Consider the following 143,565-nt stretch of genomic DNA (forward strand, 5'->3'; position numbering starts at 1 on the left):
GCTTCTTCCTTGCCTGGGTACATTTCCTCTCTACAGCTACTACTGCCTCTGTGCCTCATTTCCCCGTTCTCTGCTGGTCTGGGCTACTGTGTGGTGTGACCACCTCCAGGCCAGCTGGAAGTCAGGTGGTCCAGCCCTAATACCTTTCAGGACTGTGGAAGAGGACAACCTCAGGAGAGGGGTGCTCCTCCTTAGGAAGGCCGTTTTTCCACGGACTACCATCTCTCCAGATCCACAGGCACCCTCCTTCCTCAGCATGACTGTTCATCATCAGTCTGTCTTCTGTTAAGGGCCATACTCTGTCCAACCTAACTAACTTTGAAACTACTTTGAAACTATTTTTCAAGGAAACTTGGCTATCCATGACATTGACACGGGAGCCCACATCCTCACAGGACACTTCTTTGTCCTTCAAGTGGTGAAATCTTACATAATATTAAGAAATAAGTGCTATAAGAAATGATGAACAGGCTGACTTCAGAAAAACCTGAAAAGACTTGTGTGATCTGATGCTGAGTGAAGTGAGCAGAACCAAGAGAACATTGTACACAATAACAGCCACGTTGTGCAATGACTATATTGATAAACTTAACCCTTCCCAGCAATACAAGGATCTAAGACATCTCCAAAGACCTTGTGATGGAAAATGCTATCCACATCCAAAGAAAGAGCCATGGAGTTTGAATGCAGATCGAAGCATACTATTTGCTATTTTTTTTCTTCTGTTGTGTTTTGTTTCCTCTTTCTGGTGGTTCCTCCTATTGGTTCTAATTTTTACTTACAACATCACTGATGTGAAAATATGTTTAATAAGAATGCATATGTATAGCCTATATCAGATCGTATGCTGTCTTGGGGAGGGTGGTGGGGAGGAAGGGGGAGAAAAATTTTAAACTCAAAAGCATATGGAAGTGATTGCCGAAAAATCAAAATAAATCAATTTAAAAAAAAAAAGAAATAAGAGGGGTAGCTAGGTGCTGAAGTAGGTAGAGCACTGGCCCTGGAGTCAGGAAGACCTGAGTTCAAATCTGCCCTCAGACACTTGATGCTTACTAGCTGTGTGACCCTGGGCAAGTCATTTAACCCTGATTGCCTCACACAAAAGAAAAAGAAAAGAAATAAGTAAACACAGAATGACACAGTTCGGTATATAGCAGGCAAAGGGTCAGCTCTGAAGTTGGAAAGACCCAGGTACACGTCCCATTTATGATACAAATGGGTTGTGGGACTATGGGCAGGTTGTTTAATCTCTTCCCAGGCAAATGGCTAAGATTATTGATTAGTTGCACATATGCAAGGGTTTCCATACTGGAAATTTACTATACTCATGAAATCATAGATCTAGACCCTCAACTACCCCCCAGCTTCCCCTGCACTTGAAAAAACCCCACAAAACCTTCTGGAGCTTTGAATCATCACCCTCACCCAATTGTCCTGAATTTCTCCTTTAGTCCTAATCCCTGCATCATCGAATGTGAGAGCGCCCAGACTATTGTGGGTTAAACCTTATACTAAGCCTCATAGCTATCTGATGCATTAGATGTATGAGCTATTAGAGTTGCTGAATCTTCCAAGGTCACTTTGACCCTAAATCTACATTAGGGTTCCTGGCAGATGCTCTTAAAGACCTGGCCAAAGACTGCTTTAATTACTTCAGCAAAGTTTGCAGGGCACGTATGAATCTAGGACTCCTAGTACTCCTCCCTTCGAACTGAGTAATCATAATCATTTATCCTCCCATAGGGGAGGGGTCCTGGGACACATACAGAGAGAAGGGCAGATCTTTGGAGCTTTTTTCCATTACTTCTGGACTCTTACTCCAGAGAAGCCTCCAGAGTAAAGCTTAGGCTCTGTGTCCTGGCTGCAGCTGAGTGAGGAGTGCTGTAAATCTCCTGGTTGGGAGAGAGAGAGAGAGAGAGACAGAGAGAGAGAGAGACAGAGACAGAGACAGAGACAGAGACAGAGAGAGAGACAGAGAGAGAGAAAGAGCACTTGACTTTGAACAGTTATTTCCTCATCCTGTTTACAGATTTTTTTTTTTTGTCTCTGTTGTGTGTATTCTTTCCTCCTTTGAGGTAAAGGAATATTAGGTAAGACTTCTTTGTGAGCTCTGAAATGTCACAAGATTGAACCTCCAAACGTCTAGTAATGGAAGTCCACATCATTGTATAGAAAGTCAAGCCCAGTGAGGAGTTCCAAAGTCCCGAATGATCTGCTTGATCCAGCATAGCAATAGATCTAAAGGATGAAAGGAGTGAGAGCAGCTATCTCATTGGCTATCTATTATATACATATGTGTGTGTACATATATATATATATATATATGTATATAGCCAATAAATAGCCATAGATATGGCTATTATAGTAGCCAATAGATAGGTAATCACACACACACACACACACACATACACACACACATATACGTCATTACCTATATATTGGCTATTTCACATTTGAAATGAATTTGATGGAGTAAATGTATTTCAGCAACTGCCTTAAGGTAACGTTGAGCCCATTCTCCCTAGGGACCAAGGTAGTATGGGGGAGAATATACTACTCGGTGTTGGGGAAAAATGCTTTCTAACTTCTGTTCTTTCTATATCTTCTCAGCAAATTTCCCTTTGTAAAAACTTTTTAAGTAAAACTTACGTATAGTTTGTGTCTGGGTCTTCCCAAATGTGAGTTTCAAGGTCCTCCACTTCCATACAGGCACTTAATGTAAAATATAGGTAGTGGATATGCAACAGCCTATATTTCGCCCCCACTGAAAATATATAAAATGCAAACATCTCACAAGAGCTCATGAATCAATATATTGGGATTGGAATTAGGTCTAGACCTCTGATTTAATTGCTCCAGGTCCAGATTAAAATGTAACTGGGAAATATTTAATGAAAGAAATACAAATACAATGGAACATGGACAATGTTAATATGTGGTTTTCTAAGTCTTTTACATATGAGTTGTGTGTGCATACATATGCAGCCCAAAGGGGTCTTTATATGCAATTTATTAACCCCATTTATATTTAAGTCTGACATCACTGCTCTGGAGAACCTCCAACTGAGGAAACATTCTTAATCAGTGTAGATCAACAATTCTCTCTACAACTTTTAAGCTTAGAAACTTACCAGAATGCTGAGAGGTTAATTGAAGGTGACTTACCCAGGGTCAACAGCCAGTATATGTTAGAAACAAACTTTGAAACCAAGTCTTCCTGGCTTGAAGACCAGCTCTCTAGCCATTATACAACCCCACCTCTCCTAGATACATAAAACATTCAAATATTCCATTGGATTGCCATCTCCACCCCTCAGCAAAGTAAACATAATTTGGGGGCTACTAAGTAAGAATCCCCCTTCACCTTGGACTTTTATTATTAAAACAACTAATAGCAATAACAAGGAGAGTTGACAAGGTCTAGTTCTCCTGGGGTCTACCCCACCAAGGACTTCAGCTGCAGGGGCCATGTTGGCATTCCAGTTGAGGAATCTATCTCCTTCTATAAGGCCAATGCTGGACTTCTCAAACTCAAGAAGTCTTGTACTTGGGTTTACCCAAGAAGCAACTTGCAAAGTTGGTATTGTTCAAGATATCCCCCTTCTCAGGCTAGAAGACTAGATTACAGGATCATGATACCTAGGGAATCCAACACATTCCCTCCTCTAGTCAGGATATTGGAGCTCAGGAACAGTGTCCTTGAACTCTCCTCTCAGGTTTCATGCAAGCACTGTGTATTTCTCATGAGAATTGCTATTATTCCTCCTAGGAGGGGGGAAGCAACCCGAGTCCCTTCTCTCCAAAAATGAGGTCTATATGGTAACGCTCCAGTCTGGAAATCAAAGAGAGAAAGAGAGAATGCAAAAACTTTAGAGTACCCCAGGAGACAAGTCCTCTGACAACACTCATCCCCTCCTCATCCTATTCTCATTGACTTGCAGTCTATAGTCATCATGGAGGCAACCTCAGTCATCCAAAACCAAAGAGAGAAGTTCTCTCTGTCCTCTCAGCAAGGTGCCCAGACATGCATTTCCCTCAGTGAGCCATGCCCTCCAGATAAAGGCCCACCATCTGTAATATCATCAAATTAACTAGGGAATTCATCAACTTGAACAGTACACTTCCTCTTTCCCCCATTTCAATATCTCATATTTATAAAGAACTTTAAGGTTTGCAAAGCACTTAATTTTTAAAATTCTGAACAGACACAGAATAAAACAACAATTTCCATATTCAATGTAGAACAGAAAAAAGATTATACATGAAAATATGAATCTCTACTATGTAGGGCTTGCTTTTCTTTTAAAGTATGTCAATGGGGCAGCTAGGTGGTACAATGAATTCAGTCAAAGGTCCATACTTGAGGACCTAGAGAGCCACATGTGGCCTCAAGGCCAAAGGTTCCCCACCCCTGAGATAGAGCATTTGCACAGAGCCAGGAGAACCTGAGTTCAAATCCAACCTCAGACACTTGACACTCACTAGCTGTGTGACCCTGGGCAAGTCACTTAACCCTGATTGCCTCACCAAAAAAACCCAAAAGTATGTAAACATTTTCACATGTAACTTTCAAAGCTGTCCTGCTTATCTTTGATTCCTTCTGGCCTTCCATTTGTTCTCTCTCTCTGTCTCTGTCTCTCTCTCTCTCTCTCTCTCTGTCTCTCTCTCTCTTTTTAACTGTCTTTAGTTAAAACTATCTTTAACTATCCCTAGCTTCATCTTCATTCTACCTCCCTAAAAAGCACTAGACATATGTGTGTATACATATATACATCTATTCATGTTATTATCTGTTATTTTATTTGATCTTTTCATCAACAACTCTGTTGAACATGCACTAGTATCATTTCCTTCTTTACCGGTGAGGGAACTGAGGTTTGGATAGGTCAGTGACCTTGACTAGGTTTGCACAGCCTATAAGTGACTGGTGGAATTCAGATCCGAGACTTCCTGACTCCAGGTCCAGAAAGCTGTCCACTGAAGTGAGGCTTCAGTCCATTCGTTGCATTGACAAGCTTTCTGCGGAATGGAACATGAGAACCTGGAGCTATTCACACAGATGACGGGGGACATCCTCTAATCTAAATGTGGAATCCTGTGTGAGATATTTACAATCAGTCCTCCACATGTTTCCAGAGGCACACGATTACCAAGAAAGCCCACCAACTGCTGATATGGACTACCTGAGGTGGTGAGCTCAGGTTAGTGGGAGTGAAAAAAAGAGAAGAGTGGTACATGGTACAAGAAAACTTGAAGGGTTTGGGGGAGACAGAGCAGCTCTTTGAGGTCCATGAGGCTCCGCTTGAGACACACTTCCTCCTTTTGCCCTACTCCTTATTCTACCCCCAAGTTTTCTGTAATTTTTCATGCTAGAAACTTCCAAGCCCATATTGTCTACATAATGGGGTCCTGAAGCACCGGCAGACCCCATCAGCTGGCTAAGGTGGTTTCTCCATACGGAGGACACTAGGGAACTGCTTCTGGGAGAATACAGATGATGTGTGAGGGGAGTGCTTTGGAGAAATGGAAGCCTGCTTTGATGTTGTGTAACTGGTTCTGCTTGACTAACCACGTGGTGGAGAGGAGGTTCTTAATATGATCTGTGATTGCAGCTACTCTCTCTTGGCCTCTTTGATCTGAAGAAGTTCGGCAACCGGTGAAGGGAATGGAGTCTATAACCTTGTAAGTCCCAAGGATCACAGTCTGGGTTTCGCAGACATGCCCTGAGGAACAAGGAGAGCAACCTTTAGGAGTAATCTTCAGGACTCCAGCTCACCTGTCCTGAGACACAGGCTCAACCACTGGTCATGCCTCGTGTGGACGTGAACTCGGTGGGACCAATGCTTTGCAGGAACTCCCTAATCTCCCCCAGAGACCAAGATTGTGTAAGGGGAATTATGCCCCTAAGGTGATAGAGGGAAATGTGTGTATGTTATTCTTCTATCTGTGAAGTAAATATCGCTTTGGAAAGTCTAACTGGTGTGGTTAAATGGAGCCAAGGTGATAGTTGCTAGACCCCCCTCCCAACAAATGTGGGGAACACAGATGGTGAGGGCTTGAGCTCATAACAGAAAAAAGAGAAATCCACAAATCCCTCAGGGTACCCTCTAGAACTCTGAAGGGTAACGTAGTCATTCTGGTTCATAAAGAGTGGGGCCAGAGCACATTCACTACTTATGTAACCAAGTCTAACCCACCAATCTCTGGCTTCTCCCTGTGTGTCGCTTTAGAGACAAGATACCAATTAGGTGCACCTACTTGGCAAAGATCCTGCCCCACTCCCTATAAAATTTCTGGCCCCATTCAAGGAAGAGGAACTTGCTTGATGGATGGAGCGATGAATCACTGAGGCACCATGACCCTCAGAACTAGAGGAAGCAACACTGTTTGTATTTGTAAGGGAGCATGTTGGAATGAGAATGGTGCTTGATTTGGGAATGGAGGGAATTTGAGATCACTTGCTTCCCAGTAGAGGAAAGGTGAGGTTTTGTAACGATCTCCAAGTTGCTGAATTTGCTGACCTTTTCCCAGTCCTCATTTTTTTTCTTGACCTCTCTGCAGCTTTTGATACTGTTGTTGGCTTTGCCTTCCTCCTAGACATTCTTTTTTTCCTTTTTGCTCTTTCTGGGGAATCTTCCTACTTACGTGACTAATCCTTCTGGGTCTCCTTTGTTGGATTCTCATTCGTGTCCTAACCACTAACCGTGGGTGTTCTGCAAAGGTCTCTGCTCTTTTCTCTATCTACACGAGGGTCTCAGATCTTTTATTCAGGTTCAAACCAAGTAGAAGTAGGAGGCTTCTGATGTTCCTGCCAACTCTGAGGATCTGAGGAATCGCATGAGTTTGGAGACATCAATCAAATTCCTTGAGCCTCAGTTTCCCCATCTCAGTCAGACAATCAATAAAAATTTATTAAGTACCTACTGTGTTCCGGGCACTGTGCCGAGTGCTGGGGATATGAAAATAGGTAAAAGACAGTACCTGCCCTCAAGGAGCTCACATTCTAATGGGGGAGACAAGAGCAAAGCAAATATGTTCAAACAAGTTACATACAGGATAAATAGGAAATAAAAAAGAGAAAATGCCAGGGGAACTGGAAAAGGCTTCTTGCAGAAGGTAGGGTTTTAACAGAGACGCAAGGAAGCCAGGGAAGGCAGGAGGTGGAGATGAAGAGGGAGAGCGTTCTAGACATGGGGGAAGGTCAGAGAAAATGCCTGAAGCGGAGACATGGAGTGTTTGGTTTGAGGAACCACAAGAAAGTCAGTGTCACTGGACTGAAGGGTATGTGTTGGGGAATAAGGTGTAAGAAGAGTGAAAAGGTGGGAAGGGGGAGGAGTTAGATTATGAAGGGCTTTGAATGCCAACTAGAGCATTTTGTATTTGATTCTGGAGGCAATAGGGAGCCACTGGAATTTGTTGAATAGAAGGTAACATGATTGGACCTACGCTTTAGGAAAATAATTTTGGTGGCTGAATGTTGGGTAGATTGGGGTGGGGAGAGAGTTCAAACAGGCAGACCCCCTAGGAGACTATTGTAATAATTCAGGTGTGAGGTGATGAAATCCTGCACTAAAGTAGTGGTAGCATCAGAGGAAAGGAGGGGGAGAATTTGAAAGATGTTGCAAAAGTGAAATGAAGACAATAACTCTTGCCCAAACTGGATTATTGTGAGGAAAGTACTATGTAAACGTAAACTATAAGAATTTGCTAATTCATCAGATTCCTTAGCTCCGAGTAGTTTCTTTGGCATGTGTTTTCATGATGTTTTTAAGCACCTTCCTAAGCTGAGTGAGAATGGAAAGCCTGACAGAAGGCCTCTTTATGCTCTGCTCTTCTCCCTGAACAGTGAAGAGGCAGACCATGTCCTTTCACTTAGTCCTGCAGCACTTTGTCCTGAGGAATTTGTTTGCTAACTAAAGCAGCACAAAATATATGACACCCAGATAGGACAAGGAGCTAGCCCCAGGCACTGCTCTAGGGCTTCCTCAGACCATAGTCCATGACCCCCACCCTAGTTCAGGACCTTAACACATCTTGTCACTACTACAACAGCCTCTTAATTGGATTTCTGGCATCTAGTATCTTCCCTCTTCCTACCATCTTCTACATAGTTGTCAAAATAATTTTCTTAAAGCAAAGCACAAGTATGACTATGTTACTCACTGGCTCAAGAATCTTTAATGGCTCCCTTCTTAAGTTCAGAATAAAATATGAACAATTCAGTTTGCCAATCCCAATATGGGGTTGGTCTATGTTTCCAAATATATTTCCAGATAATCCCCGTTTGTGTACTCTCCACTACAGGCAAACTAACCTATGGTTGTGAAGGGAGAACTGGACCTAAATGTCTCTTCCTGTGAATTGGACCTCCATGCTCAGATTCCCTTCATGAATGGGTGGACTCAGACCTACCCCTATTGCTAAGGGTGTTCAGGCTGTGTTGTTTAGGTTTCCTCTAAGGGGCCCCTGAAATGTGATAATTACATACTTGTTAACACAGTAAAATAACAAATCTGAAGCCTACGTTCTGGAACCAATGGATTTCCTGCTGAAATCAGTTCAAGGGATCCCCTCACTGACTAGAACCAAGCTTTTGCTGCAAAAGCTTTCCCAAGTCCTCAGCTTGGAGAAAACTGTCCCTTCAATCTTTGCACTCTCCCATCTTTTCTCTCTCCTTATCTACTGACTCCTTCTCTACTGTCTACAAATGCCCCAGTCTTCCCCCCTCCTTGAAATCTTTCACTTGAATTTAATGCTATTGCCTCAAGCTATTGTCTGAGATCTCTCCTCCATTTCATAGGCAAACATATAGAAACAGCCTTCTACTTTTATTGCTTCTACTCCCTCACCTCTCACTTCTTAGTCCCCTGCAAATCTGGCTTCCAAATGCCTCCCTCTCCACCCCCACCCCCACCCCTGCCTTCCCCAACCCACACAAGGGACAAATTTCTCTAAGGTTTCCAATGATTTTTCAATTGCTAAATTTCCATCATGAAAGGGAAAAGAGGGTATCAAAGAGGAAGGGATAGTACACAATGTCCAAAGGAAATAAGAAAGGGGTCAAGAAAGATGAAGTCTAAGAGAGGGCAGAAAATTTAGTAGGTTCTCCTCCTATCTGATTGCTCCTTTTCTGTCTCTTTTGCTAGATGATGACCTGGCCCCTAACCATCAGTGTCTCAAAGACTCTGTCCTAGGAACTTTTTCTCTTTCTACACGTTTTCTTTTGGAAATCACATCAACTCTCATGTTCAATTATTGTGTCTGTGGCTAGGGACTTGGAGTCAGAAATGTTTGGGTTCTGATCCTGCTTCTGATGCTTTCTGGATCCATGATCATGGGCAATTAATTTAACCTTTCTGAAACTCAGTTTCCCCATATGACAATGGGTATAAAAATAGTACCTGCTCCACATGGTTGTTGTGAAGAGCAAATGAGATTGTAAATACATTGTGTTTCATAAACAGCAAAGTGTCACGTATCAGGTCTTTTTATTATTACTCCAAAATCTTTACCAAAAAACTAACCTCTAATGTTTACAAAGCCTTAATCTTTCTCTCCTGAGCTCCAGTACTACATTATCAACTTCCAGCTTGACTCTTCCACTTGGAAGTCCCACGGGTATGTATCTCAAACCCCAAATGCCCAAAACTTCTCCCTGTGTCTCTCCTTTAAACTCTGTTCTTTCTGTAGTGGGAATCACCATCTTCTCTGTCACCCACGTGTATTATCTTGAAAAGTCATTCCTGAAACTCTTCACTCTTCCTCACCCCAGCATATCCAATCAGTTGCTAATCTCATCAATTATTCCTCTACAATATCTTTTACATCAATCTCTATTCACATGGCTACCACCCTAATTCAGACTCTCACCACTTCCTTTCTGGACAATTGTAATAGCTTTCTAATTGGATTTCAGACCTATATTATCTACCCATTCCAAAACCATCTTCCACACAACAAATGGAAAATAATCTTTGTAAAGCACAGGCCTCATCATGTCACTCACCAAAGAATCTTCAGTGGCTATCTACTGTCTTCTAGGATAAAATGCACACTCCTCAGCTTGCCTTTCACAGTCTGGCTTTAGTCTACACTTCCAGGCATATTTCACAGTATTCCCCTTTGAATGCTCTCTGCTCCAGTCTAGACAATCCACAAAACAATAAATCAAACTATGATTAGTAATGTTTGCTGATTTCCAAGGTGTAGATGTTAACGCTGAAAATTTAACAATCAGGAGCCTGAATTAGAAGATGCCTACACACTCCTTAGTTGTTGGTATTCATTATGACCCTTTTATATTTTGTTTCTTTCCTTCTGTAAATGTATTGTCCTAAATAAACTATAAGCTCCTTGAGGGCAGGGACTTTCCCCCACTTTGTGTCATTGTTACAGTGCCTAGCTGTCAGTAGAATGTTGTCCAATTAGCGCCACTCCATCCCTTCAGTTGGTCTGTATATAGATACCATCATTGCATAGAGTCATTGTAGCTACCATCCTAAGTTTATAGATTGAAAGACTCTTAAGGGTCCCTCCAGTAAAACCCCCTTATTTTACGAATGAGAAAAATGAGGCTCAAAGTCACTTGCCTTAGGTCACACATATAAATGGCAGGGATGGGATCTGAACTAAGGTACTCCAGATCAAATGCACTAAGCATTCTTTTTCTATAGGAGCAACTAGGAGGTAAAGTGAATAGAGTGCTGGGCCTGGAGTCAGGAAGACTCCCCTACGTTCAAATCAAGCCTCAGACGTTCACTGGCTATGTGACCCTGGGCAGGTCACTTAACCCTGTTAGCCTCAGTTTCCTCATCTGTAAAATGAGCTGGAGCAAGAGCTCCAGAAGATGCAAAAGACTTCATAGGAGTTCATGTGCTGATTGCAGCTGCATCAAACATTCATTAGACTCTCCCAGAAGATAAACACACTTCGGGTTCTGCTTAAACAAGCAATCCTCTTCACCTTGGGCCATTCTAATGGGGTGGCAAAGGCAGTCAGTTTGGACTTGCTGTTTAGAGAAATCTCAGGCGCCAGGATCCTAGGCTACTGTTCTGTTCATTAAACTACTTCCTCCAACAAGAACAGAGCTGCAGAGCTTTGAGCAGCAGCCGGGGCTGCTGGAGCTGTGGCCAGTTCTAACTATGGCCTCTCTAACCAAGAAGCAAAGTTTGTTTTATAGCAGTGAGGTAGAAGAGCCGGATCTGAAGATTTATTTACCCTTTCTGTGCCTGACCAGATTCCAGGAAGAATGTTCCTAACGGGAAATAAGCTGCTTGGTTTTCTAGACCAGATTTCCCAGGAGAACCTATTTAAAATTTCAATGAGCATAATACCAATTGCCTTCCCTTTGGAGGAGCCCAAAGCTATAAGTCTGCTTCCCCGATTTCCAAGATTTTTAGCAGGGGAGCCTATCCTAGCTGGAAAGTCAGGTTGTCCAGTTCAGAGACATAGGTTCTATACTTAACTCTCAGGGGTTCTGGGTAGGTGACTCATCCTCTCTGAGCTCCAGTTTCTTCATCTGTAGAATGGGTATAACAAAGCTTAGACTACCTATTTCAAAAGTTGTTGGAAAGAAAGCTCTTTGTAAGCTTTAGAATTTGTAAGTGTGACTTTGGGCAAGTCACTTAACTTTAACACTACCAGACCATTGTACTACTGGCAGGGAAAATGCGCACATTCAGACTTCCTTTCATCAGGAAAATCAGAGATGCAGTCCACGTTATATCAATTGCATACAGTCCATAATTCCCTTTTTGAAATTCTGTCAACTGGTGAAAACTGGCAATTGATCTGTAATTTCTAGTTTTATTGGTTTCCTTGGGGCAGGGAGAGTTTGCTTGCCCAAGGTAACACAGGTAGATAGTATTGTGATTGAAAAAGAACTCAATCCAAGTCCTTCTCTCTTGAGCCACTGGATGGAACCATTTCATTAAAATTCTATGTAATGAATTCATGCTGAGTGAAGTGAGCAGAACCAGAAGACCATTGTACACAGTAACAGCAACATTGTTCAATGACCAACTTTGATAGACTTAGCTCTTCTCAGCAATACAATGATCAAGACAATTCCAAAAGACTCATGATGGAAAATGCTATCCACATCTAGAGAAAGAATTATGGGGTCTGAATGCAGATCAAAGCATACTATTTTCTCCCTCTCTCTCTTCTTTTCCTTCTCATGGCTTTTCCCTTTTGTCCTGATTCTTTTTTCACAACACGACTAATGTGGAAATATGTTTAATATGATTGTACATGTGTAGCCTATATCAGATTGCATGCCATCTTGGAGTGGGGGGAGGAATTTAGAACTCAAAATCTTATAAAAATGAATGTTAAAAAAACTACAAATAAATAAATTTTTTAAAAAATTCTATGTGTGTGAGTTATTATAGTGAGGGAAAATACTAAAAGAGGTTGACAAAAAGAAATTTTTAAATGAATTTGGGGGGTTAAATGGTTGAATTATTCTTTAATCTAGCTGATAAATGCAACTGTAATAATGTCTCTTTTATGAGGTCCCTCTCACTTTCCTTTTGGACAAGGAAGGAGGAAGAAACACTTGGAAAAGTAATGGATAGTGGGCTAAACTTGGCATCAAGAAGATGTGGGCTCAAATCCTGCCTTGACCACTTCTGTGTGATCAAGAATATGACATAGTTTCCCCATCTGCACAATAGAGTTAATATGACTTCTCAACACAGGGTTGCTTCTATCTCAAAAGAGACAATGTAGGTGCTTTGCAGACATTAAAGTGCTATTAAAAATAGCCACAGCTAGCATTTATATAGCACTTTAAGGTTTGCCAAGCACTTTCCAAATGTTATCTCATTTATTCTCACAGTAACCCTTGTAGGTGGATGCAATTATTACCTCCATTTTACAGATGAGGAAACCGAGACAGGCAGAGGTTGAGAGACTTGCCCAGAGTCACATACAGTAATTGTCCAAGGAATGATTTGAATTCAGGTCTTGCTGGCTCTGGATCCAATGCTCAATTCATTCAATTATTTTGGTGCAATGCACAGTATTTTTTTTTTTGTTGTTCAAATGAGAAGGAAAGAGCAATTACTTAGGATAATGATTACTTTAAGGATGTGAGTAGAGCAACCAAGCCCCAGGACACTTAATGATTGGCTGACATGGAGCTTTGTAAAATGAGGAATGAATGCCAACCCAGGGAGCCCAAAAGTCAATGTAAGAGGGCATCATTCTTTGGTAAAGCTAAACCAGACTAATTTTAACTGGAGAGCAGTTTAGCAGGTTGGGCACAACATTCCATTTATGTTAGGTAAAGTATTTAAAAAATTACTCTCTTGTACCCCAAAATGTATTCTTGATATTTTTGCATATTATTCTTTCTCGTTGTGAATAAACTCTAGAAAAGATGTTTTTATAGCCTGGAGATCATGGAAGCAAGAGGGCTACACCAATATCAGTGTCCTTGTAATGTAGCTTATACGGGGATGGGAACTGGGGCTCCCTTTACGGAACTGGCTCCCCTAGGCCAGTTAGACATACTGGACATCCTTTGACAGCGAAGGTGGCAGAAGATGGGGAAAAGGTCAGAAGCATCAAGCAAGGGCCAATGCTCCAAGAAGGTCAGGGATCTTAGAGATTAAGTCAGTGTTTAGAGATAAATGGAAATTAAGAGAGGAGGCCCTGGAACCAAAAGCAGGATTTTCCAAGATCATCTCCAAGAAGATGCCAAAGCCCTCAAAAGACTTTATGGTTGGCTCATCACATGGAGCTGGGTGCATCCTCTCCTAAGACTATTTTAGAATTTAGTAAGGACTCAGAGAATTGCAAACCCTGGGCTACTTATTCTAATCAATCCACTCACCCCTCACCCCCACCTCATCTGAAGGAATGAAAAGCTAGGAATGTATTTTCATCTGTTGCAAATTAAGGGAAGTGGAGGTTAAGGAGGAAATCTAGAAACTTAGGGTTATTTTTCTCAACATTGCAAGTGCGTCTGGGACCCAGAAGCCAGATTCTGTTCCATTCCCCATCCATTTGTATTGGGAGATTTTCTTCCCTACTCCTACTTTGCTTGTTTTTGTTTCCCAGCATGGAAAAGAGATATAGCCATATAAGCAAAGTCAGTCAGTTAATAAACATTTACTAAGTGCCTACTCTGTGCCAGCCATTGTGCTAAGTAAGCAATGGGGATAGAAAGAAAGACAAAAGACAGTCCCTACCCTTGAAGAGTTAAGTCTTAACCATTTAGTCAACCAATCTAGATAATCCCAATGGGAAGAAATACCTTTTTCCTTCAAGGTAGGACACCTTTGCTTATTGTTTTACTGTGGATCCTGAATGATCTGGCTGTCAACTCCCTACTTTTCAGTGGACCTGGATAGAATACTGGACCTGAAGTCAGGAAGACTGGAGTCCAAATCCAGCCCCAGACACTTACTAGCTGTGTGTCCTTGAACAAGTCACTTAACTTCTGTCTACCTTCTTCATCTGTAAAATAGGGCTAATAACAGCACCTACTTCCTTGGGGTTGTCATGAGAATAAAATGAGATAATATTTGTAAAGTGCTTAATAAATGCTAGCTATTATTATTACTATTTCTACCAATGATAATGGCAATACATAGCATGCTTTTTTGTTAAGTTGCATTGAATTGAGGAGGAAGAAGGGAGACCTCGTATGTGGTTACTGATGTGGGAGATGAGTTGTTCAATGGTCTTTCTCCTCCAAGGGGATTCTTCCATCTGACTGCATAAGAAGTCACTTCTTGCAGGCTCCATACTTTCCTTCCTGAGCCATCAGTGGGAAATAATCTTTGAACAGGACTGGCTTTTTAGCTTTCTATCAGTGCTCGGAGGCATGGATTATCGAACAACCCCATGTACTTCTTGAGACGGCAAACCTTGGACTTCAAACTCCTTGCTGTGTGACCCTTTGTAAGTCTTTTAACCTCTCCCAGCCTTGGTTTCCCTATCTGTGCAACAGAGTACTTTTCTCACAGGGGTTTTATCAGGATCAAATGAGATAATCTATGTATAGCTCTTTGCGAACATGAAAGTGTTATATAAATGTTAGGTATTCTGCAAAGTGCTTTGCAAACTTCAAAGTGCTTCATAAATGTCAGTTATCATTATCACCTTCTTTGGAAGTACTCTTTCCACAGACCTCAAAGCACTCAGTAGAAAAGAGCTCCTTTTTTTTCCAAGGAGAAGGATGGAATATCTTTCAGAAGGGAAAACTGAAGCCAGAGTGCTTGATGAGAGGTGGAATAGAGGATCTCTAAACCATGAAAGTCTCTCTTTGCTCTAAATCCCATCATCTATGAGTGACTGTCTCCTTTATTCCTGCACCCCTCCCCATAATACAATAATGAATTATTCTACAAGTCAGTGACAGAGCTGAGAAGAGAATCCAGGAGTCCTAGCTCCTAGTTGCCAGATGACTCTACTTCTTCAATGACTACTACAGAATCTGAGGTCCCTTCACATTTTTCTTTACAACGCACTATTTGGGCTTTCTACCATACAGGTATGGTGACTGGGTCAGTGGCTGTTAGAGTGTAATGTCTGCTAAGCCCAGAGACCAAATTAAATGGAATGGCTAACACCTGAGATATTTTATTATCGACACTGCTAGATGTGGGGGAAAGTTTTAAGAGTTTGTAAATTCTCCATTCATGCTGTTTCATAACCAGCTGGATTGAAATAGTTTATTAATCTAGTTACTGAAAGCCATGTCTACACAGGCAGAGTGAAGTTGGGAGTTCACCGTGGGACCTAGATCATCCAGGCCTGTATTTTATATAGCAAATCCTGGGTCCAGCCATCCGAGTTAGTGTTTAAAGGTTTAAGGAGGAAAAAGACAAATTACAGCCTAGCATTGGGGAATGGAGGGTTGGGAGGAATGGACGGATGGAGGAGGGGAGAATGCTAGAGTCTAAGACTACGAAGCTTCACATCGATTGATGAACATGTTAGATTCAGATAGGGAAACAGACCAGCATCCAATTGGCTTTGTTGAGCTAATTCACTAATGGAACCCAGCTCCCATCTTTGCATATCTTATAACACTTATTGTCTGTGCCATAGCTTTAGGCATACATCTTCCACTATTTTTCATTTGCAAATTAACCTCTTCTCTTCAAAATTTAATCTCATTAAAGGGCATGAGCTGTGTTTTATATTCCTCTTGTGATCCATTCTCTTCTGCCTCAACCCCTCCATCCCTAGGGATGTTTTGTCATTATTCAGCCCTATGATTCCATTGGTGTAGAACTTGTGCACTTATAGACTTGCCTGGGTGCCCTAAGAGGGTAAATGTCTCACCCATGGGGACACAGCTTACTTGATGTGTCAAGGATAGGGCTCGAACTCAGGTCTTCCTAACTTCAAAGCCAGTCCCTGTAGCCACAACACCATTCTGCCCTTTCATAGGAACTTAGTAAGCTCAAAAAAACTTCTATTAAAGAAATGTCTTGAGCCCACTCTCTTATATGTCCTTGACCAAAGCCCATCTAAGGGCAAATAGTCCATCTAAGTCCATCTAAGCTTGTTGTCCAGAGGGATTCCAGGAAGTAGGATTGCCTGGGTCCCAGAAATGGAATTTCTTCTAGTAAGGGGTGAGTAGAAATCCCGATAAAGAATTTAACTTCCTTTCCAATTCTGACTCCCCTCCTGAACTTTGCTATTACTGTCAAGTAATAACTGCCCACCATCCTACTGGTTACCCAGACTCACAGTCTAGATGTTATCCTAAATTCCTCACTCTCTCATCCTACCACGTCTAATCTGTTGCCAAGTGCTTCCTATCTATTCTAGCTTAACATCTCTGGGTTATGCTCCCTTTCTGTCTCCTCTGACATTGCCACTGCCCTGATACAGGCACCTTACACCTGGACTATTGCATTACCCTCCTAGTTAGTCTCCCAGACTCAGATCTCTCCCCACTCCAATCCTTCCTTTGCTCAGCTGTCAAATTGTTCTTTCTAAAGTGCAAATCTGACCATATCACCCCTATTCAATTAACTCCACTGCCTCCCTTTTGCCTACAGGATCAAATACAAAATATTTTACATTCAAAGCCCTTCAAAATCTGGCCCTCTCTTACCTTCCAGTCTTCTTACACCTTATTCTCCACTCCCAGTGACACTGACTTCCTTGTTATTCCTTGCACAAGACTATCTAAGGACTCTGGGCATTTTCATTGACTGCCTCCCATGCCTGGAATACTCGATCTCCTCATCTATGCTCATTCCTGGTCTCCCCTTAATCCTGGTGCCTTCCCTCTGTTCATCATCTCCAACTTATCCTATCTATATCTTGTTTGTACATCATTGTGTTTTTCCTGTTGTCTTCCCCGTTAGACTGTGAGCTTTTTGTGAACAGGGACTGTCTTTTGTCTTTCTTTGTACCCCCAGCACTCAGCGCAGCGCCTGATACATACTGTGTGCTTAATAAATACTTATTGACTAACTGTCTGACTCTCAGTCAGGTAAACCTCAGTTCCAAGTGCTAGTGTGGGTCTGCCATCCTGTGATTAGGGGCTCTAATGGTGGTAATTCCTCTAACCTGGTGTTTAAACCAATAAGGCTTCAGAGAAGTCATGGTATGTTTAATAATGGCTTAATGACTCAGTTTGAGGTTAGGGGTTTCTGGTTCCTGTTTGGCCTTGATTTACAGCCCAGCCCCGGCTGAGGACAGCCAAGAAGCCTTCTTTAAACCTATAGAGGAGGAGGGAGGTATTCACACCAGGACAAGGCTTGAATGGGAATATGAATAAGAAATGAGAATCAAATTGAAATACAAACAATTCCTTCCTTTCCCCATCACTTTCCTTTAGTTTCTGGAGGCCTTGAAACTAGAATAATTTAATTCTAAGCCAGGTCTCAGGAAGGTGGTTGGAGCAATAAAGTCATTGCCCCCCAGGAGGCTTCTGCCCAGTTGTCCTAGTTATTCATAATTCTTTTTTCCTCTGAAGAACCAAAACTGTCTGATTCTCCCACTTAATTCTTACTATGAACACAAAGCTGTCAAGGGAAGAGCTTGCTTTGTTAGATCACATTTACCCTTAACATTCTTCCAAAAGCAGAGGGAGATGCCTGGTGTAGGCAGACGGGTCTCAGCATTCTGCAAGGGCCTCTTCTGTAGGGAAAGGCAAGCATTCCAGACCTTAGGGGCCCCATGGTGAGGAGCCTTGCTCCCCTAGCAAAGAAATTACTGAGCTTGCCTTCTCCACCTGTCCCAAGGTAAACAGGAAAAATCGGGATTCTCCAATCCAGTGCTCTTTCCACAGCCACAGCTATCATCATTACAATCCATATGTAGTCCGGAAGAAGAGTTATTCCAAGAATACCCTCAGTTCTTCCACAGGGAAGCAAACGATCTCAAAGCGTAGGAGACCTTTGCGTTAGGCTGTGGATACTACTTTAGTCCGAGGCTTGGGAGCTGCCTCCCTTAGCTGACCCCATCAGAGGAAAGTAAGTACTGAGCGCCACGTCTTGCCCTTGCACGGTATCGCTCACTTGGCTAGGGGTCTGTGTGTTTGTGGCGGTGAAGGACCGACTGGACTCTTCTGCTTTCCCTGTGTCTGGTCTCTGAGTGTCCCTTAGACCTCAAGGCCAGTTCTTCAGGAAGACGCGGCTTGTAGCAAGCAGTAAGCAAAGTTCTCCCGTGGTGCCGAGGGCTAGGACTGGAAGGTTGTCCTGCCACAGGCGCTGACCAGGCAAAGACTAGGGACGGGGATGGGGCAGAAGAAAAAAGGACCCCTCCCAGACCAAGCGCAAACTCTGTACCTCCCACCCCCACCTCCCATACACAGTTCCCCATTCTGTCTAGGACCTGGGTAAGGGTCTTTCCGTCCTTCCCACACTCCGCCCACAAGCTGCGCTCACCTCGGAAAACTGGGCGCAGCGTAGCGAGGGAAGGATGTATCCGGCCTCCGAGGGGTTAATCCCCGCGCGGGGCACCGCCGCACGTGACGTGGATAGTTAGTGGATTAAGTCAGGAGGAACACTACCCCCCTCCCCCTTGCCCCCCGCCCCCCGCGGCGCGCGCCGCTCTCGGGGGCTCCGGGGCCCAGTTCCCAGGTCCCTCCCCCCTTGGCGCGCACATCCCGCTAGGGCAGCGCGAGCCCCAGAGCCGGCCGGCCCGGCAGCCTGTACCGTGTAAGTGTAAAGGCTCCCCGGCCCCAGGCCCGGGACCCCAGGAGGCCTGCATGGAGCCTGAGCGCTGCCTGCCTTATGGCGCGGGTCCCGGTGCTTACCCGGCGGCTGCCGACAAGCCCCCGGGACCTCCGCCTCACCTGCACCCAGCTCCGCTCCCCAGGCCGCGGATTGCTCGCTACGCGACGGCCTGTGGAGCCCTGGAGCCCTATTCCCCGGAGGCGGCCAAGCCCCCCGCCAAGTACCTGCAGGAACCCGGGCCTGGGCCAGCCCTCAACGGCAGGCGCTTTTACGAGATCCCTGCGGAAGGTAATGTGGGTGGGAGGCTACGGTCGGGCAGGGGACAGACAGACACTAACTCGGGGACGCCGGGCTAAGTTCTGCGGACTCTCGGCGCAGCGAAGAAGCTAAGGACCCGGGGTCCCTCTCTCCTCCCCTCTCCGGGGGCCTCCCTTCCTTTTCTCTCTTTCCTAAACCCTGGAAAGCGCACATTTTCTCCCCCTTCAGGTTCCGATTCAGAGCCATCCAAAGGGTTTTGGTCCGATCCCCTTGCCCTCAACAGCCGTTGAAACCTGGATCCGGGAAAGCCGGGTCAGGGAACTGAAATCTGCTTCCACGGGTCTGGTGGGGAGTTTTGAGGACGAAGAGGGGGAAATTCTGGTGTGATTGCAGGCGAAAGCCACCCGAGGTATGACTGTGGTCGGCCGATTGAGTGAGACAAAGTAGGTTGGTGGGAGTGGCGTGTAAGCCGCCCAAGATCACTGGACTTAGCTGGTCCTGACCATTCGAGACCAGCCCGGCCCGGTGCGAGATGACCCGCGCCTAAGGGAGCAAGTCTTTTGTGTCTGGGCCCCTCCTCTGGCTCTCAGCTCCAGTTTTCCCCCACAAGCCTTCTCTCAGCCCGGGCGCGGGCCAGTCCTCAGGTCCCTTCTCCACTCTGCCTTAATTTCTTTCCCCCTGGCCAGCATCAGAAGGGCCTGGCTCTCCAGACAAGCAGCGACGTGAACTTGGCTCCTAGGGGCAGTTGTGCAGCGGGTTATTCGGTTATTTTCGCCCACAACAATGTTTTGTTTTGTTTTGTTTTGTTTTGTTTTGTTTTTACTGTTCAAACACTGACTCGCCGAGGTTAGAGTTACTGTCTTGCTGCTTCTACTTTCAACTCTATCTAGGTCCAGGGCACAGGCTTCCCGGATTGGATAGAGCGATCCCAGTTCCTCCTCGGGATATGCCAGGGCCTGGGTTCTTGGGTTGCTTCTCGGTTAACCGCTTGTCCTTTCTCGGGAACTTGACTGTTTCTTTCGGCCAAGGAGGCTATCGATCCCAGGCTAAGGAGTCACGTCTCAGGAAAGCAGAGAGAGGCACAGAGCAGCCAAAGACCCGCCGGTGTCTCTGGACCCGGAGCTTCCAGTTCTGTGACCTCTGGGTCCTGGGAAATCTGACCCAAAAAAACCCTTTGGCTGAGTCATGAGCGCCCGGAAGGCCCAGGCTTTCACTGTACTCTCTTTTGGCTCCCGTCTGAACGTTAGAACTCCGCACACCCTCTTGGATAACTCCTGTCTGTCTTTTGCATTTTGCTGAAAGAGTCAAAGAGGCCTGGATCTCAAAACTGACTGCTGCCAACCACCAGAGAGGACACGGCCCTCGGAAAGCGTCCTCCTCCTCTAGAACCTGTGGCCCAACCAGTTTGAGGTGCCAAAGAGCCTCGAGCTAGCTCCCAGGCCTACGCAGGTCCCCAGCCGACCGCCATCCAAACCAAGACAACCTCCTCGCCTTAGTCTTTGCTTCGTTTCCTCATCCTGGGCTAGGCGCAGAAGAGAAGAAAGAGGCTGGGGGTCAACTGTAGGAAATGATTGACTCCTCGGTCCTTCATGTCTGCTTTCTGTGAAAGTGGCTCTCCTGATAAAAACCACAGTTGGGACTTAATGAGAAGCAGTTGGCCTGGCTCCTCAGATCCCCGCTCAGACTGAGGGGCCCGCCTGCTTTGTAAACAGTAGAAGTGGAACAGGTACAGCTACCCGCACCGGAGTGGTAAAACCTGGCATAGTACAGCCAAGTGAGGGGTGGGAGGCGGCAGACCCAGGAATTCCCCTTCCCCACCCCCCCCCACCCCCGCTTTCCACCTTTCCCTGCCCTCAATAAGGCTGTCTGCTTGGTTTCCCGGATCGGCGTTCCTGCGATGTTCCGGCCTGGGGAGCCCCTACGCTGTACGTAGGTGATGCAGGGCCAATGAAGGACCAGAGAAATGAGGGAACAATACGGCGACCACGGGCCACACCTGAGCGTGTCAAAGACCTGAGCTCCAGGAGCAGCAGGAAAAGTGGGGGGAGAACCAATAGAAAACCAGCGTTGAACAGTGAGGATGGGAGGAGATTGGGAGAGTTTACGAAAAAATGAAAATTAAAGCAAGCAAAAGAAAGATAGCGCGAGTGCCGAGAATGTCGGCAGAAAAAAAAATTAAAGGAAGACACGAAAGTAGGAAGAGGAAACGAAAGGAAAGAAAAAGAGAAAAGAAAATTAAAAGAAAACAGCTGGGACGGAATAAAAAGTAACAAAGCGGGAGAGGAAAGAAAAAAAGAAACAGGAAAAAGAACGAAAGAAACGGGAAGAAGAGAGGAGGAGACAGAAAGAGAACGAAAGAAAGATGAAAAAGAGGGTGCGGGAAGGTGGAAGGAAAAGAAAAACGAAAAGAAGAAAGAAAAAAGAATCAAAGAAAGAAAACAGCTGGCTGGCCTTAACGCTTGAGGAAGAGAGCAAAAAAGAAACACTTCAAAGAAAGAAGGAAAAGAGAAGGTTCGAAAAGTGGAAATAATGGGGAAGCCGTGGATGGCCTCGGACAATCCCGAGACGCCGCCGAAGCGGACGCCTTTTCCAAGACCGAAAGGGATCTGACCTCCCAGCTGTTTGGATGCAGACCCGCCGGAGCCGAGAGCCCGCGGAAAGGGAGCCAAAGGGGTCCCTAGTTCGGATGCCTGGTGGACAGCTCGAGTCTGCGGCTGCGGCTGTTTTGGAGTCCCAGGCAAGTCGCCGGGTGGTGGCGAGCGATGCGGGAGGCCACCTCATTTCCCGAGCCTTTTAATAACGGGCTCGAAAGATTTCCAGTTCAGACCAGTAATTGTGCAGCTGCTCCCCATCTGTCCCGATTGGTGTCTTTACAAATAAAGTTAATTTCTCCAGAAAAATGCCTCGGCTACACTCTGCCTCCGCCCGCTTCCGCTGCAGCTTCCTCCTGCTTCTCGCGTTCCCGGGTGGGTTTTCCCCTTCTTTCTCCTCTCCTTCCTGGTCCGGCCCCGGGTCCTACTTCTGGCTCCCCTTCCCTCCCCTGGGTCTCAGATCCTGTCTGTCTGGAGCAGGAGGGTGAAGGAACTTTGGCTTCTTTGTGGGACTAGTTTGGGAACCCAAAGGGCGTGAAGCCGGCGTAGGGACCTTGGTCCCTTCTGCGGCCCGACCCGGCCCGCCCAAAATACTGTGAACTGGATTCATAGCTTGGGGCCCAGGGCTCAGCTTCCAAGACTCGGCGCTGGAATCGAATCCAGAGCTGAAAGAAGCATTCCGGACCAAACAAGACTATTCTGTAAACACTCAATTTGTTCTTATTCCCAGCCCGGGCCTCGGCTCCCCGCGGGTGGTTAAAAGGCCGGCCCAACTCTGGGGATTAGAGTCATCCCTGTGAGCAAGGAACACGGGCCTCCCTCTAAAGCAAGAGTTCTAATCTTTTCTTTGTCGTAGACCACCCACCCCACTCCCTTCTCAGAATATAATTTTAAAATAATTTAAGGAAATGCTAAATTCTGCTTAGAGGTTAGTGAAAATAAAGATCTATTTTTTTTTTTCTCCATCCAAGTTGATGGAGCCCCTGAAATCTGTCCACCGACACTGCTCTATGAAGACCTCCATTCGGCCTTCCTCCCTCGCTCGGCCCCCACCGAACGTCTTCCCTTCCAGATTGCTTCTTTCTAGCCCGGAATCTAGGCCCAGGCCACCTCCTTCAAGCGCTCCTGCACCCTTCTCCTTCGAAACCCGCGAGATCGTAGCAACCAGCTGGGATTAGACGAAAAGAGATTTGCAGGACAAACCACCGAGAAGAGAGAGCCCCCTTGACCGGGGCAGCACAAGGCGTTGGGGGGTGGGGCGGGGAGATGGAGGGGAGAGAGAGAGAGAATGTCCGGGCCCCTACGAGGGATTAAAGACAACGTCCCAGAATTACGTCCTCTCTTTCCCAAACCTACTCCATAGGACACCAACACAGTTCACACCCATACCCTCTTCCCACAGCTCACATCCCGCGAGTTATGTTCGCTATCCTTCCTGAGCACTCCGTCCAGAGCCAGTTCTGAACTCAATGCCCTGTCGGGCTTCCCCTCTAGCCCTGCACGTCCCGTCTGGCTTCCTTAATGGACCAACGCTGACGCTATGCTCCTCTCCTCGATCCCTGTGCCTCTCCCCACTGCTCCTGCATCCCCGTATTCCTCTCCCCGCCGTGCAGGACGTGCTCACACTCCTCCCGCTTTTTCCCTTTTCCAACCTCTTCTAGTTCTTTTCCGCGTGCTCTCTGGGTTAGTGTGAGTTTGGAAGCGTGCAGCTAGTCCAGAAGGTGGTGGGGAAGAGATTCACGCGAGTCAAAGAATCATAGGTCTTCAGGAGACTTCATAGGTAATCTAATTAACTGGTACCTGACACACAAACATCCCCTCTGCATCCTACCGGAAAGTGGCCACCCAGCTTTTGCTTCAGCATCTCCGGTGAGAGGGGCCCCACTATCTCTCCTACGAGGATCATTCCACTTTCGAATAGCGTTCCTAGTTAAGACGTTTACCCCCTCATAGCAAGGCTGTGTTTGCGGCTTTGCAACATCCACCTTCGAAACCGTGCTCACCAGCTGCTGAACAGGAAGGGAAATGTATTAAAGTGCCTTCTGAAAAGACAGACAGGTCTGGAGCTGATGTTGCGGGAAAACTGGCGCACAAAGGGAGGTGAGAAGGTTTAACCTTCAGGTGGAGCACCGCAGAATTGTAGGGTGGGTACAGTACAGAATTCAGATATTGTGGCTATGTCCACATCACCCCAGGGGTTTCTTCATGTCCTCTCTTCCCTCCCCCCCCTTCCCCGCCACCTTTTCACGCTCACACAATTTCCATTTCCATTATAAGATATAAAGTTGTCTATTTTTTTCTTAAGCATGGACTTGGATTACTAATTTATCTTTTACATGTTCTTTTATTTCTTGCTTTCTCTGGCACCTTTTTCTCTCACTCCAGCCCTTTACATCAGAGATTTTTTTCCCCTCCATCCCCCACTGACTGCTCCCAGGGAGACAATTTCCTTGGATGTCCTGCATTACCAGAGGAAAACCCTTGACAATTGCTACCCTGAGTCCTCCTTTCTACCCACATCCCTATGGAGGAGCTGAAAGGGGGTCCCAGAGATGGCTCCACCTTCTCCTTTTTCAAAGATCTCATTTTCATCAAGACTAGCTGGGGGAGGGGGAGGGGATGCAACGAATCTATAGCTTTGCTGTCTGATCCCACCTAGGACAGCTAAAGTGAACTGCGTTGTATTTGAGCCATCCCACAGTGGAATTCCAGAAAGTCCAAAGGAGAACGTATTGGGTGGGAGACGAGGGGTGGAGGAACGGGGCGCGGCGGGGGGGGGGGGGAGGGGAGGTTTGATCCCTTGAGAAGGGCTTTTAGAAAGGATAAGCACCTGAGGCAGCAACAACCTGGGGTGGACAAAGTACTATCCCTGGGACCTCTATTTCAAGGTCAAATACCCTTTCTTTCCCCAACCTCCTCCCTCCCCCAATGGTGAAGTACATTTCACAATGCTGCAGACTTTCCCTGGGATCCATCTGGAGCTGGGGGCCCTAATGGATCTCCAAAACAGACACTCTCCTTGAACCAGAGTCCCCTATCCTCCCACTAAACCCTATTTCTCAAGCGGCTCTCCAAACAATGATGTCTGCATGTTTTTGTCAGGAATTGGAGACTACTTCCAAGCCATTATCCTTCTGCACATATTCCCTGGCTGTTAATGAAGTTCTTATGCCTGGGAGATTTTGTTGTCCTGCTGATCAAGACCTCCCCAAAGTAGGTTTCAACGATTGCCCTTAGACAGACCTCTAGACTGAGATTTGATGCCTTCAGGCTAGTGCTGCTCCCTCTACCTTCCCCACTCTCCCCACCCCCACCCCAAAATCACACTATACAAGTCACTCTCCAGTTCACCAGGCAGATTCCTGCTTGCCTCTAAGAAAGATTTTGCCTGCTAATGTTAAGGAAAACATGCCCAATTTGCCTATATCTTTTATCAGGGAAGGAGGGCACAAGAAACTAAGAAATGGAAAATCTAGTAATTCTGCCTAGAGCCTTCCCTAGCTTCCCTCGCCTGAAGCTGGCCATGTGATCTCGCCACCAAAATTCCCAGGAAACTGTGTCTCTCCACTGGACCTCAGAGGGGGGTGTGGGTGGGAATGGGGCCAGTAACAGGGAAGGGGGATGTGAGAGTAAGAGAGTGGTACATTATTCCTATAGCTCTCTTGGGATAGCCAGCAGAAGAATTTTACGGGGGCACTTCTGGGTGTCTGTTGTCCACGAGAGTGGGTAGAGGAGATAGCTGTGACCTATTTTTCACCATTCTCAGGACATGGTGGATCTCCACCAGTGCTTTCTGAGAGAGAGCGTTAACATGCCAGAGTGGAGTTGCTGGAAACAGTTCCCAGTCCACAAATTGATTACCCCTTGCTCATTAATTTTTGGGTTGTGGGGGCGAGGCTGGACCAATTAAGGAAGGAGACAGGGGGGAGAAGGGAATGAGACTGGAAAGGGAAGAGATTTTGCCATCATTCCTCAGTTTGTCTCCAACTGTACTCCTTTTCTGTTCCATTCATGCCCTTACTGTAGGTCTTATCATGACCTCCAACACTTCCCGTATGCTCTTGACTTCCTTTCTATGATGGGCCCATCAGGAGATCTGTAGTCATTTGGAGACCCTGCAGGGCCTGGAATCCTCTTCATTGTCTCTCTTCCTCAGAGGCCCCCATTTCTGTTGAGCTGGATTGTAGTGAAGAGAACCTCAGTTTTTAATTTAGTCAACAAGGCCAAGATCCAGGGATTAGGATGGGGATAGGGACAGGGAGAGACATACTATTGGAAACCTCATTCCTTGAGGCAGAATCTTCTGGTTTAGCTTGAGATGTTGGGTAAATTCTGAGAGCTTGGGGTTTGGAGTTTGTCCCTAAGGTTTTTTGGCGTACCTGGTCTTAATGAGGAATGGATGCCAGGGGATGGGAAATAAGATTGCTTGAAATCAGGATTTGGCTTCTAGCCAAAGAGAGGGAGGGTAGGGGGACTCATCAACCAACCCTTTTGCTCACCAACCTCCTGCCCAAGGTTGCCACTCCCGGACATAAGCACCAAGCCTAGCACCCCGTGAGAGACATCCGCATGGAACATTTCCCTGAGGCACATTTCAGTGCCTTCCCCCGGACTTCCAGACCTTCTAGGACCTGTTCTATGTTCTGTTTTATTCTTGCCTAGACCACAGAGCACATGCTCCCCCAGGGCCCCCTCCACAGGCAGCCCTCCCGAATGCCAGGCGCCTACTGAGAAGGGAGGGGGAGGTGGAGCCAGGAGACGTCAATCTCCCCCCACCCCATTCCACCCACAAAACCCCAGAGTCCCCTTTCCATCCCTCCCTTTGTGTTTTCCATTACAGCAGAAGAGAAGGTCTCCAAAGTCACCAGCTTCCCCCCACTGCCTCTAGACTGTCCAGGAGGCCCCTTGGAGGGACCCCCAGAGCTGAGAGGCTCCCCAACACCCTGTCTGGCCAGGCTCCGGGGACCTCTGAGCCCCCAGCTCACTGACTCAATGGAACTGCCCAAAAGCAAAAACAAGAAACGGAGGAACCGAACTACGTTCAGCACCTTCCAGCTGGAAGAGCTGGAGAAGGTTTTCCAGAAGACCCATTACCCTGATGTGTATGCAAGAGAACAGCTGGCCCTTAGGACTGACCTGACTGAGGCCCGGGTACAGGTGAGGGGGATCCCTAGAGGCTCAAGTCACCTCTCTTCCTGTCACTGCCCACTTGGAATTCCTTATCTTTACAGAGCAGGAGATGGGAGACACAGAGGGGTGGAGATGGAGGGTGGGCCAAAGGGAGACCATTCAGGTATGGGTGACATCCCTGGGACATGGCTATCAAAGAAAACCCTTCCAGGGGATTTCTCTGACTGGGTTTTGGTGACATACTCAAGTCCCTAAACTGAGAAGCTTGGCTGTTTGGTGGAGCAGAAGGAGGGAGTGATAGAAGAGGGGTTCATGTCCCACCAGAGAAGTAGTTGCATAGAGTAGTAGGGTCCCCAGGGACAGGAGGATCTTACACTGTCACCCTCATTGGTTTCTTGACTCTTGAAAGGACCCAAGCATAACAAGTCTGGTTGATCTGCTCTCCCATTCCTGGGGACGCAGCCCCCAGGATTTGGTCTAGCTTCTTGGTTAGGGCTCTGGGAGGAACTAAGAATCTTATGCCCAAGATCTGGGAAAGGGGAGGAGTTAGAGATTGGGGGAGGATGGAGCCTGAGAATATGGGAATGAATAAGGGGTGACGTCCTAAAGCTAAATCTTGTTAATAAGAGGAAGCTGTCACATAGGTTTCCACAAGCACCCACAAAATAGAGCTGGGATCAGAATGGTCAGGGAACCTCTTCTGAATTAAGAAGTGCCAATCCCACAGAGACAACTGAGCAAGGCAAAGCCCATATTTGCCACAAACCCACTGCCAGGCTGGGGAGTGGGGGGAGGGAGGACGAGAGAGAGACAGAGAGAGAGCCCTTGATTGGGAGACTGCTTTGAAGACAGGAATGAGGAGATGCTCTGAGGAACAGGGACAGACAGGGAGAGCAGAAGCAAGAGGAGGGGGTTCACACTATGAGTCATCGGTGCCTCCTAGAAGAGGAGTGAATAGTGAGGGGACTCAGAGAGGAAGGAGGGGGACCACTCAGCATGAGCCTTTGGACTGCTATGTCATACAGGTGCCCATCCCAAGGAGCTCTGGCACATGCCACTGTCCCAATCCCTCCCAAAGGCCAGTTCTTACGTTAGGAGCCAGCAAAGAGGCAACATCCTAAGGCAGGACCCCCAGTGTCCCATAGCTCTTGGTGGGAGAAAACTAGAGATGAAAGCAACTTTAGAAATCTGGAGCCCCAGTCAGCTGGTATCTGAGTACATGGACCTAAAACAACTATATTTCCTGTTGTAGACATGAGGAGACAGATGGAGACATTCCTTTCCCCCACACCCACACCCATTCCTTCTCCTCAGACTCTCACATAGGATGATAGATTCAGACCTGGAAGGAACCATAAAGAACATCTAGTCCAGTCTCCTCATTTTACAGACAAGGAGACTGAAGTCCAAGGAAGTTTAGTAATTGGACCAAGGCCATAGAGGTGGCAAGCATCAGAAGCAGAATTTGAATCTGGGTCCCCTGCCTCCAGTTCATTCCGCTGTCTTGAGGGGATATTCACTAGGGTTTCCCAGCTCTCTGGGGCTAACTGGGAATCTTTCAATAATATTAGCTAAAGTTTATAGAGTAGTTTAAGGTAGATGCTATTATTATCCCCATTTTACAGATGAGGAAATTGAGGCTGAGAGAAGTATTCTTTTCCTTGTTCAGGATTCCAACTCTAGCCCCATGGAGTTGAGTAATAAAAAACTATACACATACACACACTAGGGGTAGGTTATGGCAGACAGGGCAGAGAACCAGTTTGTAAATCATTTCTTAGTAATGCTTCCAGGGCTGGGTTGGAGACTGGCAGGTGAGAAAGCAATGAGAAAGAAATGAATCTAGAGGAATGGGGGAGGTGGTAATAAATGCCTCACCATATCATTGCTCTTGGGGATGTTTTGGGTTCTCTGTCATCCTGAGTATCTGCTCCACATGTGACTCCCCAGGGTTGGGATACACAGTAGTTGTTTCCTCACTCTCCACCAGCTGCTGTTGTTGTTCAGTGGTATCTGACTCTTTGTAACCCTATTTGGAGTTTTCTTAGCAAAGAGACTGCAGTGGTTTGCCGTTTCCTTCTGCAACTCATTTTACAGATAAGGAAACTGAGGCAAACAGGGTTAAGTGACTTCCCCAAGGTCACATAGCTAGTAAGTATCTGAGACTGGATTTGAACTCAGGTCTTCCTGACTCCAGGCCCAGTACTCTAACCACTGCACCACCTAGCTGCCCTATAAGATGAGAGGGTTGGACTAAATGACCTCTATGATCCCTTATTGTTCTATATCAATCAATGATCCTTCCTGATTAGAGAGGAGAAGGTATTCACAAAATATTCAGCTATACAAATGCACACAGACATGTACATGGATACACCTAGATATACATATATAGACACAGTCCCTCTAGACACACGCACACACACACACACACACACACACACACACACACTCCACACTGGTTAACAATCTTCACACCAGGGGCTGAAGAAACATCTAGAACAATGAGTCAGGTCTGGAGGAGGCCAATAAAATCCTTCTTCTATCTTGGACCTCTCCCAGCTCCCATCTCCTCAGTCACGTGGTTGTGAGTGGTTTGTAGATTTATTAGCCCCCCGTAGTCCAAAGCTGCATGAGGACACACCCATCTCCCACTCTGTCCCCTCAAGGTCCTCATTCTGGCTATATGCCCTCTGGGCTCTCCACCCTCCATAGTTGGTTCTGTGATCCTATGGAGCCCAGATCCCCTTCCCAGTTGGCTGCCTCACCAGAGGAACTCCCCATCTTTCCTCTCTTCTCCTCCTCCCTCCCCCCAAAGGTCTGGTTCCAGAACCGAAGAGCCAAATGGAGGAAACGGGAGAGATACGGGAAGATCCAGGAGGTGAGGAACCCCTTCACAGCCACCTATGACATTTCAGTGCTGCCCAGGACAGACAGCTACCCCCAGGTAAGGTGGAGGACAGAGAGAGTCCCTGGTAACCCTGGGATACACTATAGCCCTGCCCCTCTTCTTCTTCCACCAAAGCCCACCTCCCTCCATTGGGAGTTGGGATCTCAGGGACCCTATATAAGGTTTCAGTACTTCCATGGAGGGGGAGGGGAATGTGTGTCAGAATGTCCTCTTAACTTAATTAGGCATTAAGAAGAAGGAAAGGGAGGAAGAAGAAAAAAAGGGGGGGGAAAGGAAAAGGGAAAGTCAAGGGAAAGCCCCTCTACCAACCAGAAAAAAAATACCAGAACTGGAACAAGGAACCCTAGGCAAAATATTAAAGTTGACTTATCCCTTGTTCATTACTATCTACTAGAGACTTTGAGCTTTCATCATATTATGTAGAATGGACACGAAATTGTTAGCTACATTCCAATGATGGTGGGATTTCTCTGCATTGAAATAAGTGCATTTATATGGGGTCATATTAGAAAGTATCACTCCCCTGTGGACTGGGCTCTACATGGCTGTTCAGCTCACCTGTGTTATTTTCAGCTCTGGAGGAGAAGAAATGTTGAGGCTTTTCTCCCTCCTCTGTACTGGGTAGCTCCATCATCTGCTGGAAGAAAGGGTGGGAGAGCACTCTCCAGGCTTTGTAGTTTTTTTGATTTGAAGGAAGTGGAGATGCTTAAAGCCTGAAGAAAAGATCGGGGGTGGGTAGGGGAAAGGGGACTGGAGGAAATGCTGCCTTCAGGTATTAGAAGAATTGTCCTATGGAGGAGGAATTAGCCATGCCCTGTGTGGCCTCTGGAAGAACCAGCAGCAACCTGTGGAATTTGGAGAGGCAGATATTGGGGTAAAACTTCCTGACAATTAGAGCTGCCCAAAAGTGGAATTGGCAGCCTCGGATACAGCAGGTGGGTCCTCCCCCCTACCCCACCGCTTCCTCGCCTTACTGGAGTTTTGCAGGAAGAATCTGAGTGAGCACTTGTCAGATATGATGGTAGAGGGGCATCATTTTTCCTTGTTGAATACATACAACAACCTTTTTACAGAAAAGGAAACTGAGTCTCAGAGAGATTAAGAAACTTGGCCAGGGCTCTTTCCTACTCTGAGATTCTGTGATTTTGAGCATTCAGTTCCAGCATTGCACCCCCATCCCCATTCTCCGTTTCCATATTTCTACAGAACACTGTCTTTTCTAGGCTAGATTTATAGCGGAGCAGAGAATATGTGAACTAAGAAATAACACACCACGGTAAGGTCATTAGTTGCACATAAATATATTTTTAAAATCACTTCTTCATTCCTAGATTGAGAGACATTCTGGGTTTCTTAAGTATGCTCTAGGGCATCTCCAGTTTCCCATACCATTGGGAAGTTGGGGGAGGGGCAAGAGAAGGTCTCTCTTCTGGCCCCTGAGATAGTGCCCTAAAACACCCTCCCCCCAGCTGATTTGGAGACCGAAGAAAACTAATTTATTCACCAATTCTATCGTCCCCACCTGATTCCCAGCCAGTCATTATTATTGCTTTCATATTTCCCTTCCTACAGCATCACCTGAAAGAATCAGCCATAGAAGCTTTAAAATCAAATCCTTAAATAAAAGTCATCAGGACAGTTCAACCAAACAACACAGAAGACACCCCAAAGTTTATATAAATACACCCTCTCCTACTTCCCACTTTATAGCAGTTCCCCTTCCTAATCCAAGGCACTGGGGCCACGGCATTTTCAGTCGGAATAAATCCCCTCGGTTTTTTTAGAGCCCAGGAGTCCTCAGTCCTCTGTGCTTAGCCCATTGACAATTAGAGCCAAGGAGGCTTCCCTGATTACCCTAGTTGTTAGTATTTTCCCCTCCCCCTCCCCAGTGATCTTTGTAGGTACTTACCTGTTTTTCACATTATATCCCCCCCAAGACAGTTGGTCAACGGGCACCAAAGAAGCTCCTACTATGTACTGGGCTCTATGAAAAGCATTGGGGGAAACTCTCTCTGCTCTTAGGGGACTCACATTCTAAAAGGGGGAGACAACCTACAAAAAACGATGTAAGTACAAGATATCTATGGTGTACCTAAGTTCAGAGGGAGAGGTAGGAAACATTTCTTTCAGAAGGTAGGATTTAAGCTGTCTGGAAGCCAGGAAAACCTGGAGACGAAAGAGAGAAGGGACCCGCGGTGGAATGTTATCTGTTTGAGGTTAGAGACGGTTTTGTTTTTTTGTTTTTACCCTCGTATCCTCAGTGCTTAGACTGGTGCCTTGCCCCTAATAGGTGCTTAATAAATGTTTGTTGAATTGGATATAAAGAGACAGAAGACTTGCCACCCTCACCACACCTTCAGCCTGGCCCAGTCTAGACAAGCCAGGAGTTGGGTACCAACAATTATAATATGACTCATATTTTGTTTTAAGTCTACACGATAGCCTTGTGAGGTTGGTAACGTAGGCATTGTTAGCCCCACTTACAGATGAGGAAACTGAGATTCAGATAGGGGGAAGGATAGTGCTGGCCCTCCTATCCCTTCGACCGGCTCTCTGGTGACCCCTGGACCCAGGTTGAGGTCCTTTTCCTCTCCTGTCTCCCCACCCCACTCCATTCTCATCCCCTCTGAGGTCAGGGTGCAGGAGTGATACTGAAGAGTCCATTCAGACTCCCACCTTGTCTGAGAGCTCCTGGAACCCACTTCTCCTTCCCCAGGCTCTGGCAAGCAGCTTCCCGACAGTATGTGGTCAGGAGCCCACTCACTGGGCTAACCCATTTATATTATGTCCATCCTCATCAAGGCGTAGGGAAACAACACAAGAGTGGGGAGATAAGCCATAAGATAAGAGAGCAAGCCAAGTTGTTGGTCTCTGAGCCTCAGTTTTCTTTGTTTCTAAAAGGAGTTGGGCTAAATGCTTTTTGGAGGCGGAGGATAGGGGGAGGAAAACACTAGATAGCTGGTAGTGAGTGGCCAGGCAGATAGAGGGCCCTACCTCCCTAGGCTCAAATCCTGACTCAGACGCATGGCATCTGCGTGACCCTGGTCAAGTCACTGAATCACACTCTCTGTTTCAATTGTACAATGAGGATGTTGTTGTCATTGTTGTTCAGTTGTGTCCAACTTTTTGAGACCCCTTTTGGGGTTTTCTTGGCAGAGATACTGGAGTGGTTTGCCATTTTCCTTCTCCAGTTGATTGTACAGATGAGGAAACTTAGGCAAACAGGGTGCTGTGACTTGCTGAGGGTCACATAGCTAGTAAGTGTCTGAGCCTGGATTTGAACTCAGGAAGAAGAGTCAGGTCTTCCTGACTCCTGCACCTGCAGCTCTCTTCACTGTGCCACCACCTGGCTCTAATGGCGTCTGCATCGCTGAATTGTTAGGGTCAAATGAGATAGCACCTGTAAAGGGCTTTGTAAACTTTGAAGCTATTTCTGTAAATAAATGCTAGCTATTATTATAATTATAATATTAGATATTAGATGTGGGAACAACTTTCATTGCTTTTGTGCTTCTTCGAAGGCAAATCTATTATTTTCTCTGGGAGGCTCAGAGTGAGAGGGCTCCCACCTGGAAGCAATTAGACATTGTCTTTTTTTTTTTGTTAAGGAAACTTGCATTTAAAACATTTTTTTTGAATTGAATAATATTTTATTGTTTCCTCAGTTATGTGTAAAAACAATTTTTAACATTCATTTCTTTTTAAATTTTGAGTTTCCAAATTTTCTCTGTCCCTTCTTTTTCCTCCCCGCCCCCCCAGATGGGAAGCAATTTGATATAAGTTAGACATGTTCAATCATGCAAAATTTATTACCATATTAGTCAGGACATTACCTTTTGAAGGTGGTGAATGACTTGTTTTTACTCAGCTGCTGTTGTTAATAATAATAGCTAACATTTATACAGTGCCTACTCTGTGCTAAGCAGTTTACAATTATTATCTCCTTCAATCCTCACAGCAACCACGGGAGGAGGGTGAACTTATTATCCCCATTTTACAGATGGGGAAACTGAGGCAAACAGCAGTTAAGTGGCTTGCCCAGGGTCACACACCTAGTGAGTATCTGAGGTCACATTTGAACTCAGGCCTTCCTGACTCCAGGCCCAAACTCTATCCACTTTGTGACCCAGATGCCTAGAAACCTCAGTGTCCTGGTCTGAAGATGTCGTGGACCTGTGATTTCTTTGTTGCGAGAACTTCTTCCGTGATTATAGAGCATAACCCTTCTATAACTTAAGAGATAAATCCTAGAGACTTGCCTCAGACCCAGAGAGGTTAGGTTTTTCAGTCCTACCACAAAGTTGACAAATGTCAGAGGCTGGGTTTGAACTCAGATCCTCCTAACTCCCAGGCTGGCACCCTATTCACTCTCCCCAGATGTCTTTCTCTTGTGTACAAAATGGTGCAAGTGAGGTTTGTTCTACTTTCTCAACAGCATTTGGGGAGGAAGGGGTCGGAGCGGGGTTTGACAGGTGCTTTGGAGACCATGCAGCCTTGTGTCCATATGCGTTTCTATTATCATTTCTCATTGAGCGGGGAGGAGGATCAGTCAGGGTCCAACCTCCAAATATTCTGCCTGTTGCCGTATCATTCCAAAGGTTTGCCAGAATTGCATGGCGGAAGGTGATAGGGAGAAGGCACTTAGAGAATCAGGAGAGAGAGAGAGATGGCATCTGGCCATGGACTGTACTACTAGCTAGCGTGAGACGTCTCTTTCTTCACCGGTAAAATGAAGAACTTGGGGGGAAGCTAGGTGGTGTAGTGGATAGAGCACTGGCCCTGGAGTCAGGAGGACCTGAGTTCAAATCCGGCCTCAGACGCATAACACTCCCTAACTAGCTGTGTGACTCTGGGCAAGTCACTTAACCCCCATTGCCTCACCAGAAAAAAAAAATGAAATTACAGATTAAATAAAATGAAGAACTTGGTCCAGGCCATCTTGAAGGGCTGTGTTAGAGATGAATGCCCTGGCCCTCACTGGGGTTCTCCCTGAGCATCGCTGTGGGCAGTGCCACAGGTGGTGGATGGTGAGGGGCAGAGAGGCCCTTAGCTGTGTTTGGAAAGACCTTAAAGACCGGGGGGATGGCTGCATTTTTGTGTCTCTCCAGAGTCTAGCATGCAGTGTCATGTATTTAAAAGGTTCAACAGATGCCTTACTATGTTCTAAATACTTGGGTGTTGACTTGAAAAGCTAATGCACTGCCTACATGTCATTTCAGCTGCAGAGCAACCTGTGGCCCACTCCCGGGTCGGGGAGCCCGGGAGGCCCCTGTCTGATGTCTCCAGAGGGGATTCCATCCCCATGCACATCTCCGTACTCCCATTCCCATAGCAATGTGGCTGGCTTTATGGGTGTGCCAACCTCCCCGGGACCTCCCCCGGGCATCTATTCCATCCATGGATTCTCCCCCGCTCTGGGGGGGCACAGCTTTGAGACAGCCCCTGATGGTGACTACAAGTCCCCCAGCCTGGTCTCATTGAGGATGAAGTCCAAAGAGCCACCTACCCTCCTCAACTGGACCACGTGATCAGGCCACCCCAAGACTGGACTGCTCCCTCCTTGGACTGCCCTAAAGATCTTCCTCATCAGATGCAGCCAATACTTCCTTTTAATCTAACCCCCACCCCCAACCCCCATATACAGGAGAGGGATAATTTATGTCTTTATTAATTTCCAGACACCAGAGAGGGCACACCACCTACCCCTGGTCTGCCACTCCTTCACCCACCCTACTCCTCCAGAGAGGTCCAACTCTCTAGATAGAGAGAACAACTGTGCCCACCCCAAGTCTAGCAGCAAACAGACTGGAGTTTCCTTCCTTCTTTTCTTTCCTTCTTTCCTTCCTTCCTTCTTCCTTCCCTTCTTTATTTCCTTCCTCTTTTCCTCCCTCCTTCCTTTTCTCCTTCCTTCCTTTCCTTTTTTTTTTTTTTGGTTGCTTTTTCTTTCTTTCTCAGGTAGCTCCAAAGAGAGGATAGGAGTTTTCCACCTGTCTGGGAATATTAATAGGTTCCTGGTCCTCTTGCCCCTTTTTCTAGACTGCTCCCCATCTTCCCAGTTCTGGGGGACATGCAGGAAACAACTGCTCCCCCTCCTCTGAGGCTTTGCATCATTCAACCTGCAGCCTCCCCGATGCAGGAAGTCCTGGCTCCAGGTAAGGGTGGGGCCCCAGGTAGATGAGGTAAGAGCTGGGTTGGCGAATGCTATAGAATATTAAGAATTTCCTCCATCAAAAATGAGGAACAAGAGGAAGGGGAGGAGCTGCTGAGCTCCAGTTGAGGGATAGCATTAAAAGAATAAGACAGTAGGCGGCCAGGCTAGCACCATGGTCCATCCAACTGTGCCAGGGACCATATCAATAATCCTAAGTATTTCCATGCCCTTTACAGCTTTCTGAGTGATTTCACATACTTTCTCCTGAGTGGCCCTCAGACCCGTAGTCAGCAGTAGGAAGGGTGCTCTGCTCAAACAGGTGGACCTGCTCCATGTTTTCTGATGGCAGCACAAAGCTTTAAGGCTGGAAGGCACCATAGAGGTCCTTAAGTACAATCCTTGGTTTTACAGATGAGGAAAAAGAGGCTTAAACGAAGAAGGTTAAATGACTTGCCCATGGTTGCCCCGGTAATAAGGGACCGAGTTAGGATTTGAACCCAGATCCTCTCTAGGTCTTTTCATTATACCACTCTGTTGAGGATGGGCATAACCATTTTCCAACCTCAAAAGGTTTCTTATGCCCATTCTCAGTCAACAGCAGGAGAAGGGGCAGTAAGGAGGAACCTGTGAAATGAGATGGGACAGCATAGAGGTTGGATAGGTGTGGGGAGGCAGCTGAGATGATTACTGATGAGGCTTAATGGCATGATCCATTAATAATTAATTAATTAATAATCCTTAATGGCATAAGGTCCAAATCCTTAGTTGATAGAGTGGGAACCACAGCCTAAAAATCTTCAAGGATGAAGAAAAGAATTTCATGATGTTGAGTTTTCCTTACCCCCGCTCTCAAAGTTCTGCTCCCTCCCAGAGGAATAGATGCGGCATTTGGGGAGGCTTTTCCTCCAGGCCCTACATCCCTCCATGCCTGAGCCCACTTTCCCCATCAGTCTGTGGAATCATCTCCCGGCTCCCCAAGGAACTGAAATTCCAAAGTAAATCACCAAATATGGCAGTTTTGGTGAGCCCTCCCATGGTTTAGCCATCACAGAGCTGTGCCCGGCTGTTGCCATGGGAACACCAATAGTTCCCAAACCCCCTCCTCCCAAACCCTGGAACCATTGGTTGGATCCTCAGTAAAGAAGATCTGTGACCCAATTCTTCCATGGTCTCTCCATCAGGGGACACCAAATAAATGTTGATCCCATGATATTCTAACCACTCTTATTTTGTAAAAGAAAAAAAAATACATCTGCAAAAATCTTGTCATTTGTCATAAACAATAAAGGGCTTTCTTTTTTTCCTTTGTTTTTTTTTAAGAGAGGACTGATGTCTGATGCCTTCAGGCTAAGTCCTTGGTTGTTTCCAATCTAGCATGGGATGTCAGGATGTCATCACCTGGGAAGCAGAGGCCCTTTGCTTGTCCCTCTATCCCATGCAAAATGTTATCTGTACCCTCTCCCCCAGTGGGACCATGAAGCCAGAGTATTGGAGTATTGGAACTTAAAGAGACTATCTAATCTGGGCCTCTTGTTTTATAGATGAGGGAAGATTCTCAGGAAGATGACACACTTTGCTCCAGGTCCCACGGCTAGTAGAGAGTGGAGTTGCGAATAGAGTCAAGGCCTCCTGACTAGCCCCTAATCACATTCTGACAGTCTTTTCCCCAGACACACGCATATTCCTCAGCTCTTCTTTCAGATAATCCCGGACTAGGCACCAACGTCTTGCTCCAAAGAGGGCCAGGATTAGTACTCCCACTCCTGGGAGAAGGGAAGGGCTTCATGGAGGGACTGTGAGGTAGTGGATAAAGTGCCAGACTTGGAGTAGGGAAATTGTTGTGTTCAGTCCTTTTCAGTCATGTCCCCATTCCCCATTCGTGACCCCATCAGAGGTTCTCTTGGTAGAGATATTGGAGTGGTTTGCCATTTCCTACTCCAGCTCATTCTACAGAGGAGGAAACTGAGGCAAACAGGGCTAAGTGACTTGCCCAGGGTCACACAGCTAGGAAGTGCTTGAGTACAGATTTGAACTCAGGTCTTTCTGACTCCAGGCCTGGCGCTCCATCCACTGTGCCACCTAGCTGCCTCAGACCTGAGTTCAAATTCTGCCTCAGACATGTACTAGCAGCGTAACCTAGGACAAGTGACAACTTCTCCATCCTTTGGTTTTCTTATCTATAAACTGAGGATGTTAGACTCAGTGGCACCTAAGGTCCTTTTCAGTTCTAAATCTATGATCCTGTGGTTACCGACCTTGCTGATCTATTTCCTTAGCCACTTCTTGGACCCTGCTTACTGTCTTAGGAAAAGCCAGAAGGGGAGAAGGGGAGAGTCGGGAGTGGAGGCCATAAATGGATGAATAAATTTTTGTGGACTAACCAGAGTTGTCATTAGGTGGAGTGTCCAGTTGTGCCCATCTGGCTGGGTGCCTTGGCCCCGAGTCCCGTTAGCCATTAATGGCTGAGCAGGGATGAATACTTCGGCCTCGAGTCCTTTAAATAAAGGACTTTCCTGTGAAAGAGGAAATAATTTGTTCGGCTTGGCCTTAGCCGTCAGAACCAGAAGCAGTGAATAGAAATTTCATTTGTGACGAGGAAAAACTTCCTAACAATTCGGGCTGTCCAAAAGTGGAATGGGGCTGCCTCCCTAGAAATTGAGTTCCCCACCTTTGGAGGTTGTTTGGAGGGATGTTATCTATTTCAACTCCCTCATTTGACAGATAAGGAAACTGAGGCCCAGAAAGCATGAGCAACTGACCCAAGGCCACACAGGTAGAGCCAGAATTCAAACAAAACCCAGTCCTCTGATTCCAGATTCAGCATTCGCTAAGGGATATTGGGAAGGAAGGTGTGTGCATGTGGGGAGGGGTGGGGAGGGTTTCCTGCCATGCATGGGATGAGAGAGCAGTTGGTTGTTTCCTGCTCCCAGACAGCCCTAAGTCTCAGCCTGTCTGAGACTCCTCCAAGCCTCTTGAGCTGTGGGGCATCGACAAAAGCCAGGGCTCTTCTTTGTGGTTTCTGGGTATTAACCATTAAATCCTCTGCCTTATCTCTTCAGGCGAGGGAAATGCAGACTCCTGCATCCTGCACCCCTGCGGTAAACACAAGCACATTGCTCAGAAAATCTCAGCTTCCCCCTCCTCGACACCCCCTCCCTAACTCCTCATCTTTCAGGCCTGGAGAAACCCAATGGCACAAAGCCCCACAGTCCAATTTTTATCCCCTGTCAGGTCCTGGAGAGAAATCAGTGCATATTGGGAGGCAGATCAGATTTCCTGCCCAAGACCTTCCTGTTGAGGAGACAGTAACAGGACCCAGGCATCCCCAGCCTTGCCCCCACTCTTGATCTCTGGAAGAAACTGGCATTTCCTGCCCCTCCTCCCCTTACTATTCTCTTTCCTCTTCTGGCTCCAGGAATCAGAGTGCCAAAATTCCGGATGGGAACGCCTTATCAATCTTGAAGTTGTCTTGGGGTTAGGGAGCTGGGCAGAGAGTGTGTGCGAGGGGCTGATGGCTTAGGTCATGGGAAGTGTCTGAAACCACTTGAGAAATGTGCCGTATGGCCCTAAAGAACGTGGGTTCTGGGGGTTAGCAGGAAGGCCTTCTACATCTTGCTCGGTAACTTCATTCTGAGGCATTGTGGACCGAGCAGAAAACGCCGGAATGGACATCAGGGCCTTCTGGCAAATCCCGGCTGACTTGATTCGGTGGATTGAAATCAGCTGCCTCCTGCAGAGCTATTACTCCCAACTCCCACTCCCCTCCAGGCTTTAACTCGGAGGGAGGTGACAGTGGGGGACTGGAGACAAAGACCTTCCATAATCTGCCTGAGAGGGATGGTTAAGAGGCCTTGGAAGCCCTTGGAGCCATTTCCCACCTCTCCCAGTCACCAAAAGTATAAAAGCATTCCTTGGAGCACAGAAAAAGTAAGCCCCTATATAAGCAAGGTTGAAGCAGGGCCCAGATAAGGCAAAGGGGACCCTTCATATACCACCTTCTCCAGTGCTGAAGACCTGAACTCACCTTCCCTCAATGTGTTAATCCCCTCTGACTCTAGGGGCTTCATTCCTGGGACCCCCGAGTGTTTACATGAGGCCAGGAGACTCGTAGTCCTGATCTGTCCAATTCCATTAAACTGGATTCCATGCAACATTTACTTGATTCCTACCTAAACAGCAAGTGCCTGTGCTTTAATTCATTTTTAGCAGGAAGAAAAAGCATGAATGAGGACAGTCCCCAGTGTCTTCCGCTAGAATCTCTCCCCCATTCGGGAAGCCGCCAACGGTGGCGTGCCTGTGGGCCTGGCACTCCTCACAAGCCAGAGAAAGAGAGGGAGACAGAGATGGACAAACAGAGAGATAGACACATTCGGCAGGATATGTTGTGTTCAGAAGCCGGTATCTCAGAGAGGCGATGGGGCTGGGAGCTGGGGTGGAGCCCGGGGGCAACAAAGAGCTGGAAAGGAAGCAGGAGGTGGAGAAGGCAGAGAGAACGGGAGACAGAGAAGTGACAGGTAGAGAGAGAACAAGATGGAGATGGTGGGGAGGGCAGGGAGGCCAGGAACTAGCTACTGGCTCCAGTCCAGGGGAGATCTGCCCACAGCTCATATTTTTTGTCCGGTGACAGCTAAATGAACAGAAAGCTAACTTCACAATCACCGGCTTCACACGTAATGAATATGAATAGACATCCGCAGAGCTCGCTTCTCAGGCTTATCTCGGAATTGACGGGTCTCTCCCTCCTCAGGTCACCTCCAAGCCAAGAGTCAGGCCATCCTCACAGGCCAGGGGTGGCTGGAGGGGCTTCCACCTGCTTCCCATTAGGCCTTGGCTTGCTTTCCCAGACTGTTCTCCCCTCTGCTCCCCCAGAGTTATCTGTCTGGACCTCGGAGATCTCAACTGCTGCTGGAATCCCACTCCCCAAGCTAGCTTTGTTCTCCAGGCTGCCTGCCCCCATGTCTCCCAGAAGCCCAGCGTAGAGAGGAAGGAGAGGATGGTGAGGCATGTGGCAGATGAGGAAAAGCAAGGCAAGGACCCTGAGTGGTAGGGGGACCTTGACTTCACACATCATTCCTGGGGCCTGGAGTCAGGAACACTTGAATTCAAATCCAGCCTAAGACGCTTAGTAGCTGTGTGACCCTGAGCAAGTCACTTAGCCTCTGTCTGCCTCAATTTCCTCAAAACAGTAAAATGGGGATAATAATAAGACCTATCTCCCAAGGTTGCTGTGAGGTTAAAAATGAGGTATTTGTAAAGCACTTAGCATAGTGACTAGCACATAGTAGGTGCTTAGTAAATGCTTATTTCCTTCCTCCCTCCTTCCCCTTCGTCCATTCCTTCTTTCCTTTCCTTCATTCCTTCCTCTCTTCCGCCCTCCCTCCCTTCCTTCCCTCCCTCTTTTCTAATATCTTTCTCCAATGATGGTGGGTAGAGGATTGAACAACACTTTTATCTGCCTTGCCTCTGGATGAGGCAACAGAGAAGGGTGTCCTGAATTGTGAGTTCAAAGATCTGGGTTCAACCTAAGTTAAGAACTTCAGATCTTAGCACCAGCTGGCAGTTACCTCTTCCTCTGACCCACCATCTCCCCCGGCAGGAGACAGCTTCAGTAACTCTGTCTCCCAGAAATAGGAAGCCCCTACAGTTTGTAACTCTGATACACCATCACCTAGTGATGGTTCTTCTCCCACCAAGGACTCCCCAGAGCTGTGCCTTCCACTCTCCTCCCGAAGTGCCTCTGGGAATACACCTCCCTGGATCTCCCATGGGGGAAGGCTATTGGAGAAGGGTTAGAAATTTAGGGAAAGGGAGAGAAAGTGGGAAAAGAGGCCCCATCCCCTCACCCCACCCTCTTGGAAATAAGAGGTAGGAATGAGTCACATTTCCCAGCTCAGAGCCACACACTTTCAATTCTCAAGTCCTCCCTTCGCCCCTCTTCTTTGTCTATTAAGTTTCTGAATCTCAGTCTCAGGGGAATGAAATCTCAGGAACCATTTGAAGTTACAGTTCAAGTCTTCCCTGGCTGAGATCTCGAATAGGAACTGCTTCTTCTTAGAGACATTTAATGCCCTCTCCATTGCCAACCATTTACACATCCATCTGAATTACAGCCCTAAAGACTAGACTTTCTGCAGTCCCCAGCCCACCCTGGGGGCCACAGAGACTGGAGTTGGTGAAGGCCTCACACACTGACAGGGAACAAATGCTCTGAATGGACTCTTGGTCCCAGAGGGCACACCTTCTCCAAAGGGCTGGATGGTTGGGAGACTGGGCCAGGTTTCCAAGGTCTCCATGATGTGTTCTAGGGAGGCTTCCATTTCCCCAAGCCCCGCATGTGTGGGCTAACAGGAAATGGGTGCTATTCAAGCACAGGCTAGCCCCGGGCTAGCTCATTTCTTGTCAGCTCTCCTGTCAAGTCTTGCTCCTTTATCCTAACGGTCTTCAGCCTGATGAGCTCACATTAGATCAGTCTTACCTCCTAAGCCACCTAACCTCATTCACAGAAAGCAGTAATGGCAGGGACCCAGCCCTGGGAAAGCCCAGGGGTTTCTATGCCCTAGTACAACCATGTTGATCACTAGCATCAAGTACCTCATGCCTACTCTGTACCAAGAACACACCTAGAAAGCTTGGGCCAATGTTTGCAAAGCACAGCTACCTAGCACAGTATTACACAGAGGTGGCAGAGGACATCTCAGCTCTCTGGCTTTGAGCATGACCTGAGAACCTGGTGACATGGTACATTGGAAAGGGCCCAGGACTGGAAATCTGGAAACCTGGATTTGAGCCCTAGCTCTGCCACTAACTAGCCCTATGGCTTTGGACAAGTCACCTCCCCTATGGGCCTTAGGTACCTATTCTATGAAATTAGGCGGATGGATTAGATTATCTTTAAGGTTCCTTCAGTTTTAATATTTTAAGACTCTACTGCATCCATCAGGGAAGACAGAGGGAAAGTTGAGATGGACAGGCTTAAGGAAGCAGGAAATAATCAGGCCGAATGAGTTGAAGGACACAGGCATCGTGGCAAAGCAGAAACATCAAGACGCTACCAGCTGCTCACAAGTGAAACCCAAGGCCCTCCTTCCTCACATTGGCAGGGAGTAGCAGAAATTCCGTCATGCAAACCAGCAACATCAATTTCCCTTTTCCTAAGCAAATTTCATTTTTGGGCAAATGGCCACCCAATCACAGCGGCTTTATGTTTTATACAGACCATAACTGTAGAGACCACAAAATTGGCACCAGCTCCCCTCAATGGCTCACAGAAAGTCAACTCTGCTTCTAAGAGGTGCTGAAATATCAGATCATCTCTTGGAAGCTCAAGCAGAAAGTGCCCATTTGAGATCTCAGAGACCAGGGGCACAGCAGGGTGTGGGCTTCAGACAGGGGAGGGAAGAGATTTAAGAAGAAGAGGGCAAAGTCAAGTCATTGAAAGCAAGCTAGAAGAGGCCTGCATTTATTGAGAACACGATAGCTGACCCACGGAAGGCAGGCTGAGATCCTAGTGTCTATGGTCCTCCATCTGAGCACACCACCCTACCGTTGCACTCCACTGGGCTTCCTCCCAAGTCACAACCTGATGAGACAGTGGGATCAGATGGACTTCCGTCAGCATAGAGAACAGCCACAGTATTTCAGGAGCCATCTAGTTCAATCCATACAACAAAGGAATCCTGCTGCCCCAGTCCTATGAAGTCCTCACCCTGGGGGTACAGGTGCTGTTTATGAGGAATCTAGCCCACATCACCCCTCCAAGGGAGGGTGAAGGTCAATGTCACAGCAGAACCAATGGGTTGGAAGGACAGGGCAGGGAGGAGGCAGAGATAGAGAGGTGATGGCCCATGGATAGATCCCTCGGGGCCCTTCTTCTTTATCCCCAATTGTCTTGACACTATCTACTTTCTCTTACCATAGATCAAGTTTTCTTCTCTCTGGAAAAGAAAAGGGGGTACTCAGGGGGGCCAGTTTCAAAGACTTAACCATGGCAGCACCAAGGCCTAGGAGGCAAGCACCCAAGTCATCCAGAATGAGCTGACTGGGGGGCCCAGACTTGCCACAAGTCTCATTCCCCAAAGTTAAAGCAATGGTCGTTTTTCTTTTTGCTTTTTAATGTAAATAAAATACACAAATACATTTAAAACCCCAGAGTTACACAACAGAACACACATATATTTTATATATATATATATATATAGATGGATAGATATATATAGGTATGTACAGGACACTGCAAATAGAGGTGGAAGACAGTTTCCCTGTCTGAGGGTAATGTCTGTCTCCCACCCTGATCCTGTCCAAGGCAGATGTGCTAAGGCAGCAGCAGCTTGGACCTCTGCAATAGCTGCTTGGAAGGAAGTAGGTGGCTGGAGATGAATCCGAAATCAAACCAGCTAAGAGCCCTGATAGTGCTTTCCCGGCTGACCTCTCAGCCCTCTTTGTGGCAGGCCACCATGCTTAGTGTTTTGGCAGAGCTGGTGGATTACACCTGAAATCTGGAGGATGCTGTGGGAAGGGGTCAGAGGGCTCTGCATGTATTGGCCTGCGGCTGCTCAGAGTCATGGCTAGCCAAGTGTTGCATGGGAAAGGAAAGGTGGCTCCTTTCCGATCTGCAGAAGAACATCCCTCCTGGGCAGGACACTGGGAAACCACCACCAAGAAAGAAGCCAAGCCCAGAAACTTCCCTACATCAAGCCCAGGGGCATCAGAGTTCTGCAATAATGAATTTGTAAAGATGGCACACAAAGCCATGCTGCCACCTGGAGGAGAAGGAGCAGCACTGCAGCAAATGAGGCCACAAGCCAGGGAGGGACACTGAGGCAGAATCTGGCCTGTGGCATCATGATCAGGCTCCACCTGGTGCCAGGGGCTTCGGGCAAAACCTCATTGCAGCAGCTCTTCCCAGGAGATAGGCTTAGAGAAAACCTCCCTTTCCAGCCAGAGATCATAGTTCATCTGGAAGTCCTCAGGGAGGTCCACTCGCTGGCCCAGGACACTCTGCAGGCAATTGTCCACAGGCAGGAAGTCAGGGTTGTTATGGGTCCGGTCATATCTTCGAGAGTTGAAACGTTCAATGTTGGCACGCAGCGCGCATTCTTCCGCCTGGAAGTCCCAGGGTCGGGCATCCAGATCTGGGGCGGGGGGGGGGGGGGGGGGGGGGGCAGAATTAGGAACAGCGAGGAGCCACTCTTAATGGGGCCTTGTTGCAGACCTTACCCACCATGAGCCCAGTCACAAAGGACAGATGAGTGTTTGAAAAGCAGGATACTTTAAGCATCGTCACTATTGGGAGGAGGTGACAGGCGAAGGGCCAAGGGAGGCCTTATAGAAAGGAAAATTTTCAAGGATATGAAAGATCATTATGTAGAGAAGAGATAAGACACTGCAATTCTCCATGTAAATTCAATTTAGCAAGTATTTATCAAGTGTCTACTATGTGCAGAATATTATACTATACTAGAGGATATATTTGGATCATGGAAAAGCTTCTAGACAGGAAACTTGAGGCCCACCAATAAGTAATTAAAGGAGGAAATGATTACTTTCACTAACAGCCGACTTTATCAAGCATGTAAAAGCTTTCACCGTCTTCACTGGGTCCTCACGACAAGCCAGGGAGTACTACCACCATCGGGGCCAAGGGGGGTGAAGAGAGAAGCCCTGGCCACACAGCTGCTGAGTGCTGGAGGTGGGATTCAAGCCTAGTTCTGCTACTTACTAATGTGTGATCTTGGGAAAGTGATCTAGCTTTCTGGGCCTCAATGTCTACCTTTGTAAAATCCGAGGGCTGGGCCACATGCTCTCCCAGGTGCCTTCTAACTGAAAACTCTACGATTCTCCATATATCCCTGAAGGTTTCTAATTTGTTCCTCCACCTAAGAGGCTTTTGTGGCCATCTTTGCAGAGAAGATGATCTCCGGGGTTTCCCCGATTCCGTGCCCACCCGCCCCTGCCCTCCCAGCCTCACCGTTCCCGTAGGCCCAGTCGTCGTTCAGCCGGTGCCGCCCTTTCTGGTAGATGGCCGACATGGTCTTCATGTTGCTCTTCCGCCACTGGCGACCCAGATACTTGGTCTGCACCTTGAGCAGCTTCAGCACATAGAGCTGCATCATGGCTTGCTTCACCTTCAAGGCCCGTTTCAGGATGGGTGCTGACTTGAAGACCACCAGCATCTAGAGCCCAGTCCAGGGGCAGCAATTAACACGTCAGTTAATGGTCCTAATTCATCCAATCCAATTACATGGCAGCTGGCAGAGTGGAGAGCTAACCTTGAAGCCAGGAAGACCCAGGTTCAAATCCTACCTCTGACCCACAGCCCTGAGGAGGCCAATTAGCCAGCCTCTCAGGGATCCAGGCATTTCTCTAAGACCACAAATTGCACAGATGGTGACCTGCATTAGCAGAGGGAGTTTTCTTACCTGGAACTTCCTGATACCAGTGAAATGACAAGCTTAGTTCCTATCCCTATCTCTAAGTGATGAAAAGGTCTATCCTCCAGGAATTGAAATGAACTGAGCCTCCCCTCATCATCCAATTCAGGAGATCAATTAAACAGAAATAATTTGGATACAGGAAACCTGGAGGGAAAGAATTTGGTTCACTGACCAGCCTCTGGTAACCCAACCCGGCTCAAGGGACTTGTGGCCCACGTAGGGGAAAGGGAAAGCTTGGAGGGACATGAGACAACTTCTGGCCCTAAGATTCACACCTGATGACACTCTTCACTCACCATGGTCCTAGAATGCTTCCATTTTGTTAGCTTGTTCAAGATTCGAAGCAAATTGATACAAGAGAAGAGATTCCGCCAACAAAACTGGTTATTATCTCCGGCTTCCTATAGGACAAACCCAAGATGAGGCTATCAGTGGTGAGACAAAAGGGCTTCTGTCAGCCACATCCCAGGGAGCACCCAGAGAAGCCCAGACACCCTATGGTGCACCACCTCTCCAGGATGAGGAGTAGGGCAGGCAGGGGGGGCTTTCTGGAGGTGGCTCAGCACTGGGGAGGAGCAGTCAAACCAGTGATTTCCCTCCTGCTGTCTTGGTCACCAAGGCCCTGGAATTACACCCTATGAGGAACACATAGCCCTTGGGGGGGCTCACTACCTTCTATGGACTTGAGCCCAGGAGATTTCGAGCTTGGTGTTCCCTGAATTCTGAGCTTCCAGATAGAGATCTAGCTAAGTTTGTTAGCTATGTAGCAGTGGGCAGCACATCACTCTGCTTTCTTTGACCCTCAGTTTCCTTGTATGTAAAATGGGGAGAATCTCACAGGGTTGTTCTGGTGGAAGTAAGCCCCTAGAGAAGTGTGGATAAAGCCCTCATTTCTCATTCTTCCAGCTCCACAGAAGGGCCTTTACAGGAAATAAAGAGGGCTGTCTTGTGGGAGGATTCCATCCTTAGGACAAGGACACTGGTCTCTTCCAGTTGGCTCCAAGTTGCCAAGGGTCAATCGAGCTGACTGCCCTCTTCTCTCCCCATCAGAGACACAAACAAATTCACTTACCAAACTCTCTGCTGTCAGCTCTGGCAGTTCATGAACCACACAGTAAGGGTAATCCAAAACAGAAATACTGTAGGGGTCAAGATAAAAAAAAAAAAAAGACAATTATCAGATTGCACACCGCCTCAGGTAGGGAGGGGGAGAAAATTTAAAACTCAAAAGCTTATGGAATTGATGGTTGAAAACTAAAACTAAATTAATTAAAAAAAGATGAACCTTCATAAGGGAAGCCCTAGGGCTTTCTGGGAGAGCACTGTGTGAGGTAACAGTTACCCTGCAAGGGCACCCTGGGCCCTCTTCTCTTTTTCTTTTATACTATTGTAGAACACTGGGCCTGGAGCCAGGAAGATCAGAGTTCAAATCTAGTCTCAGATGCTTTCTAGCTGTGTAACCCTGGGCAAGGCACTTCACCTGTTTGCCCTGTTTCCTCATACATAAAATGGGGATAATAATAGCCACTACCTCCCAGGGTTGGTGTGAAGATTGAAAGAGACAATATTCCTAAAGTGTTTAGCAACCTTAATGCACTACACAAATGTTAACTATTTCATGTGGTGACCTCATCAGTTCCTAAAGATTCAATCATCATCTCTACGCACAGATGATTTTCAGATCTGTAGATCCAGCCTGAATCTCTCTAGAGTCTGAGCGAAATATCATCAACCCTTTGGACTTCTTGGATTGGATATCCTGTAGGCAGCTCAAACTCCACTCCTCCAAAACAAGAGCTCGGCTATCTCCACCTCTGCCCTTACCTCCCACCTCCACCCTTCCTATGATTGTCAAGAGCGCCACCAACCTCCTAATCAGCCAGGCTCCAAAACCAGGTGTCAGTCTGACTCCTCACTCTCATCCCACACATCCAAAATGTTGTCAGATCTTGGCAATTCTCTCTTTACAACATCCACAGCAGCACCGCCTCAGGCCTGGACCATGACAGTAGCCTAATTCTGACTGGTTTCCCCTCCCCACTCAGCTGCACAGTGCTTCTTCTACGGTCCACATCTGATCATGTCTTCCTGTACCCACTCACTGTCCTCCACAAACTGCACTGTTCGGTTACACTGGCTACCTGCAGTTCCTCCCACACGATACTCCGTCTCCCAAGTCTATGATTTTGTACTGACTGACCCCCACGCCTGGAAGGCTCTCCCTCTTCAGCCTCACAATGAAGCTTCCCTGGACTCATTTAAAACTCAGCTCACATTCTACCTTCTGCTAACGGCCTTTCAGGCTTTAAAAAGCCTGCTGTCCTCCAAGATTACTTATCACTTACATTTTATATTTTTTTATGTACCTAATTATTTGCAGTGTTGTCTCCCCTATTAAAATAGATTTTCTTGAGGACAGGGGCCTGTTTTTTTTTACTTCCTTTACGTCCCTAGCACTCAGCACACAGTTTTTAGTAAATGTTTGCTAACTGACTGATAGACGCCTTTGGGAATAATCCTGGCTCTGTTTTCTAATGTGCTGTAGGAAAGAAAAGTTTTTAACCTTCTCCACCCCTCAGTTTCCCAGTTACAGACAACATTTGACACAAAATACTCTTAACAATTCCTGCGTTCTTTCAGAGGCATCAACATTCCAATCATCTCACGTCTAGCAGACTCTGCCTTATCCAGGTGAAGATCACATCCTAATTCCTGGTAAGTAGTGTCCTGGGGGTCAGGGATTCAAATTTCACAAGGCCCAAATGGTTTTGGCACTGCCAGTACTGATAAGAGCCTGTTTTGTGGAAGGCCGGTGTTTGAAGGGCTCCCTGGGCCGCTGGAGCCTAGTGCCATGAATTGGTCCACCTGCCAGGAGACATGAGCTTGCAGGCCCCCCTGCCCTCACCCCTCTCTCCCCCCACTGGCTCTTGTTACCTGTTCTTGGCGGTGATGTATGACATGACCGTCTGATTGAAGAATTTCAGAATCAAAGGGATGCAGTTGGCAAACACAAGATGCTGGGCCATGTACTCAAACTGAAACAGAGAAGACAGTGAGGGGGCCCGCGCTCTAGACTCTGGCGTCCTCTGGTGGGCAGAGACTCTCTCTCAGCTACGCTCTCCAGGCTCAAGGTCACAGCAAGGAGGGGACGAGGCTGGGCATCCGGGATACCTGATAGACGTGATTCAGCTTGAAGTGTTTGAGCAGCAGCAGCAACACCGCAGAAATGGCTTTCACGATGATCTCTTTGTGGCGGTTCACGTCCACCCCCAGCTTCATGCTCTGCAGCACAGTGGTTCTGAAAACACAAGGCAGGCATGATCAACTTAGCCACGGCACAGCGGGGACGCCAGGGCAGCCCAGAGCCTGCAGAAGGAGCAATGACGTCAGACGATCTCACTCCTTCCACCTCACTACCTCTTGGCAACTTCTCGGCTGCCCAGAGACGCTCGGCTCTCCGTGGAATCTCGATGGGACAGAAGAAACCTCGGGGGTTGGGTGGGGTCCCCCCACTGTTCTCCTGCCAAATGCTATTCTTATCTCTCAGGACCTCCTTGGTATCGTGACCTCGTCTAATAGAGACAAACTCCTTTCTTTTCCTTTCTCCTGAAGTGGCAGCTCCACTTGGGAGATGAATCATGGCACCAAAGCAAAGCACTAGGCATCTAGGCCAGAGAGACCTGGGGCTGAAGCCCACCCTGCCCAAAGACAAGCCACTCAACGCTTTGGGGCCTCTGCGAGTGAGGCTTATAACCTCAGCGGCACTTCTCCCTCACAGGGTTAGGAGAACCAAGGGATTTTTCACACCTCTTCCATCTGAGTCCCTTTCTCCAACAACCCAGATTTCAAGCCCTCATCGCCTATTGCCTACGTTATTCCAACCACCTCCTGAACGGTCTTCCTATCTCAAAACTCTCCCTGCTCCAGTCTATTCTATACACTAGAAAAACTCTGCTTGCAAGTCCACTGGCTAAAAGGAGACATCCTGACTAAAACGGGTGGGCAAGCTGCTCGGGTCCTAAGGATACCACAGAATCATGAAGCCTGAAGAAATCCGAGAAAACATATAATCCCACGCCCTGTCCCCACTTCATTTTCCAGGTCATAAAATGGAAGTCCCGGAAGTCCAGAGAGGGTGGTAAATGTCTTATACTTGGGCACCCAGCCAACCCACAGTTGCAGTGAGACTAAAATCCAGGTCTCCTGAATCCTAGTCCAAAGCTCTCCTATCATATTGTCTCCTCTGACCAGTCAACATATTAAATTCTACCTGGGGACACCCTTGAGTGCTGAGAAGCTGACCCTGACAATTCTCTCAGGTATCTTCCCTCCCCTACTCCATTCACAGGAATGATACCTACGGCATCTCCTCAGGTAGGACGTCAGCCAGGATGTTAATGGAGTCTGTTTTGGCTTTGGAAGTGGGAGCAGCAGCCAGCAGGATTTTCAGCAGGGCAATCTGGAGTGGGAACAAGACATTTAGAAAAAAGAGCATGGGCTAGTCTAGGATCAAAAGGCAAAGCTCCGAGGTGTAGATCTTTCTACATATACCCAGGTGGCTGAAGGAGGCAGCCGTGACCTGAACAAGAGAGAACAGGTGCTTTTCATTTACTAATGGAGACTGAAGGATGTTATCACTTGAGGGGGCACATACAGAACATCCTTGGTGAAAAGGAAAAAAACTACTCACCATGTACTGAGGCAGACTGGGGAGGAGACCTTGGTAAAGGGTTTCGGCAGGGACTTGCTCCACTTCCTCTTCTCCCTTTTAATATAAAAGGTCACAGGAACAAAACCTCTAAGTCTGACCAAACCTGGGCAAGCTTGCCTTGCCATCTGTCTAACTGGGGGTCTGTGAAGACTGAAACGCAGGTGGGAAGCCTCCCTCTAACTGACCTGTTGCCTCCTGCAGGGCAGAGGAGCCTGGGGGCTTGGGAAGCTACTTCCAAGGGGCCTGCCAAGTGGACGCCTCAAACTGGATATCTTAAACCGAACTTGTCCAAAACTCAACTCATTACCTTTTCCCTAAACCCTGGCCCCCACTACCTTGCCTGTCATTGCAGAGGGCAACGCCCCCTCCCAGTCCCTCAGGCTCACAACCTAGGAGTTACTGCGGCCTCCTCACTCTCTCTCACCATATCCAATCTGATGCCAAGGCCTGTGAATTTCACCTCCACAACCTCTCTCAAACACTCCCCCTTCTCTCCTCTGACACTGCCTCCACCCTGGGGCAGGCCCTCATCACCTCACACCTGGACTATTTCAATACCTACTGGTGGGCCTGCCTGCCTCAAGTCTCTCCCTACTCCAATCCATCCTCCATTCAGACACTAAAGTGATTTTTCCTAAAGCCTAGCTCCGACCATGTCACCCCCCTGCTCAATCAGCCCCAGAGGCTCCCTATCACCTCGATGATCACACAGAAAATCCTATTCGGTGTGTGAAGCCCTTCATGACCTGGTCCCTCTCTACCTTCATCTTATACCCCTCTACTTACTCTGTGATCCAATGACACCGAGCATCCTTTCTGTTCCCAAAACAACACTCTCCATGTCCCAACTCCAGGCATTTTCTACAGCTGTGTCCCATGCCTGGAGTGTCCTCCTGGCTCATCTCTGCCTTCTGGCTACCCTGGCTTCCTTCAAGTCCTAGCTAAAATCTCACTTTCTATAGGATGCCTTTCCTGATCCCTCTTAATTCTAGTGCCTTCTTCCCCTCTGGCCATTATCTCCTGTTTATCCTGCAAATACCTCGTTTGTACACAACTCCTTACATGTTCTCTTCCACATCAGATGGTGAGGATCTTGGGAGCAGGGCCTGCCTTTTACCTTTCCTTGTATCCCCAGCACTTAGCCCAGTGCCTGGCACACAGTAGGTTCTTAATAAATGCCTGTTGCGTGCCTGACTTCCACTTACCCCTGAGAGAGGAGAGCGAAGGTACTCCTCCTCCATCTGGGCCTGGACTTCTGCGATTGATGTGTACTTGTGCTGTTGTGGAAGAAAGGAAAGAAGGCACTCATGTGTTGATGGGTCACTCTCCAGACACCCCTCCAGGAGAAGGACACAAAGCAGCTAGTTTTCCAAACATTTTCTTTTGAAACACAACTCTTTGAGGAGGGATGAAGCCCTCGATGCAAAAGCCTGGTCCAAACAGGCATTTCTCACCTCCCTCTGGTTTCCTGTCTCACAGCAGAGAAGCACAAGTTACAGTGGGGACTGTGAAAGGTAGCCAACCTGAGGGCAGGCAAGGAGGGACAGCTGACAGCCCAACAGAGAAGAGGGAGAAGGAAAAACTACAAAGGGCAGCCATGAAACCACTAAGACATCAGAGCACAGCCATCAAGGGTAGTGGCGAGGAAACCCTGGCCTGAGGGCGTTTGAGCAACGAAACATGCTCGAAATTATGACCCTGAGGTACAACAAGGTTAAATTCAGTGCATTCTGTTTAAAAAGGTCAAGAAGTACACAGTGTGGGGCAGCTCAGTGGTGCAGTGGATAGAGCACCAACCCTGGAGTCAGGAGGACCTCAGTTCAAATCTGGCCTCAGATACATAACACTCACTAGCTGTGTGACTCTGGGCAAGTCACTTAACCCCAACTGCCTCACACAAAAAAAAAAGTACACAGTGCTATGTTGGAAAAAACTGCCCACCAAGGTGGTTAAATGTCAAGTCTGGGGTATGTGAAGGGGGGTGGTAAATTTATTTATGGGGAACAAATCATTCTCCAAAAAATGAGGCACTACTGTAAAGCTAGTCTGAAAAGCACATCCTCCTACTTTCCCGCTCCTCGCCTCTGGGTTGGGACAGGACCAGCCACACCAGAAGGTCCCTGAGGGCACTCACCAGCTTCAGGGTCCTGATGCTCTCATGAATCGGCCTGGGCAGCCCCACCACGGTGTTCGTGTCACTACAAGGGAGAAAGAAACAAACCATCTCCTGTTCTTAAGGCTAGCTAATCTAACACTCAAAGGAAGGAAGAAGGAAGGCCGCTTGGAGCAGGACTCAAAGGATTTGCTGGGCTGGGCGAGGGGAGGAAGTGCACCACTACTAAGGCAGGAATGAATGTAGTCCACACTTACCTGCCCAGTGTGTAGCCAATGAATTTACTTCGGCTGGATTCTAGGAACATCTCAATGTCTTTTTCTCTGCCGTAGATGGAAAGGGGAGATACATTACTGGACAGGTTAAGATGTAGAGTTTCTGGATGTGTGTGGGGGGGAGAGGGAAGTACTGGGACTAACTTCTTGTTTTTCTCTTTTGGAAAAAAGTAAGAATGGGGAGGGGAATCTAGGCAATATTTATTTTTGTTAAAAATTCCTTTATATCTAGATCTAAAGAAACTGTTAATTTAGTACATCACAAGATGTATTACTTAAAACTTGTTTTGCTCTCAGAATTACTTTTGACATGTTAAGAGTTCATCCAGATAATAAACTACAAAGTTACTGGTGGCTTTACTTTGATTTAAATCAAAACTGCTGATCCAGTTCTCTGCTTCCATCAACTTAAATGAACAGGAAAATCTTAAGAAAAGAAGAAATCACACGCGTTACAGCAACTCAGAAAGTTTCCTCTTTTGGCCACAGTATTTCCCACCCTTCAGATACAGAAAACACTCAGTTTTGGAAAAGCAGTTGAGGAAGAAAGTCTCATGTCTCCTTCTGATGCTTTCTTTTTATCATTTTTATAGACTTCCGAAAACTGGAAGTTTGCCTGGATTGAGAAACTCTTCTCCACCTTTTCATATGGTCTTCTTTTTCTTTGTTTTGTGTATTTTCAAACACATACCAATTTCTATGTTATCAAGTAGAAATATATGTGCGTGTATGTATGTGTGTGTATATATGCACACACATACATGAAGACTTTTATCTTAAACATTTTATTTGTCATTTAAAAAAAATTAATAATCCCTTTTAAATTCACACTACGCACTGAGCCCCTGAGGAGAGGCAGATGTTATCTTTTTCTTCAGCTCTGAGAAGAGGGGCTTCTTGCAAGAATCCTCGTTACCTGGAAGCTAAACCCTGGGATGTGACCCCACACGTTCCCTAAGTGCCATTGCTGGGCATGCCTCACTGCTCTGACCCTGTCTGTCCCACACATACACCCTGCGGGCTGACCCACGGCAGCCCTGCAAGCACAGGTGACATGAATGTTGTTGCCCACTCCTCCCGGGGTCAGGGATTCAAGACTCACCTAACCTTGGGAGCCCAGGGCAGCCCCTTTGGGCAGGTGAGTCGGTCTGTCGGAGGGTGCTGCATCGGGGGAGGCATCACCTCATCCCGCTCAAGGGGAAACGTCTCTCCCTCGAGGCCGCCGTCATCATCATTCTCCTCCTCCTCCTCTCGGGAGTCATCGGCCTTATAGGGATCCCGCTCATTGAACGCATCCAGGTTGTCTTGTTTTATGAGAGCCTGAAAACAGGAGCCAACAGACCCAGGAAAAGAGAATAGATGACGCCAGAGTGAGTGCCAACTGGAAGGACAAAAAAGGCACACGCGGTCAGAGCGGGTGAAGTGTGAAGAACATCAGAGAGGAAGCCCCGGCCACAGGGAATCTGGGAAGTTCGCAGGGGCTGCCCCGGCTGACGGCTTCACCAGAGCCCCGCCCCACGCTAACCTTGTGCTCTCGACGACCCCGTTTCTGCTGCTGTTCAATGAGGTCAGAGGCGGACGCCGGAGGGGAGGCCGCCCTCATGTTGCGAATCACCTGGATGCTGTCTTCGGGCAGAGGGGGGAGGCCTAAGATCTCCCGCTTTTCTGCCTTCATGCTCTGGAGCTCCTCGAAGCCTCCGAGTGTGCACTAGGACAGAGGACAGACATTGTGAGCCTCTCCAGAGCTAGATCCGCGTCCAGGAGTAAGGGGATTCCACCTGCCCCGTCCATCTGAACCACACCAGGGCCAACACACGCTCTCCTGACTTCCACTACATGGTTCAAAGCACCCGCTTAACCTTCATCTTTATGCTGTCCCACAATCTCTGAAGAAGGGTACAAATCCATTCCAAGGGTAGCTCAATGGCACCAACAGTGGATGAAGACCTTATGCCACTAGGACAAGTGGAATGATAAGCAGCTAAAGGGGAGAAAAGATGCTGAGCAATCACGCGGTCTGGATGCTTCTGGAACGGCAAAGTCAGCCCGTCAAGCTTACACAGGAGTACAAGCAATCCTACAACAGCGGTCTCCAAGGGCAGCACACAAGATGATCAATTGAGGTAAGGGTAGAGAATGTTTCAAATTCTACTGACAGTTCTCTTTTAATCTAACAAAATTAAGAAATGAAGCTCAACTGATAGTTACGAGACGGGCTGACACTGGCATCTTCACACAGTATGTGGGAGAGAAGAATGGGGTTCCACAGCATACTGACCACCGTGATTAACATTTTAAACTAAGGTTCTGTTGCTGAAAATGATGTCAGCCATAAACACGCTCACATAGGCACACCTTGATGGTTTTAATGATTTTTAAATACATTTGTTAAAATATAAAAATACATCTTCTGATTAGTTTGCAAAGACAGCCCATTCATCTGGAAAGATGGAAACTTACAAGTCCAATCTCAACAAAAACTGCATAACTAGTAGGTGAGGTTGAAAAATAAGACTAATGAAGTAGTGAGTTCAGCCAACCAGGTACTTCTTTCATTTGGATCTATGGATCACTGTGAAGCATCTTTTTCAGTGACAACAGACATTAAAAAAGCAAGAATTGAAATAAACTTAATTCATTAGAACTAGACCTTTAAACTGCTAAAAAAAAAAAAAGTGTTAAGCCAAGATTTAAAAAAAAATTTTTTTTAAGGCAATTGGGGGTAAGTCACTTGCCCAGGGTCACAGAGCTACTACGTGTCAAGTGTTTGGTCTGAGGTCACATTTGAACTCAGGTCCTCCTGACTTCAGGGTTGGTGCTCTATCCACTGCGCCACCTAGCTGCCCCGATTTTAAAAAATTGTAAAGTATATTCTACCACACTGCTCTTACTAAATTATTATATAAAACATTAAGAATACACCAAAAGCAAAAAAAACCTTTTGCTCTCACTTAACAATAACATAGTGAGAGCAAAAAGGCTTTTATACCATTAATTAATAATTTTAAAATGATTTAAAATACTACTCTACCCTTATCATATTCTAAGTTCTTTTTTATGTTTAAAATGTACATCATATATTAGCATAATAGTATAAATATACACAAATTGTGGTTATGTGTACATAAAAGTTTTGCTGATAACGGTGTGTGGATTTTGTTTTACAGAATCATAAATTAATTCCAACTTTAGGTCTTTGAAGAAAAGGCTAAATAGGATCTGACACAGACACGATATTTCATAATTCCTCCTAAGTGAAATAACATGTGAAGTTTAATCTAACCCTTCCCCAGGGAAGTCAAACCCTCAGGCCTGAGAGGCTTGGGCCGATCCTTCAGAACCGTATAACATCTGGGTGGTTTCACTATTGGGGGGTGATTCCATTTTCCTGTATGACTGGAGTGAATCACTAGGAGGAAGTCAACAACACGAATGATAAAGATGAGATACAAGTAAACCAGAAGGGCATAAGGACACTCCCCCAGGAATGCTCGCTGGTACTTTTGGTAGGGCTCCTCCTACACTTAAGGAGCCGCTCACTAACTTTGTCAAGAGTTGGTTCCATCTAACCAGAGAAGAGCGATTCCCTGGGTGCTAAGGTGATAGATAAAACCCTAGTCCCATCCTTTCACCCAGCTACTTCTCTGGTGATGGGAAAGGCTCCAGCCTTGGCCCTATCTCTGAAAACTAATGAGAGCTCCCATCTTGTGAGGACTGGTTGGCCCTCTCCCCTGGCATCACTCACTACCCTCTCTAGAAATGGGTCAGGTTTCACTGTCTAGATTGAGATGGCTGCAGAATGTCTCATTGTTTATTCTCAGTCCATTCAGGTGACATTTAACAGGAGGACATATTTATATGAGCTTTAATCTCAATCACTTTCACCCTCAAACAAGCTACAGGTCCAAGAACTACTTCTCCAAAAACAGCTTCATATGAAGAATATACAATTTCCTGCCACATTCTCTAAATCTACATTCTGATCTGGAGACCAAGTCTTCATGGGTCACATTAGCCACATGTGGCACCTCCTCTGACCAGTTCTGAGGCAGGACTCTTACCAATACTGTCTTCCAGAGAAGCAAAAGAACCTTCTTCATGGGGAAGTGAGGCGCATGTCCGCTGCAAAACTTGGTCACCATCCCAAACAGCATGATGGAGAATGGCTCGTTGTTATACAGGGGAGAGCCTGGAGGCAACACAAAGACACCCTTCAGTCAGGGCAGCCCTCTGGTGCTAAAACGTTTGCCAGTGACACTGGCTTCCAGCCATTCTTACAGACTTACAGCACATTAATAGGAGTCATACCTAGCTCTGCTCGGAAAGTCTGTCTCATGGTCTTCCAGTCGGCTTTATCGCCCTCACATTCTTGGTGAACGGTCTCTACAATCAGGTACATGATATTGAGCAGTACTCTGAGGACAAAAGCCAGTTCATGAACAGAATAGGATATGGGAAATAAGGGCCACTTCATCACATATCACCTACTACTAAAAAAATGTACTTCTAAAATCTGCAGAAACACATGTACTGATGTGAAGGGGTCAAAACTGGAGTCTCCCATGATAAAAAGCCAAATTGCTGTACATTTCTCCTATTAGGTGCTTCAGCTTCTGCAACCTTCATTACGAAAGCATTTTAGGAACCTAGTTTTTCTCTTAAGGGCAATGCCCAAAGGGAGTGTGTCAAAGCAAGGGCAGAACCAGTGGAAGCTGAAATGAGGACTGGGTGGGGGGAGGGCAGAAAGAGGCCAGGATTGGATGGGAGATGACAGTGGGGAGGAGGGAACGGGATGGCAAGAGCAAGAGAAGTAACAAGGATGGGGCAACATCTGGGGCTTAAACCACAGTTGAAAAAGAAAGGCTCTGACCTAAGCTTCCTTATCCTCCCCAATTCAGAAGCGATCCACGGACCTCTGGTCAACAGTTACTTATGGAGCATCTGCAAGGTTCAGGGCACTCTCTAGGTATCACTGCCCTTCGAGGACAACACTGCCCACAGAAGAATGCAAGATCGTGTCCCTAACATCTCCCTCTATCTGGCATTCGGCAGCGTCTTCCTAGCACACCTGCTCCCAAAGGCTACATCTCTCGGAATGAGAAGGTGCTTTACAAGATAGGCTGACACAGTACATTTACATTTACATTAACTTCACACATAGCCCTGACTACCCTTGGCTCTCACTATCCCATTAATTGCTTACCCAGAGTCCTACCATACCCTGAAGATAAATGTACATGGGAGAAATATAAATGGAAGAAAAGGAAAGATAAAAAATTTCCTCTGACCCCTGCTGCGGTTAGAATTCCCAACCCAAGCTAAAACTGCATTAGCCTCAGGCTTGCCAGACCCTCATCGGAGGAAACACGCAGGAAAGCTCACCTCAGGTCAGTGCTGTCAGCCAAGGAGATGGCGGGCTTCCTCACAGCATTGCTGCAAGCTGCACTGTTGCTAAATCAAAAGAGAAAGAGTCAGATTCCTAAGGGTGGTATACTTCCCTAGCCGCTCCATGAAATATGAGGTTAAATAATTCAAATAATGGCAACATTTAAGAGTGCTAATCAGCTGGATCACCACATGAGCCAGGTTAGTTTTAATTATTTGGTTTTATTATTTTAGCCAAGTAGTAGCTACTTTAGATTCAAACCCTTGAACCTGACAAAGCAAACACAGCCATAACAGAGGCTAGAGGCAAGCCTGGGTTCAGTTTGTATGGTAGGTATTTGCCTACCTTTTTTATGAGGGAAATTATTAAGCAAACATAATATCAGGTACTCTACTAGAGAGGAGAGTTAACAGATGGGAAGTCTTCTGGTTAAAATGTATGGAGGTGTTTCAATGATTTCTCCTGGGGACTATTTCTAGTCCTGAAGTTCTGAATCAGGATTTTCCCTCTGTTGTATTCCAGGAAAGAGTAAAGGCTAGAGAAAGTCATTCTCTGGGCTTGGTAGGCTAGACCCAAGGTGTCAAATCCAGCTCATTGTGGCCTTCAATGCTCCAGAACCAGAGGAAAATATCACTGGGAAATAGTTATCAAAACAAATAAAAACACAACGGACCACAGTTACGTTAACACATGGTTTTCTAAGTTAACATGTAGCTACTTTAATGGGGTTTGATCCCACTGGTCCAAACTGTCTAATGGACTAAGCCAACGAGAGGTCCTTCTGCACGCCCTTTCTTTATTTAAACCCCAGATAAAAAGTGCTTACTCAATCTCCATGTTCAGTAGCTCCACCAAAGCATTGAACGTGCCTACTTCCAGGAGCAGGAAGACATTGTATCTCGACCATGACTGAACTTCGGATTCAGAGGTACACTCGCCAAAGGTACCTAGATACACATACACAAGATGTAGGTCATTGCCCCACTCCCAGTTGCCTCCACGGGACAACTGTAATGCCAAGAGGCCTTGGGCCCTCTGAGAGCAGCCTCACTGACCTTGGGCAACATAGAGGATTGCTCGGGCTACTTTGAGCCTCTTCTCCCGGGCGGTGACTTCTAAGCCATCCAGGAGCCTCATGGCATGGGTACGATGCTGGTTAATATCAAGTTCGGTCCACTTCTTATCTGCCACTATAAAGCAAAAGACCTAGTTAGCCTTAAGGCTGAAAAGCCAAGTTCTTTAGAGTGTATATAACTTCAACATGTTATAGTCAGGATGACCAACATGACGAGAAGTGTCAAAGAACACATGGAGAAGTTATTCCCTATGTAGAGAAGAAGTTCAATCTGCTGGTCTAAAGATATGACTGTCAAGACCAGAAATGCTGATTTTTTTCACCATACTGAACATGATTATAAACAGAAAGGGGCAGCTAGGTGGTGCAGTGGATAGAGTACTGGGCCTGGAATCAGGAAGCCCTGAGTTCAAATCCAGCCTCAGATACTTACAAGCTGTGTGAACCTGGGCTAGTCACTTAACCCTGCTTGCCTCAGTTTCCTCATCTGTAAAATGAGCTGCAGAAGGAAATGGCAAAACCATTCCAGTATCTTTGCCAAGAAAACCCCAAAGGGGGGCATGAAGAGTCAGATACAACTCAAATGACTGAACAACAACAGAAACAGAAAGAGATTTTAAAATTTATTTTTACAATGTGCTAACTTTTTGAAGCTGAGTCACTGCCTGGTGACTTATGAGGCTGTGCCAGTGTGTTCAGAGGCCTGAAATCTAGACATGACTAAAGAAAACATAAACTACTGTAGCCCTCAGGAGACAGGCTGAAGGGAAAACAAGGGCAGGAAGGGAGGAAATCATCTCACCATGAATCCTGAAGTCTTCCTCAAAGCATTTTCGGTTCATCAGAAACTCGGGTCCTTCAGTGTAACTATAAAGTTCTGCCAAAAACAAAGGCTTATTAGCTGCAGCCATGTTTCAACAATTCAAGAGGAAAAAGAAGTAACATAGGTTCTTGTTCTGTTCCTGTTTCTTTAATGATACAAACTGAACTAGGCCACTTACTATTGGGTATTTTTGGTTTTTCTCATTTGCAAAATGAAAACAGTGTTGATTTGCCTCAAATTTGATTAAAAAGTGATTGAGAAGTTAAAGCATCACCAGATGCAGGTAATATATAACATTAAGCCTTTCACATCCTCACTTCCAACCAGCCTCTTCAGAGGCTAAATGGCACCAGTCTGGAAGAAGTCTCTTCAAGATACAAGCTATTTCTTGTATGTTTGATGCACCATGGGTGATTACTACATGTCATGGACCATCTTCACATATACCATCCATTATAGTAGAGTTGTTTTTCTAGCAATGTAGATGCCTTTCACTGATTCAATACTCTTGCCTGGCTTGAGATCAGAAGCATTCATCTCTAAGTTGGCTGATCATTATGATCTCATCATCAGCTCCCATGGATTCAACTGTCACCTTAATACAGATGATTCTCAGATCTACTTAACCAGTCCTGACCTCGAGTCTCACATCTCCAGAGGCCTAATGGACATTTTGAAGTGCATGTCCAACAGACATCTCAAACTCAACATTTCCAAAACTGAACTCCTTATCTTTTCTTCAAACCTACCTTCCTTCCACTCTACAGAGCATTTAAGTAGCACTTCAAAGTTTACAAAGCACTTTACAAATATTATCTCAATTTACCCTCATAACAACTCTGCAAAGTAGGTGCTATTAATATCCTTATTTCATAGATGAGGAAATCAGAGGCAAACAGAGGTGAAATGGCTTGCCCAGGGTCACATAACTACTAAGTGTATGAGGTCACATTTGGACTCAGGTCTTCCTGACTCCAGGTCCAGCTCCCACTTTATTCATTTACTCCCTAGACTTCCAAACTTATGACTGATGGCACCTCCACCTTCCCAGTCACCTAGGTGTCACCCCTGACTCCCCTCCACCCCCAGATCCAATCGTTGCTGTCCTATCAATCCCATCTTCACAGACCTCCTTGTATGAGGCCCCTTCTCCCCTCTGACACTGGTTACAAATCTCCTTGCCTCCAGTCCATCCTCCACTCAGCTGCCAAAGTGATCTTTGTAAAGCACAGACTTCTAACCATGTCACCCCAGCCCCCCTCAATAAACCCTAACAGTCCTTTATTATCTCCAGAATCAAATGAGAACTCCTGTTTGGCTTTTAAAATCCTCCATGACCTGGCTCCTTCCTATCTTTCCAGTCTGCTTACACTCTTCTCCCCTCCATGTCCTCTGTGCTCTAGTGACCCTGGCCTCCGTGCTATTCCTCAAACACTCCAGTACATCTCTCCACTCACCGATATTTTTCTCCTTCCTCATCACCACTTCCTTCAGGTCTCAGTTAAAATACCACCTTCTACACCAACCCTTTCCAGCTTCTTTCCACCCCCACCCTCACTGAATAGCTCCTTCCCTCTAAGACTACCTCCAAATTTCTCCTTTATAAATTTTCTACGTACACAGCTGTTAGCATGATGTCTCCCCCATTAGAATGGGAGCTCCTTCAGGGCAGGGGCTATTTTTTTCTCCGCATCCCTAGTAAACATTTAGCACAATGCCTGGTCCATAGAAAGTACTTCATAACTGCCTGCTGACTGACTTGAGGGATGTAGTCTGCTGACTTCAATAGCCTGGTCTAACTGGCTTAAACACCCACAGATGCTTCATGAGAGGAAAACAATAATTTATGATCAGAGTAACTGGGAGTCATGAAATACTCAGTATCTGACCCAAATAACAAAACATTTCCCTAAAACGTTAAAAAGATTTATTTGGGGGTAGCATTTATTCATTCCAAGTTTGTGCTCACATCACTAACTATTTAAAGTCAGGAGAAAATTTCCAACCAATTAGAAAGGCATTCCTTTACCTGAGAGCTCAGCAGCCCACTTATCTGTATCTGCATATTCAAATTCCAGATCTGGGGACTCAGAATAGCCCTGCTGAGAAGAAGAAATATTTTAATATAAAAGGCACTTTTATATTCTAAGTACTCATAAAAGTGAAAAACATAAATCCTCCTAAAAGTCACTCAAGTGATATAGTAACACAATCTCTTATGCTTTATAGATACATCTAATGCTTTCCACAATAGCCTCTAACATAGTACCCACATGTGTATAGGATTATCTCCACCACAAGCCCTGAAAATTTGGGAAGCCTCTCTTTCACCTTATCCCACCTATTCAGCAGCAAAATATCTATTGAAGTATTTTGGTCTCTAGCGCCCCTAAGATCTGACTGATGGAAACACAGCAGCCGTCACACTGAAAGACTGCTGAGCAGAACTCAACATTCAAAGTACAGCAGAAAAAAATGCCAATCGACTGCAGAGAGTTAAGTTAGCTGACGGGTGTGGAGTAAGCACCTATTCTGTGGGAAGTCAGTGGGAAATGAAAAGAAATAAGCTTCCCGAACTCATTTTTAGTCTACCTGAGGAGACAAAACTCACATGAGAAATGACAAGACAAACATTAAATTATAAATAACAAGCAGAAAAACTCTGGTTATTATTTTACCTATTCATATAGTGAGTCCAAACATAGTTACCATTTATACAGTGCTTTAAGGTTTGCAAATATTTTATGTGTATTATCTCATTTGAACAACTACACACAGTAAGTCTGATATACGCCGGAGACTCAGTTTCCTCATCTGTAAGAATGGAACAACACTATTTTTCACTAACTCCTCACAAGTTTGTGAGAAATGAAATTTTATAAATTGTAAAGTACTATATAAGTATAACCTATTATTATAATTAATAATTATGCCTCCAACAGAGTTATAAAGAGGTTCCACTATGTTACCAAGTATTTAATTAAATGCCTACTACCTAAGGTACCAGATAATGTGCTTGGTGCTGGAGATATAAAGACAAAATAAATAGTTCCTGACCTCAAGAGCTTCTGTTTGGGGGGAAAGGAGACAACAGGTACACATATAAGTACATATAAAATAAACCACCATTTATTGGGAGGGGGGTAATTTAGGAGGGTGGCATTTAAGACTGAGTTTTGATGGACACAAGGAATTCAGAAAAGCAGAGGGGAGGAGGTGGTGCACTCCTGACATGGGATGCTTTCTGGGGACAAAGGCAGGGAGAAGGGAGATGGGAATGCCAGGGAGCCAGTCTGGCTGAATGAGTGTGAGAAGGAGCTGAACAACAAGGATGGCAAGACAGGCTGGGCCCAGGTTGGGAAGGGCTTTCAATGTCAAACAGAGGAATTTGTAGTTGATCCCAAAGACAACAGAAAGGCACCGGAGGTTACTGAGGGACATGGCAAGACTTCTCCTTTAGGAAAAGCAGTGGCAGCTGTCTGGAGCATGAATTGGAATCCGAGAGACTTGAGAGTGGGAAGACCAGTTGGGAGCCTACCGCAATAATCCAAGCAAGAGGCAATGGATGAGGCTCTGAACTGGAGAGGCTCTACGAGTAGAGGCGAGAGGGTCAGAGGAGGGAAGTGTTATGGTCACAGAAACAAGATTTAACAAGGAGTGGACTATGTGAGGTACAGGTCAATGCCAAGGCTGTGAATGGCAGTGAATGAGAGAATGGCAATGTCTTCTACAGAAACAGAGACGGCTGGCAGAGGAGCAGGTTTTGGAAGAAACATGGTGAGTTTCAGAACTGAACAACCTGAGCTCTAGGTCTGATGACTTTCAGACAATTCTGAAGAAAGGTAGAAACGGTGAGTAAATGGGGAGATGTATCGACATAGGGCCCTGCCTTCCACCTTGAGATAAATGTCTGGATTTCGATGACTCTGGAAGATAAAGTAAGGCTGACAATTTTGTGCAACTCTGCCTCCCTTAAATCCAATTCAGCCACGAGGCAAGACGTCACTCCGTGGTGACATTGGTCCTTTTTGAAATGAAGGCCAAACAACAGCAACAACATTTGTCTCCCAATTGTCTAAACTGCCATCTATTGCATCTTAGTAAAAACTGAGGCACAGGGAGTAAGATTTGACAAATATTTCTGTTGCCTGCTATTGATATCTAACTAGGGAGATGAGCAATTACTTCTGAATTCCCTACTATAAAGGCCATTCCAACAGCCTCTTCTCAGTCTGAACCCTTCCTGAACTTTGTGTAGCATCGGACACTGCTTACTTTCCCCTCCCTGAAATTCTCTTTTCCCTTGGTTTCTACGACATCACATTCTGTTTCTATGCCTACTTCTTAGATTATTCTGTTTTCTCCTCCACTCCAGTAAATGTGAGGTCACAGGATTTAGAGCTGGAGAGTGTCTTGGAGATGATCTAACATACCCCCCCTCCCCATTTTACAAATGAGGAAACACATGTGGGTACTATGTTATATTAAAAGACCTGTGTGAGCTCATACTAGTTTGAGTAGCAGAAGCGGGTTTCTAACCTAGGTCCTCTGACTCTAAATTCAGCATTTTTTTCCAAATTGCCTCTTGGTGGTCTCCCCCAAGGATCTTCCTTTCTGCATACACTTATCCATTCCTATGACTTTAGCCATCACCTTTATAGGGATAATTCAATATCTCTTTTAGTCCTAACCTCTTGTATGAACCTTGGACCAATTTTCAGCTCTCTTCTGGACATCTCTAAATCAATGTCCGACTAGCACCTCAAACTCAACATATTTGAAATCAGACTCATTATTTTTATTTCTCCTCTCAAGGACATAAGTACCTCTTCTGACTTCTCTATTTCTAATGTACCTATGAATCTCCTAGTCATTCAAGGCTCAAAAACCAAGCAATTAGCTTAGCTTTCTCCCTCTCCTTGCACAACTAGCCAATCACCAATTTCTGTGGATTCTACTTCCATAAGGCTCCTCCATTCTATCATTACCAACCAGTTCAGGCCTTTCTAGACTCCTGCAATTACCTCCTAACTGGTCACAGGTTCATAGATTTAAAGCTGGAAGGGTCCCTAGAGATCATCCAATCCAAGTACCAAGGCTGAGAATTGCAGTGCCTTCCCCAAGAGTACAAAGGTAATAAGTGGCAGAGCCAGGATCAAAGCCAGGGCTCCTTCTATTGTTCCCACTTTTCCCCCTTTCTAGTCCATTCAACACACCATTGTGGGGTTAATTTTCCTCATGTACAAACAAGCCTGATCATTTTCCAGTGGCTCCTCACTGCCTACTAGATAAAATCCAAATTCCTTACCCTATCATTCAAAGACCTCCATAATTTGGCTCTGATTAACCTTTTTCGGTTTTCCATGCCCGATGCTTTTGCTCAACTTGACTACCACTCCCTGTTCCCCAAACATGGCCTCCCTTCTTGCTCTGCTCACACACTACTTCTGCCTTCAGTGCCCTTCTCAGAACTGCACATCTTCACCTGCTAAAATCCTATTCCTCCTTCAAGGCTTAGCCTTATAACCAAACATCAACTTCAGGTTGCCTTCCCTGATCCCCTCAGCTAGAAGTGATCTCTCTCTTCTAAATTCTCATCGTGCTTCATACTTCATTTAAAATGACATTTACCTGTAACATAAGGTGCAGAGATTGACAGTCTTTTCTCCTCTCTAAGACAGAGAAGAAGCTAGGGCCCATGTCTTACTCATCTTTGTAACCCTCATAGTCTAGTATAGTGCTCTGCACAGAGAGGTTAGGCAGTCAATATCTATTTGCTGAATGAACACCTTAGCAATTTATAAGAGTTTATAAGGAGTTTATAAGCGAAATCTCTTTCTCTTCTACCCTAGCTCTTGTGAAAAGTCAGTCTTGCTTTTTCTCAAGTGGCCCACATCAACATCTTCTAGCCGACTGTAAACCCACTTTAAGATCAGCCAATTTTTGACTTGGCTTGCCACAGATGCTGACTTAAAGACAAAACTATTCAAAATGTGACAAGCATTTACTAAGAGCCCACTGTGTGCAAAGATTAAGTATAGGCTTATTAACAGAAACCCGCCTCCCTCAGTCAGAATGTAAGAAAATTCTTGGTGAATGAGGAATTCACTTCTGCTACAATTCCCCTTTCTTATCTCCCCAGTAACTATTTCAGTAGGTATAATTCTTTTAGAAAGGAGCAGCAAAGTGCTGGGGAATATGCTGATTAAGGTGACCTGATTTTAAAAAAAGAAAGAAACCAAAATGTGTATTTTCATTCATGAAACTGGCAAGGGGAGGCTAGTGGGTGGAATTACTCCAGGAGAAGGTGAATGACTCTGGAGTAACTAGGATGGCACTGGAAAGGGAACAAGGTAGTAGGCAATGCTGGTGTTTTAACCAGGGCTCTTTCATACATACATACATACATACATACATACATATATATGTATATGTCCAGAAGTTAGAGGGTGCCTCTGCCAATGAATGGCCCAATGGACTAGGAGGAGGAGGAGGAAGAGGAGGAGGAAGAGCAGGAGGAAGAGGAGGATCAGGAGGCGCAGGGGCAGGAGGAGGAGGCGTGTCTCCCTTCGGGTGACTTCCTCGGGGACAAGAGGACAACGGCCCCCAATGACCTCTCGTCCATCCCGGAGGCCGACCCCCGGCTGCCCTCCCGAGCCCTGCGGGCCCACGGACGGCGGGGTCCAGCGCGGCTGCGGGCCCCCGGAGCCCGGGGCCGGTCCGGCTCGCCCGCCCGCTCTCCGGGCTAGGCCTCGCTTCCTGCTCCAGCCCCCCGCTGTGCTGACAGCTCCGGGTCAGCGGCGGCCCGCAGGCCCCGCCCCGCCCCGCCGGCGCCCCGCACACGCCCACCCCTGCCCGGCCTCGCCCTCAGACCCCCTGACCTCCGAGTCCTTGCGCTGGTTGCGGTTGAACTCCCGCCCTTTGCCCCCGGGCAGGACGCCCCCGCCGCCCCCGCCGCCGCCGGCGGTCCGCGGGGCCACGGCCTGGGGCTGCGGGGACGCGGGGGGCGGGGGCGGCGGCGGCTGCGGCTGCTTGTTGTTCACGATCAGAGGACCTGGCCCACCGCCTCCCGGCTCCATCTTGGCTCCTGCAGCCCCAGCCCAACTCCCGCGCGGCCGTCGGGCCTCTTCTCTCGCGAGATTTGACCCCCACCCAGCCGCGCCCCCTCACTTCCGCCATAAAGAGTGTGGCGGCGGACGGAAGAAGCCATCTTGAGAGCGGCAGCCTTTTAGGGTCTCTGAGCCCGGGATACCTCTGGGCTGCCCAGCATCACGACGCTGGGTCAGATTGTTGTAGCTGGTCAGTTGTTTTTCAGTCGTGTGACCTCATTTGGGGTTTTCTTGGCAGAGATATTGGGGTGGTCTGCCATTTCCTTCTCCAGCTCATTTGACAGATGAGGAAACTGAGGCAAACAGGGTTAAGTGACTTGCCCAGGGTCACACAGCTAGTCAGTGTCTGAGGCCAGGTTTGAATTCAGGAAGATGAGTCTTCCTGACTCCAGGCTCAGTACTCTGTCCACTGCACCACCTAGCTGCAGGGTCAAATTATGGACTCATTATTTTCCAATGCTATTTGTTAGGTAGAATTCATTATTTGGAGCCAGAAGAACTGGCTTCCAATCCTCTTGACTGCTGCTTTGAGCTCTACAGTACAGGGGTAGTGGAAGGAGCATCCAAATGGAGTTAGGACTTGAGTTCAAATGCCCCTTCTTTTTAAGTAGGGAGGATATGGCAATCAATATACCAACAAGTATTTAAGTGCCATACTATCATGGTGCCTCTCTATAAGGCAGTATGGCCCTCGGGATAGAAAAGTGGTTAATTTCCCTTTCCTTATCAGTAAAATGGAGAGGATTGGATCAGATGGCTTCTTAGGCTCTTTCCAGCTCCATGACCTTTGGAAGACCTAGGGTTAGATCCTGCTTCTGACACATTCCCCCCAACCTTTAAGTTGCTTTAAAAAAAAAAGGGGGAGGTCAACCTGCACTGGAGTTTTTTGGGGTTTTTTTTGGGGGGGAGGGAATTCCCTATACCAAGGAAATGACACACCTAGTGCCTGACCCTGTCCCCTAACAGGTAAAAAGGTCTATCTCTAGGTACTGTTGATCAGTGAGGGCTGTTCCCTTTTCCAGTGAAAACACAGGCCTGGTCCCTACCCTAGGTCCTGAGGGAATACAAGGGTGAATACCAGGAGGTAACATGGGCATATACAAACAAAATACATAAAAGATAATGCCCTCTCTCACCCCACACAGTGTTAGCAGGGAAGATTTGCCAGCCTAGCTGAAGTTCCAAGGTGCCCTGAGGGAGAGATAAGAAGTATCATGTGCATGTACCATCACTACCTTGACCACCATCTTCCCTCAGACCCTGATGGAAACAGTCCAAGGCCCTGAACCTAAGAGCCGAGGGAATTAGTAATGCCTCCAGCAACTCTTGTGGAGATACAGCTTGGCAAGTGTTCCTGTAGGTGCTATAATCAGAGATACTGAAGACCCCAGAAATAAAGTACTTGTCACCAAAATCCTTGGCCCTTTCCAATGGTTCAACATTAGAAAATGATACGGCATTATCAATGGAAGTGACATTTTTAAAAAAGGCATTACCACCTGATTTGCTGATGCACCTGGAGAAGCATGGGATTGTTACACCTGATTTGCTGTTGAAGTTTTCATGTGTTCTATCCCCCAATAGGATGTAAGCTCTATGAGAAAAGGGCTTGTCTCACTTTTCTATTTGTATCCCCAGTGCTTAGCACAGTGCTTTGCTTAAAAAAAAAAAAAAAAAAAAAAAACCAGGTGCTTAAAAAAATTTTATTCATTCATTTACCAACAGCTGACAAGAATGGCTTAATGTGGGAGGTTCCATCTGAGCTAGGGATTCTCAGAGACAGGTGAGGAAAGAGTACATTCTAGGCATGAAGGACAGTGAGATAGGAGAATAAGAATGATGTGGGTAGATGTAGTGTTGTGTGTGACAAACAAGGAGACCATTTTGGCTGAACCAGAGAGTTGGACAAGGAGACTAATATATGGTAGGCTGGGGTCAAGTTGGAAAGGATTTCAAATGTTAAATGAAGAAGTTTGACCCTGGAAGTAATAGGGAGCCCTAGACATGAAGTTAGACCTATCTACTACTTTGGCAGTTATGTGGAAGATGGATGGAGAGGAAATAATCTGAAGCAGGATGATCAGATTATTACAATAGTCCAGGCTAGAGATAAGGAGCCTAAATCGTTTCATGAATAGAAAGATGACAGATGAAGAGATATCGTGGGATAGAAATGACAAGATCAGCAACTGGCTGGATCTCCAAGATCCTTTCCAACTCAAAATCTCATGATCTCTCTCCTTTTCTTTTCTCTCTCTCTCCTTCCAATTGCCAGAAATATAGCCTGTGGAGCCCCACCAACACTTCTTCTAGGCTGGTGCCCAAACGAAACTGACAAGCAGGACTGAGGATTTGGTTGGAAAAGGGAGAGGGCTTAGGACAGTTCTATGTTAACATAAACATGCAAATCACATGCAGATTGGCATTTTGGTTCTGGTATAAACAGATGATACACTTGATTGCAATAGGCCTGCTTCCATTCCCTGGGAAATGACCCAAAAAATACATATTCTCTCAAAATCTCAGGGTCAAGCTTTATCAAAACCTGAGTCACCTTTCTCCTCAGCCAAGCAAATGCGTGAGCATTTGAAGGTCCACTGACTTGTTCTCTAAAGCTCTTTTCCAAGACAAGATTCAGGAAGTTAAGGGGAATTCTTTTAGAATATAACTTCATACAATAGATTCATAGATTTAGAGCTAACAGGACCTAGTCCAACTTGTATGTTTCAGTTTCCTTACATGTGAAGTGAAAGGTTTCTACTATGACTTTCTAAGGAGCCCTCCAGCTCTCAAATGAAGATATACTGCCTTTCTTGAGCCACGAGATTGCTCTAGGGTTCCTTCTAAATCCAAACCCAGTGATAGTAATAGGACAAGTGCCTAGCTCCAAGTCTGGAGGCTGGTCGCCTTAGTAATATGAAAGTTCATCACCTGCACTGAATGATCTTGTCCTGGAGGAATTAGAATGCAGGCTGTGGGGGGGGGGGGGGAGCCCGATCACCATTGCCTCTGGGCCAGAGATTAGAGAGGTTCCACCCGCTCCTGAGAGAAGTAGGAGGTACAGCTTACTGAAAGAAGGGTCTGCTCACCTTAACTATGAGCAAATATAGCAAGTAACTCTATATGACTTATTGTTTATGAATGAGGCAGTCTGTTTTGATCTTTTTCAATGCCAGATTGATCTATGATCTTGTCAAATGTCTCATAAAACTGATTAGGAGTGAAAATAAAATAAAGCAAAGTTCATGAATTTCTGGTTAGCAACATTATCTCCTTGCAGGAGGGACACAATATTACTAATGCATTTATAGCAAAAGTTTGTGGAAGGCAGAGAAGGCATATTCCATTAATAAGCACAGCATACTGAAAAAGCCACCTAATCTAAAAGTCTGTTTCCTCATGGAATAATTTGAGTCCCAGTATTATTTCTGACACCACTTAACTCTTTTCTAAGACAGTATAAGCTTAACAGGACAGGATGACCCCTTTGATTCTCACAAGTTGGTTAACTGGGTGGCAGATTTGGCCTTGATGCCCTGCCCAGATGTCAAAGGATACAGGGCATTCCCAACTCAGAGAATGGTAAGGGATGGGAAACCATGGATCATTCACTGAAACATCTGAGCCACTGTGACCTGAGCTGAAGGGGATAAGGGGTTGTCTGGTGAAGCCCAGGGTGGATAAAGAAGGCTAACTGGGAATGACGGCGATGCAACACATTCCTACTGTCTTCCCAGTTACCTTGGTTTCTCACTGGACTAAGAATAACTGAGTCTTTGTACTTCATTTTCAAATAACCAACAAGAGAGTAAAAGGGCGCCATCTGGTGGATTTCCTCACTGGCAGCAGCAGAGAACCAGTTCCTGGACCTTTATCTAAGCAAACACAAGTTGACAAGGGACCCACTTGGGGCAGGAACAGAAACCGTTGACAACACTCTATCTACTCTGGCACCAACTCCTCTCATCAGGGACAAGTAAGGCACTTTAGGTTGCTATTCAGGGCCAATGACATGGGAATCACCTTGAACTCTACTCTTGGTCATTCTCTAGAGGTGCCTCCTTTCTTCCTACCCATGTTCTATCTTCCACTGCAGCTACTGTACCTTCAAATCCAGACCTCCAGAAACCATGCCACAGAGAAGACAAACCAGTCAGTTTTGGAACTCCAGTTACTCTGTCAATAAGCATTAAGTGCTTACTATGTGCCAGGCACTTGTGCTGAGTATTGTACAAAGGCCACAAGTAAAAAAAAAAAAGGCCCCTGGTATCAGGGAGGTCACACTCTAACAGGGGAGACAACATGCAAATACTATGTACATACAAGATACAAACGCTCAGAGGGAAGATATTAACAGTTGAGGGGGTGGGGGTGGATAGGGAAGGACCTCTCCTGCACTTGTGTTTTGAGCTGTGTTGAAGGAAGCCTAGGAATTGGGAGGCAAAAGCCAGGGAGAACATTGCAGGAAGGAAGGGTCAGTGAAAAGGCTTGGAGCTGGGAGACAAGCGTCCCAGCTCCAAGCAAGAAGGTCGGTGCAGTAGGATCATACAGTGTGTAACAAGATGGGAAAGGTCAGGTTGGAAAGGACTTTAAATGCCAAACAGACTGCTTTATATTTGGTAATACTAAGATGCCCTGTGCCTATTCCCTTTCCCAATCACCTGTGTTAAGTGGGATTTTCTTACACTTCAACCAAAACAATGTATCACAGCAGCCAATGCGAAAGCAGATGAGAATCCAACTTTCTTCTATTAAGCAAAACATTAAAGAGATCTGCAAAAATATACAAAACAATGCCACTCTTCTCACTACATTTCCTGTTTTTGGAAGGTTATTTTTCACAAAATATGTAATTTATGTTAACATGCAATGGGGCTATTATTTTAACATTTTTATCATTTTAATTTATAACATGGTAAATATTGACAGATATGACCCACTTACACAAAAGCACTCTGGAGTATTCAGTAATTTTTAAGAGCATGATGGAGTTCTGAAACCAAACCAAAAATTAAGAACCATTGCCCTAGGCAAAGACCTGGGCTGTAGTCTCAGCTCCATCACTTAATAGATGCGTGATTTTGAACAAGCCACAAGCTCTATGAGCCTCAAAGACTGGCAATGCAGGCCTCATGTGGTCCCCTGCCAGTGGCTGGGAGGACAAAATAAAAACAGTGGGCATCATCTCTGCCTCTGTGCTGCTGATACTGATCCTGCTATTCTTGGTGCCAGAGATGGATATTTCCCCAACTCCCAATGGCCTCACCTGCTCCTTCCTTCTCTGTATTCTACTGCATTTAGTTGAAAGCATTCATAATTGTCTCATCTCAAAGACCTTATTGAGTCTTATTTTCCCTACTTCTTCCTTACCTCCTTGAGGATGGAGACCCATATCTTATACTGCTTCAATTCCTCTGTAGCACCCTGGTCATAGCAGGACAGCAATCAATATCTGGTGAATGTGGTTTTGACAAATGACTCTATTCAAGCAACAGGTTATAAAGAACCTTTGTGTTCCCACAAAGAACGAGGCAGATTACCAGGAATTTTCTAATCGACTTTAATGATTATTGCTTATCTGCAAGGATTAATATTGCATTCATTAAAAATCATTCATATACAAAATAAACCTATTCCACCCAGGTTGCTCTCCACGTGCTCCCTCTGATCTAAGACACCTCATTCCATAATGTCCTTTGTTACATGGCTTGAACAGAGTTGGAGCCCTTATCTAATACTCCTATTGACGTAGTAATAGATATGGGAGCAGGGAAGTAGGCCAGAGGGTAGCATGAACCTGGGCTATTTCCCTCCAACAGGGAAAGTCAGTGGGGACACTGATGGTCAGAATACCTCCTAATGAGGGTGGTGGTCTGTTCTCTTTGGAAGAACAGATACAAACAGGGTCTGCCTTGGGAACATGGGGCTCTGATAGCATCTATGGAGAAGAAAGCATGGTCACACTGATAAAGGATTGAATGCGGTAAAAAGGAAGAGGAGAGAAAAAGGAGAAATATTTTGGCATGAGGCACTGTCTCCTGATAGGAAGGAACGGCTTGGAAGCTTTCTTTTCTTGTGTTCTTGGTTGTAATTTCTGTCTCTCTGGTCACCAGCAATAGAGAAATCAAAGACCTAAATTCCCAACACCAACATATGAACCAGCTCAATAGTACCATTGTTCAACTAGTTGAGGGTGATTAGGATTTTGAACAAGTATGTACTTAAAAGCTACTGAGCCCAAAGCTCAGTTTCCCATGCAGAGACATTGGCAAGCTGGGTGTGTGGTTTAAGGATGTATTTCTCTGGTGCTTCAGAAAATGGCTCTGTGGGTATGAGCCAGGACTTACGAGCCGTATTCCTTGCCCTGAATGAATGTACTTTGAATGCACAGACCTTGATTTCCTTTTGCTGGATGCACCAATGTGAATGTCAGACTAATCTCAACACAGCCTGAAGCTGCACACACGTCACTCCCTCACCCCAGCTTCATCTACTCATTTTTTCCCCACTGCCACTACCCCAGATATGTTCAGGGACAGATGTGCAGCTGACCAGGGACACAGCCTCCAAAAGCAATCCAGGGCTTTATTCTGAGTGACTGTTTAATAAACTCGCCTTCAGCACAAGCAATACAGTGGAAGAGCTGATGGAATAAGCAGCTATGGCCCCAATTTACTGACACTGTAAAACTGTGGGCTTAAAACAAAGAGGCCTCCCATGGAGTCTGAGCCCAGCAGCTGATTAGACATGGCTTTGCACCCTCCCTATCAGGTGTCTAAAGGAGAAAGAGGGACTGGCACCTACTAAGGGCCAAGCAGTTCCACAAGTGTTAACTCTAAAAATTTTCCTTAAAAAAAAAATTGTACAACAGAAACTGGTGTTGAAAGAGAAATTTCAGTTGAGACAGGTGCAGTCTGGCTAAAAACTAGAAAGGAATGCAGAAGGCGCCCTAGGAGTGGAGGAGGACGTGCTCTGGTCGGGGTGGGCAGCTGGGCTTTGAACAGGCATCCACTCGCCAGCACTCCTCTGAACCAGTGATGGTGCCTTGCACAAGAAACAGGGCCTTCAACTTCTGAGGGAAATCAACAAACATGCACACAGCCTACATCTCACCTACCCAGCTGGGAAGTACAGCCTTTGCTCCTCCAACAGTTGTGAAGAAGCCCTGATTCAGCAGCTAAGAAATGGGCTCTTTTAAGGCAATTTAGACATTGCAGATTGTTCCACATAGAAAAGAGTACCTTAGTGTTTTCTGTTATTAAGGTACCCCATTAAGACTAAGGTGCCCCAGGATGGGTAAAGGTAACTATAGGAAAGTATCACCCCTCCTAGCTAGGAAAATGAATTCCTTCTGTAGTGACTAGGGTAAGAAATTTTGAACCCTCAGTTTCATCTGTAAAGCTAGGAAACAAATCCCTGTGCGGTTTAGCGAGCTTAGACAGACAAAGACATGAGAAAAAGAGTATTAAACCACAGCGAAAAGAAATTCAAGAAAAGAGTAAAATGAAAATAAAAGTTATTTTAAAAAATATTTCTTTAAAAGTTATGTGGTTCTGTGTGGACTGATCCTCTGCAATATGGTCCATCAGTATCTGCAATAAAAGGAGATTAATTGGTCAGTTCTTGCCTTTCATCTGAGAAAATTCAAGAGAGGCTGACTCCAGCATATTTCCCACTCTTTTCAACAGCCCAAGTTAGAAATGCTTACCTAATCAGGAAGACTCACTCCTCCTTTAGCATTTTTCTCTTTCACCAATACCTATTTCTGATAATATAACCTAGGACTCTAACTGCCTCTTACTTTACTTACACCATTTGAGCTAAGATTCGTTGCTTACTTCAGAAGCAGAGTTCTTGCACCCTTATCAACTAGGCCCTTTATATAGTCTTCAGTTAAAATGGTCCACCTTTTCAATGGGCTACACTTGGAGAGGGGCTTATTTCACCTCCCCTTTGGCCCTTCCTCTCTCTAGGTTACCTGTAATAATTGGGCTTGAATGGCCCATTTTTGTTGAGTCCCAGATATTTTGCTTGGTCATCTGTCAGCTCTGTCAGGTGGGCATCAAATGAAGGCAAGTGCAAACTGGCCACATATTCATCTAGGAAGAGCAAAGAAGGATGTTAAACAGGCTGGCTGCTTCAGGTGAGGACCTTGAGCTACAATCTCACCTTCCACTGTTCTTGACTCCTTCCCACAGGCAGACTTTGAGGAAGTAGCTGGTGGGTGTAACTTAACTATAGTGTAAAACGTTCATCTGTTCCTTACTTAAAAATAGCCATGGGGATTGTTGGCTAAACTGTTGGATTAGTGGAGCTTTGGAGTCCACCAAAACACCCACCTTTTCAGACGAATGTTATAACAATAACATCTAGCCCTATCTCCTCAATCTGTATGTAAATTTCGATCTTTGAAACTTGACTCAGGTTCTCACAGACTGGCCAATAATAGGTCCCAGGCTAAGCCCTACTTGGTCATTGTTTGGGCCATTATTGTCTTAGAATGAATATAAATAGCATTTGTTTCAGTTTTGATCAAAAGGCCCGAGGGTCTGTCTTCCCCTCCCAGATCTGTTTTTTGTTTTGTTTTGTTTTATTTATTATTTTTTTATTTTTTAGGCAATTGGGGTTAAGTGACTTGCCCAGGGTCACACAGCTAGTAAGTCTGAGGGCAGATTTGAACCCAGGTCCTCTTGACTCTAAGACCAGAGCTCTATCCACTGCCCCACCTAGCTGCCCCTTTGTTTTGTTTTAAAGAGGCCATTCTTTGCCTCATTTCTTAATCACTGAAAGAGGATAGCCTCAGTCAAACTGAGACCCAAAGACCTTAGCTTGAAAAGGCTAAGGACCCCCACTGCATCCTGAGCCATCTCCAGATGTCCTGATCTATGTCTGGCCACTGGATCCAGATGGCTCCAGAAGAGAGAGTGAGGCTGGGGGCTTTGCACAGTGCTCTCTCACTTAAATCCAATTTACTTGCATGTCAAAGTATCACCTCCAGGATGTCATGGTCCTCTTCAAGAATGAAGGACAAACATCAAGCAACAGCAGCAATCAATCTGTACTTGTGAAGTGTATTTTTTTGAACCCAAGTCTAACATAAAATTCTACATGTATCCTTATTAAATTTCATCTTATTAGATTTGGCCTATGCCTGCTAAGACTGTTTTGGATATTGACTGGCTAAAGTGTTAACAACTATTTAGATTAACTTGGTGTCATCTGTCTACTGAATAAGCATGTCACCTATACCTTTATCAGAGTGACAGATAAAACTATTAAACAGCTTAGAGCCCAAGGGCTGACCCCTGGGGCACTCTACTAAAGATTAGTCTTTTATCTTGTAACTTCCCAAGATCAAACCATTAATGATTACTCTTCGATTTAGCTACCATTTGACTAGTTTTGATTCTAACAGTAGTAATAATTTAATCCACTTCTTTCCATCTTGTCCTCGTGAATAACTCATGAACTTTGTTAAATGTTTTGCTAAAATCTAGGTCAATTATATCTTTAGCATTCTATCAATCTACTAGGATAGTATCCCTCTGAAGAAAGGAAATGAAATTAGTTTACCTTGTGCAGTGACATCCATTAAAATCAATAACAATTTCAAATTTAAAGTTTCATGGTTTACAAAGCACTTTCCTCACATCATTCCTAAATCAAGTAATTCTGGTATTTCCCCCTCATTTTACAAATGAGGAAACAAAGGCCCAGAGTCGTTAAGAGACTTACTTGGGGAAACACCATTATAAAGGGCTAGAGCCAGGCCATGAGCTCATCTCCGGACTTCAGGCCCAAGTTGCTGCCTTCATAAGAACAATTTGGAATATTACACAAACAAATCCCTGCTGTTTTGCACTCACCCATCTTCTTGGGCAGCAAGTACACATCCTGTTTGTAGCGTCCTTCTGGGGCATTATAGAGTTCTATCAGAGCCAAGGCCTGTGGTGGATAAAACGGGAAAAGATGAAAACAAAAACCAGTTTTTGCGTTGGAGCATTAGCCTAGGCTAATAAGAATCTATAAGAAATTCTATTTGGTATAAGACCAATGCACTGGCCTCAAATGTGCTCGATATCAGCCAATACTACATGACCAGGGTCTATTTAACCCTGAGCAAAGGTTAAGAGGAAACAAAACTCTGCGCAACTCCTGTGTTTTTCAAATAGACACCAAACACTAATTCTGCCTGGTTGAGTTTTCCTCTCTCCTTTAGGAGAGCATTTGAGATTATCCCTTATTTAGTGATGACTTGAGAAGAACTCCAGAATAGGCACATGGTAGAGAGAGTAGTTCAAAGACCTGTTCAAAGTTTAGTACAAATTGCCCTATGGTTATAAGAACTCTATCTTGTTCCATTAATCCCAGTATTAGGAGAAGAAGGCAAGGCCTCCAGTGACATACCTGGGTAGTAGCTGTGATGGAAAGAACAAAAGTGGGTACTGTCGAACAGCTCAGGTTAAGCAGGCGACCCTGAAAATGCATCCAGAAGTAGAGGACAATGGGGAGATCAGTTCTGTTGCTACTCTTGGTTGTAAATTCAGGTGACTTGGGGGCCAGCCTATTATTGGACAGGCTTTAGAGCCTCTCTAGACTCAGCATGAAGAAAAGCCAAGTATGTTGTTCTAATCTAAGTTCTAGGTCCCTGTCCCCCTTTCTCCACCCCCATCCTCTATCCCCTAGTCCCTAATGCCTGGTGTTTTGTAAATAAACCTGGGTCCAAGGGGGTTAAAGAGCAAGAGCTGGTTAACAGCTTTCTCCAGAATATCAACTTCAACTATAGACAATCATTAAAAGTCCCATTCCTTTGTCTCTATCCTCTTGCCATACACAGATCTCTCCATCCCTCATCAAAGCCAGATCCCTTCTGAAAGAATACCTCTGCCAAGAGGACAACACGTTTGCCATCTGGCCAGATGACATGGTCCACCTGAGAGCGAACTCTCTCCCATGTCAATTCCGGCGTCCGGAGGCTTGTCTGAAAGAGAGAGAACAAGTTGAACTGTAGCTATAAAGCGAAAAAAGAAAGCGGGAACGAATGTCGAGTACAGTGGCCACCCGGGATCACATGAAAGAGGAGCCTTACCACATCAATTTCGGTGTTGGAGTGGCCCATGTTGCACACGATGCAGCTATTCTTCATTCGGTCCAAGTGTTCCCGGGTCACTACATTTTTATTTCCTGAAGGGAAGAAAAGAATGACTGGGAAAAAGGTACAATTGGAAAGGTGGAATGCTTCTGGCATTAGCAATGGCATGGAGGATTCTGCTATTTAGGAGAAAAAGGGACCTCTAGGTTTGGTTATAACGCTAACCAGGCCAAAGAAGTCGGCAGGGAGCCAAAGCTTCCCCATTTTGACCCAGTTTTTAGTTCAAAAGAGCATAAAACCAAACACAGGCCTCACTTGCCTTATATAAGCTTCAAATGCCAGACTACATCTCAGGCTTTGCTTACTCTGCCAGGTCAACAATTCTCAAACTTTTTGGTCTCAGGACTTTTTTTACACTTAAAAATTATTAAGGATCTTCAAGAGCTTTAGCTTATGTGGATTTATCTATCAATATTTACAATATTAAAAATTAAAATGTCTTAGTAGAATTATGAAAATAGGTCTTGGGGAAAAGGTCTTGGGGACCCTCAGGGTCCCTGGACCACAGTTTTAAGAACCCATGCTATAAGTTCTAAGCCCTCCTACCCAGACCCATAAGCTTCTACATCTACCTGTACAAGTTATCACCACATCCACTTGTCGAATGACTTCATTTAACTTCACCACCCGGAACCCATCCATACTGGAAGAAGAAAGAGACAGATAAGCATGCAAGCAGGCAGTGATACAGAAGCCAGGCCACTCAAATGTGAGACTCAGTCACATCCAGAGTGGGCTTGAGTATCACCTTCACAGTGATCACACATAACAAGCTATGCTGACCTAGTGACTGTCCTTCTGAAATAACCCAAGACTCTAATTTGAGCAAGAGAAACACTAAAGACCCTGGAATCAAGGGATAGTTTATCTGGAGACTACGATGGCAAGGCTGCACAAAAGGCTTAATAATTAATTATTAGACCAGCCAAAGATGTCCAAACCATGCCCTCTACATTCCTTCTGGGTTCCCTTCAATATGAATGATATTATCAACTTACAGGGCCAGAGGAGTCCAAAGATAAACACTTACATGGGGGATCTAGTACTAAATCTGGTGACGTGATCACCGTTCCTTACCAGGCCTGAAGAGCACAAATAGGGTCAATCTCTGTGATGTAGACTATTGCTCCAAGGGCCTTCAGAGCAGCACAACATCCCTTTCCCACCTGCAAAGCAAGAGAAAGAAATTGGACTCTCACAACTCCAAGCCTGAAGTGTTCAGAAAGGGTTAGCTTTTCGGTAGATGGGACTCAGCCCTCCTGAAGGCCTTCAGCTGAATTTAATCTAGAGAACAAAAGCAGAGCAGAAATGAATACAGAGTACGTTGTACATTCCATGCAAAGCCAGCAATTTACACCAGAATCATAATGCCTAAAAGGGTGAAAACAAGCAAGGAAACAGTGGGGAGATGGGGGGAGGGAATTATTAGGTGAACCAGGCCAAGGTTAGGCATTCACAATCTTATCTCTCACTCCATACAAATCTGCAAGCTCTTACTCTAGAGATTATGACCTTAAAAAGAATCTCACTACCAAATTTTTTTTTTAAAAACCATAATATCACCAAGACCACTGGATGGGAGTGAGGACAGGGACAAAAAACAAGGGCTTGTGATTCCTGACTACATGAATAAGACAGATATTTTCTCTATCAAGGTACACAATTCTTAGAAAGATAAGCCCTCCTGATAAATCATAACCTTAACAGTGGTTATTATCCCCACCCCCCCCACCCCCGAGTTCAGAACCTCCGGTACTACAAATAGCAAATAACTACTGAGTTGGCAGCTCATCCTTAGTTTTCGTTTTTGTTTCTTAAAAAGGCTAGTTCATAAAATTGTACTTTGGGCAAAGCACAGGTTTTCTGTGGCTTACAAAGAAAAAAAAAGCCCACAACAGTGATTTGTTCCATTTGAGACAATTGGCTCCAATTTGTTCCACTCTGAATTCCACATAGCCATTAATGAGCTACTAGTGTGGTTAAAATGGAGTCATCTGAACCAGAACTAATAAAAAGCTACTATCACTAAGGAACAGGAAGGAGACATTCCATTCCATTCCCCACCCTGCTCATAATGCAAGTGAGGTATACCAACTTTGCAAGCCTATCTACTTGGGGTAAAAAAAGTCCTTTGCAAATGAGGAAACATTATCTAAAAGCACACGCAAAGCCCGATTAGCAGTAATCCTAGAGAGACTCCTCTATTTTGCATAAATTTCTGTAGCACAAGTTTCATTACAGGAGTCTATAAAGGACAAAATAGCAGCTAGCAGGCAGAACTGGGGGAGAGAGGAGTTCAAAGAAGGCTGCCAAAGCCCAGCTAGTTACCTCGCCATACCCACACACCACCACTTGTTTTCCTCCAAACATCACATCTGTGGTCCTCTTGAGGCTATGGAAAAAAGATGAAGGCTCCATTCAAACACTGCTAATTCAAATGCAATCACTCTGTGCACCTGTCACATAGGGTGAGTCTTACAGGCTCGGGGTGCCTCAGCTAGAGGACCCCAAACTGCTGTCTCTTTAAATGGGATTCACAGACACCTGCCCAAAGTAAAGAAAAGCAATAAAGAGTCAGACAAGGTAAACAAAGGTTGCTCTTGTCACTTGTACCAAGTGACAGGATCACAAGACTTGAGCTGGAAAAGAGACTGGACACCATGCAGTCCAACCCTTTAGCCTCCAGATGAGCAAAGTGAAGTCAAGTGAGGTAAAATGACTTTCTTGTGGGTCACAGAGCAGGTGGCAGCATAAGGCTTCACACCTGGACCTGGGCCTGATCCTCTGACCCCAAACCCAGGGCCTTTCCAATGACAGCTTCAAGCTCTCTCTCCTCCCCTTCCTCATAGGTTTGATACTTGCAGTCTCTACTCACCCATCCAAAATGGACTCTCGGCAGCAGTACAAGTTATCAAACTTCTGTTTGGTAACAGAGTCATTGACATTCATGGCTGGAACACAGAGCTTGCCAGCTTTGGAGAGCTGGTACAGCCTAAGAGGAGGAGAAATCACAAACACAAATTAACAGAATGAAAATGAAATGTGGGAACAACTGCATTAACTCCCTTCCAAGTCCAGCCCTACTACCCTTCTCACCCCTACTTCCCAAGGATTTAGCAAACAAAAGCCTATTCCTTGCCTTCCCTCACTTAGAACTTTTAGAGAAAGGCTTAGAGAAGCTTACTTCTCTATAAAAGTCATGCCATTTCCCTAAACTCACCTGATTCAAGGGGAGAAAAAAAAAAGATCATAACTAGAAGCAACCTTCTTCTAGGGCCCCCCCATTTTTCAAAAATGAAAAGTCAAGAGTCAGCCTTTGGCTGGTGAAAACGTTCTCAACCTCTGCTACAGGCTTAACAGACAGCCCAGCAGAAATGACATAGGAACTTGCTGAGGCAAAGGCAAGAGGGGCAACTACCCCAGAGGCTGTTACCTGTGCACACCAGTCACGCTCTCCTCCACAATGCCTCGGATCTTCTTAAACACGTTTGGGTACTTCTTATAAACCCAGTGAGTTAAGTCTCCCCCATCATCCAGGATCTACAGAACAGCCAGAAGACTTCTATGGGCATTCAGGCTGCTAACGCTGGGAGAACTTTGGACCCCCTTTCTGAACCAACAGTGAGTCCTACAGTGGCCTCTTATGATTAGGAGGAAAGAGGCTCACATAGGGAAGATATAGTTGGTCTTGTTGACACGAAAAGGACCACAACCAAGGATTCCTAGGTTCTGGGTCTTAGTTGCAAAACTGGACAGTGGGCTCTTCATAACCTATTTTTCCCTAAGACTTGAGGTATACAGAATTCTTTAATGCAACAAGAGAGCTCGTGAAGTGGGAAGAAAAGCCAGATCCGTGCTCCAAAAGATGTCTCTGAGTAATTTCCTCTCATTTCCCATCTGTTATTTCTGAGCCAGAAGCATCTAGCTACTCCCCCCTTCTTCCCCTAACTCTACGTCCAACTCTCAGACCCTTCCTTGACAACTGGCAAATAAAACACTTTAAAAGGAACAGTCAATGGACATGACAAAACATCTAGAACATATTCAGTAATGGGAGTCATGTTTTGAGGAAAGAGGAAAGGAGAAATGCAACAGCTTCTCCAGAGGTCAGAAAGGAAACACTTCTTTTTGCTTTTTACCATGTTGGCTTGCCAACCATCCATGTTCACACAGCGGTCAATGCACCACCAGAAGTCATCCTCTGACTCCCCCTTCCATGCAAACACTGCAACACCTGGAAAGAAGTAAATACAATTAGTTCTCTTTTTTGGTTAAATTTCCCCTAGACCTGTGGGAAGAGCAAGAGCCCTAAGGAAATAATTATCTGGGGGGACTAGAAAGCCAAAGGCACCAAACTACCACTGTGAGTCTGGCAATGACTTTGGTGAAAGGACAGAAACATTCGAGTCTAAGCATTTTAAGATCCTGAGAAAGTCATTACAAAATGAAGAACATCTGATTTCTAAGCACCACAAGAATGAAATAAAGGCAGAAATAAATCTCCAAGTAAGGAACCTGCTAAATCAAATGAATGCCTGAATAACTGGCAGTTCATGTGAAATGGTGATGTCCCTTCAAAGGGAGGTCCACAATTAGGCATAACTCTAGGATTTGTTTAAGAATAACTCTACATCAGGGACTGACAGGAGACTAAAATTTCCCCTTCTCAAACCTTACCGAAATCCTTCCATAATTAAACCAGAAGACAGTTCTGTTCCTTTCCTTTTGAACTGCTTACAGGAAATTATGCTTAGGCATCTTTCTGGGGGCAAAGATGGTATAAAACATGACCAACTTACCAGCTTCTGCCAATGCAGCCGCAACCTCATTTTGAGTGGAGTAGATGTTGCAGGCAGACCAGCGACACTGAGCCCCTAGGGCACAGAGTGTCTCAATCAACACCTGTACACACAGGTAGGAAAACACAGTGAGAAATGGGGGACCATGACATAGTGGCATGCAAAAGATATCAAGAAGGCCACCCACAAACTCTGACACAACAATTGCTAAACAGAAATAAAAGAATACAAACTAGGTAGTATAGGTAGTAGAGGGATACTTTACTTTATACAAAAGATATATTCCTTCAGAGTATAAATCAGGTACTATTTTTAAAATGCATCAAGGGACCTTCCTTGCTATGTAAAGGAATAATATGGAAAATCCTTTAACATCTTTGCTTTGTAAATTCAACTCTTCATAGTAGGTACAGATAAAGTAAGCTACACTTATATAAATAAAGATTTTGATACCTATAGAAAACCAAATCCTTCAGTAACAGAAAGGTAATACCTAATAAAGATGAGATGGAGATGGAAGAACCTGTGCTAAATGCTAGCCATAGCACGTCTCTTTTCCTCTCTCTACTTTGTTATGAGGCTCCTTCCATGTCCCCCAATGTATTTACTCACTGCAGTCTGGGCCGTGATGTGTGTACAGCCCACTATTTTAGCACCAGCCAAGGGCTTCTCCCCCTGAGCACGTTTCCTGAGTGAAATCAGAGCAGACATGTCTGTGAAAGAACAGAGATTTGAGCTAGGACTGCACTAGTGATCTCACCAATCCTGCCAGAATGCACTCTGAGGCAGTCAGGTTCACACACTGAAGACCCATTATGGAAAGTCCAGTTGAGGCCAGGTAGCGGAAGGCTGAGAAGCACCAAGCACATTCCCACAATGATTACAGACTACATGTGATGAGGCTGGCAGAGCTACAGTGAGTGAGTTATCACAGAAGCACCTGGAAATTGATCTCCTGCACTTCTTCAAGCACTAGGTAGCACACAGTGGCTCCCAGCTAGATGACAAACAGAAGTAGCAGCTTTTCAAAACTGGTGAAACTAGAGATATTCTGGTTGCTCATTTGGGGAAAATGATAAGTTTGGCTAATGATATCATATACAAATAAGACCAAGAAGGGAGACTTCACCCTCAGCTGAAGCGACTTGCTTCTGCTTTTCCATGCTCTGTCTCACCCCATCGTGGAGGTCTCTTTGGTTCCCCGACTCCCTCCCTGTATAGAATATGCCTGAAATGTGAAATCGATACAAGGATAACTCAAGATTTCCTAGGTGAGCTAACCTGAAACAAAGGGTTCAAATGATTAGACTTTGGTCACTTATGGCTGTTCCAGGAGAGGGTGCTGCAGCCACCCAAGACGCTTCAGTCCATCACACCCTAACTTAAAGCTTACTTCCCTCACATGACTGAGGGTGGACGCTTCTAGGAAACTTTCTCACACTGGAAGTTTCATTGATCGCTTAACTCTGTGGGACCCTGTAGAACTAGTCACAGTATGGTTAAGTGGGCTCTTTACTGAGCTGATACACAGTAGGGTCAGATCACTAAGAGTGATGCTGCCAGGAGGAAAAAGGTATTCAAATGTGCCTACTATGTGCTAAGAAAAAAAAAAAAAAAAAGAGGGAGAGAGCAAGAGGATGAGGCCTCACCTAAACTCAAGGGTTGCTCTGGCAGCCGAGCATGCTGCATTTCCCCCAGGCATCTTCAGGTTAGCTTCACACCACTAACTGGCTCAGAGACTCTTAGACCCAAGAAGTGGTTGTTTCTAATCCCCAAACCCAGCAGGTTCTCGGACCCTCTTCCTTTCTTTACCTTGTTCAGCAATCTCAATCTCCCGGCGCCCAAATTCTGCTTGTTTGATATTCTTCACACAAAAATTGCTGCTGCCCTTGGAGTTGGTTTGTTGCTTCTCTCTCGGGGAAACCTCATCATCGGAGCTGTCTGTATAGGAGGCAGCTAAAGCCAGGGAGGAAAGAAATGACAACAGGACAATCTCAATGGCTCCAAACGCAACCCAGGCCAGCGACCTAAGGGACAAGTTTCACATTCATTCTCACCTCCAGAGCTCAGAACTGCTGTCTGTCTATTCATGTGGCTGTCATTCCACCTACCTTGATGTCCCTTTGGCCTTAGTGCCAGCACTATCAAACCACTGCAATTTCTTCACTTCAACACCTCCAAAGGGCTCAAAGTAATGTAACACTTGTTGCCAATTCTGGTAACGAACTGGTCTGGCTGAGTCACAGGAAATAATTCAGTACTGATAAAAGCAATGGCATTTTCCTAAAGAGGAAAACTGTGCATGGAGGCAATGAAATCTTAATAGGGATTACAGAAGGTTGTAAAAGGACACAACGAGGGGAAAAATGAGACAGAAGACATATAGTTTAGGTTCTATTGACAGTCTGGGAAAAAGTTAAATGAGTTTGTTTACAGGGAATTGGTGAGAATAAGCTAAAAGGGTATCTCTTTTCAGGTAGAGATACCGGACAAACCACAACCGCCTCTTTCCTCCTTAACACTTCCTCTGTCACTAGTCCTCTCTTCCTTGACATATGACTGCACACAATGATCTGTGTCTAGTCCAATGTCCCTTCAGTCTCATCCGAATGCCAAGAATCTTCCACATTCAGTTTATCATTGGACCACACTGCTATCCTCTAACAGCTCTTTAACTGTTTTTAACACCAATAGCTACCCATTATACAGAATGTCTTCTCTTCAGCACTGCATCTTCTACCACCACTGAGCCCACTGTCTCTCTCAGAATCAGCTGGACTTGCCTAACGTTATGTGAATCTGTTTCTGCAGATGCCCCTGCTCATGGAAGCCTTCACCCTTCAAACAGCCTTTTGATTCTATTCATAGAACATTCACGAAGCACCTGGGAACAAGGCACTGAGCAAAGACTAAGGTAAAAAGAGAAAAAAAGTGAGCCTCTGACCTTGAGGAATTTCTAATCTCATGAGGACAAATGAATAACACAAAAGGCAGAGTGGGATGGGGCAAAATGCCTCAAGACCAAGTACTCTAGGAAAATTTGAGTAGGATGAAATCAAGGAAGATTTTGCAAAGGAGGCAGTGACTGAGCTGGTTCCCAAATGAAGAAAAGGATTTTAAGAACAGAGATGTATATTCTAGGAATAAGGTAAATGGGTGAATAGCCAGTAATTTAGCATGTTCATACTAGTAGAACAGGCAGACCAGACTGATACCTTACTATAAAAGCTCAGCTTGGGAATCCACTTTTTTAGAAGCCATATACTGAATAAGTAGGAGAGGAGGTCACAGTGACTGCGTATTAATAATAATTTTGTATCGTAGTTCCTGTGTGTCAGGCACATGCTAAGCTCTTTATAATTGTTATCTTATTTGATCTTCACAACAACCCTGTGAGATAAGTGCTATGATTAACCCCATTTTATACATGTGAAAATTGAGGCAGGTAGGGGCTAAGTGACTTGTCTAGGGTCACAGAGTTAGTAAGGGTCTGAGGCCAAATTTGAACTCAGGACTTCCTGACTCCAGGCTCAGCCCTTTGTGCACAATAACTGTGGGTCAAGACCTCACATAGGGTCATGACCCACAGTTTAAGAAGTGCTGATGGGGTCAAAAATGGATAAAGCTTCAGAAGCCCTGCACTGTGGCATCACCAAGTTGCAACAGTTTGATCAGCTTATCCTCCCAAGACAGTATTCTTTTTTCTGATGGTGACTGGCTAGCCATGACTCCTCTCTTTGCCTCCACATTTCCAGCACCAATGAGACAATGAGGCAGCAGCTCTGCCTAGTTAACAGTGCTGTGCAAAGGTCAGGTATTATTAAGAAGGTAACAATTTAGTTACCAGGTTGCTGTGAGGATTAAATGAGATAAAGCTGAATGGCTACAACACTGGATGGGTGTGAAGGACTGGAGCAATTGCACAGTGGGGAGAAGCCTGCTGGGCAGGTACTGCCCCTCAATGGGAAGAGTGGGCCCAAGAAAGTGGGGATAACGGATGCTTAATAATGGCTGCAAGTGTATGACCTTATATTTATATAGATAAATCCATCTATGTAAGATATTTTATAGCTTTCACAACTATAAAATACATTCTAAATATATTATTCTAATAAATACAAACATACCATAAATACTATGTTTGTAAGGTACTTTATAGTTTTAAAAACATAAAGAGGTCAACACTTGTGTCTATCTCTTCACCTTCTATTCAATCCTTGACTCTTTGCAATATGGTTTTTTTTATCCGACCACTGAAAGAAACTGTTCTCTCTCTAAGGCTGCTAATGATTTTTTAAATCCCATGGTCTTTTCTCAAAACTACAGCACCTGACACCTGATCACTTCCCAGCTCCTGAATGCCCTTTCCTCTCTAGGTAAGCATGCCACGATTGCCTCTTATTTCTCTTCCTACCTGATGACCTTTTCAGTGTCTTCTGCAGGATCACCCTCCATGCCCCACCCCCTTGTGTGGAGGTATATATCTTAGGGCTCCAGCCTGGGCCCTCCTTTTCTCCCTTTTCACTAACTTTCTTGGGCTATCCCATCAGCTCATAATGGATTCAACTATTAGCTCTGTACAAATCACTCCCAAATCTATATACTAAGCCTTCATCTCTCTCTCTTGAACTGTAGTCCTCCTATCCCAACTGCTTTCAAAACTTCCTGACTTGATGTCCTGTAGGCATCTGAAACTCAACATGTCCAAAACGGACTCCTTCCCTTAAAGTCATCCCCCCTCTTAACTTCCTTCCCTGTTTCTGTCTAAAATACTCCCAATCTTCCAGTCACTCAGGTTCACAACCTAAGAGTCATTCTTGATTATTCACTCTTCCTCCCTCTCCCAACCCCCCCCCCCCAGCCAACTGTCTTCCTCCTTGTCATAGTCCATCTTCTCTCCCTGGGCCCCTAAACAGACTGCCCTCCAGGCCTCGACCTTTCTCCCATCCTCACCAGTGTGCTCAGAATTTCTAACTCACTGTGAAATTCAGCTCAAGTCCTCTCTTTACAAGAGGCCTCACCCTTCTAATTGCTGATGCCCTTCCTTCCCCCTGCCTCCAACCATTATTTTGCATTTCTTTTGGACATATTTAATATTTAATTATACTGTTACATGTTGCTTTCTTCTAGTAGAATTTAAGCTCCTTGAGGGCAAGTACTGTTCATTTTGTTCTTCTATCCCCAATACCTAGAGCAGTGCCTGATGGATAACCAATGCTTGTTGAATTAAATTAAAAAAACAAGTCACAGGAAATTAACTTCATTCTTCCCTCCTTCCTTTCTTCCAGACTGGTAGATCAGGGGAATGCCATAGACATACCTTGATTTCAATAAGGCATTTGACAAAGACTTTCATGATATTTTTATGGACAAACTGGAGAGCTATAAGCAGGATAATATAGTTAGAGAGGGATTCAGAACTGGTTGGTTAATCACCCAAAGAGTGAGAATTAATAAGCCCATGTTGATCTGGGGGAATGTATGCGCCAGAGTACCCTCAGGGCTTTACTTTCAGCCCTGTTCTATTTTTATCAGTATCTTTAATGATGATAAATATATCATGGTTATCAAATGTACAGAAGATGAAAAGCTTAAAGGCATATTTAAAACAGATGACACTTGGGAACCAAGATCTACATGGGCTGGAATAATGGGCTGAATTTAATACGGTGAAAATTAATAAAAACAAATGTCAAATCGCATTCCACAAGTTTAGCAAGTCAACTGCACAAGTAAAAGGGTAAGGCAGCCCTCATGAAAAGATCTAATTAAGTGTTGTGGTGAACCCCAAGTACAGCGAGAGTCAGTAATAAACTATGGCAGTCCAAAAGGCCAGTGTGATCTCAGAAGGCATTAAGAGAAGTGAAGAGTATCCAGAATAAAGGAGACTCTACCCTGCTCACACCATACTTGGATTACATTCCACAAGTTAATTCATCCAGCCTACAAACACTAAGTGCACCCAGCACTGTACCAGATACTGGTGAAGATAGTTTGGCTAGGATATGTCCCTCCCATCACTGAGCTTATAGTTTACAAGTAAGATAAAACACCAAGAGAGCTATAATTATTGGGTTTACTTCTCAACACAATTTAGTATGGTTATCGACTATTAGGAGCATATAAAGGAAGGCAATCTGGATTGGGAGGTACCTCAAAATCATGTCAAACAAAGATTGGTTAAAAGGATAACGGATATTTAGCTTGGAGAAGCCTCAGAGAGAACTGATTGCTATCTTCAGGTATTTGAAGGACTATCATGAATAAGAGGAATAAGCCTTTTTTTTTTTTTAAACCAGACTCAAAGGACAGAAAAAGGAATAAGAAATGAGAGCTGTAGAAAGAAGAATGTTGGACCTTCGTGGGGAAAAACTTTCTAACAACTGGAGATGATCAAAAACAGAATGAGCTACTATTTCATGAGGTTAACACTGGTCATCTTTAGGTGCAATCAATCAACACACATTTATTAAGCACTTACTGTGTTCCAAACATTGTGCAAGGCAATGGGGATACAAAGACCAAAATGAAACCATCCTCTCCTTCAAAGAGCTGACATTCCCTTAGGATAGCCATGTCTATAAACAAATGTCGATAAAATATATGCAAAATAAATACAAAGTACTTTTGGGAGGGAGGATCCTAGGGGCTGGAGGCATCAGGAAGGGGTTCATGCAGAAAATGGTGCTTGGGATTCTAAGAGGCAAAGTTTAGGAAGGAGTACATCCCAGGTCAGGGGAAAATCTATCGAAAAGGCACAGAGAAGGAAAGGGAGAATGTTGTGTGTAAGGGCTGGACAGCAAGGGCAGTTTGGCTGGACTATAGGATGCAGGAATGAGAGTAAAATAGGATAAAAGCTGGAAACTAGATGACTATTCTCAGTGATGGTGTCAATGGAATTCTTGATCAAGTACAGGCTGGACTAAATGTCCTATGGCATTGAGATAGGGAAAAAGATGATCAACAAAGGATTCTGATTTCTTTTGAAAAAGTAAAACAGGTTCACTGTCCTGAGCCCAGCTGTCCAGGCCTTCCATAACTACTGCCACTTTACCTTTCCAGCTTCATTTTACCTATTACTCCTCAATATGCTCTCTTAATACTTCAACTAACTATATTATTCTTTGTCCCTTAGGTAAACACACTGTTAACTACATCTGGAATACCCTTCCTCCCACGCCTTACCTGCTTTGCTTAGCATCATTCAAAGTCCAATTTAAATACTATCTGCTCCAGGAAGCATTTCCAGATATCCTGGTTGCTATGACCTTCCCCCCAGGGCCTCATATGTATGTTTTCTGACCCTCTAACACATTTATTATGCAATATATTATAATTATCCATGTTTGTCTTATCTATAAGATCCAGTAGAATAGGGACCATTTAGGACCTCAACAGCCATCTGAGTATACTCATTTTATCTCTCCAAGTCCCAGAGTAATCACTTAATAAATATTTGTGAATGAAAGGCACAATGAGAGTCATGACACCTTTGGCTAAAATTGAATTCTATGCAGTGCATTATTTCCCCAAGGGAAAAGCAAAGTTGAGTTTGAAGTCAGAATCAGGGCCTGAATAGTTGGAAAAGTAGCTGCCTACAGAAGGACGTGCCTTCTCATGAAGCTATCAGATGATGGTTTCCTGTCAATTTCCCCTATTAAGTCAGTCAAAGGGAGAAATACATACATATTTGCTATTTGTATTTATGTAATTATGTATATATGTACACATGTATATATGTACACAGAGATACATATTTGAAGGAGTTTATATTTAAGCACAATATAAAATTAGACTTCTGAAAATAAAAACAAAGGAAAAACCAGTTAAAAGGACCAGATAAATGTTACCAGACTCCTGGGATAAGATAGTTATTATAGATGAACATTTAAATTTAGCTCCAATTTTCTTGACAGCAAAATCAAAAAGAGAAACATTTTGGGTAATATAGTTTTTGTTGTCTGATTAAAAAGGAAACAACTTCATCTGGAGAGAGAAATTTTTTCCCAACAAAAATTCAGTCAAGAATTTACTGAGTGGTTCCTTATATAAGGGATTATAATAAACAATGTACAATACTTTACATTACAATTTTTCTCAAACCGCAGAATATACAAATATTCATATGGAACATTCTGGGAAACATGCTTCAATTTAAACATTACCTTTGCAAATTAATCAAATCAATGTCTATTCCCCTAACTCAAGCAGCCTTGGGCTCACATGGGGAGGGTCCAACAAAACATAGTTGGTCAAAGTCTATTATTTTTTTTCAAATTGTTCTGGACTGAACATGTACTTCTGTTTTAAAGCCTGTTCTGTCAGACACTCCCTTCAGCTCTCCCTGGAATGTGGCTGGGTTAACATGGGAACCTGCCCCAGCCCAGCTGAAAGGAGAAAAGACATTTCCTCATAGATGAGCGTGATTTTGATGTTCCTCTCCACCAATTCCTAATCACCAGCACAAAGATGTGCAGTAATAGTAATGCTATTGGCATTGTATTTTCATATTCAAGATGGGCCAAGTGAACTCTATGGCCAATAAATTGGGAATAGAATTAGCATTAAAGTGAACTTCATACCTACCTGAACTATAGCTGTCTGTAGAGGATTGTGAGATGGAACGAGATAAGGACCTTCGGCCAGTCTTGGTAGGGAACTTGGTGAACTCCTGCATGTCATCAGCAAACTGAATTTGCTATGGGATAAAGAGAAAAAGTTGAAAACCACACATGAAATGTCCCAGTTGCTTCCAGAAAATTCCTCTGTACCATCCCTGCTACTGTAGTAAGGAGGCAATGCTGTGAAATGTTCCCTAGTTTATTAAATAAGACAATATACAACTCTGGCTCATAGGAAAATATATGGCCCCCACTAAGCTAGACAACTTTACTTCCAGAAGCCAGAGGAGAACAGGCCCCCAAGTACCTGTTATAGTCACTTTCTCCTCTCTCTGATCAGACAGCTTGGAAGCTTTTCTTCCTCAGACCCCATGACAACTTCTACAAATTATTTTTTAATTTGAATACCAACATTTTTCCTCCTTCCTGTCCCCCCTCCCAAACTTTAATAATATTTAACTAAATCAATTTCACTTTTGTCCAACCCTCCCTCTAAATACCAACTGTCAGCAATCTCCTTTCTTCCTTATGGACATCTCCCTTAGCACTCTGCTGTCCTGAGGCTCACTACAAACCTTCTGGAAAATAGTAGCTTAGTTATGACTGTGAAACATGGAGATATTAGAAGCAAAGATCTTTCTGTGAACCTAAAAATTTTTGTTAATTTACAAAATCCATAGTGATGAAGCCTTAGAAACTCTTAGAAACTCCAGGAAAGACTTGAAATATCAGAATGCCAATACAAGAAACCATACAGAAAAAAAACCTAATAACCTTAATTGGTAAAAATTTAAATTACAGAGCATTTCAAAAATTAAGCAGAGGTATAAAAGACCATACAGTAACTAGAATGTGTTGCCTTATAAAGTTCCTTAAGAGATTGGCCTTAATGAATAGAAAAGAATGGTTTACGTTATTTGATTACAACTTTCTGAAATTTACGAAGTCAACTTTATTAAACAGTGTAACTATTCCTCCTAAAATCTCATTTACATTATTCATTTATTTTTAAAAAATTTTTTTAAGATAGTACAACGAAAAACTCCTGAATTACACAGAGCTTTACTCCAGTCTGAATTAATGAAGGTTTTCTGTACATATACCTAATTCCTTACCTAAAAACAAAGCAAAACAAAACAAACCTTTTCTGCGAGGTCAACTACTAAATCAGATATCCCTCCAAATCTCTGAAGCCATCTTTACAAACTGCTGATAAGTAGCCACCTTCAAACCAGAAATAATAATTCTATTTGGTTAAAGCTATAAAAGCATCCCACTTCCTTTTACATGCATGCATTCCTACGGCAGCCCCTGTTCCTAAGGAGCAGGTTTGAAAGTATTACTTTGGCAGCTGGACATGTACCAATCCGAGATTGAACAAGCACGAAGCCTGATGAAGGTCAGGAACGACCAGAATGTGCAGCAGTGAACCACAAGGCAGGACCATGCCATAGTGGCCACACAGTCACAGGCTTTCAAACCTCGGTATAATAAAATCAACACAGAATTATAAGTAGATAAAGCATCAACAAAAATGAAAGATCAGCACCCTGGAGACCAAAGCCTAGGCACATTTATTTAAAATCCTGTTTAACATAACATGTAAATGGAAAGATATGTTTATGATAGGTAAGTCTGGGGAGTAAAGGGAGGGAGTGGAGAGCCATATTGTGGTTCTTGAAAGGTCTCAGCTCGGACAATTTCTAAAGGTAAGTAAGGAAATGGTCCCCACCCCCCTTCCATTTTTGTTTTCCCCAAAACCTTTTTAACATCGTACGAACATTACCAAGTCATCTTTTTTAATTAGTAAACTCAAACCCAGTATGGGAACATGGGCTAAGGAAAAACCTGCTACTCATCCAAGAAAGGAAAGTTACCCCTAATATTCACGAAATGAGAACCCCACCACAGACACGTACACACTAGCACTGGAGCTTGATTAACAAGTTGGCCTGCAAGCCGAGCCAAAGGATACTTTTTTTGGTTTGGTGTTAAAACTTATAATTTTAAATCGCTTAAATGCCAACAGCACAGCTGCCTTTTAGAAAGTTCTTATTGAAGTGTTCCACAGGTCAGCATTTGCCCTTCCAGATAGGATTTCCCAGTCAGTATCACATGACTTAAATAGTCAGCAAAGCTAGTTTTACTAAAGAGATTATATCCAGTTCTTAGGTAGTATCCTTTGTCCTGATATGCTGTTATTTTGGTGGGAAAAACAACAAAATGAAGTCAAAGCAATCAATACCTCCCAACAGCCTACTATGGCAGCTCTCCCTTCCCCAGCCTCCTCCATGCCAGCTCCTCTCATTGCTGTTCTGTCTCCCTCTCCAGTTAGTTCATCTCTTTTCACAAGGTTCTGGGCATGTTCCCAGACACCACCTACTCTTGGGGAGGAGGGAGGTGTCATTTGCAATTAAGACTTTAGATTTAAATTGTTTTTTAAAAGAGGCTTTGGAAAGTCAGCAAGGCATTTCTTTATAGCAACTGAGGAATGAACTAATAGCTATAATCTCCATACTTGTATTAACAGAGCTCATCAGTACTCTGGAGCTTAGCAAAATCTGCCCAAACTAAAAATATTAGACAGCATCACAAGTAGCTTACTAATTCAGTGTATTGTCCCCAGCCTCCCCATCTCTCAAAAACAGATGCTTGTCAAATATGAAGTGTACAGAATCCCAATAAACTATGACAAAGAATTAATGACTGTCTTCTCATGATGCTGATAGGCCCAGCATTTAATCCCATCTTTTCCTTGGCCTGCCAGCTCCATTGGTTATGATCACAGTCAGAGGTAGAGGTGCCAGTCACCAACACTGGTTCACCTTCATGTCACAAACAGAAAGACACCACAGCCCAAAAGTAACCTTTTGATGTCACAAGTTCTCTTTCTAAGTGGAACCTGATCTCAAGAAAAGCCTTTCAAGGGGGTGGAGTTCCCTAAATTTACCAGCTACATATGAAAATTTAAGTGAAAGAACAAGGACCAAAAATAGTCTGAGTCACCAATCAAGTTCCACAACTGACAGTTGCTTAACTATAGTCAAGTTTAGTCAAGCAGAGTATTTTAACTAAATACCTTGCTTCTATTTCTCTTATATCTAGCACTTTAAGAGACTACCTCAGATGGAGGAAGGGAAAAGGGAAGGAAGGGTGTTCTGATACTCACAAAAGAGTTTAAAGTTAATAAGGCATTCATGAATAGACTTGCTTTTTACTTAAAACTCTTTAGCTTGTATGTCTAACAACTCCTAAAAAGCCTCATTCACAAATGAATAAATAAGAACACGAAAATTCTACTCAAGTTAACATCATGTCAGCAAAGTTCAGGTCAGTCTGGCCCCTTCCCCTAAACATCAAGCCTAAATCCAGTTTTATTCGCTGTGATCAAGATAATTAAAAAGCAGATCATGTTTAGCCTAAATATTTCAAAAGAAATTTCTTGGAATAGATGAACTATTACAGTAACAAAGTGTCTCTAGTTTGGGAACTGGGTTTTGAGAATAGGGCCAAGATAGAGAATGCCAAAGGCCTGGCTAAAGCAGCACTAACTCTGGGTGTAACTCAGCATCAAGTGACAAGGCTGATAACAGGTCAAAGAAGGGATCATGAGAAATCCAGAAAAGCTAATAGCCTCGAGTCTTAGAGCAGTAGCTGAGCAATGGGACAACCTCACAGAAAAGAGTGGACATGGGGAGACTAGGATTCGAATTCCATCTCAGATACTTTGGTCTGTAACATCTCAGAGCCTCAGAGTCTTTTATAAAATACAGCTAATACTCACACCACCTATTTCAAGGTTGCAAGGAAAATGCTTGCTATGTAATTCGATTAATTACTCTGCGCACAGGGCACATTTTGGGGAAAGGCACTCACCTCCAGGAAGTTAGATGCCCCCCTCAATATAGTCACTGCCCAATAACTCACCTTCCTGCTAAGCTCCAAAAGGGCAGAGACTGCATCTTCCCCAAACCCAGCTCCACAGTCCACTCTGGCCCCTCCCTCCCCTGCATTCTCACAGGACAATGAAAGCAGATTCCTGTAACTATCAATCTTCCTCATACTTACCAGAGCCTGAGTCAACTCTCATCTCACAAGAACTCCAAAAGCCTTAGTGTAAGCTGTATCCCAGTATGATCTACAATAAAGTGACTTCTCAAAGTTCCCTCTTCTCTGACACCAGGCAATCTTTGACACAGCTCCTTAGAAAATTCAATGAATGTTTAGGCCAGTCAATAAAATTCACAACTATTCTGCAACCACCTCTTCTGTTCCCAGCACGTAAACTGGCCTTCTGAGTCTCAGCAGGTTCTGCCTGCTTCCTGCCCACATACCAGCTCTGCCCTCTCCCTGTCTCAAGTTTCTTAAGCTCTCAGTCTCCCCAGATGGGGCCTGAGTTCTGGGAGAAGGGGGCTGACTAATCTGAGCATGCCTCCCCCCACCCCCACTCCTCTCCCAGGCCATGTCTCAACAGTAACAGGATACAACATACACACAGCTAGAGTCCAATTCCATACACCGCCCGGAGGAACATTCCCTTCAAAATTGACTCAACCTGATCCTCTTTTGTCAATGCTGATGGGAAGAAAAGGTGAAGCATAGAACATGTGAACCTCTGCTTCAGAGCAGCATTGTTTGCTTTCATGCCTTACCCATCCTCTCCTTCATAAAAACAAAACAAAACAAAACAAACAAAAACAAAACAATAAAAAAACACATTTAGGTACCTTAAATGTTCTGGTGAGGATGATCAAGCAATTCAAGCCCACAAACTGCCTACAGTACAGAGGGTGTGAAGGGCAATAAAGAATACTTGTCCATTCCAACATGGAAAGTTTCTCCTGAACAGTTCCAATTTGTAACTACTATTACTCATATTAATATAGTAACTACAGTTTAAAGAACTTTCCTCATCAGTCCTGTGACATGAGCAATGTAATATTATCCCTACTTTGCAGATGAGGACACTTGGTAAGAAGAGAAATGACTTAGTGGACAAGTCAGGCCTCAAACCAAGGTCTTCTAGCTGGGTCTCATGCTGCTTCCACTATAGCAGACCTCTACACCTCTGTGAAAAATGCTGGATTAGACCTGGGGAGCATTCCATAGCGCTATCTCTTCATTTAACCTCTGTCCATTCACACCTTCTCTACTCCCAATCACACATAGATCTACGGTGCATATATACTATAACTAGCTTCCTTCTCTCTCTATCGCATCATCCCTATCGCAAATCTCTAGACCACAGTTATGGGGAAATGAGTTCAGGACAATGGAACAATGGAACTTTATGATATACTGAAGAGTATTGATATTGGTTGGGAAACACTAAAAATGAGATTATTTGTTTTCCTCCTAGACATCTGGTAGATCTATGATTTCATGAGTGAGAGGACTCCCACAACCAGTGTAAATCATAACCCCATCAAGTCACCTTTCTTCTGTGTCATTTCTGTCTATGCCTTTATATAAATCTTCCATAGTATCCATCCATGGCAGATGATTTGGATAAACATACAGGACCTACTAGTCAGATTTCCAGGTGACACCAAAGTGGGAGGGATCATTAACACAATGGATGGCAGTTAGGATCCAAAAACATCTTAACAGGTTAGAACCTTGCACCAAATCCAATAGGATGAAATTTAATAAGGATAAATGTGAAGTTTTAGACTTGGGTTTAAAAAAAAAGAACTTCGTAAGTACAAGACTGGAGGTGCATGAATATAATTCTTTAAAAAAATTCAATTTTACTTTATTTTCAGGTCCACATTCTCCCCTACCTCCATTCACCATTCCATTCCCCTTGAGAAAGCAAGAAAAATAAAATCCATTACAAACATGTCTTGTCCAGAAAAACAAATTTCCACAATGGATATATATTTCTGACCAGACTCTTTATATGAAAGAGATCTGGAGGTTTCAGTGGGCTGAAAGCTCATTCATGAGTCAACAGATTGATATAGCAGCTAAGAATGCTAATAATAACAAACTTCCTTTTATCTTAAACCTCTTCCTTTCTCACTCTTTCCATCTTCTAGTCCTCACTGACACATACCTCTCTCCTCATAATATAACCTTCCCCACCATCCTTTCCAATACTGGCTACACTTTCTCTCATTCACCAGTCACAGTGGGGGAGTTGGAATACTCCTTGTTCCCCATCCATTTCAGGCTTTCCCCCTGTCTCCTTCACTACGCAACCTCTCCTCCTTTAATGTTCATACTATTCAAATTTATCATCCAATCCAAATCTTGGTGACTGTTATTGGTCATCCCCAGGACATTCTACTTCTTTCTTCAATGACTTCCATGCCTGGCTAGTGACTTTGCACAATGCCTCAATTAAATCCAATTCACTTGCAAGTCATAACATCACGTTTCCTAAGTTATAATCCTCTTCAAGAAGGAAGGTCAAACAACAACCTGTGAGTAGTTGTAGCTGCCACACTTGGGATCCAACCAGCCAGTTGCAGCTGGGCAATGTAGCTTGCTCCTTCCTTTCTTCCTTTCTTTTTCTTCCTCCTTCCTCTCCCTCCTCTCTCTCTGTCCACATAGGGAATCAAACCCTTATCTACGGTGCTCTGCCCAAAGAAATATAAATTTTGATCACTGAAACCTTGAAAGATATCTTGGGGTTTATGGGCTACATTTCTTTTTTTAAGGACCATATCTTAAACCTAAATCTCTCTGAATCTTACTGATTGGTCAACAATAGATCCCAGCCCAAGCCTACCTGGGTCATTGTTTGGGTTCTGAAGGCTCAGAGTGAAATGTAAATTTAGCAATTGCTTCAGTTTGGACCAGAAACCTCCCCTTTCAGATTTTTTTTTTTTTTGACTAGGTAAAAGAGGCCATTCTTTGCCTCATTTCTTACTTAACCTAATCACTGAATGAATGTTGCCTCAGACAAACTGAGACCTGGAAAAGACCTTAGCTTAAAAAGGTCAAGGTTCCCCACTGCATCTTGGGCCATTACCAGTCCTCCTGATCTATATCTTGCCACTGGACACAGATGGTTCTGGAGGAGAGTAAGGCTGGTGACTTTGCACAGCTCTGCCTCACTTAAATCCAATACACTTGCAAGTCTTGACATCACCTTCCCAATGTCACGATCCTCTTCGAGAATGACGGACAAACAACAGTGCCTGGCTCACAGTCTTTCATTCCTATCCATTTCCTATTCATATTAGGAGTCTTCAACATATGCAAGGCTGCTCCCTCAGATACCCTAACTTCCCAGTTCCTCAATCTACTCAGTTTTCATGACCTATTCCTCCACTATATACAGGTGGTCATAGCCTTGGTCTATCTTGCCATTGTTCCACTCCCTTGATCGTGAACTCTGAAATTCTTTTATCGGATCATAATCTTTTATCAATCCGTATTTCCCACTGCCTTATGACCCTTAAACCATATCCTTCATCTTCACCATGACCTCCATTCCTGTCACCTCTCAGTTCTCTTCCAAGCTATCATACCAATAATATTTACACTTTCTCCCCTTCTCTATCTTGGCGCAACCCCCTCCCCCAGAAACCAAATCTACTCTATACTACTATTTCCAAATTCCTTGTCCCCTTGTCCTACCTCTAATCACATCTTGCCAAACTCTGAGAAACTCTACTGAGTTCACTACAAATCTGCTATCTAATCTCACAGCAGCAAGGTAATCATTTTACACCTTCCTAACTGACTGACTATCCCATTCACTCCAGCAGCTACTGCAAACCTTTTTATCTCTTCTCAAGCTTCCCATGGCACCCCCTTCTTCCTCAATTAGGCACTTCATATACTTCACCAAAAAAAAAAAAAAATCAAGATCATTCACCAAGAACTCTTCCCTTTCACATATCAATATTTTCCCCTATCCCCCAACCTAGTATCTCATGAAGAGGTAGTACTTTCTTCTTAACAAGACAAACCTCTTTAAATCTCTCTAGTGCACCCTTGATACCATCCCTTCCTGATGTCTCCAGCAGGTTCCCCCCACTATCACCCTCCCTTCCTTCCCTTTTCTCTCTAAAGTTCCAGCTCTCTCTGTCTACCAACTATCTATAAACATGACCATGTCTCCCCTCCTAAAACTAACTTGGGCCAAGTGGAGTGGTGTACACCTGGAATTCCTGCTACCAGGAAGACTGAAGCTAACAGGGTTAGGTGGATGACTTGAGTTTTGGAGCTTTGGTGGAGTAAAAAGCCAATCAGGTGTCTAAACTAAGTCCAGCACCAATACATTTTGTGGGACAAGGGAGATCATCAACTAACCAAGGAGAAAAAACCAGCCCAGATTGGAAATGGAGCAGGTCAAAGTAACCTATGCTGATCAGTAGTGAGATGGGCCCTGAGAGGCAACTGCACTTCCAGTCTTGGTGAGACAGGGAGACAGCCTCAAAACAATAAAACACACACACACACACACACACACACACACACACACACACACACACACACACACACACACACACACACACACACACACACATCCCTCACTTGATCTTGCCTTCCCCATTATCATCTTATATTTCTCCTCTCCATTTGGGGCTAAACTTGAAAAGTGTCCATACTCTTACTTTTTCTCTTCTCGCTCTTTTCTAAACCCTCAGCAGTTCAGCCTCCAACCCCAAAATTCAACTGAAGCTTCCCTTTCCAAAATGACCAACAATTTCTTAATGGCCAAATCTAATGCTTTTCTCAATCCTGATCCTTCTCTACATCTCTTCAGCCTTTGACACTGTTGGTCACCTTTTCTTCTTGGATATTTGCCTAAGTTTCTATAACACTACTCCCTCCTAGATCTCCTATCTATCCAAATACCCTTTTTCTGGTTCTTCATCCACATCATGTCCACAGACCAAGGGCATTCCCTAAGGTTCTGTCCTAGCTGTCCTTTTGTCCTAGAGGCAGCTTGTGGCACAAAATGCTGGACCTGGAGTCAGAAAGACCTGAATTCAAATCTGGTTTCAGATACTTATTGGCTGGTGTGACCCTGGGCAAATCACCTAACCTCTGACTCAGTTTCCTCAACTGTAAAATGAGAATAATAATAGCACCTACCTCACAGGGTTGTTGTGGATCAAATGAGATAACAGTTATAAAAAGCACTTAGCACAGGGGCTGGCACATAGTGGGTGCTATATAAATGCTTATTCTCTTCCTTTCCCTAGCTCCCATCTCTAAGCAAATGATTCTCATACCCATATATTTAGCCCTACTCTTTCTTCTGAGCTGTCTTGCATTGTCATCTGCTTCTTGGACATATGGAACTGAATTTCCCATTGGCATTTCAAACTCATCATATCCAAAACAAATTCCATCTTTCACCCTAAATTCTCTCTCCTTCCAAGTGTTTCTATGAGTGTTAAGGGCACCACCATCCTCCCAAACACCCACGCTCACAACCTGGGTGTCATCCTCTCCTCCCTCCTTTCCCTCACCCCATATATCCAATCTTGTTAATTGTACCCGCACAATCTCTTGCATATATGTCCCCTTCTCTCTACTCATAGTCCTAACTCAGATGTTTTATCACCTGGCCCACTGTCATAGCCATCTACCTGGTCTCTCTGCCTCAAGGCTCTCCTTCCACATACTCTATGATCCAGCTTACTTGCAGATCCTTGGCCATGACACTCATTCTCCCATCTCTGTGTCTGCACTGACCATCTCCATGCCTGAAAATGCTCTCCTTCCTCACATCAGCCACTTGGTTTCCCTGGCTTCTTTCAAGATTCAGCTTAAAGTATACCTTCTAGAGGATGCCTTTCCCAACCTCCCAGCTAACAGCTCCCCTTACAGATTACCTTCCATCTACTCCGTATCTATCTTCTATGTACCTAGCTACTTATATGTTGTCTCTCTCATTAGAATATAAGCTCTTTAAAGTAGGGAACTGAAGGGTTTTGGTGGGGTTTTTTTGGTTTGGTTTTCTTTGTCTTTCTTTGTATCTCAAGGGCTTAACATACTGCTTGGCACATAGTAAGCATTTAAAATGCTTGCTGCCTTCAATGTTTTTTTGGAAGCGACATAGCCGTGAAAGCTACCCCTACTGTCATCTCATTCTCACCACGTCTAGTTCAGCTTCTCTTCTTCATTTGTTTTTTGGTCAAGGCAGCCTAACTCTAGACACTTGCAATAAAACCATTACCCGAATGTGCCACTTAATTGTTGAGTTGTGTCACCTTGGGTGAGTGGTTGGGATCCAACAGACTATACAATCTTTAAAGTCTCTTCCTCTTCTCAAGTTTGTGAGTCTACAATCAACGAAAGCCACAATAAGTTAAACTTATGCTGGTGTTTACTGTGACGGTCTCTTCAAAATAAAGGATTGCCAGGTGCTCTTGGAGTAATATGTACCACAGGCAAATCTCTAGTGGGAACTGTACTTCTGAGAAATAATTGAGGGCAAAAAGTAAGCCATCAGACACCAGGGCCAAAGTCTATAAGGAACTTAGGCTTTCTGACATTTTATCAAGTAGCCAGCTATGTAGTTTCTTAGGTGAGAGGTTAACAAGATTGTAAAGGCAGAACTTCCCTTTCTCTGATATGGCACCCTCACTGAGGCAATACTAAAAGTTGCTTTTCAACAAACCAAACCTACTGTGATAGTACTTGAGAGAATAAATCACAGCTGTGAATCAGACCATCTTCTAGGAAAGCTGAGTTGTGCAAACTCATTGAAGGGCACGGACAAAAATTACAGAGGATGGACAACCCATGAGAGCTTGTGCTCTGAACTGTTGAAGAAAATCTACATAAGTAAGATTATAGAACCACTGGAACATCAGAGAGGTCATGCTTAACTAAAGCTGAAAGACACCAAGTGTCGAGAGAAGTGGGCTACAGAAGAACTTTAGATGGCCGTTGAGAAGCAACAGGGCAGCTTTTCCCAACAGTGGACAGTAATCTCAACAAAGTGAATAGAACAGAATCGTGCATCACTCCTCAAAAAGCACAGGGTTAAAGAGAACAGGAGGGAAACATAGAGCGCAACAGTAGAGAAAATAAATTTGATTTTAAGGATCTATTATATAGTAACTAGTGTAGTAAAATGTTGCCATTTGCAAATGTGAATAGGTTGGATAATACCTTCCATACAAAACAAGACTAAAATATTTCCATTTCAGCTTCTTTAGGGACCAATAGTACATAGTTACTATTAACTTGGCTGGAGTTACACTTGTTCAGAAGTACAGCAGTTACTATTAACTTGTGCATCTATAGAGAAAGTTTTCCATCTGAAATCAATGGGGCTAACTAGTGTCTGAGAGGCATACAGAAAGTATACAGCAAGGCTGCCACCTTCAGTGAGTTTATAATCTATTGAGAAGACAAGACAAATAATGAAAATCCCCAATCAATTTTTCCATATAAATTCTGATTTAAGAGAAAACTGAATGCACTGAAGTTGAGGGGGAAAGGTCAAATAATTAAAAGTTTCCTATTAGACTGGCACATATATACATACATGTTCAGAATTACAGTTCTCTGATTCACATTTATTTTATAACAGACTTGCAACCTAAGTAGCATGTCAAAGGGATTGAGATGAGTGTGATACAGGTAGCTCCCATCACCGATGACACAAGGCTAAGCATTTCTTAAGTGTGCCAGGCTTTGGGGGCATAAAGGCAAAAATAAAAAGGTCCATGCCCTCAAAGAGCTTACTGGGGAAAATTACAAACACCAGGGTACAGAAGAGTATAGGCTCTGGATCTGAAAGGACCTAGTCCTCCCTCTGATAGGGTTATTTTGTGACTTTAAGCAGGCCACCTTGGTTTCCTCCCTTGTTTAAAAAAAAAAGGGATTGGATTAGAAGGCCAGTGAGGCCCTTTCCACCTCTAGAGTTAAGACCTTATCATCGTATAACTGTGTTCAGGGCCTTCACGATATTTCTACATCCCTCTCCCAATAGGGACCCTTTCTCTATTAGAGTTTTGATAACATTATTAATTCCATTAAATAATCTTAAGTTTCAATATCTTTTTAATATTACATGAAATACTCCGATCAACACAATGATTCCAAAGGACTAATGACAAAGAATGTTACTCACCTCCTAACAAAGAGGTGATGAACCACTATTCAGAATAGGGCATCGATTTTTGGACATGGCCAATGTGAGAATTTGTCTTGTTTGATTATGCTTATGTATTACAAGGGATTCCACTCCCCTACCTCCACTCCCTACCCCTGTAAGGAGGGAAGAGGAAGTGGGGGAAAAAGCCAAATGTTTGACAATTAAAAAAAGTTATTTTCAAAACATTAAATGAAGTAAGGCAATCAAAACTGGGTGGCAGCCAGTCCTTGTCTCACCAGTTTTTCATAGAAGTAATGCCTCTTGTTACAATGCCAAGTTACATGATGTTTTTCAGAAATGGCTCACCCATGTAACTTGGCGCTAGGAAAGAATGACTTTAATAATAGCTTCAGGGGCTTAGGCAGTGTGGTGTGATGCGAAGAGCACTAAGATTTGACATCAGGAGAGGCCTATATCCAAAGCCAGCTATCACCTCACCACTCTAAGACAGCACCAAATTAATAGGGTTACTGTGCATTCCCAAGGAGACTATCCATGAAAAGTGCTTTGCAAATCTTGAAGTCCTACCTAGGAGAACACTCTGGGAAGATGGCAGAGTAGGTCAGAAAACTTTTGGCTCTCAAATTTCCTCCACAAAAAGAGAGAACATCACCTCAGAGTAAACATAGAGCAGCAGAAATAAACAGAAGTGGGAGGTAAAGCTGTTGTCCTCCTAAGACAACTCGAGAAGACGCCAGGAAAGACTGGATTTCCAGGGATGGAAGTTCAGCCTGAGTAAAGTACAAACACCTCCAGGCCCACTCTTAGAAAGCAACAGACAAGTCCTGGGGGCAGCTGGATTGGGAGGCAGTCTGAGCCTCAGGAATTTTCACCTGGGGGTGTGTGTGGGGGGGGTGTCAGTGGGGGGGGGGTGGCCTCCCCGGACAGCTGAGTAGAAGATTGAACAACCCTCCACAGTTGAGGGGCTCCAAGCACAATTGTGCTGACCAGGCGTGGTCCTGGGCTGCTGGGGGGAGGGGGGGACATGGCACAAGGAGCAGGGAGAGGAAAGAACTAGCACAAACCTGGTAAGCATGGTAACAGAGGGGCGGACAGCCTGCTAGCTGTGGGCACTTGCAGGAGAGCGATCAAGAAAACTATGAAAAGTCAACCAACTGGAAACAGAGAATCAAAAACTTAAGACAATAATTCCTTGAAAACTAAAATTAGGCAAAGGGAAATTAGTGATATTATAAATACCAAGAAATAATAAAACAAAATCAAAAGAATGAAAAAATAGAAGAGAATGTGAAACATCTAATCCTATAGAGAGGTCAGCTTCTATTCCTGCTACCTGCCTACAGTCTAGTAAGTGTCAGAGGCAGTTTTCAACTTTCCATTTCTCCTGAATCCAAATCCAGTCCTCTTTCTGGCACACTACCTTTTTTCTTGGCCAGCTTCCTCACCTGTAAAAATAAGTGTATTAATACTTGTAGTGTGTATTTCATAGAAGGGTTGTGAAAATCAAGTGACAATGTATATATTAAGCCTTTGTAATCCCAGATATAAATGTTACAAGTTAACTGTTATTACTACCTGAAGTCTGAGACTTTGAGTCTCTAGAGAAATCTTCTTTTAAAATGATTTTTAAAGAAAACAATGCAGTTATCTACCCTAAATTAGACAGCATCATTTCAAAACACAAATTTTACAAATAATGAAAGACCTTTACATTCTATGAGATTGGAAAGTTTAAAGCAGCATTCCCATGGTATGGAAGAGAGAGCATTAGTTCCAAAGTCAGAGGACCTGAGTTTAAATCTTGTGTCTGTCATTTACTACCTCTGTGGCACTGGCTAAATCACTAAACCTCTCTGGGTCTCAGTTTCTTCATCTGTAAAATAAGAAAGTTGAGCTAGCTGTAGTTTAAGGTCTTCTCCAGCTCCAGATCTATGAGCCTAGAATACATATACTGAAATTCAATTTGAATTGGATACAATCCCCCACTTCAACCTTGTGGTTTTCTGGGAAGGGAAGAGAAACAATCGCACTCAAATGTCCTCTGTATTTAGCAGAGGATTAGGTTCCCCCCAAAAAAGTCTTTTGGCCTTGAAACACAGTAAGCATGTAGCTATCTGTTCGTGAACACAGAAAATTTCACTTGGTCCTTAAGGTGCGGAAACCAGAAGATGACTGAAATAGACCATCTTGAGCAGATTTATAAATCTAAGTTAAGACCAGACTATAGAGGGTGATGAGAAGACATGGATATAATACCGACAGGGCTCAGAGTCTTCAGCCTCTAAATCTGACTTGGTCTTTCCATAGAAACCTTCCTTACAAGTTCCAAACTGAATTTAATCCATGCAGTACATCACACACTAGACTAACCCTGAGGCAGGTTTTGCCTGCTCTTTCAAGATAATAGCCATCAGCTCTTACTGATATTTACTAATAAATTACTCAATAAATAATACATTTACTAATAAATACTAATATTTACACTAATAAGGCAAAGTTTCTCAGATTCAACCTGTTTCTAGCAAGCAAGTGAAGGGTAGGGGCTGGGTGAGAGAGAATGACAGTCTCAAGCAACACTTCATGCAGTGTTTTTTGAACATTATACATATCCAGGGGCAAAAGAAATGTTGCAAGAGTTCTGCTCATTCTCCAAACTAGGAAGAAACCCTCTTCTTTGTACTCTCAGCATACATTGCCCTTTTATGCACATGGTGCAAAGGATTAGGTGATTCATCTGTAGCTTGAGTGAATTATGACCCAACCTAAATTCTTCATTTTCAGTCAGTCTCTTCCAGATTCAGCAAGGCTCTCACTGGGGCCATTGACGGAGAACTGCTCTCCATGTCATAAGGATGCCACTTTAGATCATGTCTTACTCAATGGAAAACTGGAGTGGAAAAATGAGTTGGATGGAGTGAGGTAGTAAGAGTCCTTTCAGGACCTTCCCCTTTGGGAAGAACCTTCACCTTTTACAGAGCCCAAAGGCCTCAAAAGCCCACCAATGTAGTGCCTGTATTGAAACTTCCAGCTCAGATTTTACCCAATTTCTGGGAAAAGACTTCACGTTAGTATCTTTGGCCTTGTTGCATAATCTTAAATCTCTATTTTAGTGAAGGAAGAAGAAGAAAGGAAGAAGAAGAAAAGAGAGGCAGGGATGCCAGAGAATCCATTCCACCTGTCCAGAAATTGACAGCACACCTATCCAAAAAGATTTAAAAGAACATTACTGAGAAAATTTGTCTAACAGTGATCCAAGACTATATTCATAATAACTCAATCCAATTTCAGGAAAAATTGGCAAGGTGAATTAATTCCAAACATGCCCTGTACTCAGCTAATCCTCTCCCTGTGGAGCCAGAAGAGAATGTGCAGAATTCTGAACCCCCTACTTGACAGACTGGAGGGGCTCCTTTGGCTGACTGGCAGGGCCAAGACATATCCTTTTCACAAATTTCCAGTTCCAAATAATATAATCAAGGAATGTAATGAGAGGAATCTTCCCCAAATGGGTGTTCTTTAGTCTCTAGGCTTTTAACACTCCTTTCTCACTTCTACTGCTGAACCAAGACTTACTTCTCCAACCCCCAATCCACTTAGAAGTGGCAGACAAGGGTAATAAACCACCCCGAATATTTCTATTTCTCCCGAGGAAATCCTGGCATAGGGATGCCCATAGGGTCAGTCACTTCCAGTGTGCTTCTTCCTCTGGCATTATAATATAGCTTGCTACAATCAGAACATCATGTTCCCCTACCAATTTAGTCTCTTTTCTATTGCAAACCTGGAGTAAACAGATTCTACAGCAGCCACAAGCCTGTTACCAAGGCCACTGTATTGATCAATGTAATTAACATTCACAATTCATCCGGTTCAGCACCACAGGACAGCTGGACTGTCCTCCACGAGATGAGAATTTGGAACCTTCATGATCTGATTCCCAGACACTAGGCATTGCACAGTGTTCTCCAATTTGGATGCCACCTGATCACAAAGAAGAAACTCAATTAGTTACCAGAGCAACTGGACACATCTGCCCTCTGTAAAGGAAAGTAGTTGAGTTCTTCTTCCAAAGCACAAAGACCTAGAGGTCCATTCACTCCAAGTGCTACTTGGATCGTGTACAAAAAGCAAAACAAAATAAAAATTGACATAAAAAAATCCTTGAGTGCCAAGGATTGAGACTCTCAGCTCTTGTCTAAGATAGGGATTGATCTTCCAGAATATTGCTGATCAAAAAAAAATACATGTACACATACATACACACACACACAAAAAAAATGTTTATCAAAGACATCCAAGGCATATACAATAGCTTGACCATCATGATCAGGATTTGTCTACAAACACGATGGTTGTTTTACAAGTTTGTTCATCTAAGCAATTCTATGAAAATGCAGCCATTTCTCTCCAACATACTCTCCAAGGGGGCTGCTCCACTGGTTTCAGACCACCAATTACTACTTTTCTCACAAATCCACTCCCCCCACCGCACTTTAAATTAAGAGCATTTATCACCAGTCTTTAAGTTCTCATTTCTGTGTAGGGAGAATCAAAATACATAGTCTCCCCAGTGCTGGGTATTCAAAGCTTCGTCCTCCACCAGGAAATCCAATTGCTTTCCATATCATGCTGGGTGTCATGCTGTCAAATGCAGAGTAATGAACCCCCTCCCAAGCCTCTTGTTCTCTGGCAAGATGTAACCCTCTGTTTAGCCATTTGAAAATTTACAGGACTCTCACCTATGTGGCTCATGGCAATTTGAATCTATCAATCAATCAACAAATAGGTAGTAAATGCCTATGTGCCAGGTACTGTGCTAGGTTTTGGGGACACCAATACAAGAAACAAAATAATCCCTACTCACACAACAGTAGAATGTTATGATTATTATTATTTTAATATGCAAGAGAGATAAGGAGGAGTGAGCCAATTCCAGGGATAGTGTGGCCAAGTCTAGTTCCATGGACGACCACATATAGCTGCAGAAACTGAAGATTAGGAAAAAACAGTCAAATCAAGAGTGAGATTTAGATAAGTATTATGAGGAAAACCAAAAGTCAAGCAAGAAGATACTATTACACCTCTTGGAAAACAAGCTACTTCTAAGATGAGAAAGTAAAAACATTTCACATATTCATTTTCTTTTAGTACAGTGAATCTGCCACATTTATAATCTAGAAACCCAGGGTGATCCAAAGATCTCATAAAAGGGAGTAATGCTGAGGCAGCAACACAAAACAACTTTTAAAAAATCCAGCTGAAATGCCATCATCAGCACAACTTCAGTTCCTGAGTTGCACCCTGAAGGCATCTCTAATGAGATCCCTGGGAAATTGGGAACGATCCCAAAGGTATAGCAAATACATGGTGAACTCCATTGGTGTTCCAAGGCCTGAAAGGCAAAATGCAGAACGAAAGTTCATTCTCATAGCCAGGAGCAACGATTCCAGGGCCTGCGAATGAGTAATTATATGGCTTGGAGTCCTTTTAGAGAGTTACAAGTTAAGAGAGTCTTAGCTGCCTTCCATTAGGGGAAGGAAGGTAGTCATACACACACACACACACACACACACACACACACACACACAGAGACACATACATACATACAGATAGGTAAGTAGACAGATAGATATACATGCAAGTAAATGTTTGGGCTACAACATCCAAGGTATGGAGGAGATGCAATAAATGGATGAAATTAAAAGATCTTTAAAATACTAAAATGAGTAACAGAAGGTTCATAAAGATAAGCTATTTTCCCAGTCCTGAAGTCAGCCAGAAGAGTGACAGACACCACTTCATTCAGAGGGATAAAAATTAGTTCCTCTGCCCATCAATCCCAGTCCTTCCTGCTTTTCCTCCCCACACCACTTCCCACATAGAGCAGTGCTGTCTGTACCACAATGGAAAGCAGCAGCAGCCCATCAACATTCTCCTTGTCACCTTGAGTATACAGGCTCAGTGGTATTTCAACTGATAACACCTTTTGCAGGTTCACAAGAACAGAGAAAAAAAATGTAAGGCTAACAGTGTTTGCTAGAGCCAGGCAGCTTATGATGCATGAACCCCAGCCTCAAGTAAGTCTGTGAGGAAAAGAATGAAACAGTGAGCAGCCCAAAGCCCCTTCTGTTTAAGGTTCACTTCCTTTGCACAACCAAGCACAGAATGCAGCTCTAAAGAGAAGTAAAACTGGCCAGGACTGGAACGGGAAGGCACAAAGCACTCCTCAGGTCAAGTGACACAGTCATTCTGGCAGGAAAACAAGGCAGTCTTCTGGCAGGCCCTCATGATGCGAAAGGGAGGAGGGTTGTGGTTCCCTCTGGATAGACTGGCAGTCATTTTAACATACTTCTGCTTATTATTTCCTCAAATCCTCTACAACTATGAATGCCATATTGTACCTGTAGTTGTCAAACTTTTTTCATTTTGTATCCTATTGGGCAATAAATATTTATTATTTATACCTCAGTTCTATACCTCAGGTTGTCCCAACTAACAAACTGCAGCTAAGGTAGTAGTTCCCTGATACCAGAAGAGAGGCAATGTGGCCTAGTGGACGGAGGGCAGACCTTGGATGCAGGATGACCTGGGTTCAAAGTCGTGCCTCAGACAGTGTAACCTGGGGCATGTCACCTGACCTCTCACTGATCTTCGCACTTCTCTCGCTCTCTCTCTTTTTTTTTTTGGTGAGGCAATGGGGTTAAGTGACTTGCCCAAGGTCACACAGCTAGTAAGTGTCAAGTGTCTGAGGCCAGATTTGAACTCAGATCTTCCTGACTCCAAGGCCACTGCACCACCTAAGCTGCCCCCTGATCTTTGCACTTCTTCAACAGGTGCAGGGAAGGTGCCTATCTGTCTGAATTGGCCGAGGACGTTCCTCACCAAGAATTCCCTAAACCCAGGAAATCACAGGTGCAGTCCAAAATAAGATACCATCAAGAGTGCTTTAAAGAACAAGGCATATGGAAAGAGGTAAAAAGTAATCAAAATGATATAGGGCATAACATATAGGTGCATTTGAAAACAGAAGCATAAACTATGAAACTGCCAAAGATAGACAAATTCAGAAATGGAGAAGAATAAGGATGGGCAGGAAAGGGTCATCAAAGACGGAGAGACAAGCAGCAAAATGACGATGCAGACAAGTGGGCCAAAGTGGAAAGTGGTGACTAGGGAGTAAGCAAAGAGGTGTCTACTACTGACAGTGGCAGTGAGGCAGTCAGCACTTAGTTCCTTCACAAATTCTGGGATTCATGATTTTACAGGTCCAAGCCCTCTCTTCAACCAACACTTCACACAGGTGCTCTAATACTTGGGAGATGGTTTTCCAGAGTTGCTGTGATCCATCAACCTTTCAGCCAACTTAGTGATGAGCCTCTTGGTACTTCCTAGGCTGGTCATCAAATGCCAATCAATAAAAGAGGCATCACTGTGGCAACCAAAAGTGAACACAGTTAACTGCAGATGTGTTTTAACCAAAGTAGAGTCCAGTGAAACTATCACTTATTCTGAAATCAATGGCTCTCCTAACACAGTCCAAGATCACATTAGCTTTATGGCTGCCACATCACACTGCTAATTTGTACTCCACTTGCACAAATATCTGTCTAACCATGCCTCCCCTACCTGTATTTGTGAAATTGACTATTGATAAACTAGCATAACATGCCATGTAAGTTCAATATCTATTCAATGAGTCACTTCTGTCTCTCCCTCCAAAACACATCAGATTTACAAAAGTACTAATCAGATTTGTTCTCATAAATATTCAGAAATTACAGAGTGCAGAAAATGCAATGAGGCAGATACTCCAAGCCAACTATATCCTGTCTATCTTTTAAAGGACAATCCAGTCTCAGTCCTCAGATTAACTGCCTGAGTCACAGTTACTGCTGAATGAGTCTAGAACCATCCTCATCTAATCTTGGATTTTAGTTATAAGAATTTGACATAATGCCAGTATCTGAAGGCCCAAGAACAACAGTGTGATGTTACTGGAACAAAGATTATAAACCATTCAATACCTGGTGATTATAGTATGCTGTGTGGATCAGAAGATAATCATGACTTTCAAAATACATAACCCCAGGACTTTGACCATTCTTTTCTTTTTCTTTTTTGGTGAGGGAATTGGGGTTAAGTGACTTGCCCAGGGTCACACAGCTGGTAAGCATCTTGTGTCTGAGACTGGATTTGAACTCACGTCCTCCCGACTCTAAGGCCAGAGCTCTATCTACTGGGCTACCTAGCTGCCCCAGTTTTGACCCTTCTTAAAACAATTTATATTGTTCTAACAAAGGATTCCCTCTTTCCCCTCCCCAACTCTGCCATGAAATACGACAATAATAGTACTTTAATGTTTAAAGAGTACTGTGAGGTAGATAGTGAATTATTATTCCCATCTTATAGATGAGGAAACTGCGGCACAACAAAGTTAAATAACTTGTTCAGGATCACTAAGAGTCAGAGCCAGAACTCAAATCCAGATCTCTTGATTGAGTCTAATACTTTCTAAAACTGTTTCTGAAACTAGTATCAATATTCTTATTACTATATATGTATATATATATATATATATACACACATATAAAATAACGTGGCCATCAAGACCTATCTACCTGAACTTCAAAGATAAATATAAAGTCTATTCCCACTACTAGTTCCTTCCTCCTTGACAATCACACCCTCAACTATTTAGAAGCCAGAACAGGAACATGAAACTACAGATTTGTTCATGTTTATACTGTACATGTGAAAGGTTCAGGTTTGCTCCATGATTACTATGGAAAACCACAAACCTTTACATTTATACTAGGGAACTTCAGGACTACAGCAGACTTGGGTACTATCTGGTTTGACTAACACTATTACTAGGTATAGACCCACAAAAAAACCGTTAGTGATAACTGAGGATAATTTCTAGAGGCATATGTTGCAGTGTTCAATTTAATTCAACATATTTATTTAACACTTCCTGTGTATAGATACAAATTTAGATAAAAAATTGGTCCTTGACCTCATGTACCTTACAATTTAACAGGGGGAATATGAATTGAATAATACACAAAACCACTTGATAATTATATCACAAAGGCACAGAACAAAGTACTATATGAGGTCCGAGGAAGGTCATTCTCAATAGAGAGACCACAGAAGGTTTCAGTGAGAAGTTAGTGTTTGAACTGGCTTTAAAGGAAGAAAAGGAATTCAGAGGCAAAGGGGGTACATTCAAGGCAAAGGCATGGATGTAGGAAAGTACAGGCCCTGTTCAGAAGACACAGAGCAGTCCAGCTGGCTGTAGAATATTTGGAAAGGAGAGTAACATGAGATAAGACTAGAAAAGTAAGTAATGTAAGACTGTGCCGAGCTTGGAATACAAAACACAAGTTGAACTTGACTGAATCACTGATAAGGGAGCCACTGTTGCCTTCGGAGTAGAGGAGCATACCCAGATTTGTTTCTTTAAGAACTGGCCATTACATAGCAAGCACAAGTTTGTCAAGGGCTTCACATACATTCTTTGATTTGAAGCACACAATGATCCTGTAAGGTGGGGCTCTACAAGCACCAGCTTCATTTCACAGATGAGGAAAGAGGCTTACAAAGGTGAAATGACTTGCCATGGTCACATGGCTAGGGTTAAGTGTCAGGATCTGAATACAGGTCAAGTCCAGTATACTGTTCTCTAGCTTACACTCCTACTTTAAAACCCTATAATATGCAAAGTCCTGTACCAGAAGCTGGGGTTATAATCAATTTTAAAATGACAGTCCCTTCCCACAAAGAATTCTGTCGGAGAGCATAAAATGTACATAAATTAATTATAATATGAAGCAGAATGTGATAGGGCAAAGGATAACAGAGAGAGTTGCCCCAAAGTTCAGGAAAACTGAGCCTTGATGAAAAAGAATGATGATGAAAGGCAGGCAAAAGGAAAGGGTGGTTCATAGCAACAGAGAACAGAAATGGAGGACGTGGGAAATAGTCTGCTGTGTTTGGAGAATGACTAGTAGTCCAGTTTGGCTAGAGCTGACTAGTATGTGAAGGAAACTAATATGAAATAAGACTGGAAAAGTATGCTGGAGCATCAGGAATATTAGTCTGCAAGTGGCATGAAAGATGGGCTAGATGGAAAAGAAACAGGCAAGAAGACTTTTTAGGCTACTGCAATAGTCCAAATAGACAGAAATGAAGATTTGTACTAGAGTGATGTGTGTGTTGGGGGGGGGGGGGAACGGACAGAGAGGAGGGAAAGAATGGAAGTGAAAAAAGGTAAAAGTAGAATCATTTGGTGAGTGATGATCACCTAGCTAATAAGATGCTGAAGGCAGAACCCAAATACAAGTCTCCGATGTCTCCAGTGCTCTTTATACTACATCATGCTACCCTGAATGAGAAAATAAGTGAAGGATGGTACCATGGACAGAAGCAGTAAAATCTGAAAAGATAATATGCTTGGTTTTACACATGTTGGGCTGAGTTAACTGTGGGATACCGGGTTCAGATGTCCTGTAGTAAAATTTTGTTGAATTAACTGCGTGTAAAACATTATGCATACAAAGACAAAACTGAAATCCTTGTTCTCAAGGTTCACCGCAGCAATAAAACAGGTATGCAAATAAGTACACAGAAGGTAATCTGGAGAGGGAAAGGGCATTAACAACTGAGGGAGGTGGGGAATTGAAAGCTTCCTGGAGGAGGTAAACAACTAAAGTGAACCTCAAAAACAAAAAAAAAAAAGGACAAGAATCTTGAAAAACAGAGTTCCAGGTATGAGGCCTACCTTATACAAATGTATGATAGGAGATGGAATGTCAAGTTCAAGATACCACAATCCAGCTCAGTAGAGTGTGTGAATGTGAGATATAGCTAGAAAACATGGGAGCCAGAACTTTAAATGGCAGGCTAAGTTTGTATTTTATTACATGAAACAACTGAAAGCTTTTCAACAGGTGAAATGTGGTTAGATCCATGCCTTAGAAAGACTGTGGCAATAGAGTCTAGGATTGATTGAAAAGGTAAGCGATAGGAAACAGGAGTCATTAAGCAGGCTATTACAACATTCCAGGTGAGAGGTGACAAGCCTTAACTTGAAATGAAGTAGAATGATTTGAGAGATATTTTGTAGTTAGAATCATAGGGCTCTGCAAGTGATTGACTACAGGGAGGTGAGGGAGAAAGAAAACTCAAGAATCACTCTGAAGTTATGAACCTGGGTGACTGGACGATAATAGTGCACTCCTCAAAACTGTGAAGTTTGGAGGAAGGGAAGGGTTTAGCAGGAAAGATGATGAATTCTAGTTTGGCCACGATGAATATGAGAGGTTAATAAAACACGCAGGTAGAGGTATTGAGCTGGCAATTCATGATTGTGGGACAGGAGTTCAGGAGAGATCGGATACTATATATTGGGGAGTGATCTTAGAGACGACAATTAAACCCTTGTGAATTGATGAGATCATCAAGGGAGAAAGTGTAAAGTGAGAGGAGTTCCCAGGACAAAATCTTGAGGGGAGCCCAAGGTAGATGATGAATCAGCAAAGATGCAGAGAAGAAATCAAAGGAAATGAAGATGGGGGGAAGCTTAGAAGAAAAAAACAAACACACATTTGGGAGCTTTTGCATTGAGGTTCTTACCATATTGTGCCTGTTTTCTCATCTGAAGTACCTAAAATCAATGATATTATCAAGGAAGAGAATAAAAACAGAATCAAGGGCAGCCTCTTGGAGGAACATCCATCTTGTGGGGGTATTAGAGTCAGGAAGAGGACAAGGAACCACTGAGACAAGAAAGGTGTCAGAACCAGGAGAGCCTGGTACTTCTGAAGCCAAGGAAGAAGAAAGCAGCAGAAGGTATTAATCAGCTGTGGTAAATGCTAACAAACAAACAAACAAAAAGTTCAAGGACTGAAAACAGGCCATTGGATTTGGTAATTAATTTTATTATATCACTTGTGTTCTTCTAGCTTTTCCAGAGAGAAGGAAATCAAGTTATTCATACATGGCAGGGGTACAAATAACTCAGAGGTTGATGTAAAACCGTGAAGCTCTTAACACCAGTACTCTGCTGGACTTGGTATGTGACCTTGAACCAGTCCTCAAGTGCTCCATTAACAAAATGAATCCTCCTGGTTATCACTAGGGGGAAGAATAATTAGTCATCATAAAGCACTCTGTGTTAAACAGTTGCATAAAGGCTGAACAATAAAACTCAGAAAGGGCAAAGTTAATGAGAACCATAAGGACATGTTTATAAGCAAATGAAAACCCACCACATCCTTGGTAGAAATTGAGTAGCCTTTTGCTAATAGACTAGGAGTCTCTGAAATCAAGAGCAGTTAGCTTGGATCACTAGGCTATGTGTATTAGCACCCAGACCTTTCAGGCGGAGAGACTTACTCTCAGTAAATAAACTTACTAGTAAGTCCCAAGAACAAGTAGCCCAGGAGAGCTTTCAAACAACAGAGTGCCTGTCAGGTTAAAGGACAATGGCACCTAACTCTGTGACAGTTATTCAAAAGGCCTAGTGGGGAAGAACAAGGTTCTAGGAAGTTGGGATACCAGAGTACGCATTGATAACAGGCTGCCAGCACTGCATTGTACTGGGATCCATAAGCCCTGGGCTCTAGCCTCAGACCCACCACTAAGGAGCTGGATGACTTTTCCCAAGTTTCCTCCTCTGCAAAGTGAGGGGGCTGAACTAGATGATCTCTAAGTTCTCTTCTGGCTTTATAATTCTAAGGTACTTCCACAGCTTTACCACTGACTCATCTCAATGCTTAACTAAAAATAAACATTCTATTTGTAAAGGGACAGTCACTCAAATGAATAATATAGAATACAAAAGGTTACAACCCCACAAAACAAGATTAGGCTTCCAGAGCCCATAAAGGACAACTCCCTTAATCCTTTTTAAAGAGAACATAGGCTTTCCCCGAGTAAGACCTTTTAGGAGAACAGATATAGCACACACAATGGAGGCTTTGCGCTTCTTAATGCAGTTGCTGAACTGTAAAACAGAATTCCTCCAAAACATAAAATAGGAAACCTCACTCCTTTAAATAGGTTCAGGTGCAGAAGTCTCAGAGGCTGCTATCTAGTACTCCTGCAGCCCCTGCTTTGCTGAGCTTATGCAAGCACTGCAGCCCGTGGAAGGTTTATAAGCAGAGTGCCTAGAAACATTTTTGTCTTTATAAGGGAGCTGAAAGCACAGACTTAGGCTCCATCAGCCTCAGAAAGTCACCTTTCTTCTGCGCATCTTCTTTTGTTTTGAGGTCAGGGTTGAGTGGAAAGTCAAGCCACAATTGGCGGCTGCTCTCCTGCATCGGCACCCCAAATCCTCCTTCTCAATGAGTTAGCTGGCTTAAAAACCCCATCGATTTAACCCGAGAGTCAAAACAAGCCAGTGTCCTTTGAGTTCAACCCACAACGCAAAACAAATAAAATAAATAAAAAACTTGTTCGGCCTCAATGAGTGCGACAAGGAATGAACAATCGCCCACCCCCCTCTAACCTCCCACCCTCCCCCTCAACCAAGCTCGGTCTTCGGGAGGCACAAAGTGGGTCTCTCGCATCCCCCTGGACCCATGACAGTATTTGTAATGACCAACCTCTAAATGTTAATTTCATAGAGGACCTGGCAGAACCCGGACGGGGAGAACGGTGGCTAGTCTCTCCTCTCTCCAGCCTGTCCTCACCATTACCTTCGCCTTCATAAAAGGGCCAGTAGAGTGCAAGGAGTCTTCACTCTTGGCTCCGGGCTACACTGCGAGAGGCATCGGACAGACGGATTCCGAGCGTGCGCCGCCCGACCCTCCCCCCCAAAAGCATCCCCAACGGTGATTTTCGGCCACCCTTACCTAACAGGAAGGTCAGCTCTGCAGCCTCCAAAACCAGTGTAGATGCGATGAAGGAGGCTATCCAAGAGCCAGATCCTCTGCCCCCACACCCAGCCCACCCCCCATCCCGGGTCCGGGAGCCCCCGGCCCGGGGGTCGGCCACGAACTTGGAACCCGACCTGGCGGTGTTGGAGCGGATCGCCGCGGGGTGCTGAGGTTCCACGGGGAGCGAGCGAGCGACTGCGAAGAAGGGACAAAGCCCGCAAAGGGACAATGGGCAGCGAGAAGCGAGCGAGGCCCGGGCCGGTCGTGCGGCGGGCGGCCCGCACACGTCAGCGCCGGGGGCCCTGGCTGCGTCACCCCGAGCTCCCCCGGCCCCGGGCCCGGCCCACCCCCGACGAGCTCCCACCCTGGCCCGCCCGCCCCCGCACCTTCTTGGGCGCCTTGGTGACGGTGGCCATGAACGAGTACTTCTCGGCGTCCTCCTTCTCCTTGGCCTGCTTCAGCTCTTCGCCGACCCCGACCCCGGCCACGGGCAGCGGCATCGCATCCGGCACCGACATGCCCGCCGCCCGCCCGCGGTCCCCGCTCGCAACTCACGCCGCCCCTGGCCCTCGGGCCTCGGGCCTGCCCGCACGCCGGGCCGCCCAAAGCTGCCGCCCCCGCGGGGCTGGGCGGACACCGGAGCCCGAGGCTCGGAGAAGCGGACGCTGAGGTGGCGGAGCCTGCGCCCCGTTCGCTCCGCCGCGTCTGGCCAGCCACAGAAGCGGCGCGCTCCTCTCGGCCCGCGCCGCCTCCGCTGCACGCTCACGCGCAGCACGCAAGGACGCACTGTCAGGGCAGAGGCCGCCGAGGGCGCGTCAAGGACTGGCAGCCCTCGGGAGCTGGCGCCGAAGGGAAGGGAGGAGAAAGCCTCCGGGCGGAGCGTGACGCCAACACGCACGCGCCTGTCGCTAGAAACCGCTCCCCGGCTCCTCCTCCTTCTCCTCCCTCCCTTTCCCCTTCCCTCCCCTCCCCCCGGCGGCAGTTGATACAGTCAAAGGAGAAGAGTGAACTGATCCTTGAGAGACACCAGGTGGCGCCCTGAGCCCTCGCTGGAGCGCCTTGCACCGGGGTGGGCGGAGTTACAGTGTATGTGTCTGAAAGCCCCTTAGGCTGGGGAGAGCTAAGCGTTATTTTGGGAGCCAGTGATTTCTCCCAAGTCCAAGGTGAACTGTCTGCCCACCCACCCTCTCCCACCACCCCGGGCATGCCAGTTTCAGGAAGTCCGTCAATCAACCAGCATTTGTAGATCGCCTACTGTGTGCTAGACACCATGCTAGGTGCTGGAGATGAAGAAACAAAACAACCCTGCCCTTAAGCGGCTTACACGCTTTGGGGGAGACAGCACTTTAGCATCTAATAATATAAAATGCAGAAAGTATAGAAAGTAAAAATGCAAGATTATAGTGGAGAGGAGGAGGCACGGGGAGCTGGAGGAAGATCATTCCTTCTGCCACCCCCTCCCCTTTAGTGAGCTTAGGCAAAGACAAAGGGCACTTCTTCTGGCCCAGCCAATGGCCCCTTTTGTCTCTGAGACCCTGGTCTTGTGGGCAGCGGCTGCCTCTCCCCATTTCTTAAGCCTGATTTCTCCACAGTCATTTGTCACCACCTCCTCCCGCCCATGCTTGTTTACAGCTTGCGGCGGAGCTGACTTTTCCTGCAGCCCACTGGGAAAGGGTCTGAAGGGCCAGAGGGTGGGGAGTGGAGGAGGAAGTCACCGGCTTGGATAAGCCTCACACTGGGTACCCCACCCCAGCACGAGGCACTGTCAGCCTCGTCCACGTTCCGTCTGGTCTGGTCTGTGGGCGCTGAGTGCACACATAGTGCTTGTTGAAATCATCCAATACTTACTGAGGACCCGAAGGACTAGGGTTCTCTGCTGAGTCCTAGAGGTACAGAGAGATGCTACAGCATCATTTCTGCTCCTCGGAACCCTACCTGTCAAGTGGGGGAGAAAGAACATTTATGCATGGATACACAGGGGCTGCTTCGCTAGATAAACGAGACCATAGTGTACGCTCTACTTGACTTAATATGTATTGGATGGTGAAGGTTTCTGTTTGGGTGAAAGGTTGTACACATAAGAACCAGCCTCATTCATCCATTAGCCCAGTGGTTCTCAAACGTTCTGACCTCAAGGCCTCTTTACACTATTAAAAATTAGCCCAAAGAGCTTTTTTTATATGGGTTTTATCTATCAATATTTACTGTTAGAAATAAAAAATATTTTATTTTTTTAAAGCCCAAAGAACTTTATATGGGTTACATCGATTGATATTTACTGTATTCAAAATTAAAACATTCTAGTATTATTATGAAAATAATTTTGACCTAGAAGACCCCCTGAGTCTCAGTGACCCCTCTGGCTGTCTCCAGACCACATTTTGAGAACTGCTGGTTTAAAGTGGCTTGAGAGTGTTTGGAGTTAAATTAGTTTCTTCATATAAGGTGATCAAAAAGAACTTTGGCTATGAGGGCAGGGGACCTAGTTTCAAATCTCTTATCTGCCATTTATCATCAGCATGCAGAGTCAGTGTGGCTTAATAGGTAGAAAACAGGCTTCAGAGCCAGGAAGATCTGGGTTCAAGTTCTACCTTTGTCACATACCAGGTGTGTGACTCTGGGCAAATCATTAAACCTTTCAATGTTCAAAGCAACTTTCGAAAACTCAAGTTTCGGAGGTGCCAGTCTACATTGATAAAGGATCAAGGATCCATAAAAGATTTAAGGATTAAGTCACTTACCCTCTTTGGCCTCAGATTCCTCATTTATAAAATGAAGGGGTTGACTGAAGTCTTTCTATATCTGTGATTCAATTTTATGTGCTTAAAGTATACCCTGGGACCACTCCCATAACTCTCAGCCACAGAGAGTAGTTGACTGCTATTCCCCTGGAGGTTCTAAGGATAACCATAAGAAGCTGAGTTTCTAGTACTACACTGTTAATCATGAGCCCCCACCAGTGTGCTTTCTATTGATTATTAGCCAGTATCCTCAATTAATTTTTCAGCAAAGGTATTTACGTATATGACATAGTAAGAACAGTTGGTACAAAAATCTCCCTAACCTGGGATGGGGGTGAGAATGAGACACTATCACCTTGTATGCACAAGGTCTCTTGGGAGAGTGGATTCCAACTCAGAACACAAGTGAGACACATGCATGGGGAATACATATGTCAAAAAGATACCTCACAACTCCTGGCTACTGGAAATTTTTTTCCTATTTTGTGTTGTACTCATGCAATTCACTGCAGGGCATAGCGTAAATAATGGACAAATGTTGTCTGCTGGACTGGCTTCTCAAGGAGAGAGAGAGACATTGCTGTTAGGTTGAACTAGTCCGGGTCTTAGGACATTCCTCTGCTGGGGCAGGTCACTTTCCCATTGCTGCTGACACTCTCTCCTCATATTCTGCTTAGATGCTGGGAAACAAGAAAATACCAGCTGTCACCCTGGGACCTCTCCAGACTGTAGAAAGTTTACAAAATCCCTAAGTATGTCCATCTCAAAGGTGCTACTTGATTACTTCCCAACTCTATAGCTCTAGAGGACATAGCTGCTGATTATGGCCACTCGTGAGACCTCTGATAGAAGCTCAGGATCACTTGACCTTGGGGGAAAGGGAGAAACTCTTGCTCCAAAACGATTCTCTTTCCAAAACTTGGATGGAGCTCCTTTACTAGTAAACTGGCCTGCTGTTAGAATTATTGATTCTACATTGTTTTGAAGTCTTGTACATAGGCCCAGAGGGGTGTCCAATATTTTGGACAATCAAGAGATATTTCCTGTCTTTATCCAATATCAAAGCATTTTATTTCCCTCAAATCAATTAAAGACTTGTTCACATCTGATTTATACTTTTGATTGATTGAGTCTATGAGCTGTGTGGGCTTTCTGGGATTACATTAGTTGGGGTTATAATTACATGATTATCATGTGACTCCTTTACTCAAAAATCGTCAGTGACTCCCTATTGCCTACATAATAAATCCTACATACTGGCATTTAAGGCTTTTTGTATTCTGATTCTAACTTCCTTTCCAACCTTTTTTCATACTATTTCTCTTCCCACATACATTCTATCCAAACTAAATTATTCTCTGCCTGGTCTTTCTTCTGAGTCTTTGCTTAACATGCTCACATTATTCCCCATATGAAGAACCAACCTCCTCCCTCCTCCCACCAACTTGGAATTAGGAGACTCAGGTTAACATGTGGGCTTGGATACTTGCCAGTTGAGTAACCCTGGGTGAATCACTTAACCTCCGTGAGTGTTTATTTCCTCTTTTATTAGCTGGATATTATGTAATAATCTTCACAGAATGATGTTTAAACCTTAAAGTGCTATATACAAATTTGAGTTATTATTGTTATTATCTCTACCTGTTAAAGTTTCTCCCATCCTTCCAGCCTTAACTCATCCAGGATGCCTTATTCATCACCACACCTAGGTGAAAGTAATATCTCCTTCAGATTTCCCATGGTACTTTCTTTGAGTAACTTCGCACTTGTAACCCATGGACCAGTATCTCAAACTCTGAGCTTACATAGAGTAGGTTCAACCTTGGGAACTACCCTACCAAAGTGTGCAGTGGGAAGAATGCTGGGTTTGTAGTCAGGAGTCCTGGGTTCAAATCTCGACTTTGCCATTTTGTTACCTGTATGATTTTGGGGAAGTTCCTTAACCACTCCTGGACGTCAGTTTCCTCAACTTTAAAATGAAGTTGGACAACTTGTGGATAAAGCACAGACCCTGGAGTCAGGAAGACCTGAATTCAAATCCAGCCTCAGACACTTACTAGATGTTTATGAAGTAATTGAACAAGTCACAACCTCTGTTTGCCTCAGTTTTCCCAAATGTAAAATGGGGATAATAGTAGTACCTACCTAGCAAGGTTGTTGTGAGGATCAAATGAGGTAAAAATTGTGTAGCACTTAGTATAATGCCTATATAAATGTCAGCTATTCTAATTCTTTTTCTTATTATTAGGTGTGTAACTCTGGGCAAGGCATTTAACCTCCCTCAGCCTCAGTTTCCTCTATTGTAAAATGGGGATAATAATAGCACCTAGCTAGCAGAGTTGTTGTGAAGATCAAATGAGATAATATTTCTAAAGTGTTTAAGTACAATGCCTGGCACACAGTACATACTTAATAAATGCTTATTCCCTTTCCCTTCTTTTCACTTCTCTATGGTACCTTCCAGCTATAAGTCTATGATCCCATAAAATCAATATATCTTCAGCTTCTGGTACTCCCACCTCTTTGAGGACTTACCACATTGTGTTGTGATCCACACAGTTAAAGGCTTTAGTGTAGTCCATCAAGCAGAAGTAGGTGTTTTTCTAGCACACCCTTGCTTTCTCCATAATGCAAGAAATGTTGGCAATTTGGTTTCTAGTTCCTCTGCCTCTTTGAAAACCAACCCGCTTTTCTGGTAATTCTTGGTTCAAGAATTGAACCGATTATTGAAACCTGGCTTGAAGAATCTTAAGTGTAACCTTGTTGGCATGTGACATAAGAGCAATTGTTTGGTAATTTGAATGTTCTTTGACATTGCCTTTCTTTAGGATTGAGGCATAAACTGATCTTTTCTACTCCAGAAGCCACTGTTGACTTTTCCAAATTTATTGGCATATTGAGTATAGCACTTTAGGATTTTAAGTGGCTCAACTCAAATTCCAATCACCTTCACTAGGTTTCTTTGTTAGCAGTGCTTCCTAAGGCCCACTTGACTTCCTTCTCCAAGATATCTGGCTCTAGATGAGTAACCACACTCTGTGTATTCGTGCCACTTCTTCTTAATCTCCTCTGCTTCAGTTAATTCCCTACCAGTTTTGTCTTTTATCACGCCCCTTTCTGCATTAAACTTTCCCTTGATATCTCTAATTTGCTTGAAGAGATCACTTGTCTTTCCCATTCTACTGTTTTCTTCTATTTCTTTGCATTGTTCATTTAAGAAAACCCAATCTCTCCTTGCTATTCTCTGGAATTCTGCATTCAGTTGCTTGTATTTTTTCCTTTCTCGTTTCCCTTTTGTTTTCCTTCTTTCCTCAGTTGTTTGTAAAGCCTCATCAGACAGCCATTTTGCTTTCTTGCTCTTCTTTTTCTTTGGGATTTTTTTTTTTTTTTGTTGCTGCCTACTGTGCAATATTGCAAAACTCTACCTAAAGTTCTTCAGGCATTCTCTTTACCAGATCTAACCCCTTAAATCTGTTCATCACTTCCACTTCATATTCATAAGGGATATTATTTAGGTCATACCTATATGATCTGGTGGTTTTCTCTACTTTCTTCAATTTAAGTCTGAATTTTCAAATAAGAAGCTCATGATCTGAGCCACAGTCAGATCCTGGTCTTGTTTTAACTAACTATATAGAGCTTCTCCACCTTTGGCTGCAAAGTATATAATCAATCTTATTTCAATATCTGATGTCCACATATGGTGTTATCTTTTGGGTTGTTTGCTATGACAGCTAATTATTTTGAGAAAACTTTATTGGTCTCTGCCCTGCTTCATTTTCTACTCCAAGGCCAAACTTGCCTATTATTGCAATTATCATTTAATTTCCTACTTTAGCATTCCAATCTCCTACTATGAATGTGACATCTTTTTTTGGGGGGGTGTTATTTCTAGAAGAAGTAGGTCTTCATAGAACTGATCAACTTTAGGCTCTTTGGCATCAGGGATTGGAGCATAGACTTATATTACTGCCATGTTGAATGGTTTGCTTTGGATTCAAACATATCATTCAATTATTTTTGAGATTACAGTACTGCTTTTCTCACCCTTTTATTGACTTTGAGGGATAATCCATTTTCCTAAGGGATTCTTGCATACACAGCACTGTATGTAATGATTGCCTGAGTTAAATCAACCCATTTCCATCTATTTAAGTTCACTGACACTCAAGATGTCGATGTTTAATCTTTTCTTCTCCTGTTTGACCACATCTAGCTTACTTTGGTTCATAGATCTTACATTCCAGATTCCTGTGCAATTTTGATCTTTACAGCATCGGACTTTTCTTTCATCACCAGACACATCCACAGCTGAGCTTCTTTTTAGCTTTGGCCCAGCTGCTTCATTAGTACTAAAAGTTATCCTCTGCTCTTCCCCAGTAGCATATTGGACACCTTCCAACCTGAGGGGTTCATCTTCCAATGTCATCTCCTTGATCATTTAAGTACTGTCCATGGGGTTTTCTTGGCAAAGATACTGGAGTGGCTTCGCATTTCCTTCTCCAGTGTCTGAACTCTCACCTTGACCTATCCATTTTGGGTTGGATAGGTTGCATGGCATGGCTCATTGAGCTACACAAGTCCCTCCACCATGATAAGGCAGTGATCCAGGAGGGGTTTCAGACTCCTACCACCACCCTATGGTTCTAGCTCCCCTCAGAAGTGAAATAAAATTAAGGATGATAGTGTGGCAACTACTAGGTATTTTTGTGAGTCTTGTGCTAGCCCAGAGACCCACCCAGGCATGATGCTTAATGAAGCCACTCTGAAGGTTTGGACTTCCTTCAGAAGGGAATGAACTTGGGTTTACTAAGGACACAACCCTTCCCACCTCCTTCCAAACCCTACCTCCCTTTGAGCCTGTGCTGTTTGAGTAACTAATGGTAAAAGCAGAATGCAACATTCATGTCTTATGCTCCTTCATCTCATGGCTTAGATTCCCCTGTTTCTCCTGTAGATTCCAGGGTCATATGTGCCGTTCTCCTCTTCTCTCTGAGAGGCTGGTGCTGCCCCAAATCTTCTTGGATCCCATTAGAAGACAATTCCAGACCTCCTCATGTCTCTTCAAGATGCCAATACTACCCAAGAGCTCCCCCTTCTCTTTCTAGAAGGCTACATTGCAGGATTAGTCTGTCTAGGAAGTCCCTTTTCCTCTATCCAAGAGGTTCGGAGTCAAAACTCCCACCAGTTGGACCATGTGATTCCCTTCTCCACAGCTGCTATCTCTCAGGCTGAAATTTGTTCATTGCATTTCCAAGGCTGAGGCCAGGAACTTTGTCTAAGCTTGGGCTGTGTGGGTGAGTGAACATTTGAAGATCCCACATGCCTCTGTCCTAGGTAGCCAGTATTGGCTTCTTCCGGGGTGAGAGTTAGAAATGAGAGTTCATCCCTGGTACTCAGGTCTATTCTGAAAAGGAAAAGTATAAAATAGTGAAATGTTTTCAATGCTTTGTAATTATGTCTCCTTTTATAAGGTACTTTGTAAGTTCCTTAAAAATAGGGCATGTGAATGTTTAATAGGAATGTATATGTATAGGCTATATCAGATTGTGCACCATCTTGGGGAGGGAGGGGGAGAAGGAGAGGGAGAAAAATTTAAAACTCAAAAGCTTATGGAAGTGATTGTTGATAAATCAAAATAAATTAATAAAAAAAATTTTAAAAGAAAATAGGGCGTGTGCCCCATTTACCTTTATAAATGCTGAGAGTGGTTCCACATGCAGTAGTCCATTACACAGCAGACTAACCCAACCATTTCATCCCTAATCCCTCCATACGAAGTGGAGAATGTACAAACACTTTGTAGGAAGATGCAATAAAAATCCCAAAGTCTCCCTTCTAGTAAGCTCATTGTGTTGATGGGAAACTCTTCAGATCACATCCCCTCCCTTCTATTCCCCATCCCACACACACACACACACACACACACCTACTACAACTTTCCTATTCCCAAAGTTATTTTGAAGGCATATCTTTTCCTCTCATTGCAGTTGTAAGCTCCATAAGAACAGGGCCTCCATGAGATCTATCTTCATGCCCCCAGGGTCCAGCACAGACCCTCGTCCCTGAGAGGTACATAATAAATATTGGTTGAATTAAAGGGAATTTCCTCACCCATTTCTTCAGTTACAGAATAACGCTCCTTAGTTAGGAGCTGCACCAGAGACAACTATACCAAAAGCATCCAGGAAAGTATTAATCTAATCTTGGGCAGCTAGGTGGCACAGTGGATAGAACTCCAGCCTTAGAATCAGAAGGATCTGAGTTTAAATCTGACCTCAGACACTTGACACTTACTAGCTGTGTGACCCTGGGCAAGTCACTTAACCTCAAATGCCTCACCCCCCCCCCAAAAAAAGAAAGTATTAATCTAATCTTGAAAATCTAAGCTGAGGCCAAACAGGTGAAGGTAGAAGTAGTAAAAAGTAAGGGTGTAGAAGTGAGGGGTTATAAGAGAGAATACAGCCCCAAGAAGAGCAGTAATACTGTTAGCACTGGTCCTGAGGTCAGAAGGCCTAGGTTCAAATCCCAGTTTTGCTGATTATTATTTGGGCAACTTTGGGCAAGTCATTCTGTCACCTTTCTGGGCTTCAGTTTCTACAATTCATAAGAGAAGTTTGGAACAGATGGTTTCTGAGGTCTCATATAGTAATGATGATGATGATGGTGATGATGATGATGATGATAAATTCTACATATAGCACTTTTGCTACTGGAAGCCTTCCTCAAACCCTCTTAATTATAGTGCCTAGAGCCCCTGGCAGAGACCCAGTTTACTTTTCAATCTTGCCAGATTTCATTCAAGTTTAGGATAGGGTATCAATCACCATGGGTCAATATAAATAACAGAGTCAGGAATAGAGAAGGGTGTAGAAGTCTTCAGAGTTAGGAACTTAGTACCTACTAGTCTGGTCAGGTACTATGGAAGGCCTTGGTGGGAACTGACCTAGAGGCTTCCTTGAAGTGTCCCTGTCATTTCAGAAGAGAAAAGGGGGTGGACCATGGGGAGCTAGCAATCTTTTCTGTAGGGAAATGTAAGCTGACAGAATTAAAAGCAAACCCATCTATGAGGGCTCTGGCAGGTTCTGGTGCTGGGGCATTCCTGGAAATCAGTGGACTGTAGAGGACACGGGTGGTTGCAATCTATGCTACCATGCTGCATCAAAGGATCAAAGAACTTACCCAACTGGTAAGTGATGGATGGGGTGTTTTGGGAGAGGAGCTCAGAAACCAACCTCCCTCTGCCACACCAACACTCCCATACTCAGGGTCCTTCCAGGCATTTCTGTGGACATTGAAGAGTGATTGATTGTATCCCTGCCCCCTCCCCCACATATACCCTTTCCTGGCCCTACCCCTCTACCAATACTTCAATCCTTTTAAAAAGGTAGTTCAAGACACAAGTGAATAAAAAGTCTTATGAACCAGTGGTGAGACAGAAGCTGGAATCTAGGGACAGTTGCCCCAAAGGTCAATTCTATCATTATGATTCTATGATCCAACATGAAGTATGTGAACCAGTACAGATATATCCAGAATAGATACATCTAAGCAGCTCGGTGGTACAGAGATAGAGTACTAGGCCTGGAGTACAGAAGTGCTGAGTTCAAAATTGACCTTAGACACATACTAGCTATATGACCCTGGGTAAGTCATTCTGCCTCCGTTTCCTCAACTGCAAATTGGGGATAGCAATAGCACCTACTTTCCAAGGCTGTTGTGAGGATCAAATGAGATTGTAATTGTAAAGTGCTTAGCACAATACCTAGCACATAGTAGGCATTGAATAAATGCTTATTCCCTCCCTCTTCTAGCTGGATCACCCATCCCTCTGCTCTCTAAAATCCCAATGAAACCATGATGACTCTCACTTTACCTTTCTAACCTTCTTTCACATGATTCGGCTTCATGAATTTTGACATTCTAGTCAAAGTGGACTACCGGTTGTTCCCAGCACTCAATGTGTCCTTTCTTACCTCTGTATATTCTCATAGACTGTCCTTCTATGCCTTGAATATACCCTTTCCTTCCCCTTCAACTTCTAGAATCCTTCTCTTGAGACATCAATATCATCATCATCTTTCTCATCAATACAATATTAGTTGCATTTATATAGTACTTTAAGGTTTGTAAAGCACTTTATACATATAATTTCATTTGATCCTCACAACAGCTCTGTTAAATAGGGTTTATAATTATTCACATTTTACAAATGGGGAAACTGAGACTGAGGGAAGTTAAGTGACTTGCCCATTGTCATAAAGTTCATAAGTATCTAAAACTGGATTTGACCTCTGGTTGTCCTGGCTCCAAGTCCTGTGCTCTAGGCACCTACCTAGGCCTAGATATATATGGATTATCCTAGACATGTGGCATAGTGGTATAGTCAGGATGACCTCGGTTGAAACCCAGCCTCAGACATTTACTAGTTGTGACCTGGGCAGGTCACTTAACTTTTCTCAGTCTCAGTTTCCCCACCTGTAAAATGGGGGGGGGGGGAGCTCCTGCCACCAAGGGTTGCTATGAGGATAAAATGAGATAATATTTTAAGAACACTTTGCAAACCTTAAAGCACCATATAAACAGTATTATTGTTATTATTTTGTAGAAATGAGAAAGTAGGCAGGTCAATAGTTATTGATATTTCCATGGGCACCTGTTTGGGGCAATAATAAGACTTGTGATTTTTGCCAAAAATTCAAGATCCTGTCATATTTCATATGTCTTGAAACTCAATCCCTCAAAGCCCTTCAAGTATTCTCAGAAGAAAGACACTAGCAATGTGTATGTGTAGGGGGGACCAGAAAAGGATCCTTGTAAAAGGTGGGATTTTAAATGAAACTTGAAGGAAGCCAGGGAAATCAGCAGGCAGAAATGACAAATGAGAGAATTCCAGGCATGACAAACAGTCAGTGAAAATGTAGAATTGGGAGATACAGTGTCTTATTTGAGATACAGGAAGGAGACCGACATATAGAGTATATGAAGGGAACAAGGTGTAAGAAGACTGGAAAGGTAGAAAGGAGGCATGTTATGAAGGGCTTTAAAAGTCAATTAGAGAATTTTATAGGGAATAGGGAACCACTGGAGTTGATTAAATGGGGGTAGGTGAGCATGGTATGGATGGGTCCACACTTTAGGAAGATCAGTTTGATAACTGAATAAAGGATAGACTGCAATGGGAGGAAACTTGAAGCAGGAAGACCAACCAGAAGGCTATTGTGATAGTCTGTGAAATAATAAGGGTCTGAGCAAGGGTAATATTATTGTCAGAGGGGAGAAGGGGGCACACATGAGGGATGTTATAAATGTAAAACCAACAAGACTAGTAAGATTGGAGATGGGGGATGAGGAGAGATGAAAACAGTGAGCTTGAGTGATTGGGAGGATGGTGGTAACCTTGATAGTAATAAGGAAGTTGGGAAGAGGGGAGAGCTTTGGGGGAAAGATAATGAGTTCAGTTTTGGACTGGTCAAGTTTAAAATGTCCAGGATGTTCAGATGACAACATCCAAGAGAAACTTGGAGATGCCGGAATAGAGGTCAGCAGAGAGGTTAGGGCTGGATAAGTAATTTTCAGAATCATCAGCAGAGAGGTGATAATTGAACCCGTGGGAGCTGATGAGATCATCAAGTGAAATAGTATGAAGGGAGAAGATGAAAGGGTCTAAAACAGAGTCTTGGGGGACACTCATCATGAGCAGGCATGACCATGAGGAAGATCCAGCACAGGAGGAGGAAAACCAGGAGAAATCGGTGTCATGAAAAACCCAGAGGGAAGAGAGCATTGAGGAGAAGAGGGTAATAGACAGTGTTAAAGGCTGCAGAGAGGTCAAGAAGGATGAGGACTGGGAAAAGACCATTAGATGAGGCAATTAAGAGATCACTGGTGGGGCAGCTAGGTGGCACAGCGGATAGAACACCGGCCCTGAAGTCAGGAGGACCTGAGTTCATCTGGCTTCAGGCACTAGCTGGGTGACCATGGGCAAATCACTTAATCCTGCTTGCCTCAGTTTCCTCATCTGTAAAATGAGCTGGAGAAGGAAATGGCAAACCACTCCAGTATCTCTGCCAAGAAAACCCCAAATGGGGTCATGAAGAGTTGGACATGATTGCAACTCAACAACAACAACTTTCTATCTCAAAGCCCCCTGCCTAATATCCACTATGCTACCCCTCATTGCTTCTCTCTATGAAGAAATGTCATTACTCAGACTTTGAGACTAGGCTGAAAGCCTAGGACTTTGAAGGGAGTAGAGCAAGGGGACTGGAGAAGCTGTTGCTATGGAATGGGAACACAGAGACTGGTTATTGGCACAGGTTTAACCGCCTGGGCCCGGGTTCCCGGAATACACGCGAGGATGTAGACACTGCAAGACCTTTTATTGCTGGTGCTGAGTGTTTGTTCGCACTGAGATTGGGCTTCTCTGCCTCGAGGCCTGGAGCTGCCCCAGCTGGGAGCATCTGCTCCTTTCCCAGGCCTTGGTAAAGTGTAAAAACTCTTGGCAGATTGTGGCCAGACAGTAGCCCCACCAACTGTCTCCTCAAATGCTTTTTTTGCCGGGCTGTATCAGAGATCTTTTTATAAACATACATATGCATGCATATTCATGTCACAAAACGAAGTCGTGACTTTATATGGCTGCAGTATGTATAATTAAAGATAGGTAGATAGATAAATAGATCTAATTCTAGGTGTTGCAGCCTAATAAAGTTGTGACTGACAAGACATCCCAGTGACATTCAATGCAACAAATCACCTTCAAGGGATCTGTTTTTTCTTTTTTTTTTGGTGAGGCAATTGGGATTAAGTGACTTGCCCGGGGTCACACAGCTAGTGTCAAGTGTCTGAGGCCAGATTTGAACTCAGGTCCTCCAGACTCCAGGGCTGGTTCTCTATCCACTGTGCCACCTAGCTGCCCCAAGAGATCTGTTTTTTACCTTACAACTTATTACCCTATTTTTTATGCTTTTATGGGGCTAAACAAAGTAGAGGCAGAAGGGTATGTATGGTATGCATGGGTGTGCCTCTGTACAGTGTATGTGTGTGTGTGAGCGCGTACTCAAATTTAGGGGAAAGGGAAGAAAGTTTGAATTTCTGAGCCAAGGTGGAAGTTATAAAGCTTTTTTTTTTTTTAATAAAGCCTTTTCTTAAAACTTGGCTTCTGACCAGACCTCTGCCCGAGCTCCAGAAGGAAATCCAAGCCCTAAATTCCTGTGCCGGTGGTCAGATAACCTTCTAGGCCTTTACTCATGTGTTTAATACCTATCAGCTCCTAAATCTGCTTTCTCCAATGAAACTATCCCACCCTCACTGTCCCTGACACTTTATCAGTTCTGGGTGATGAGGGAAAAGTTGGAGCCAGATATTTCCAGGGTTCAACTGAGGCTTGCCAAAACTCCTAGATTTGCCAAGAATTTTTTGGACTCTTCCTCTGTCTTCCCAACATCCTTGTGTAGTTATTTTTCTCTTGAGACTAGGGAAGAGCAAGACTGCTGAACAGGTGGGACCAGGATGCTAGGGAGCTGAGAAACACCTTTATTGCTCTCTCACACATCTACACCCAGGATTGGAACAGGAGCTACACACCTACCTTACGGGAATTGAAATAGTCAAGCCTTGGCAAGGACTCTGGGATACCTCAGTAGGCATCTTTTTTTTTTTTTTTGATGAAATAAAACAAGCTTTTCCATAACTTAGCCTTTTGGTACTTTGCCCTGGGCTAGCACACCAAAAAGGAGTGGTGAATAGCAATCAAAGTGGCCAACTATAGAAAGGGATAAGGGGGATCAAAGTTTGACCGTGGCATAGAACACAGTTGGAAGCTGAAGGGGGGGGTAGAGGAATAATTCTTCAATCTTTCCCAACACCGTAGGACCCAACGAAGCCCACCCTCCCTTAGGTGTGGCAGCTGTGCTTGAATTCAAGGTGCCCATGAGCCATGGAGGCAGCTAAGAGAAGAGAGAGAGAGAGAAAGAGACTAGTCTCCCTGGTCCTCGCTTGTGCAGGGCGGGTCTACATTGCATCACTCATTGGAGCCTCTGCTCACAGCTCTGCAGCCAGCTGGGCCCCTGGAGGAGGGAGTCTCCCTGTTTTTCAACAAACTATTAACCATTTCATCCTCCTTTTACATCTCTCTAGCCCTCTCACCAGCTGCACCAGACTGGAGGAGAAACAGAAGCTGCCTGCTTGCTCCTCAGGCCTCTCTGCTCCTCTGACCCCTTCTCCCACTCTATCCCTAATCATCAGAACCCTTAGATTCTGCTTTGGCTTCTGTCTGTAGCAGGCCCCATCCAGATGCCAGCCCATCCTCATCCCCGGGGAAAGAGTTAAGTTTCTTCCACCCCAGCATCTGTCCCATTCTGCAGCAGTGAGAGCAGAGTTCCTTAGCATCCAGCATGAGCTAATGCCTCTTTCAGACAACAAATAGAACCTGCTACAAGGGGTCAACATAGCCTTTCTGGTCTGAGAGAACATCAACCTACCAGGGTTTCCTGCAGATAGCAGCAACCACATACCTTCCCTACCCTCCTAAATTCTTAGCAAAGTAATTCCCCTTTCTGGGCCTCAGTTTCCCCTAAATCTAAGAAGAGGGCTGGAAATCTTGAAGGCTTATAAAGGGCCCTACAGTCCTAAATGAAATGAGATCTGAGTACATAGTGTTACTATTATCCAGAGACTCCTGTGGGGAAAAACAAGGAAGAGTTATATGTGTGTAGGGGGAAGGGGGAGCATTGGGCAGAGAAATCATTGCAACCTGTAAAGTCCAGACAGCCCACTTTAACTGTTTTCATCCCTTCAGATCTCTATGACCTCCATTCCAGTCTTGGCTTAAGGTCTTGAGATGCCTTCACATGACATCGAAAGAAATCAAGGCGGGGCCTACTCCTGGAATCATGTTGGACAGTATTTATGTTTGTGTTTTCTTTGTGTCATATTATTTTCATGTGCATGTATTCAGTCTCCCTAAGTAGGCTGGAGGGCTCCTTGAGGACAGCTAGCTCTTCCTTCCTCAGTATTTCTAGGTCCTGCACATAGGAGGCCCTCAAGCACTGGTGTTGGCTAGCTGGATGACCTTACCCTAAGTCACTTACCCTAAAAGAGTCTGCTAACTCAGAAGAGAAACTGACCAGGGCAGGATTGTAAGAGTCAGAGCTGGGACAGACATAAAGATCATCTCATCAGCCCCCTAATCCCACTTTGCCTCACTTTATATAGATGGAATCTGAGTGCTAGAGAGGTTGCTAATTTTCATAGGGTCATACTCCTGGTAAATCTCAAAGCCAAGATTTGCACTATGGTCTTCTGACTTCCAACCCAGTATTCTTTGTACTGACTCCTGTACTGGAGAACAAGGTGCTAGAAATGTATAGCCAGGTCCTGGCTTTCTTCCCTGACCCTTCTAACTGCCAGATATTATCTTCTTTCATAGCAAGGCTGTAGTTCTGTGTAAATATTTCCCCCTTTAAAGAAATCTGCCTCTACCAAATGGTAAATAACTCCAGAAATCCCATCTGTAAATTAAGAGTGTGGGCCTACATAACTTCCAAAGTTCCCTTTAGCTACTACTGTTATAAATTCTATCTGACATCTAACCCTTGGTAGTCTGGTGGGGAAGGGGATAGACTTCACTGAAAGGGAACTTAGAGATAATCCCCATTATTTTACAGATAAGAAAACTGAGTCCCAGAGAGAAGTGACTTTCCCAAGGTCATATAATAAGTTGCTGGCTGAGTTGGGACAAGAATTGGAGTCTGCTGAAACTTGACTCATAAACTTCTATCTTCTGGCAAGGCACCTCCAACTTGGCTAGATGAAGGAGCCGGGAATAGAAACGAAATCCCTGGAAATGCTACCCATAGGCCTGGCCTCAGGAAGCTTTCCTGACCTGCTCTTGGAACATGCTCCAACCCTGGATATTGCTGTAAACGAAGTGGGGAAACAGAGCAAGTTTGATGGCAAAACTGTGGGAAAAATATCAACATGTGTTGCGCAATCCATTGCTGAAGCCCTTCCAGGAACACAAGACATTTTTCATCAGCTGGCACTAAGACAACCAGATCATTAAAGTCGATATGCCTGTAGACAAAATTCATATCAACAACTGAGATATGAATTCCTGGGAACAAAACATTCACAGGAAACAGTTGAAAGTGAAGACAGAGGCCCGAATGACAGAGAATCTGAGTTGGGGGACTTTTTTTTCAGGGACCTAAAGTTTTCCTGTGAGTAATATCTTACTGACCCTTTTAAAGCTGGCCTTAGTGGGGAAACCAACCACAAAGAACTCAATGTCCTTGGCTTAATTATTTTCTAGAGAAACAGGTTCTTTCTCATCCTGTTCCAAAGTTACAGAGAACAGGTTATTTATTTCAGGCTAAATACACTCACTGAGATGTATCCACAGGTAGAATGGATAGAGGCCTAGCCTCAGAGTCAGGAAGATCTGGGTTCAAGTCCTGTCTGTAACACATACTGCTTATGGGATCACAAGTCAGTCACTTACCCTCAAAGCATTCCAAGCTACTCCCTGCAGCTGTTTCCGAGCAAGTGATAAATGAAAGGTCAATCTGTATCAGAGAGGTAGTTTCCATACTGGGAGTGTCCTACATCAAAGAAATCATAGGCCTGGGCCAAAAAAGAAAAATGAATAACTTCATAACCTCCCAAATTGAAACATAAGGTTCCTAGAGTTCCTCAAGCAGAGGCTATACTTGTCAGGGATTTTGTTATTGTTTTTTTGATTGTTTTCTTTTTTATTTTATTAACTTAAATATGAAAATTTTTATATGTAAAAATGACAAAAAATGAAATATATGAAAATGTTAACTTTTATGCAGTTTATCTTTTTTTTTTTTACTATGCATACCCTTTACATGGGTATAAATAAAATTTAGTACAGTAGTTTTAACACTACTCTGCTTGTCTGTGTCCCATTGGGAACATCATTCTGCTCTTTTCTGATTATTTCTTAATGATTCCTTGATGTTTTTTTTTCTTTTCTTCTTTTTTGTAGTAACAAAAGTACTTATTCTCTCCCTTCCCCAACAAAAAGAAAACCAAAAGCCCTCTCCTATAATAAGTAAGCAAAATCACACAAGAGAAATCCACATATTCTGTATCTCTACGCCCTACCTCTCTGCCAAGATGGATGCATGAATGATTGTCAGTCTTCTGATGTCATGGTGGTCTCTGTGTCAGTCAGCTTTCTTAAGTCTTTTACAATTGCTGTGGTTGTCTAACTTGTTCTCATTCTGCTCACTTGACTCCATATCAGTACATGTCAGTCTTCCCAGATTTACCTAAATATGTCCCTTTTGTCATCTTACAGTACAATCCTATTCCATTACATTCATGTACCATAATTTGTTAAGCCACTTCCCAATTGATGGCACTAGAAACCTTTATAACCTTCCCCCTGCCTATCTTTCCAGTCTTACATTTTATTCCTCTCCAAGTACTCTGCACCACTTGCACTGGCTTTTTGGTTGTTCCTCAAACATGACACTTTATCTCCCAGTTTTATACCTTTTCACTGAGTGTCCCCCATCCCTGGAATGCTCTTCCCTCAAGGGGGAACCCCCCCACCTCCATTCCTGCATCCTGACTTCCTTGGCTTCCTTCAAAACTAAGTTAAAATTTTACTTTCTGCAGGAAACCTCTTCAAGAGCCCCTGCCCTTTCCACCTGAGATTACTTTTCATTTGTGTCACATATGGCTTGAACGTGAATTAGAATGTAAGCTTCTTGAGGGTAATAACTGTGTTATTGACCTTATTTTTTTTAAATCCCTAGTGTCTTAGCACACTTCCTAGTACATAGAAAGTGCTTTATAAATACTTGTTGACTGGTCCACTGCTAGGCATCCACTTTGTTTCTGGATCTACAACAAAAAGTACTGCTATCCATATTTTTGTACTAAGGAGTCCTTTCTCTTTTCTTTGATCTTTTTGGAATAAACATTGTATTGACATTGAAGGATCAAAGGGTATACTCAATTTATGGATATCAATAAATCAATCAATAAACATTTATTGAGCACCAAGCACTGTGCTAAGCACTAGGGAAAAAAGAGGCAAAGATAATCCCTGTCCTCAAAGAGTTTGCAATCTCTAATGAGGGAGACTACATGTAAACAAATATATACAGAACAAGCTATGTCCCAGATAAATAAGAAATAATTAACAGAGAGAAGACATGGGAATTAAAAGGGATTGGGGAAGGCACTAGAATTAAGAAGAGCTGGGAAGGGCTTCCAGTAAAAGATGGGATTTTAATTGGGACTTAAAAGAAGCCAGGAAGTCAGTGAGCAGAGGGGTGGATATACTTCCAAACGTTTTCTAGAATCGTTGGATGTTTCATAGCTTTAGCAACAATGCACTCATATCTTACCATTCATGTCCTCCCACAGCACCTCCAGCAATTGTCCTTTTCCTTTGTTGTTGGATAGAGATCTTGTAGAGGGGATTAATGTATCAGGAAAGACCTTAGAACAGATGACTCTGAGTATTTACAGGATCCTTTCCAACCTTAAGGGTTTGTGAGTCTAAATGGAAGCATCTGGACCCAGAGGACATCTATTCCAATCATGAGTTTCATCTAGTAGTCATTTAGCTTCTGACTGAAGACTTCCAGTGATGAAGAACTTATTACTTCTCTAAGATAGCTCATTACATTTTGAGATAAATCTGTTAGGAAATTTTCCATTAAGTTTAGATAAAAATATTTTTGGCCATAACTTCTCATCTTTGGTCCTAATTCTGTCCTGTGGAGCCAGTTGAACAAGTCTTGTCTTTTATCTACAAGAAAGTCTTTCAAATTTCCCTGACTACTCCAAGTTTTCTCTTCTCCCAGCTAAATATCCCCATTTTGTTCAATTTGGTGGTGTTGTTGTTATTCATTCATTTAAGTCATGTCTGTATCTTGGTGACCCCCTTTGGGATTTTCTCAGCAAAGGTACTGGAGTGGTTTGCCATTTCCTTCTCCAGCTCATTTGACAGATGAGGAAACTAAGGCAGACAGGGTTAAGTTACTTGCCCAGAGTCACACAGCTAGTGTCTGAATTTGGGAAGATGAGTCTTCCTGACTTTATGCCTGATATTCTATCTACTGTGCCACCTATCATTCAATTACTCTTTATTAAAGTAAAGTGTCTCAGTACAATTGAGATCTCACCCTGTGGGCACCCCCCTCTGGAAAGGATTTAAAAGAAACACAGATACGAGGGCGTTCTTTGTCCTTTGTTCTTAAAGAGGACCAGTGACGTCAGGAGGGTGATGTCTTGACTTGCAAGTGACTTGGATTTAAGTGAGGCAGAGCTGTGCAAAGTCATCAGCCTCACTCTCTCCTCCAGAGTTATTCAGAGTCCACCAGCAAGGCGCAGGTCAGGATGACTGACAATGGCCCAGATGCAATGGGAAACCCTGGTCTTTTCAAGCTAAGGTCTTTCCCAGGTCTCAGTTTGTCTGAGGCAATACCCACCCAGTGATTAAAGGCTAGATAAGAATTGAGGCAAAAGATGGTCTAGTTTGCCTTCTCAAAAGAATCGATCTGGGAGGGGAAGACCCTTGGAGTTTCTGGCCAAAACTTTTAGAGTTTAGACCAAGGCATTCAGGCTAATGGAGCATTAAGCCTTATGTCCCAAAGTCATGTTTAGTGGAGGCTGATAGATATAATTCTACTATGGCACCACTCTCAGACCAGAGAAAAGAATGCCCAACCTTGATGCTTCTCCTGTTCTCTCTCAAGGCAGGGATTGAATTATTGCTTTGCTAATTGTCTAGACTGAAGAAAGGGATAGAGGAAAATGGAAAGAAGATCAGATGTATTACATTAATCTGCATTTAATTGCATTTATTAATGTAATCCCCAACCTCTCTTAATTCCTGTGCCTTCCCTCTATTAATTATTTCCTATTTCTCTTGTATATAGCTTGCATATACAATATTGCAATTTAATATACAATTGTATATTTCTCTTGTATATATTTGTTTGCATACTATCTCTTCCATTGGATTGTAACTGTATTTAAATGCAGATTGAATTTAAAAGTGTATTGTGCATATATTGTTATTATTATTTCATAGAGCTAGTTATTAAGCATTTAGCCCTGGATGAATACAACAACTAGAGAACAGTGATGTGACCTTGGGCTAGATTTTGAAGTTGTAGGGCCGGAGCTGATAAACAAGGGAAAAGGGCAAAGAAATGTCAGGAGTCAGTTAGAGCAATGAACAGGAGGCCTTCTGCTCTATGTTTACTCTAAGTAATTGTCCTGGGCTATTCAAGGAGCTGTTTGATTCTGCTCAAGCAAAGCTCAGGAAAGGTAAAACAAGACAGAATTGTATTAGTGCAGGCTCAAACATGAACGGTAAGCCATCATATATCTATATATATGACTTTATATTATAATAGCCACCATATTAGTCTAGTTAAGTCCCAAGAGGTCATGACCAGATCGAAAGAAGAGGAATGGGTGCCCTTCATGAAGACTGCCTACTAAGTGATGTGAGGTCCCGGAACCTCCTTTGGTAGGAAGAGTGTTCACACGGGTGACATCTTAGATTCTTGAAGTAATGATATATGAAGATTAGAGTGACCGAAAAAAAAGGCCAGGGCAGCAAGGGACAGCTCCCCTGCCCTCTTGCCAACAACCCTCAAGCCTGGAGAGTAGTTTGTGTCCAACAGTCATCACTGGAGAGGTCGGTTTTCCCCTTTATTTCCCTAGCAGTGTCCTTTCCTCTGTGGTCTATCTTTAGCACCACACATGCTCAGCCAGCTGTTTAGAGTGTTTAAACAGCTGTCTAAACTATTCTACTATCATAAGAGGAAATGGGGTAACAAGCTAGACAAGTTCAGACAAGTTGTCCCATTGCTGCAACTTGATAGAGACAGGCTCTTAATTGACTACTACAGTAGACTTAATTCCCAGCTTGGCAAGTGGGTTTCTGCAGCCCCAATCCTTAGTTGCTTTCTTACTGGTTTTCCACTTATCCCTCCACTTGAGGTCAAAACTACTCCTCTTCCATAGCCACCTGAATCCACACTTAGTGGTTCTATCAATTCAGTAAGTATCAAAAGCCTACTATGTCTTTGGATCTTGGTGGGGACCAACAAATGAAGGCCCTAGTCCTGGGAGAATTCACATTTAGTATTGCTTGAGGCAAGTACTGATTCAAGCCTCCTGTTGAAGAAAGAGAGATAGTGGCATGGCTGAAAGATAGTGTCAATGGCCAAGAGAGAAAGAGAGTATCAATGGCCAAGAGATAAAGACAGCACCAATGGCCTGTTCTTTTTACTGGGGCTAATATGGCTGTGAGCATGGCAGAGGTGTTTTTCTCTCTCTACTGTGTCCATTCTTTGGTGCTGCTAGGTGATGGCATAATGGAGATGGAACAGATGAGGCAACAGACTTTTGAGCTTCAAAAGGCTGAAAGAGTCATCAACCAGAGACGTCCAGAAACTGGTATCCACACTAGAGTTTGCTGGAAGCTGAGCCTAGTACATACACAGATCCCTGAGGATCAACTCACTTGACCCAGCCCAGCAAGGGTTGGATGCCAAGTTACTGCGTCCTACAAGCAAAGGAGCTACTCTGCCAATTGCCTGTGTCATACTCAAAAAAGAACCTCATGGTATGAATGTTTTACAGAAACCTCTTAAAGTTTGGGCCTCACTCTTCCTAAGGATTGAGGAAGAGGAGAGCATGTTCCTGGTTCAGGAATGATGTTGTTCTATTTCTATTCTTACCGTATCTTTTCAGTAAATATCTCTTTCATATTCATACTAATTAATTAACACCATATGTCAAATGGTTTTGATGATTAACATTGGGAGCAACACTGGATTGAATGCTTGAGCTGATAGCATTAGAAAATCATTTCTGACCCCTCAGGAACGTCCTTTTGAACCCTGAGGGAGATATGTAGCTAGTTGAGCTATCTGGACTTGGCTGCCAGTAGAAGTGGGAGTTGGCATAAGAATCCCAAGAGTTTCTATAGGTTACACAAAGTCAAAAGGAAAGGATTCCTGCCCTTAAAGTGCTTACTTCTTTCTCTAGATTTTTCTCAGTTCCCTTTATCAATTTTCTTTTCTTCCAGAACAGGAAAGTTCTAAGTGGGTTGGGCAAATGATTTCTTTTTTTTTTTCTTGGTGAGGCGATTGGAGTTAAGTGACTTGCCCAAGGTCACACAGCTAGTACGTGTCAAGTGTTTGGTCTGAGGCCTAATTTGAACTCAGGTCCTCCTGACTTCAGGGCCAGTGCTCTATCCACTGAGCCACCTAGCTGCCCCTCAAATGATTTCTAAGTTCCTTTTCTGTCAATCAGTCAAACAGTAACCCCTTATTAAGTATTTACTACGTACCAGGCACTTTAACAAGATGGGCAAAGGAGTGACTGGTCAATGCGGCCAGTCCTTATGAGCATGTGCATATGTTCTGTTGATGCAATCCTTACGTGGACTTTAGAGCATTGGCGGGTATTGGAGAAGAAAAGCCTTCTAATTGGCTACTAATCTAGAACTAAAACTGCAAGTACTACCTGGATGAGTCACTCCATATTTCCTGGCTGTGTTCAAATGAGGGATGCCATAAGACTCCAGGTAGAGAGAGAAGGGCCTTGGGCCTTCATCTTTCCACCTTAGCTGAAGTCACTTGGCCAGAGCATATGGCCCTATTGTTCTTTCTGTCCCAGTTATGTCTGTTTTTTCTTGCCTTAGGTGAAGGAATATTAAAGATGGGATGGAACAGAATAGGCTACAACCTTGTTATCTTAGAAAATCAGGAGATCAAGCCACCAGAAAACTAGTAAGGGAGTCCATGTTGGGGTTGTCTAGCAGTAAAACCTGATAAGGAATGAAGCCCTGAGCTTGTCCGACCCAGCTTAGCAGTGGATTGAAGGCAGCCAATAGGGTGTGTTGTACCCATCGGCCATGTCACATTCAGAAGCGAACTTGGTGGATGAACGCTTTGTAGAAACTGCTTTAAGTCGGATGCACTCTCTCTGGGACTAAAGTGGCATAGGGGAGAGATACTGGAAATTGGAGGGAAACATCTGTGCTTCTGGACCTGCTATATCTTCTCATTAAATATCCCTTTGTGAAAACTAATTTGGTTAATGGGTACTGGGGTACTGGTCACTGGAGAGAGATACTAATGTAACTAGTGATTAATATTTGGGAGAACCCACTGGAATGGTGACTTGAGCCAATGGCATTAGAAAGAACTTCATAAACACTCAGTGGCACCCCTAAACCCCTGAGGTAGAGATGTAGCCTTGCTCTGTGAGACTCAATTCATCATTGCAAGTGGCAGTTAGGTTAAGGACCTTCAGAGTCTAAGGGACTGTACAAAGAAAGTAAAAACACAGTCCCTGTCTAAAGACCTCACATTATAAAGGAGACAACATGTAGAAAACTATGTAAATATTACAAATATATGCACAGATACATACATAGAGAAAGAGAAAGAAAGAATGAGATGAGACAGAGAGAATGAAAGAAAGGAATGAGACAGAGAGACAGAGAATGAAAGGAGACAGAGAATGAAAGAAAGGAGAGAGAGAAAGAGAAAGACAGAGGGAGAGCAAATGAAAGGTCAGAGGGAAAGTGCCAGGGGAAAGAAGAGAGACCGTGAAAAGCATCTTTCCAAAAATAGTATTTGAGCTGACTCTTGAAGGAAACCAGGAAGGCTGGGAGGAAAAGGTGAGAAGAAAGAGCATTTCAGTTCTGAAATTATTTTTTTATTCCAAGTTTCTTTCCTTTTGGAAACAGCCTATGTGCTGTTCCTTCTCTTCTCTAGTATACTAGTTTTTCCAAACATTTACTAATTGCCTCTGCCTCTGTCCTCAGTGTCTGCCATGATTTGACCTCTTCTTAACATCCCTTTTCCTCTTCTTCCCTGCCTACCTGATGGCCTTGTCCTTCTGAAATAGCTTCCAGGATATTCCAGAGCTCATGACTGCTTTCTCTCAGCCTACATGTCTTCTATAAACATTAGTATATCTAATACCCTCATTTTGTTTTCTTTTAAATTTTGAGAGGCTGTGTCATGTTTGAGGAAAAACACTAGGTTTGGAGTCAGGAAGGGCTGGATGTGAATTTTGCCTCTGACAAGTATAAGCTGTGTAGCCATTCACAAGTTGCTTTACTTCCCCATATTTAGTTTGAAAGGTAGTATGGTAGAGTGGAAAGAATGCTTGAAGTTGATC

The 143,565-nt window shown here is 44.3% G+C and overlaps 3 protein-coding genes and 1 long non-coding RNA gene across 9 annotated transcripts; 1 reads left to right on the forward strand and 3 right to left on the reverse strand.

The window, feature by feature from the left end:
• The first annotated feature begins 19,189 nt into the window (after positions 1-19,189).
• Positions 19,190-35,914, forward strand: ALX3 (ALX homeobox 3). The gene is made up of 4 exons (XM_027856803.1): positions 19,190-19,445; positions 26,847-27,163; positions 29,955-30,083; positions 35,267-35,914. The coding sequence occupies exons 1-4, from the start codon at positions 19,190-19,192 to the stop codon at positions 35,573-35,575; spliced, it is 1,011 nt and encodes a 336-aa protein (XP_027712604.1). The 3' UTR covers positions 35,576-35,914.
• Positions 35,915-44,347: 8,433 nt separating this feature from the next.
• On the reverse strand, positions 44,348-73,584 carry STRIP1 (striatin interacting protein 1). Of its 3 annotated transcripts, none has more exons than XM_027856753.1 (21): positions 67,896-68,093; positions 63,044-63,113; positions 60,994-61,068; positions 60,172-60,306; positions 59,943-60,063; positions 59,113-59,181; positions 58,039-58,145; positions 57,792-57,919; positions 55,256-55,438; positions 54,833-55,050; positions 53,713-53,778; positions 53,477-53,540; positions 52,548-52,619; positions 51,322-51,396; positions 50,993-51,090; positions 49,803-49,929; positions 49,566-49,666; positions 47,704-47,770; positions 46,928-47,032; positions 46,166-46,370; positions 44,348-45,329 (listed from the first exon to the last, which is right to left on the reverse strand). In XM_027856753.1, the coding sequence occupies exons 1-21, from the start codon at positions 68,091-68,093 to the stop codon at positions 45,082-45,084; spliced, it is 2,532 nt and encodes an 843-aa protein (XP_027712554.1). In that variant the 3' UTR covers positions 44,348-45,081. The 3 variants fall into 3 exon arrangements, with proteins under 3 accessions (XP_027712554.1, XP_027712555.1, XP_027712556.1); XM_027856754.1 differs by lacking the exon at positions 67,896-68,093 and adding an exon at positions 73,494-73,584 and having other exon boundaries at positions 45,082-45,329; positions 63,044-63,116; XM_027856755.1 differs by having other exon boundaries at positions 45,082-45,329; positions 63,044-63,116; positions 67,896-67,913.
• Positions 73,585-73,667: 83 nt separating this feature from the next.
• AHCYL1 (adenosylhomocysteinase like 1) lies at positions 73,668-119,160 on the reverse strand. Of its 4 annotated transcripts, XM_027856756.1 has the most exons (18): positions 119,005-119,151; positions 92,661-92,772; positions 85,887-86,030; positions 85,204-85,302; positions 84,687-84,787; positions 84,075-84,177; positions 83,415-83,509; positions 82,709-82,815; positions 82,151-82,267; positions 81,604-81,667; positions 80,353-80,441; positions 79,848-79,918; positions 79,213-79,307; positions 79,006-79,104; positions 78,531-78,599; positions 77,990-78,068; positions 76,102-76,222; positions 73,668-75,715 (listed from the first exon to the last, which is right to left on the reverse strand). In XM_027856756.1, exons 1-18 carry the CDS (start codon positions 119,134-119,136, stop codon positions 75,709-75,711), a joined length of 1,704 nt encoding a protein of 567 aa, XP_027712557.1. In that variant the 5' UTR covers positions 119,137-119,151; the 3' UTR covers positions 73,668-75,708. The 4 variants fall into 4 exon arrangements, with proteins under 4 accessions (XP_027712557.1, XP_027712559.1, XP_027712558.1 ...); XM_027856758.1 differs by lacking the exon at positions 85,204-85,302; XM_027856757.1 differs by lacking the exon at positions 73,668-75,715 and having other exon boundaries at positions 76,098-76,222.
• LOC114039118 lies at positions 116,662-118,717 on the reverse strand. Its single transcript, XR_003568623.1, has 3 exons — positions 118,595-118,717; positions 118,346-118,500; positions 116,662-116,873 (listed from the first exon to the last, which is right to left on the reverse strand). It is a non-coding gene; the product is annotated as an uncharacterized LOC114039118 (long non-coding RNA).
• Positions 119,161-143,565: the final 24,405 nt, after the last annotated feature.

This window comes from Vombatus ursinus, unplaced genomic scaffold, assembly GCF_900497805.2.
Source record: "Vombatus ursinus unplaced genomic scaffold, bare-nosed wombat genome assembly UNPS02011613.1, whole genome shotgun sequence".
Taxonomy (NCBI): Eukaryota; Metazoa; Chordata; class Mammalia; order Diprotodontia; family Vombatidae; genus Vombatus; species Vombatus ursinus.

What these genes read in the sequence shown, in the direction of transcription:
- STRIP1 (XM_027856753.1), bottom strand. Translation starts at nt 68,093, where the DNA reads ATGGAGCCGGGAGGCGGTGGGCCAGGTCCTCTGATCGTGAACAACAAG. An exon ending in GACTTTCCGAGCAGAGCTAG is followed by an intron (nt 57,920 to 58,038) that starts GTATGACTCCTA and finishes TGTTGCCTCCAG; the next exon opens with GCTCTCCCCTGTATAACAAC. An exon ending in GGGGTCGTCGAGAGCACAAG is followed by an intron (nt 55,051 to 55,255) that starts GTTAGCGTGGGG and finishes TCCTGTTTTCAG; the next exon opens with GCTCTCATAAAACAAGACAA.
- AHCYL1 (XM_027856756.1), bottom strand. Translation starts at nt 119,136, where the DNA reads ATGTCGGTGCCGGATGCGATGCCGCTGCCCGTGGCCGGGGTCGGGGTC. An exon ending in ACATCACGGCCCAGACTGCA is followed by an intron (nt 84,178 to 84,686) that starts GTGAGTAAATAC and finishes CTGTGTGTACAG; the next exon opens with GTGTTGATTGAGACACTCTG. An exon ending in TGGTGTGTGGGTATGGCGAG is followed by an intron (nt 80,442 to 81,603) that starts GTAACTAGCTGG and finishes CTTGCTTTGCAG; the next exon opens with GTGGGAAAGGGATGTTGTGC.
- ALX3 (XM_027856803.1), top strand. Translation starts at nt 19,190, where the DNA reads ATGGAGCCTGAGCGCTGCCTGCCTTATGGCGCGGGTCCCGGTGCTTAC. An exon ending in TTACGAGATCCCTGCGGAAG is followed by an intron (nt 19,446 to 26,846) that starts GTAATGTGGGTG and finishes TTTCCATTACAG; the next exon opens with CAGAAGAGAAGGTCTCCAAA. An exon ending in GGACAGACAGCTACCCCCAG is followed by an intron (nt 30,084 to 35,266) that starts GTAAGGTGGAGG and finishes ATGTCATTTCAG; the next exon opens with CTGCAGAGCAACCTGTGGCC.